The sequence below is a fragment of the Thunnus albacares genome, chromosome 19 (genome assembly GCF_914725855.1).
Source record: "Thunnus albacares chromosome 19, fThuAlb1.1, whole genome shotgun sequence".
Lineage (NCBI taxonomy): Eukaryota > Metazoa > Chordata > Actinopteri > Scombriformes > Scombridae > Thunnus > Thunnus albacares.
This window is the reverse complement of record NC_058124.1, coordinates 3,868,374-3,976,859: the sequence shown is the minus strand read 5'-3', so window position 1 is coordinate 3,976,859 and position 108,486 is coordinate 3,868,374. Positions and strand designations below refer to the sequence as shown.

Here is a 108,486-nt window from a genome sequence, read left to right as displayed (position 1 = left end):
AGCAGCAGAAAATCAATAATATGCTTGTGTCTTCACTTCTTCTAATTTGGTAACACAGTTCAAGTTATTCCACAAGTGGGCTGGTATATGATTTTTTCTCAAAGAAGCAGATGTGTGACTACGTTTTAACAGCTGGCCTAGTGACCTTCTTGGATATGATGGCCAGTACATGATTGGAGTGTGGTGTACCACAGCAGTTTCATTTTGGCTAAGAGTGATGTAGACTGCCCCATCCAAGCCAATTCTTACTTCCATGTGGACGAATGGCCTCCAGTTGTTATTGTGTGTTATTTCTGCTTCTATAAACTGTGATAAAAAAAACCTTCCATATATCTAAATTGAGCCATTTAAAGTCTTTTGTAACCTGAGATGAACAAGTACCCTGAAGAGTTTAGGTTGGCTAAATCACTATCAACTCATAAGGGATTTTTTGTAGTAGTGGAAGTAGCATGGTAACAGCAGCAATACAGCAGCAGCAGTAGTAGTACTGCTATTAACAGCAGTGGTAGTAACTATGATGTAAGCAGTTAGCAGCAACAGTTCTAGAAGTAGCATAGTAGCGGGAGCGATAACAGTATTAGCATCAATAGCATCACTGTAGCTACAACTACATCGAGGTAGTTGTAGCTATAGTGGTAGTAGTGGTAGTGTTAGCAGCAGGAGAGGTAGTATTAGTAGCAGTCATAGCAACAGCAGCAGAAGTGATAGAAGTAGTAGCAGTATTAGTGGCAGCTGTAGTAGCAGCAGTGGTAAAGAAAGTAGTAGCAGCCTACTAGCAGTATTAGTGTTAGCAGTAGCAGTAGAGGTAGCTGTGGCAACAGCAATAGTAGCATCAGTTGTTATAGCAGCAGTGGCAGAAATAGCAACAACGCTAGCAGTAGCAGTTATAGCAGAAGTAGTATCAGCGGTCAGTTTTGGGTTGCATTTTGCCGGAAAAAATGGGATTTGGCGGGTGGACAGAATTTGGGCTGGTTTTCCATGAGTTGGGCGGGTTTTTAATTATATTACACATTAAAATATATCACAAAATATATATTCAGAAAAATGTATTCCTTTGTTATGTAGAGAGAGCATTTTCCCAAGTGACACTGTTCAAAGATGATACGAGAAATGAATGAATGTGTGCATAGGTCTAATATGGAATGGATGGACGTCTGCCACGTTCCACCCTCCCTGACAGCAGTTGGGGAGCTTTGACTCTTCCATGTATTAGCAAGTTCATCTGGTGAATGCACACACTTCAAGTGTTGCCAATTCACTTGGCCTAAGTGACTGCGCAAAGTTCTACACTGAGTTAGAAGTTGGAATGATCGTGAATGTATTTTCATTCTGAGAGAAAAGTTGCACGCATTATCATTATTTATCTGACTCTTTGGTATTATGTGTTTCTCTCTCTCTTGAGTGTGTGTGTGTGGAGGGTACACTTCAATTTGGCATACTGTCAAGGCTTGTGTTGCAGTTTACCAAATTAGGTAAAACCTATTATTATGGTAGCTATTTGAGCTGTCCCTTTATTATTTCTTTATTTTTATGGCAGGGGGTAGAAATGGGTATATAGTTTTATTGTTGTATTGTAGGATGTATTCTGTTGCCTCGTATTTGCATTCTAGTGCACTTGTTAACACTTACATTTTTAATTTTTAAATTAATTATTATGCATTATTGAAGTATTGTAGTGAGCCACAATACTGTCACTATTGTTTATTAATTTTCATTGTTTATCATCTATAATATTTGCATGTTTTTTTTTAAAATCAATTTGGGGGGATTTTGAGTACTTATTGGGCTGGGAAACATCAAACTAATCTGGCAATACTGGCAGCAGTACATCAGTAGTAGAAGGAGTAGTACTGGCAACAGTATTAGGAGAGGCAATGATAAATGGTAGCATTGTAAATATTGATAGGAGTGGTTATATTAGTTGCAGTACCTGCTGTGGTGGTAGCAGTAGCAGTAGCAGTAGCAACACTACAGTATTAGCAGCAGCTGCAGCTTGTAGTAGTAGTATTAGCAGTTGCAGTATTAGCAGGAGCATTAATATTAACAGTGTTATCAGAAGTCATTCAGCACATTTCAAGTTGCTCTCCCTGCAGTAAGGCCTCCTAGCTGCCTGGTCAGACTGTTTTTCAGGGAGTAACAGCCCTGTGGTCACGTGGCTGGTTGGTCAGGGAGGTCAGGGTGGTGGGGGGCAGGGAAGGGAAGCAGAGGGGAAAATCACATGTTCCCAGGAATGTTAGGCTCTGTTGTGGGTGAGCAGTGGGAAGCTCATGGCCATCAGCATGAAAACAGTGGAGGAGCTCAGTTAATCTCAAGATGAGTACAACAGGCTGTATTCAGAGCTGGTTTCCAGCTGAGAAGATAAGCAGTTACAAATGAATTGTTTTAAACCTAAAAATGTCAATAAAATGGTTCATTAGTAGTTTTTATATTGCTATTCAGACAAATTTGACTCACATGCAGAAGTGAGGTGCTGCAGTGTGAAATAGATTGAATATGGGTTGCTATCCATTTGGATTTTTTAAAGATAAAAACCAACACCAACATTTTTTAACCAAAATTTCTGAATCAATTCCTTATACCTAAATGACAAAATAGGTTCTATTTGTATGTAGTCACAACGACAACCTTACTATTTCCTGCTTTCACTAATGTAAACCTGGAAAACTCACATGCTGGAAAGCGTGTTATGTTACTATGACAACTCACAATGTGGACTGTCAAGTCACAATCTTAGCTGAAGCATAAATGCATATTGAACACAGTTTTTATTGAAGTGATTATGATGTTTACTGCTTATTTCCTCCTTTTTTATTAAAACCATTTGATTTTGATTTAAAGCACCAGTGTGTAGGATTTAGTGGTATTTAGCAGTGAGGTTGCAGATTGCAACAAACTGAATACCCCTCCCCCTCCCCTTCCAAGTGTGTAGGAGAACCCATGGTGGCCATGAAACTCGTGAAAAACACGAAAGGCCGTCTCTAGAACCAGTGTTTGGTTTGTCTGTTCTGGGCTACTGTAGAAACATGGCGGTGCAACATGGTGGGCTCCATGGAAAAGGACCCGCTCCCTATGTAGATATAAAGGCTCATTCTAAGGTAACAAAAACAAAAAAATTCTTATTTTCAGGTGATTAAAGCCCCCCAGGGTGCTTTATGAACACATTACATCAGAGTTCAGAAAAAACAGCTTAACACATTGAATTTTTTTAACAATAGTAATATATCAAATGACAGTGTGTAATGTCAGAGGCATTGCTAATAGTGATGAACCTCCAGAGAATTATCAGTGACTCTGCAGCTCCCCTCAGCTTTACAGAGCTTTATAGCGAGTTTTGGCTCATTGTTTCACTTTTTGGCTCATAGTTGTTTTTGACTGCAGCAGGCAGCTTTCAGTTTTCAGAGAAAAAGCTAAAAAGACACTGTACACTACCTGCTGATTAAATCAATTGAAGCATGTGTGTGTGTGTGGCGATGTGGCTCTTTAAGCAGTATGCGATTATTTTTTGGCTCCTAGAGCGCCACCTGCAGTAGCAATAAAATGGATCAGAGAATGAAGGAGACCAGCTCACACCTTAGGGAGCAGCTCTCCAGTGCTGGATGCATCCTTCAGGATGTATCTTCTGCTGGTCCCACTCTCTCCTTGCTCCTAACCATCAAACCAGTTTGCAGGAAGGTGCAGGTGCTGAATACTGCGCAAGTGTTGGAGCAACATATTAATAATTTCTCAGCTTTTTTCTATTAAAAAGCAATGCAGTTTTTGATCTTGCTACCCCACTACAGAGTGGATACATTTGTTTTCTACTGAAATTGTTACATAATTTAAAATCTGACTATGCTACCCGACTACTATTAGGAAATGTAGTTAAAAGAGTACTCCTCTATTTAGCATCGCACTGCTGTAACACTGTTGGAGTTACAATGGACAGTTTTTTAAAAAAATGAATGAAAATTGATGCAGCAGAATCAGAAATACTGTCTTTTTTATTCCAAACATTCTTGTTCCTGGTCAAAACCTGGTGCCTGCAACTCTACACAAGTCATTTGACTGTACAGATTCAGCCATATAGCCTGGAGCCACTGGCCTCAAGCAGGTGACATCACTTGAGGCATTTTATCAGACAACTTGTTTACTTATGCAGAGCTACATGTAAACAGACTTTTATGTTAAATCAGTGGAGTTCCTCTTTAAACTAGTAGCTTTCTATATGTAGCATCTTTACTGTCCAACAAGCAGAGTTTCTCAATCTTGGGGTTAGGACCCCATATGGAGTGCCTTGATCAGCAGATGGGCAGATTTCTAAAATATTATGTTTTTACAGTCTTAGGATAATGAATTAGAAACATGATTATTTTCGAATATTCCACCTGAATAATAATAAACCTTTATTTTCAAAAGTCTGGAGTATGGTTCAGTGGGAATATTTGGAAATACTTGCACATTTCTAATGCAATATAATGACAACTTAACGTCAAGATCTTGACCATGAGAATTGTGTGATCTAAATGACTATGCCGCAGACCAGAATACGTTAAGAGTGGATACAAAAACAAACAAACTTCATGACGACTTCAGCGTGTTCATTAAAGGTGATCTCATACGCTGCAGTTTGCCTGTAGAGCTGCAGCTCACAGAGAGGGGGAAGCAGGCCTCTGTGATCTCCATAAAGAAGTGGTCTGCTGTTGCCTCTGGCTTATTGAATTCCCTCTAGTCACCACAGGAAGAAAATCCTAATTGACAATTTCACACCGGCTCCTTCCCTCCCCAGTTATTCATTTCCTATCATTAGTTCATGATGGGTCTTAACTGTATTCCATCTCTTTATTAAAATTACTTACACATTTCCTCCTCTTCCCCTTACCACCAGTGCCCCGCTTACCACTGCGCTTGGAGTGCCCTTGCAAGGCTAGTCTTTGAGGAGTGCACTGAATTGGTTGTATAATTGTCTGTTACATAACTGAGTGAATTAAGCAGGAGATATGTTTAAAATGAGGGCATGGATTGGTGGCAGTGAAGAATACTGTGTTCTAGCTTTTTGCCTTGCAGAGTAAAAGGGGGAGGAGAATTTTTCTCCATGTATGTGTGTGTGTGTGTGTGTTTGTGTGTGACAATAGCAGTGAGGGATGGAAAGGGAAAGACAGAAACAGATAAAGCTGGTGTGCAGCAGAGGGATAGATGCGTAGGCATGGTGTAACAGCATGAGTCATCACAACTTAGCTGATGGACGTGTGGCTTGAATCCAAAGAGGCCGTCCTCCTGGGAAACCTACTGTATATCTGGAATTATTCCTGTTAAAGCATTTAAAGTAAAGAACTGCTTTACTTTGTTTACATCTTTGGTGTTAAGGCTCATTGCTGTTGTGTTTTTACACCGTATTGCCCAGAGATCAGCTGTCAATCAATGTGTGAACAGTACTGTCCAGTCTTTTCCTGGAATTTTCTGTTATTGACGTTTGACTGAAATGACTGCTTTCATCTATTAGCCATGCTAACTATTTATTCCAAACAAACTAGAAATGTAAAATTCATAACTTAATGTACGCCAGAGGAGTTTTCTAGAAAAGACCAACCATATACAGAGTATTTAGAGGAATAGTTTGACATCTTTAAGAACATGCTTATTTACTTTCACGCTGGGTTACATACCAATACCAGTACATCCATACCTCTCTCATGTCTGCACAGTAAATATAAAGCTACCTCCAGCAGCCAGTTAGCTTAGCTTAGCACAAAGACTGGAAGCAGGGGGCAACAGCTACTTGCTTGTTGGTTCTGACCAAAGGTAATAAAATGAGCTTAGGATCACCTCTAAAGCTCAACATGTTATATCTTGTTTTTTTTCAATCTGTACAAAAACCGTAGTAAAATGACAAGCTGTGGTTTTACAGGAGTCATGAAAGGCTAGCTCACTGTTTCCAGTCTTTGGGCTATAATGTAACGAGCTGCTAGTGGTAGCTTCATCTTATAAACATTAGAGTGACATCAGTCTTCTCATTTAACTCTCAGCAAGAAAACAAGAGTTACTAATGAGCATATATATTGAACTATTGCTTTACGAGACATTTCACTTATTTTCAATGCAACTTCATTTAACTTTTACTTCAAGGTTGTTAATGACACTTTTTTCGACTGTGTCATACAGTCCTTAAAAAGAGCCATTTGTCTTGGAATTATGGAATAGGTTTATGATTCACTTTTTACTCTTAACGTGTCTCTGCATTTTTACAATCTTTGAATTTTGCCAGCACCTTTGTTCCCTTCTTCTTTTAGAACCTGTCACTGAGGTTAATGTAGCACTTACAACTTATGAAAAGTTAACTTGGTGCCTTTGATTTATTCAGTGGACAGAGTGTGTGTGGGCACTAAACAGGTGATGAAGGCAAGCTTCTCACTGCATTAAAAGGGTACCTACATGCACTTGCACCACAGAAAATTCAAGCAGTACTTACAACTGACTGAAATATTGTATAACATATACAGATAACAATTGTTGTCTGGTCATATTTGCAAAAATATGACATATGTATTGTAAAATATCAGTGATGGCAGAAACAAAAAAAACGGATGCTATACCTAGTAGGCAATATACCAAAACAGAGCTATAAGGAGAGTGGATATTGGACTTAAATCTGTCAGGCAGCCAAAATCATGACTCCAAACTCTGTGTTTGCTGGATGAATAAAAAGGTGATTGTTTGCTAACGCGTTCACCATAACAATAAGGTAGCAACACGCAATATTTGGTAAAGCATTAGCCAATGCTGCTTGAAATGTATCTCAGTTGCATAACATTGAAAAGCAGCAACTAAGCCGTTAACAATTTCTGTTTTGAATGTAGAAAAGTCCCTTTCCAACAAAAAACTGTCAAGGAAACTGACAAGTTCAAGTATTATAAGGATTTAGGAGCTAAATTGTTTCTTTGACACAAAGCGCTAATTGCCACTTTTGTACTTCTCAGCTCAGCTGGTTGCTTACTTTCAATAATGGTATTGGTTTAACAATGCTTTAAAGCACTATGACAAAGGTAACAAAAGGTTTCTCTAGAGACAAGAAGATAAAGTTCCTAAATTCTCAAGAACATTTTAACATTAAAGTTCACCCCCTGTAAAGAAGGGCTAACACCGCTTGAATTGGTCTATAATCAAAACAATTACAAACAAGATATAGTGAAGAGAATCAAACACTGGGGTAGGTAGCCTTTAAATCAACGTTGTCTTTTGGTCCTAATGTATCTGAGTCTTGACTTCTTTTGTTCTGGTCATCTAAAACAGCAGGAAATTAACCACTGACTCATTTCAATCATTGCTACCAATGGTGTATACTCTACTTCAGTATGATTGTCTCCTTTGTTGACTACAAAGGAAATTAAATGCCACATTGTAAAACTGTTTAATATCAACACAACTAAACCAGTCAACTATTAAATTGAAAATGTTGAGATCACTCAAACAAAGTAAGTGACTCAAAAGAATTGAGATTCTAGCAAAATATAATACAAACAAATATATTTAGTCATTATTCATTTACGTCAGGGAATTCTCAGCACGTTTTTGTGTATTCCCTGTCTCTGTTTTCCTCATATTCCTAATTATAGCCTATTATTATGAAGACTCTAAGTTCTATGAAAGATAGATAGTATATAGCAACACAACAAGCTTTGTCCACAAAATCCTTCTTGAAATGCATTTTTATGCACACTTTGTCTCCACTTATTCCTCTGACCATCTGTCTACACACCGGTGTGTAGAGGGTCCACACATCTATCCACAGCATTTCACACAGTGTCCTCTGTTTGCTCCTTGAGCACTTGGGTGCTTGGAACTGTGTGTTTTGCTAACGCCTGAGAGTACTGCTGCTGGTTTTGTAATTGCATTGATAAGAACAAACTGCAAATGTGATTGCCAAATTTCCAAGAGCAGATTTTCCATATTTAGAATAATGAACAGAATGCTCTGTTTTTGTTTATTCTGAATTTGAAAATTTACAGTAATTTTTAACCATTAAGGACCATGATCACCATCTGCCTTCTGTAATGCACATAGCAGCTTTATTTATTTAATGTTGATTTGTATAGAGACAAGTATATAGTAGATATTTGTATCTACATTTTTCAGCAGCAAAATGATTTGTATTTGTACTCGAATAAAAGTCGAAAGAGGCTTAAAAATCCTGTTTTTGTTTTTATTACGCTTTTAATTTTAGAAAATTTAAGTGTTACAATAAGTGTTCATGAATAAACTACCTTATGAAGGAGGTCCCCATACAGAGTCTCAAACTGGAGTCTCCCAGATCATAGATGACTGCGCTGACAACTGAGCTAAAACTTTACTCATCGCCTCAGACCTCTACCTATTTATACACCCATAACACTGACAGACATTTTTTTTCTTCCTGAAAAAAAATCATTTAAAATGTTGCCAGTCATGATTTATTTTGAGTTCTATGGGTAAAGAGTTCCACATGTTGATCTCCCAAACAGAAAAAGCCATCTGTCCAAGTGAGGATTTACAAGGCCACCTTACAATTCCCAGTGGACGCATCTCATGTTTCTAAGCCAGCAGCCCTGAGAGGTACCACCAGGTCACTGAGCACTTTAGGAGCCTATTTAGGCATTTTTAGATGAGTTTAAGGTTAGCAAATTTAATGAAATGATCAAAACTTAACATATTTAATTTCTTAGGAACATGGCAGTGATGTGATCTTATTGGTTTCCCATCCAGAATTTAATTGCTTGATTATAAATCATCAACACAGACTTGATTGTTGTAGATGCTGCTTCTGACCAAGAAGTAACACAATAACTTAAATGTGAAAATTTCATGGAGTGCATAAAAATATCTGCAGCATGATATGGTAAACAGTCTCCAATGAGTCTAAATGTGTGTAAGTTTGCTTTTGCAACCTTGCTCATCATTTTAACCTGCTTCTCAAATTTTAGGTGGGAATCTGACATCAGGCTGAGATTTTTTACTCCTGAAATGTGTTCAATACATTATACATTAATCTTTAGTATTAACTCATGAACTGCTGATGAGGACTGAGCCCTGGAAAAAAAGCAAACTGCCACAGTTTTCTTATTGTTGAGTGTGAGACATGAGTTTTCAAACCATGCTGCAATGCACTGTAAATGCTGTGATAACTGGGAATAACTGAGATCGACAAAACACTTTTATTACATAGATATATGACTTTATCGTCTGCTTACATCTGGAAACCTGCTCAAAGTCATGGTTCTAGTAAGTAATTTATTTATAGACTGAAGAGAAGTGGGTCAAGGATAGAACCATGTGGGATCCCTGTTTTACTCTTTAAAAATGATGATCTCTCATTATTAATAATGACACACTTCACAGTTAGAAAGGTAGGATTTGACCCATTGTAGAGTTTTATCAGCAAAATTAAATTTGGAAAGTTTATAAATGAGGCTATCATGGTTCAATGTGTCAAATGCCTTTTTAAGATCCAGAAAAATTGCCCCAATCACTTCACCTTCATCAAATGAGAATTTAAGCTGCTCTATAAAAAAGCAATTAGCAGTCTCTGTGGAATAATTAGGACGGAAGCCAAACTGTAATGGATGGAGATAATTGTTTGATTCCAGGTGCTCCATTAACTGATGTGCTACAATTTTTTTTCCAAAACCTTTGGAAACACAGGTAGGATACTAATTGACCTATAGCTACAAGCCTGATCAACTGCTTCTGATTTAAAAATTGGTAGCACTCTTGCTTGCTTCCATCCACTGGGGAAACTCCCACTGGTAATGGAGAGGCTGGTGATATGAGAGAGAGATACTACCAAATTATTTCTGTGTTGTCTTAAAAATGCAGCATATAGGTGAAAAGGATCTTTTGAGTGACTAATGGCAAGTTTATCAATTACTGCAAGGACTTCTGCCTGATTTGTTTGTTGTAGTGTAAACATAGGAAAGCATTCACTTTTAGAACTAGGTATATCAACATTTAGAATTTTAAAATTATTGGCAAATTCTTCAACAGAAGAAACAAAATAACTGTTGAATTCATGAGTAATTTGTTTTTTGTCAGAGACCAACTGATTCCCAATTTTAAGTTCACATATTGCTGTAGGTGCACCATATGGCTTTATTATATGCTATTTATTTGTTTCCACATGACAGAACAATTTCCTCTTGCTTCTGTGATTACTGAGATATAATATTCAGCTTCTGCATTTCTCAATTCTTTACAAACATGATTTCTCAGATGTTTATACAATTCCATATCAGTGTTAGAGTGGCTTCTTACTGCAGTTTGAAGTGCCAGATGGCTTTGTTTCATAAGTTTTCAAATTGACTCATTTACCCATGTGTGGGGTTTTTTCCTATTTGAGTTCTTATGCTTTTTTAGAAAACTTGCCAACAATCCCTTCAACCAGATTCATTAATTCATCAGAACAAATGTGTGTATCATCCTTATCCAGAACTTTGTTCCAGTGCATTTTATTTAATTCACTCTCCAGAATTGGCACACCATATTTTAGGATAGTCAGTGTGATACGATAAGATTTGGAATTGCTATAAATTGGTAGCCGCTTTTTTGTCAACTTCCTAGCTGTTAAGACCATAATGTGATCAGACAAGGCAGCCACAAGGTTGTATGACTTAGGTTAATTATCCGTTCTTCCATGTTAAAAAAAATTAAATCAATTTGTGACCTTGTAGATTTTGTAATTCGGGTATCACCTTCTTTTTGACTACAGTCAAACCTGTCATTACCATTTTGAGCTTTTTTCCTCTTGCTTTTACCCAACCAATTAATTTTAAATTCACCAAAAAGTAATACTTCTGATTCATGGGAAATTGCTTTAAGTCATTTCTTCATAGAATACACTGTCACACGCAGGAGGGTTGTACAAAACCATGATCCTAAAGTGTGTTTGTGGAGATTAACAGACATCCTAAAGCATTTATATCAAGGGATGTCAATTACACTTACTTTGAATCCTACAATGAAGCTAGGATTCACTGACGCACAAAAAGTGCAGACTGGATTCTATTAGCAGTGTTTTAATTTCATCATGTTTAAAGAATAGGCTACGAACATTGAGGTGACCACAAAATATGCCTTTAGGTTTAGCATCGCTGTCTCATATAACTTTTGCATGATTTACAGTCGGAAGAATTGTATGGGACCTTGAATTGAGTAGACCAAAGTTAGTCTCACCAGCACAGCCCCCACCATGCGCATCAGCACCGTTTGCAGGAGCAGGTTTCAGTCAGTAAGTTTCTGATCACTCTGTGTTTATATACCACTGCATGACCATCAGTTAAAAATAGAATATTTAAAAGCTTGGTTTGAACAGGTGATCTAAGCTCAGTAGGGTCGAGCTGCAGGTATGTTGCAGGAATGCTTTGTCATGTGCGTGTGGTGGTGGAGATAGCATGAAGAATGCTTGCAGCTAGGGCTCGGGTGCCCTGGGGACTGGGGTGAATGCCATCTCTGTTAAAAAATGACGCACGCTCCCAGAAAAGAATAAAATGATCAGTTAAAACCAAGTAGTGTGTGGAGCATTTTGACTGTAGCTATGTGTGGAGACTGAGCAGCCTGCAAAAATGCCCTACACCTCGATGGAGAGACGGAATCAGAGCAGAGATAAAAATGTTTTTGTGCAGTCCCTGCGCTTTAGTACTTCGGACTGTTGATTGGAGGTATTGGTGCCAATGTGGTTAATAATATTTCTGTCATGAGGATGTTTACTTAGAAGAGATGGGATCTGTTGAACCAAGTCCAAAACCTTGACACTGGGGAAGAAATACACTGCGGCTGTTTTTGTAGCTGAAATTCTATTTTTTTCTTAAACAACCAAAGGCGATGTTGGTGCACAAGAAACCTCTAAAGAGCATCTAACCACATAGATATAACACAGTAAACATGAAAAGAAGCTGCATCACAACACTGGACGTTTCCCTTTCCCCTCTCACATCTCTCCCCCTCACTAATGAGCCCATTAGCAATTACACATTCAAACAGGCTTCTATGGCAACACAGCATGAGTACACCATTTGGGGTGGAAAAATTTACACAGCATCCGCTGTGTGTATGCTGTTTTTGTACTTGTTTTCAAAAAATAATCTTTTGATATTGAATATTAAAACAGAAATATGTTACAGTTTTGCCATTTGAGATGTCAAATCTAAACTAATGAAATTAATCTTGTATATGTACAGAATACTGAATCATTGGTATTTACAATATTAATTAAAATAGCAGAGAAGATATTCATTAAGTGTGCAAGTTATTCCTGCTCTGGCGTTTTTGACCATTACCAATGAGGTCAAGGTGCGTTACCAGCAGCCTCTGCACTGGAGTAGGGCAGACTCTTATTTGCACGTAGTCCAGGAAAACCAAGACAGGTTGTAATCAGATTTATGATCTGTTAGTGAAATTGTCTGTGAAATTGTCTGACACTTGAAATGACAAGTGTATATGGAGCCAAAAGGGTTCAGAATGCCTTCAAAGAACCAGTTTGTATTAAGTGTCACTTGAGCAGTAGCAAGTAGCCAAAAACCCTCCTGCAGTCACAGGGATAGGCGAGACAGGATGAATGGTACGAAAGGGGAAACTGGTGCATCCTTTCGTATAGACACTCCTCAAAGGCATTCATGATGTTGCACTGGGTTGCGCACACAAAAAGTGACAAAAGTAGTTGGGTGAGGAGTGAAATAAGAGAGCTTGAGTGAAGTTCAAACCCTGCTGACTTTTACATGCTGCATGTGTGAATTTTGGACCATTGGTTTCAGAAATGTTGAAAAATTGTCAGATGCAGTCCAACCCATTGTTCCTTGTCATTCCGTTTTTGATTTTTACCAACTCTCCAGGCACAGCTGAGGACTGGAGAGTGTCCAGTTTGGTGACCTCAGGATTGCATCTCTGCTTTATGCTGATGATGTAGTTCTCCTTGCTTCTTCAGTCTGTGACCTCCAATTTGACTGACAAAGTCTGATTCTTCCAGAAAATTATGGATTTGCCCCACCAGGTAAGGAGGGTGAGTTGAGTGAGGTGAGCTCACCCAAGTTGAGGATAAGATGGAGCGTGAGAACGATAGGCAGATTGGTGCAGTGGTGACAGTAATGTGGAGGTTGTACTGAGCTGTTGCGGTGAAAAGGGAGCTAAGCATGAAGAAAAAGCCCTTGATTTAATGGTCAATTTATATTTCAATCATCATCTATGATCATAGAATGAGATTGTGGATACAAGCAAATGAAATGTATTTCCTTCACAGGTTGTCTTGGCTCACCTTAGGGGCAGAGTGAGGAACTTGGAAATCTGGAAGGTGCTTGGCTAAGCAGTGCTCCTTCACTGGACTGGGAATGCCTAGGGAACTGTCAGGAGGAGCTGTAGGAAGTATCCTGGAAAATGTATCTGTGGGCTACTTTCCTTAGCTGATAGACCCTGACATACGTAAGCAGCAGAAAATGTACGAATGGATGAACAGAAATGTACATTGTGTTGAATTTCCCATGTGGCCCATACTATTACAAGTTATTCCACTCTCCTCTTAATGGTTTTTACCCAGCCTTTATTTGTTTGTGTTGGCTTTTAGTTGGCCATTATACATTATGTACTGAGAATACCACCGGGATTACTTGTGCATTGTTGATTAATGCACATCAGAAGACAGTGGGAGATCATATTGGGATAGATTTGATTAAAATCTAACCTGTGTATATCTGAGATAAAACTCATGGCAAGTGTTTTGTTGTTACTAATACTGTATGTAACACCGGACACAGTGCAATACAAATATTTATTTCTATGAAAATGTCCAAAATTATTACTGTAGCGTCCCACTGAGGAGCATCTTGCATTTGATTGTTTTTTTGCCAAAAAAATGAGTCATGCAGCACATTAAAATAGCATGTGTCAGGAGTCATAAAATGATGTGAGTTAGTTGTAATTTACTGATGTGGGAGTTGTCAGGGGAGAGTTGGGCTGTTTCATCCTGATCCTACACTGATTGCAACGCCATAAGGGAAAATCAGTAAGTGGCTCTCCACAGCCTAATCAGGACCAAGCATGGGTTTTCGTACAACTCGGCTCAGTAGAGAGGTGCAGCCTAATGAATAAAGGAATTGTTTCAGCCCATTGAAATCTGTTGATTGCGCCAAAAACACCTCACAGCACAATTGAGTCTTGTGTGCTTATGTTTTGTGACTCTGACATATCACCAGATGTATGAGTACGCTGTTGACTCATCTGTGCTACTTCTGGCTGCTTCTGGCTGCTTGGTTGGGGAAATAATGGAGATGATGATGCTGTTGCTGAGAGTTGTGGTGAATGAGCTCAGGGGCCTAGGCAGTGACCTCAATGGACCATATTCACATGGTGGCCATTTTCCTCTGATGTCACACTCAGGGTGGGAAGCTGTCAAGTAAAGCCGGTGCGAGAATGGTGAGATGGTTGCTTGAACTTCATTTTCTTTAATGGAAAATTTAACTGATAAGCGTTACACAGACCCACAGTTATAGTTTTACTTTTTATTGGGACCATAGTTGTAGTTTTCTCAGGCTGTTTAGCAGCTCCTCTGTCCAGACTGCTGCTAGTGCAACACCACTGACACAGTGTTAGCTTAGCCTGTTAGCACTTGCTACTGGCAATGTTACTGAGGAAAATACATTATACATAATAATACATACATAATACATGAAACAGATCAAACAAATCTCTACAAAGCTGTGTGAAAGTTAACCAGGGATCATTTCTAAGAAATGGAACAAATCCAGCTACATCAGATGCATCATCACAGACAGGCTGGAAATAGAACTGCTAATGTTAGCTTACCTGATTCAACCCCATTGTCCAGTAGTTTATGTAGTTGTGTGTAGATTGTGAAGGGTTGTTATCTCCTCAGAATCCCAGCATTGAAAATTGTCAGCAATGTGTCCTAAAAGGGCTATGCTGCTACCTCAATGAAAAGCCTGACACAGTCATGAAGGAGTACTTGGTAAGTTGCATCATAGAGTGTGAACCATAGCCTAACCAAACATTTTTGATGAGAATCATGACAACATAGATATTACGGGTGTAGTGGTACACAAAATTCACTGTTTGGTATGTACCTCAGTTTTGGGGTCATGGTGCGGTACAATTGCGGTACAGCAGGGAAAAAAAGAAAGGTAGAAAATAACATTTTGGTCTTTTTTTTTTTTTTTTTTAAAAAAAAGCAAATATCCAATGATGGCTCATTGGCCAAAACTATTTCTGAAACAGTGTAGTTGTGCTGCAGTGAAAAAGGAAAACAAGCTTTATGTTTCTTGCAGGGAGTCAGGACACGTGCTGACAGCTATTTATGATGATTTATGGTCTAACTGTATATAAAGTAGTTGAAACTAGCTCCACTGCCAGCAGCTACAACAGTAACATGGTGCTTACACACTGATGCCTCAGTATTAATAATCTAATGATGTCATATATAATAATATATATTTATGGAAAAATTTAAAGCCATGTTAAAAGTCCATGTAACTGAGAATTGCAACTGCCTTATTCGAGCTGGATTGGATGGTCACTTCCTTGTGTGTTTGCTGTATGTATTCCCTATCTGTTGTGTTTTATTTCTACTTAAAAAGGTAACTGGCGTGCTGTCTTGGTCAGGTCTCCCACAGAAAAGTACGACTGCATGTACCGAACCGTAATGGTTCGGGACGAATACATGTACAGTTACACCCTTAATAGATATGTACTGAACAGGACATTTTACAATGTGAAAATTAACTTGTGTTCTCTAGACAATCTATGTAATGGTATCACTTTTTCTAAATTAGCTGAAACATCATTGTGTAGCTTCTGTGCTCACACTTGCAAGGAGGTGTGCTCTACTTCACGATAAGTCCTGAATAACTGTAGGTGTGCTGAAATGTCAGCTTGTGAAATTAAGTCTGTGCTGCAAAACTGTCAAAGTGCTCCTGCCTGCTTGCAAATTTGTATTTTTGTTTGCTGCGTACAGCTCAAACATGTCTTTAGAATTTCTGCACTCCTATTTCTTACTGGTATGTCAGCTTGGCACTTTTTAAGGCAAGGTCGAGTAATACCTGTTATTACTTGTGACCATTGTATTTGAGGGTTGTGGCTCAGTTGATTTGGCCACTGCTTGACAATGCAAGTCAAAATCTTCCATGTTCTAGACAGAGATAAAACAATAAGTTTATTCATTGGATTAGTTGATCGACCAAAGCAATTGGCAACTATTTTGATAATACTGTTTATAAGCAAATAAGCCAAACATTACTTGTTTACAGATTTTCAAACATGAACATTTGCTTCTTTTCTGTTTTTATAATCAGATCATAATCAATTTATAATAAATTCAACATCTTAAGGTTTTCGACTGTTGTCTCCAAATATTGTTTTGTCCAAACGTCTCAGTGAGCTTTGGGAATTTCTTATGATCCTGGTGCAAGAGGAGAAATGGAGGAAATGGTCTAGGGAATCTATGTAATTTGACATGATGGAGCAGAGCCAACAGATCCCCTGACTATGTTGGCGTCATAATACAGAAGGTGGAGAAGGTGAACGATCTTAGAGATGTGGCAAATGGGTATGCAGTCCAGCTTGGCCTGATGTACAGCCTAAACTTGAGTTACCCCAAGGATCTGACATACACATTTGAATTTCTTGTTGATGGAGTTGGATGGCAACAGGCTTTCCACAAAGGTGCAGGTCCTCAAAAACAGACTACATGAATAATCTCACTTGCAATCGATGAGACTTGGGTTAGGTTCAGTGAACCGTTGTTAACTGAATATCTTTAGACTCAGATTCATTGGACCAAAAAAGCAATTTCAACAGTTGTGACATTTGTTTCCAGTTTCTCAGTTTTGAGCATTTGATGATGTTAAGTTACAACAAACTGAATATCTTCGGATTATGGACTGCTTTCTAGACAAAAGAAGATGTCTTAAGACAGAATATTGATGGATTTTTATGATATTTGTCATCCCTCAACAAACACATCCAAATATTTGCTGATTGTGATTTGTTAGCGCTTGTTGCTGCCTGGTCTCATATCACTGCAAACAGAGCATTTTGGCCTGCTGTCTTGACAAAAAAGATATCAGAAGACAGAATAGTGTTTCTCATTCGTTAGCATTTGCTGATATTTCTGTTATGTGACTGCAAACTGAGCATTTTTACATTTTGGACAGCTGGCTAAACAAAAGGTCTCTAAACACAGAATATCGATTTGTTTTTAAAGGATTGTTGTCATCCATCAACCAAAAGTGCAAAACATTTGCTGTAATTTGTTCCTTATTGCAGTTGCCTGTTTTCATATCACTGTAAACTCAGTGCATGTGCATTTTGGACTGCTGGCTCGGCAGAAAAAAGAACTCTCTAGTTTTTCAGTTATGAACACTGGCTGATGTTTGAATGCACAAAAATGGCTATTTGATCAAATTGGGCTCTAGTAATTCTTGACTTCAGGTAATGCACTAGAGTATTTAAAAGGGCAATTATTTGTTTTTATTTATTATATTGTATATATTGTATATTGTTTTTATTATGTATTTATTATTATATATTATTTATGTATTTCTTTGTATATTTTTATTTATTTTAAATATTAAGTGACATTAATGCCATTAGTGCCAAATGGTACAAAATGGTAAATCTTTCTGCATTTGCTTCCTTGGTTTCATAATGTATTATGGCAAATATATTGATGTCATTTTTTTGAAGCATATTTCTCAACCTTTTCTGACCTGACACTGTTAAATAAAGTCAGGTGAGGTAAAATTACTTAAGTTATATTTATTTCACTCACACACTTTGATGCCATTTAGACACCATTTAGTATTCAGTTATGTTTGATACAATCAACAAAATCCTACATTAATACAACTAAGCTGTGTTAGGTAAATTTAACATAATTGTGTTTAGTAAATCGAATGTAACTGTTTAGTAAATCAAACCTAAATGTCTTAAGTAAATTCAACATGAGTGTGTTAGGTTAATTCCACGTAATTGAATGATGTAGCACTTAATCAATACTGTTTGGTGAGTATTTAGTAATGATCAATTCTCTATTTCTTTCCTCATTTATTCAACTTAGTTATGTGGCACCAGTTGACATAACTAAATTAAGTAAATGTAACATTTCATTTCTTAGAGTGCAGGGGGCATGCAGTGTCCCTGTGGCTTAAGGGTTAAGACACCAACCATGAACCCCAAGGTCTCTGGTTTGAGTCTCACTGTGGACCATTATTGCATGTCATTCCCCCTCTCTGCCCCATAATTTTTTGTCATCTCTTTACTGTCATTTTTAATGAAGGCATAAAAATGCCCGAAAATAATGATAACAAATGATAAATAATGAAAAAAGTGGGCAGGATATAACAACCAATTGGTGGAAGGATGATCCACAGGCCACACTGTCAACAATTTTTATAGGGACCATATATTTCTTCTGTAGAAAGTAGTTATAGCAAAAACTGGTCACAATGAGGTCTGTGGGTTAATCCAGACCAACAGGGAATCTGTTTCTGTAAAGAGATATTGCTGTTTTTAGTGTAAATTTCAGTTCCTTGACCACTACAAACAAAATTCCATTCACCTTAATTATACTGTGGTGGAAGTGAAGTTTCAGAGACAGATATCTCAAAACCTGGGTAAATAAAATCAAAACTGTGCACATGCCTAGATACTACTAGAGGTAAGGGAGAAAACATATTGTTGTTTTTTGTTTTGTTTGGTTTTTGGTAATTTGTATGAACCAGTTCAATAAGTAACCGGAACCCTGTTCATACCAGAAAATGGCAAAGTGAAATTCAACCACGTCTTTACAAAATATATATTGCCAGAGGTTTGGTGACATAGTGACTGGCAGTTGACAAACTACTATAGCTTGCAAGCTATATGCTAGCTACCCCATCCTGGAACATGCTAGCACTAGCCAGTCATAAGTAGCTCCTTTTCAAGCTTGCTTTCTTGTCAGTTAGCAAGCTAGCAAGCTTTATTGCTACTATTTGTACTCATAACGGTCTGCAAACAATGCCTCCTTTGTAGAGATGTTTATACACTGGGAGAGGAGCGTTATATAAAGTGGATGGTGCAAAACAGCTAAGAAGCTATGAGCCCCCACTGTTTTGAACTCTCCAGTTCTCCATTTTTTTAAATGTCAGCGCAGTCAAGATGGTTTGCTGTTGGTCAACAGTGCAAATTTGGGTGTCAAAATTCAGTTGTTGAACTCATATTTGTGCAGATTTAGCTCATTCCCATGAACCACTCCAATAATCGCAGTGATTCCATTGAAATTAACTGATTTTAACAGATTGCTACTGGTTTTTATTTCAGTTTGACTGAATAATTTCAGTTTAATATTTTACATAATCCAACCTTGATTTATGTGAGCCCCCTTTGAATATAACCTTATGGAGACAAAGACAAATTGAGCCTTCTTAAAATGTTATTTATATAGGCTAGTTATTTAATCATTGGTAACACTTTCCAATAAGGTACACACAATTTTGAGTAGTTACCAGGGAACAAATGAGGAACAAATGAGGAACTAACTGCTAGTAAACCATTAGTTACTTATTCGTTCAGAGATTACAAGATAATAAAATGAAAAAGCCTTGTCAGCAAATGCAACATCATGAGAGCATCAAGGAAAATCCCAATCAGCTTCAAGACATTTAGTTTTGTTTCAAAAAAATCTGATTCAATTAAAATAAACTGGAAAACAGCATTGTGTTATTGTGTTGTACCCTTGTATTGTTATTGTTTCCATGAAGATTACAGAGGCAGTGCAAACCATGTGGTATCATCTCATACAGCAGAAGACAAGCTACAGTGTTTATTTAGTCTCATAAATGTTGCATGCACAGAGCTGTGAAATGAGCACACAGAACAGTAACTGTGCACACAGAGCTCTGAGCAGAAAGATATCAGCATTTCTGTTTTACATGTGAAAATAGAGTCCAGTGAACAAAGGGCTGTAACATTCCTGAGCAAGGTCTCCTCTCGTTTTCAAGCAGTTAATTTTTGAGACTTTGAGAGTCCTTCCTCCACTGACTGATCACAATTAGCATCCTTCCTTTTTGCCAGAAATTAAGAAAATGTTACTTGTACCAATTTTCAAAGAACCCTGAGGAGGTTCTGACCACTAGTACTAAGCTAGGCCTGTGCAACAAATTGCCTTATAAAAAAAAATAAAAATATTTACCTCAAAGACTGATGATGGGGCAAGAACATGATATCTTTCAGTTTTGTGCAGTTCTACATATTGACAATTGTGGCAGTAATGCACTGAAAAACATAGCAAAATAAGCCCATAAATGAGAAGAAGAATAACACAAGACAATGTAAATAATTCAGGTCTCAAAATGTGTAGATAAAAGCTTTGCAATAAATAGATAGAGAAATACATTTGATGTTTATATGGCCATAAAGTTACCCCATGGAGTTTTAAAACGCACTACATGTATGAAGCTCAAAGTGCGCGGCTCTGGCTGTCGCTATCTTGGCAGTGCCTGATTCCGTCTAACTCCCAGCTAATCCAAATGGGCAAAGAGGTGGAGTTGAGGCGGGCCGAATGAAGCCTGGTTGCTGAAACAAGCCACCTAGTGGCTAGCGACCTGTCACTCAAAGCAGCCACGTCCTTCATTATGCAACTTTACAGCTTAATAAAATCTAAATGGCAGAATTACAAAAAATTCAACCACTGCACAGGTGTCATGAAAGGGAAAATTAGCAATAGAGACCAAAAACATTTTTTGTATCAGGCTGTAAACATGTTCATTTCTGCTGTAAAGTTGGGCATTTTAACATGGGGGTCTATGGGGATTGACTCACTTTTGGAGCCAGGCTCAAGTGGCCATTCGAGGAACTGCAGTTTTTGGCACTTCTGCATTGGCTTGATTTTTCAGCCCCGGAGGTTACCGCTTGGTGGCACAGAGCTAAGATTCATTATGATACGCCCACTTTTTTCAAATCAAATCCCTCCCAACATTATGCCCTGTCTGTCCTGTTTCACTTGGAAATACATCACGATCACGGAAGTTAGATATTCTCGAAATGCCTTTTCATCTGGACTTCAAGGAGAAGCACATAGTGTATTTTGGTGAGAATCAAACTTTTTATTAATTTTTTTTTTACAATTAAAATTGCAATCTATCTTAGCAGCTAAATCCAATACAAGGACAAGGAGTGTCAGAACCAGCTCCTAAAATTATGGATTTTATAACTTTTTTGCAGATGAATGAGGTTTTGTCCCATCTCTGAACTTCCAACATCCCATGAATATCTTTAAATGAGACCTGCAATGTTTCATACAGTCCCTAGATGAGCAGGTACGCCAGTAGTCTTATAGCCTACCAAAGATTAGTCGCCTTGGTGGCTGACTATATACTCACCAAGCTAGCTATCATTTAGCATATGCTTTAGATAACACTGTATATACACATATCCGATTATACAATGCAGAAGAGAAAAAAGAAACAAATGAAAAACATCTACTGAAGGATTTGAACAAGCCCTATCACCAGACAGAAAGCTGATATTTGGATGATTCTGTAAAGCGCATCAATGACAGTGGCTACAGTTATATGTTTATCTTTAAAAATAATTTTCTACTATATGAAGGCATGGTAATTACAATGCTAAACGTTAGGCAAAGATTGTGGTGAAGTCTTGAAAAGCAAACCTTAACTGATGGTCTGTAAGGGGATGCAAATGTTGGATGTGATCCATCATCCTCTACACCCTTACTATCTGCCTTGTCACATGAAGGACATACTCTTTCTTGCATTGACAGTAAATGTTGGTGTTGGATGTAAATCGCTGCAGAATCTTCCAATATGAAGGTAATTCCTAGGAATACAGGGCTGTTTGAAAATCAGAAAAGCCTTCTTATCACGATACCTGGCCTCTGATTGCCCAGTGGGGATAAATGAGAGGCCTGCCAGGGGAAATCATTGGAGTCTTTCCTTATTCCTCCCTAGAACTGGATACTTACTTCTATCTGAGATAGTCACCAAGCTTGGTAACACAAATGCCTAGCGTGGTAAGCTTCTGGATGGGGAACTAATTTGACTCATCAGATCACTGACATTTCTTGGCTGGATTCTTACTGCGCTTGTGTGGCAAATCACAGTCATATGTAGTTTGAGGCCACAGTGACAGAGTGTCAGTGCGAGTAACATTCTGTTTGTTACACTGGTTGTACGTCCTACCAATAGATGTAAAAGTAACTGACATCTAGTTCTGATAAAATTATTTTTAAAGACATATGTCCTTGATAATCACTAAGCTAAATGATTAAATGGACAATTAGATCCCAACTAAACTGCAGTTTAAAATGATTGCAAGACACCTAGATGCTCAGTAACAAGCTCAGCAATAGCATAAAATCAGTTGTGAAATATTATTGTCATATGTGGGAAAATGTGAGAAAGCTGGCTCTGGTTGTACAATATCTGTATTTTTAATTACAAGACAATATTAATCTGCTGTATTGGCAGACGAATAAATCAGTTGAACCCGTCTATGTTCTGAGTCCATCTTGTTTGTGTTCCAAGACAGTGACAAGTTGTTTTTTTCCCAACATGACCCTGGAGAACAAAATGTACTAACAAGAAACACACATTCGGATAAGGCTTTGGGTCTGTGTGTAAAAACACTCATTACCACAGTCTATTACTCCTTCAGCTCCAAAACAAATTCTTGTAAATCTTGTGTCATCAAAACAGTGAAATGGAAAACAAGTACACAGCAGGCACTCAGCAAACCAGAGACACACTCACATGGCCCTGCCGGAGGAAAGCGTCATCTTTTAGCTTCTTAAAATATTGCACTTCTCTTTAATTAAAGAGCAATTTATTCTTGCTTTACTTCTTTTGTCTTTTTTTATTTTTACCTAAAACCAATTTTATTTTAAATCATTTTTAGTCTGTTCATGCTGTTGTTGTTGTTCTAAATTCCTGCTGTAGAGTGTTTAGTGTTAAAGCTGTATTAACTGATGGTTTCGGCACCTTGGGGGCTGCAGAACAAGCTGTACTGCTATGGTGAACATGTTAGAGAAACAGTATATATTAGGAGTCATGTTTAAGTCCAATATTATTCCTCATTTTAGTTCAGTTTGGTCTCCACCAACTCCTGAGACAAATCAGCTGCTAAATGCTCCGCTATATTCACCAGCTGGTTATTTACTTTGTCTGCCTGCCATTTGTTGCTGGCACATAGTGTTTTGTGGCTGAAAAATAATAAGGATGAGTGCAGAGTTTGTGACCAGAAAACTAAAACAATGAGTTAAAAGAGGCTAAAAGCTTCGTAGGGGTTAAGAGATTAATTAGTGCAGCTTTACATATTTATAAAGCTCTACTTTGCTAGATAGTTATTTATAATAACTGGCAATTTTCTCAATGTGAATGCCATTAATTTTGCAGGTCGGTAGTCATAAAAAGTATTGAGCAATTTTAAATTTTGACATAATGTTGGCGCTAAATAATATGTCAGGGGATCGCATAGTTACAATTCATCCTGAGGTGGTGCCAGAGGTAAAGTCAGGGGATCACCAAAGTCATCAGTTTACATTGTCTAGGAACCATGAATGTCTGTACAAAATTTCATGACAAACCATTTGCGTGTTGTGATATTTCATCGGATAAGTGAAAACTTTGACCTGCTGGTGGTGCGAGATGAAAAGTCAGGGGATCACCAAAGTCAGTAGGGTTCATCCTCTTGGGACAATGAATGTATGTACAAAATTTAATGACAATCCATCCAGTAGATGTGGAGATATATCTGTCTGGACCAAAGTGGTTGACCGACCAACAAACGTGGCTGAAAATTCAACAGCAACTTGGTTTTTCCAAAAACAATGTTACTGAGGATAATCCACAGACCTAATTATGAATGGTTTTCACTGGAACTACTTTCTACTGAAGAAATATTTATGAAAAGTAACCAGAAACCAGACATTGTGGAAACAGAAATTGCTGTTGATTTTTTTTACATGGACATTTTCAATCCTGTAAACACCACAAATTAAATTCCATTCACCTTCAGTGTGTCACTGTAAGATGGAGGCAGATATCTCAGAAGTCTACCATGAGAATTGAGTGACAAAATACATGTACTTTTTATAATTTGGGTGAACCGAGCCTTTAACCCATTTAGAAAGCCTACAGTTTAATTTAGGCTATGTCTAATCGGGGTAATAAAGGGAGACAGCCAAGCTACATTGATCTTAAGACCTACAGCCACCTCATCATTTCACGGCAGTAAAACTGTATGGAAATGCTGTCACACACAATTACGCATTTCAAAATCTATGTACATCTGACTCAGTGGCCTTTTAAGTTTACACTCACGTTACCCATACTGTTTTCTGGCGTGCCCTTGCTTGATTTCCACAAGAAATTAAGCAAAATTGCAGCAATCTACGTCAATATGTGATTGAGAGCTTGTTTGATAGGGATTCAGTTTCAGTCTTTTTTCCTATTATTTTCAATGGACCCCTGAATTACATAAAAATGTAACACTTCCACCTAATATCTCAAAACAATATTATGACAGTAAAGAGTTTTAAAAAAACAATATAGCAATACATAAATGTTCTGTAATGATAGGTAGTAGAAAAGTCATTTGGCTTATGTGGCTACAGCTGCAGCATTGATTATACACCTCTTATCTTCACAAAACTGAACATACATTTTCTGGTTGCACACTAACAGCAGCGTTTGAAGTCAATGTTTGTGATGTTCATGCCCAGAGTAAAATATGTGTGACCAAATACGTGATACATCTGCAGCCTAATTAGACAACCACCACAGCAAAGCATACTATAGCTAGTCATCATGCACAGTAATTCTCTTGGTTACCTTGATTAAATCATGTGCAACCAACACCTCCTGCAAAATAACCACACAAACCTCTGATAATCACACAATTTCTTTTATTGTGCTCACTTTAATACTCATTGAGTAATTATGGTGACTGTGTAGATCAAAGTATTGTAGGATAAAACTGCATATAAATACTACATCACTGTTAACTGCCATAATCTAAAACGATCCTGCTCTTTTCTTCCCTCTCCAGCCCTTTCCTCTCTCCCTCTGTCTCCATTTGTGTCAGTGATCAGACATAATTGCTTTAGATCCACAGTAAGTCGATGGCTTGAATCTGCTGTGCAGGGAGCAGTCAGATTGTTGGAATGCTGACCGACAGTAAGTTGTGATTAGGTCCACAGCACTGCTGTGTAGTCGTGCAGTGAATATATAACACACATATACACACAGTTGACTACATACAGTATCTTCCCACCCCTCGACAAATTGCATGTTTCACAGTCCACGGACGTTGCAACCTAGTGTTTTACTCCACTTTGTTTCCTTTAGTGTGTGGTGTTTGTAGTCATAATCTGGATCAGGGGCAGAGCAGAGCCAGACGTTGTAAACATTCGGGGCTTAACCCGAACCTATTTCTTACCCATTTATGGCAGCTATGTGCACTATTTTTTAAGCCATTTGAGATAATGGATTGCCTAAAAATCTGTACATCATTTGGGAAAAACATGATAGTTGCCCAGAAAAAAACATTCTCCAACTATCTTCATCATCCTGAAACCATAACGCTTACTATTTTTAAGTTACATTACATAGGTAGGATAGGAATTTGGGGTAAACAGCATTACTGATCTTGAAACCTATTTTTGTTATACTGTGCTAGAGTAGAGTTCACAGAATTAATGTTTAGCTGACAAATCTGCTACATTTGAATCCATCCCATAATAATCTGGGCTGCTCTAATTGCAAATCAAGGATACCCAACAGTGCCAAGTTAATGTGGTCTTCATTACTCTGACTTGAATATTAGGCCAACAGAAGAACATTCACTCAAATTATATTAGATTTCTTTAGGGAATAGCATAGTAAGATAAACAACATTGACATATATTATTATTCTTAACTTCTCTCACTCTCAGTTCACTCATTCATCCCTGGAAACATCCTCCACTGAAAGAAGAAAATATAAAACAAAAAAAGTAGAAGGTAGGAGATTTCTCATCATAAACTTAAGATGCTAAAAAGATTATGCATATCTTATTCTCGTACATCTGCTCCTGGCACCTCTGCCCTCATTTACTCCTCTGTTCTTCCCTCCTTTCTTCTCAACACATTTTCATCTCTTGTCCCTCTTCCTCTTCACCTGCTTTCTCCACAAGTTTCCGCATCTCATTTCCTATTCTCTCCTTTATTCTTTTCCCCACTTTCTCTTTCACTCCTCCCTTTCTTCTCTCTTCTTCACTCCTCAAATCCAGACTTCCACTTCTGTCCTCTTCTCACCAATTCTCCACTCTCCTCCTGGCTCCTCATTGCACATTTTTCTCCTCTCTCCTTCTCTTAACTTCTGATTTTCACTTATTTCTCACTCCCCTCATCATCTCTCTCATCTCTTGTCCTGTTTCCTCTCCTGCTCCGAAAGGTTTTCTCCTGTCTTTTCCTCTTTGCTCTCACCCTCATTTTGCCTCCTGGCTCGTTTTTACACTTTTCTCCTTTATTTGTCTCTCTGTCATGTATGTCCTCCTCCCTCCTTCCTTTATGTTCTTCGCTTTCCCTTTCATTCCTTTCTTCTCTGCATCCTTCCATCATTGGAAAATGACAAACTCTGAATTTCACAAATAACTGTAAAAGCTATGAGACATACAGAAATACTGTATATCAAACCACTCAAGTAACCAGCATATTAAGCATCTTCATTCTGTCCACTCCTTTCCTGCCCTGTGCTTCCCTGACATTATTGTTCATGTTATTCCTCATGGAAAATTTTGTAATGTCCATAGCCCATAAGCTAGTTAGCTTGTACCTGAGGATTGTACTTGATTGGAGAATAGGATGGGGTAAGCTTCCCTGAAATTATCGCTCATGTTATTTGTGTGAGGCGGGCTTCTGTACCCTTAACCTGTACTGCTTGTTGATGGTTTGGGACACTCACAGTTTATTTCTCACTACCTGTAAGAACTTGTGTTGCATAGTCCAAGAGTACATGTAGTGGTGAACTGAAATTTGGAATTGCCATGTGTATCAGATTAGTTATCTAACATGAGGTGAGACATGCAGTGAAAAAGTTTATAGTTTTAAAATAAAATGATAAACGCCACATACAAATTCGTAAAAGTCATTTTACTGGTTTACAATAAGTTGCATTATTTCTTCATAATTTAACTGTTCTGTAAAAGACATTGTAATTATATGTTTTCTAAACCCTGCTGCATGTGCATCCTTGATTTTTTGTAAAGAGTAAATCTGTTTATATATTAACCACACACCAGCAACCAGTCACAGGTGAGCAGTGCAGCAGCTGGCGGTGGATATATATTACAGTAAGCAGAGTATATCATGAATAAAAGCAGGAACAAGCTTGCAAGAACAAAATGCAGAAACAAATCAGCATTGTGGCTCACAGTGTCATCAAGCAATTGTAACTTGCCAACACCCCATCTCAGAAGAAATTGCATGTGTTTTTTTCTGTTGACATGCATATATTTACCCTTCAAATGAGTGTGAAATATCTGCCTTAAGACACTGACCATCCTGGTCACACTGTAATTTTCACTTGACAACAAGAATATTTGTGTATGCAAGTGCTCGTCTCACTGTCTTTCTCACTCATCACACCCCCACATACAATGAAATCCAAAAAACACACAGGTTTACATTCAGGAGCTTGGAAAAGAGAGGAGAAATAATCCCGGGTCCCCATGGGAGCAGATGTCACCGGCACAAACAAGCGACAGATTGCCTCAGCCCACGGCCAGGCTGAAGGTGCTCTGCGGAGCGGAGGGAGGTCATTACTGCTGGCCCTTCTGCACAGGAGGAAACATAGAGGGGGGAGTGAACAGGCTGCAGGGCTCAGCACAGCACTCACACGCTCTCATCTGCTGGCCTTTTTCCTCTGCTAAAATGAAGCAGGTCACATTTGAACTGAAACCACTTACTGAGTTTTTTTTGTAACCTGCAGCAGATCAACTGTGTGCCATTTAGTTGCTGAGGCATGAAATAACATGGACAGAGAACTTGGGGAGACTTTGCAAATTGGAGAAAAGATGACTAGCTTGACCCGCCCAGTAAATGCCTCAGAAAGTTCTTGAACAGAGACTGAATCAGCTCATGCAGATCTTGTACAGGTCCACAGTGCATAGACCCAGTTGATATAAGTTTATAATAGGGTTGTGAAGTAGGAGTAGCAGGTGGTTCAAAGTGTATGTCTCAAAGCAGAAACATGGGATTATTTTACAATACTATAGGTTTATGTTGTGGCCAGGTTTAATTATTTTGACTTTGTCTCTGAGAAATCATGTTTTTCCATCACTTTGGTGTTAAAGAATGGCTCTAAGTACTACAGTACCCATAAGCCTTAGCATATGTTGCTATGGTGAAGAAGTCAATGAGAGGCACATTACAGCTGAGGACTGTAGCTGCTTATTAATCTAATATAGACCCTAAGTCTGAAAGTGATCAGGTTTAAACTGATAAATGTACAGTTTTATCAGATTTCTACAAAGTGTGATTTTTAGCTTCAGCTTGCCATTAAATGCACTTTGGGAGTTGTATTCTCTGTACTGTTGATGTTCTATTAAAGATCAGATGAATATCTCAAGTTCACTGGTAGACTCGGGTGGGTCCCCCAAGAAAATAAAATGCAGCCAAAGTGCCCTCTAAGTTGCCCCCACAGTATGAAAAAATGCCCTCTAAGTTCCCCCTACAGTATGGTGAAGTGCCCTCTAAGGTGCCTCCACAGTATGATGAAGTACCTCTAAGATCCACAAAGTATGATGAAGTGCCCTCTAAGGTGCCCCCATAGTATGATGAAGTGCCCCCACAATATGATAAAATGTGATAGTACCCCCAAAAGCAAGAAAACATGATGTGCCCTTTAAATGAAGAGGATGTAATGCAGTGCCCTATGAGTTACTGTTGTAATGGGGTGAGCTGGAGGTTCTGTCTGGGTGCCCTTCTAGTGGACAAAAAAATGGAAAAAGTGCAATTTAGGGTTCCCCTAAGTCTAACATACTGAAGTGTAGAATTGGGTGTCCTTTCAATCAAAAAAAGTGCCCTATAGGGTGTTCTGTAGGGGAGAAGTACATGGTAAAGTGCCCTTCCTTTGAAGAACACAAAATATTTTGCCCTTTAAGATGCCCTTACAATGGAGTAAATTGCCCATTAGGGTAAAAATTCATGTATGCTTTACATAGGCTGACCATAAGGAAAATGAAGCATCCTTAAAAACCTTTTGTAGCTGGCAGTAATCCATTCAGTTGATTTTGGTACAGTACTACTCACTAGTTTGCTCAGTCACGCCCCCCTTCGATTGTCTGGGTCAGCGCAGTCTAAACTGTAACCTTGATAATACTACAATTGTGACATAGGTGACATAGCAAGGCCTTTTTGCAATTGAAACAAGTGTATGGATTAAAATTAGTTAATTAATTTATAAAGGGTACATTACCAATGTATGTCGACTTTTCTAGAATGGTTTTATATGTAGAGCTGTCCAAAGCTCTATAGCATACTAAACAATATGCTAGATTGATAGTAGCTAGCTAGCTAGATATGTATTTAACCATCTCTACACTAAATATTTGGTACAAACTGGGGATTAACCATGTGATGTAGTAAAATCTTTAAGTAAATCATTAGAGTATCTTCAAAATTTGTTTACAACCCTTTAGCTTGGATTACTGTGCACTTGTAGAGAGGGAGATTGGCATTGGGTTAACCTATGATTACAGAATGCCAAGATATAGAAAATTGAAGACAATATAAAGGGATCTGCATTGCCAGTGACAACTGCATCTGTTGAGTGATCATTCTCCAAATTGAGGCTAATGAAGACCCAGCTTAGAAAGAGAGGTTGAGAAGGAAGGCTCTCAGATCTTATACTGTTGTCCATTGAGAGGGACATCCGAACTGACCACAACGAGGTCATTAACATTTACAAACTCATGGCCAAAGAATTCTCCTTTTATTTCACCAATCATGCTTCTTGCTTCTCTGACAAGACCAGTTTCATAGTTCCATGTTTTTACCACAGATGTGTTTGTGAAATAAACGTTTAAAACATTACCCATTCCCTGTATTTTAATACAGATGTTTGCAAAATAAATGTTTAAAAAGGAAATCCCTTTTAATACAGAGGTGTTGTTTTCTTTATTTTCTGAATCACCCTATAAAATGTTAATTTTAATTGAGGATGCAGCCTTTTTACCAAACTCATTGAATGTATCAGGTGCCCTTTATACTTTTTAGCCCCTGCCCCTCAGACAGTACGCCACTGCTCAAGTTACTAACATTTTTTTCAGAGCTCTCAACTGCATCTTATGGTCTTCATCAATAAATGAAACTTCAAGTTCAATAAGGAGGATATTTTCTGTCACATTCTGCCTTTATTCCTCAGTGGTTGAATTTCTGTATAGTAGAAGGAGCAATTCTGGCGCTTCTGGTTCTGGAAGTAAAAGTGTCATTCATTTTTCCCATAGACAATGTTACGTGACTCACAGTTTGAGCACCTCTATGGCTTGGATTGACACGAAACTTTCACAGTTAAATAATTAGCACAAAAGATTAATGATTTCTCAGAAACAAGGCTGAGGTCATTAAAACTGATAGCCATAACATACACCCATATGATCATTATATCATCTGAGAGAGAGTCCTGTGTCTCTATGTTAAGTAACAGTAAGGATATTGTCTAAAGAAAATTTTGAAATAGTGATACAGCATAGGGAAATTGAATTGAATATACTCCAACTGCCAGGTACCTATAGGTTGTCTATAGGTATACAGAAAATGATTTATCTTCAAAGCCTGGAGGCCTAAAATAACTTCTGCTTCCCTACTCTTTAATCAATAGCCAATCAGCTGCCATAATGTCTTGGTAATAGCGCACATAACTTTAAATGTCATACCAAACATAGTAATAAAATAATTACTCTGATTATACAGTGATGAGGTTTATTATCCAAAAAAAAAAAAAAAAGGCTACGCCATCTCAGATATAAAAATGAACTCAGAAATACAGTTCCCTGCTGTTTGATGCCATCTGAATGGATTTGCATATGAGAAAAGAATCATGACATTTGTGTTAAAAACTGCAGGTGTTAACACTGAATCAAAGATTTGGTACTGCAAAGCAGACTCAGAAGACAGAACAGCTGTGATAATAAAAACCGTCTAAAACTAGATCAAAAGGCAGATTTACAAGAAAACAGGCAGAAAGGAAACAAATCCAGAGGGCTAAAGCAGGCAGGCAGAATAGAACAAAGGATGGAACATTAAGCCAACAACATAAAGGACAATCTAAGTGACTAATAACTGCCATTTTTCCTCAGTATACTGCAGCTGGCTGCAAAAGAACAGCAGCTTGATGGACAGATGACTTGGTCAGGTGATACTAAGGCGTCACACTCAAGAGACAGCTAATTGACAGGTGCGGAATGGCAGATCTGGAACGACAAGGGAAATAGTGTGTACAATGCAAAGATTAATCTAATAAAAAAGGCAGAAGAGGCAAGAGAGGAGGATGGAGCACCTTCACAGAGCATACCTGCATACCCATAAGAATATTAGCTGAAGCAACAGAACATAAGACCATGTTTTCTATTTTAAAATGCTCCCCTTGCTCATTGTGGTGCTGAACTTTCACTAGTTTAGACCAAATTTATTTTAGGTCTGGGCTGGGAGAATTCTAGCCTTCACTCTTGAAGTAAACAAGCTAGCACTGTGACTAAGCTAACAGTGGAAAATTGTTCTGTCAGGGCAGAAAAACAACCTAGAGGTCCATGAGGGTTTAAGTGAGAATCCTTTTAAAACCTATTTTGGGTAGCAATATCCCGGACAGCTACTTGCATATAATTTCCTTTTGGCACTTTCACTGCTGAGACTGGCTGTAGCCCAATGACAACCATTGACAGCAGGACAAGGTCTACTGCCGATAAATCTTCTCAACACTATACATTATGGAATGAGTCTAAGAATATGAAAAACTGGCCTACAATCAATGCAAGTGAAGTAATATTGAAGAATACGGAAACAGTTTTCCGTCTCCACTAGGAGAACTGCCTCAGCTAAAGTTCACTTTGGGTGAGATACAGGGTGCATGACAACAAACAACTGGTTTGTGATCTGATTGTAGATTGTAGTAGATGTATAGTTACCTTGCCTCTTCGTTAACATATAAGGGAACACATCAGCCTGCCAGACAACTTTTAGTTCTTATGTTGTTTTATCTTTGAAGCATAAAACATGTATCTCAATTATAACAGTGCTATGTGGAATACTGTTAACATCAATCAGTCATCCTTAGTGTAAATTTGAGTCTAGCAACAAAAACAACCAACACCGAGAAGGTGAGCCTTTATTATTTAACCACACTAGTCTTGAACTGAGAATGTCATACAGATTTGGGTCTGATTGCAGAGGTCAAGGTACAGTACTTGCATTCATGTTTGGTGTCAGAAAAAATTATAAATACAAGTTGCTCTGTGGCTGTGTGTGCGTTCCGCATTAATGGTGTCAAGCAAGTGTTGATTGTTGAGTGTAGAAGTCCATTGCTTTCATAAGCTAACAAGCAATACAAAATATAATGAGAAGATCAAGGGAATCTGATAGCTTCTTGATTAGCTGGCAAGTTGTTCCAGAAGTATATCCTTTTGCAGTTAGCTGCAATAGCTAACATAAGGAGCTCATTTCTGTATTTATTTTCCATTGGATTCAGGTACAAGTGTTTCAAAAAAATTATGGAAAGCTTAAATTTATTTTGAAAGCTTTATGGAGGTGCTGCTTTCCCAGATTTATGTTCTTTTGCTGAGGTTGCATTTCCCAAATTCCTACATTGGAGGTGAGTGCACAGTTAACATGACCCTTAGTCAGAATGGCCATAATTATGAGAATAAGATGCAGATAAAAATATTGCAGAATTTCCTTTTAGGTGATATTGGGACAGTCAACTGAAATTTTCCATGAGCTAATGAAGCAAAATTTCTAAATTTCTCTAACAGAAATTAAGCAACATCTGGATTTGAATGTCAATTGTGCAGTGGTGTGTGTCTAGATGGGTAAACTTGTTAGGATCAATGGAAAGATAAAGTTTTGTATCATCGGCATAAGAGTGAAACCTGATACTGTGTCTATGGATGGCATATGCTAGGAGGAACATGTAAAAACGATTATGGGCCAAGGATAGAGCCCTGAGGCACTCCACACTTGATTACCTATATTCCTCATTTGACTGAGCTCCCCCAGTAGCAATAGCAACAACACTGAAAATCTGACAGTGGAAATATGAATGAGAGGCCAAAAGGCTGATGAAAAGGTAGATGGAGAAATCAATTCTGACACATTTATCACCCACAGTCTAAAAACAACTGTGGCACCCACAGTTTTATGGCAAATGTGGTCTTGAATTTCAGAAACACCTTTCATCCCTGATGTTTTATCCTTTTATGCTAATCATACTAAAATACCACAATTAATGTTACAGCTTGTGTACACAAGAGACATTATATTTGGGTGGTATCAAGGTATTACAGTACACCAGGGTATTTAGAAGTCCCCAAGGTATGATTTTCAATACTGTCAAAAATACAGATGCCACTCTTTCTGTTAAACTGATAGAGATGCTGTATTGAGGTGATGTATTATAGTGCACAGCACACGCCACCAGAGGTCGATCTCTACTGGTGGAACAGGAAGCTGAGCTGAGAAAGATGGCAACTGCAAGTGGTGTGGAATCATGAAAATATAACTTTATCTTGAGATGACTTCTTCCAACAACAAAAGTAGTTTATTAGCCACATGATTTTATTCAACTGCCAGTCTGCTACTATCACCCACACAACATCTCCGTTCAGCCTACTCATGTGTCGGTATCCACTGCGGCAAGTGTCATTGGGTCTTCCAGCAAGAATCTATGGACGAGGGGCATTTATTTCCTATCTATTCATTATTCTATGGGCCATAACTATTTAAACCCAGCAAGACTTATCTTATTAAGTAAATTGCATATTAGATATAAAGCAAAGCATTGTAGGCTAGACAATGTCATACATGCTATAATGACTTGTATCACCTAGTATCACCAGCAGCTCAGCTTTTCCGTTTTTTTTTTATTTTTTATTTTTTTAACACAAATACCCCGGTGAAATATAAGGAAGGTATGAAGTTATGAAAAAATAGATACCGCCCAAGCCTATTTCCGACAATCTTCAGTTGCCTTCTATTCGTCTGACAAAAAATGATTGACTTCTATTTGAATCAATACCTATTTTAATCAATCTACCGTGCAACGGATCACACTTCACTAGTGCTATACACGTACCCACGCCAAAAGTGTATTCTTGCATATTTTCTTCAAGTTAATGATGGTGATTGTGTATTGGTTTGTGTTGATTGTGAGCGCTGCCTAAAGTGCAGGTGACGTACACTTAATACTGTGCATGAACTGATCCTGTGTAGTTGTAGGTGCTGTGATGCTAACATGCTGCTTTCCCAGCCTGTGTAGACATTGTGCTATACCGATAGATTCATGTTTAAAAATGTGACTTGTAACACCTTTAACGACTGAGAAAACAGATAATAAGCAGTAATACCCTTTCCCTCTCTGTTAAACAAACTCACAAAGGCACGTACACACACACAAGCACACACACTAAGGACAGTGAGTACAGTAGCCCCAGGCCCAGATGGTGCTCCTTCTCCACCAATGACGATGTTACATAAGTGGATTGAGCCCAGGAGCAAAGGCCTGCATGCCTGCTTTACTGAGCCACAGTGGTGTATGGGATGCTTTCTGTGGAAAAAGGAAAAAATAGAGAGAAGGAGGGGGAGAACGTATCTGGTGCTTGAGCCTGGAGAGACAGACGCATACAGCTTTAAATAGCTCTAATCCCACCCCCATCCTTGCACATGCATTCGGCCACTTTCTTGCCACTGGGTCTCTGACAGAGCACGGGAGGTATCAGGCATCTGCAGCCCTTCTCCGCTCAGCTCTAGAGGGTGTGTGGGTGGGGAGCTGTGTGTATATAGATGTATGTCTTGTCTACAGACGTGCACATCTGTGTGTGCGTGTGTGCCGCACAAGTACTCGGCGGGTAGAAGGTGTAAGTGTGATGTGAATGTTGAGGCGATCTGAGTGGAGAGGTTGGGATTTAAAAGTGAAGGACAAATCACAAGGTTTGGTCAGAACAAGGACATGTTAATGACCTTGGGCTACGATAAATCCCTGAAATAAAGCAATTCAGGCACAGATTGTGTCCCTGGTTTTTTACAAATGCTGTTTATGCAAAATCCCCATTCCTAGATAAAAAGACAAGGTTACTTGAGAGTCGTCTCCTGCTTGCATGCAAGTGACCTAATGCATATCCTAGTCTCGTGCTGCACACTAACATTCCCCACACCACCTACATCATCACTGACATGTGGCCCGTGGTTAAATGCCATACAAATCAGCATTTGCTCATCCAGTACCCCGTTTCCCTGGCTGCCTTCACCTGTCCATCACAACAACACCACCTCTGTTCTTTTTCTCCTCCCTCCATTTCTTCTTCTTTCATTCATTGCCTCCCTCAGAGGCAGCCATCTCCTCCTCTCATTGTCCCACTGTCTTTTGTTGCCCTCCTCAACAAAAGAGAACACTTCAGGCTGTGCTGTGTGTGTGTGCTTGCGTATGACAATGATGCTTCATTTCCTCCAGACTGGCTGCTTGGGTATAATAGCTGGTGTGTTACTGTGTGTGTGTGTGTGTATGCAGAGTTAGCGCACTACCTCTTTAAGTCAGGAGTGTGACAGCTTGCAGCTACGCTCGATCCTTGCCCCCTGCCATTACTGCAACACACTGCTGTTTGCTGCCACACACATACACTTTGCGAGCATTATCTTGTGCACAATGACGCATTGTGGCACACAGAACATGTTTTTTTGTTATCATTGCTGCCAAAATAATGAATATTCAGGGGCTTGAGTTGCAATTTGTGATCAATGACTTTTTTAAATTTCTCAATGTGTTGTGGTAATTGCATAACTGGGCAAAAAAAATGATATAGTTGTGTAAAGATATTACAGATAGATTAAATAAACTGATTATAAATTAATTTAGAATATAAATTATCTTCAGAAAGTTTTGGCAAAGCTGGAATTCAGCAAAGGCTTAATAAAATAAACTTGTAGTTTTGTGTGACAAAACAATCCCAATTCAGGATCCAGTCAGTTGCTTTATCTGTATCTCTCAAGCGTATCAAAGTTACAGGTCAGAGTCAGAATGTCCCAGTCATACTTTTATGCACATCATGTCAATATTTTAAGCCTATTTCCTTAATCGTTTGCATCTAGATCCCCAGTACTTAGCGCTAGTAGTTTAGGAACAAGAGTAAGAGGCTACAACCACCCTAGCGGCCATGTGTAACTGTACTTAGTCATAGCAGTGCTTTGAGCTAAACGCTAACATCAGCATACTGATACAATGACAATGCTAACATGCTGATGTTTAACAGGTACAATGTTTACAATGTTCACCATCTTAGTTAAGAGTGTTAGCATGCTAAGATTTGCTAACTAGCAATAAACACAAGCTGAGGCTGATGACTATACCTCCAAGGTGCTTGACTTTGTTCCTCATTCCTCTGTCTCCTATTTCCAGTCTCGAATCAGTCAAAGTCATCTTCAGCAATTTATTGAATCCTATCCAATATTTACATATAGTTTATTAGAAATATTTGTACAATACAACAGCCCTGCAAGAATGCACTCTTTGCTTATAATGACTTTCAGTTTGTGTTGACACTGTCAGCAAGGTGTTTAATCACTAACCACAGGTTAGTGATTTATATGGTGCGACTGCTGGGTTTTCATTTTACTTTGTAATAGCTGTCATGAAGCCCCATTAAGAAATCAATAACATATTTTTACTGCTGTACATTAATTTAAAGTGAATATATCAGTGATGTTTGGCAGGACTGAATGGTTTCTCCCACTGGCTCATATGCTGCAAGAAAATGCCACAATAAAGAGTTATATGATACCTATAAATTATAGCATTTGTCACGACTGTCATTCATCTCCCTCGCTCACCCCGACTGAGTCAACACTCACTGACACATATTTCTACCTACTAATTTGCAGTGTGTTTGCCATTGAGAGACACCCTGAGATGTTCTGGGCTCACAATCACACGCATTCAACCATTTCTTGCATTATCTGCAGTAAATTGCAATTACAGGTGTTCAGTTCATGAATGAATCCTCAATTCTGAGTGAACTGAATCATCACTGACATAACTGGATCAGTTGCTTTTTACTTCACTTGTGACTGAAAGCCTGTCAGCTCAGCCATGGAATACTGTACATAGAGTGTATTACTTCATGGTTAAAAGCTTATTGAAAGTCAACGAAAGGTATTGAAACACAATGATGTGATAACGCTGTTGGAGATAGCTGTTTGTTATTAAGTGGTCAGCTTATACAAAGCATGTTTTTACTGAATGGAACAAAACAGTTTGAATCAGTAAACATGTCTTTTGCATGTCTATGTAGTCTAAATGCAATAAATCAAATGGATGGGGATAATGGCATACACTTTTGTACAGTCTGTCCTTGAAGACATTCATGGTGTTGCACTTGGTAGCACACATAAATCAAAGGAAGCAGGCCTAGTTGTGTAAAGAAGGCCCACTTTCACATCTTATCAACTGCTGCGCAAAGTGGGTGTGCTTGTTGGTTTCGGAAAAAAGAGTTGTAATTCCTACCTCTAGTTGTAATCTTGTTTTCATTTAAATTAAATGATTTAGAGTTAATTCTTGGCCTTGGAAATGTTGTTGTTGCTTTTGTTGAAAGCTCCATAAAAAGCCAAATCCAAAAATGAACTCTGAATCAGTTTAGTCATTATAAGTACGACTCAGCCCACTCCAGAAAAAGATAATAACTAGATCTTGAATTGATTTTTCCTTTTTTGGTCAACCCTCTTTGTTGTCTGCACAGTCTATTGTATGATTGTAACATTAATTATTTTGGAGCAGGGGTTGGCAATTAGGTTCAACCATGGGCCAGATTTTTTTCAGCAATGCTCAAGAGGGGCAAACTTGGTTTTACAAGCACAGTGAAGATGTAGGCCTGTTGTTGTTTGTATGTTTAATATGTTGTGTTTGACTATCATCTTAATTCAGTCAAGATTGGAATAACAATTTTATAAAACAGTTTGTTCACTGTTTAATTTACTCTTGCCATGGTTTATTCGACTCACCAGGCGTCTTCTAGGCGACCATCAAAGCCAAGCAAGCCAGCTGCTGTTGATAAAATGTGCAATGTCTTTCTCAAAATCAAACAAAAGGAAAGTGGATAGTGAAAACAGGAGTTTTAAAGATAAATGGACAGAGAAGTATGCATTTGTCTAACCTTCATTTTCCAACGCCATGCTGGTGTGCCTTCTTTGTAATGAAACAGTTTGGAGCAAGGCTTGGCGATTTCAACATTGCTTTCCCACCTGACACAGAGACCTGAAGAACAAAAAATGAGTCTTGTCAGCCAACTACTCTCATAGTAGTTGAGTTTTTGTCCAAAGTGTAACTCAACTGACAAGAGCTACCATGGCATTTCTCAAAGCTGCTTGGGTGCTAACATGCTAACAACATGCCTTTCACAGATGCCGAGGTGCTAAAGGATTGCATGGTTAGTATGTTGGAAGAACTAGTTACTGATAAGTCCATGGATGGCGTGATTGCTGTGATCAAACAGGCCCCCCAGTCTGTAAGGTCAGTGCAATGCTGTGTAATGCATCTGCGCTGGCAGATGATGTGCATAATGTGATTATTGAGGAGCAAGGTCAAGCACAGTTCTTTTCCTTGGCTATTGATGAAAGTACTGATAAGACTGATGTCGCTCCACTGTGTATTTTTGTTAATTGTTTTGATGGAAAAGAGATCAAAAAAGAGCTGCTTGCATTGATCCCTCTTGAGGGGTCTACCAGAGGTGACATTATGTTCTCAAAGCTGGAGGAATTGTTCACTCTGCATGGACTATCTAACTATCATTGGAAAAGTCAACTCTCTCATAACTGATGGGGCTCCAGCCATGGTGAGAAGACATCGGGGAGTGATCAGCAACTTGAAAGGAAATTTCCCCTCACATCAACGGATTGCACTGTCATCCATCAGAGTGTGCTTTGTCCATAACTTCTTTTAGTTCAGCAGGTAATTTTGTACAAAGTCATGCATGTGATAAACTTGTCAGAGAAACATCAAGCACACCGTCTTTTCCAACAGCTTGTGAATGAATCAGAGGATGCAGTGCACAACGATCTCCTTCTGTATAATGATGTGAGATGGTTAGGTAAGAGAGATGCCCTGGGGCACTTTATGGAACTGTATGACCAGGTAATATATTTCCTTCAAGAGAGCAAGTTGCCTAAAAAACTTGCTAAAAAATGGGGGACTTCATGGCCTTTCGTTTTTGGCTGATAAATTTGGTCACTTGCTCTCAAGCTGTAGCTGCAAGGGAAATCAAAAAGAAACTTGACTTGTTCCAAGCAGACATGGTATGTGGAAGGCTCCTACACTTCAATGCACTGAGAAAACAGCAAGCGGGGCAGCCAGGTCATGCTGTTGTGACTAAAGTAATGGAGACTTTCATCAAGACATTGATAGACAACTTTTCCTTGAGATTTCAACATTTCGTAGTTCCAAAGGCTGCTTTTGAGCATGATCCTCTCACAATCCAACTATGTGGACATTTCTGTCCACTGTCATGGCCATGGAAATACTACCCTCTCTGGATGCAGCGGCAATCAAGACTGAGTTGGTGGAATTTCAGTCAACAAGCCAAATCAAGCATGCCTTCAGTAGCGCAGAGTCAGTCTGTGCATTTTGGATAGCCTGTTCCCAAGAGTACAGTACAATTAACAAAACTTGTATTATGAGGTTTGCTTACGAGGTTTGGATCAACATACAACTGCAAGTCCTCTTTCTCTGCCATGAATGCAATAAAGACACATTCAAGAAACCAACTGCCACAAAAATCACTGGAGGACTGCCTGCAGCCAACATCCATAGGATTGTAACAGATGGTCGATGTCATTTTTTACACTAGTAAGTATGGCCTAACAGAGCAATTTTGCTGAGCTGCTTGGGGGAAAAAACTTTGTGCAAATTAGTGATGTGTTGTAAGAGACTGGAAGTTTAATTGATAGTTTATCCAGACACAATTAACAGTGGCCTGCTGGTTTATTTATAGTTGAAACAAAGTGTTGTTGTTGCTGCTGCCTAAAATTTTTATCAGCATGACATTTCTGTTTGACTGTCACCTATTTCTGCTCATGAGACACAGATCTGTTTTGTCTAAATAGTCAAATAAAATGATAAAATAGGCAATAAAACTGTGTTTAAATCAATGGGGTACCCTACTTGTTTTATACAAATGAAGATGATTAAATTATTCATCTGTGTCATTCATATGGTATGTTTATTAGATGTAATTTCAGCACCAGGCGCTGTCCATTAGCAGTACGTTGCCTGCAGTACGACCTTAACAGCCTGGCTCAGAACAAGGTGAACTGGCCTCGGTTTGCATGCATCTCTTCATGCAGTGGCATTGAATATTATTAGATGATAAGAGGTCATATTTATCAGGAATTATATTAGACTTGAAATAATATAGTTATCTACAACAGATATATGAAAAATCATGTTAAAGTTTTGATGCAAACTATTAAAGTAAAAACTGTAGCTTTTGTCAAGGGGGCCAAATACTTTTGTTGGAAGGCCAGATTTGGCCCACGGGCCACTATTTGCCGACAACTGTTTTAGAGCCACAGAAATCAACAACATCCTGTCTATGTTCAACAGATTCATTTCCATGATGACGGAGCAAACGCCGTCCGCTGATGAAGGACACGTGACACAGTTGAAAGTCCAGAAAAAGGAAATAAGTGGACCATGACTTGGGATTATTTTGTTAAACTATTGTTTCGATGGAGGTCAAGACTGTGCTTTAATGCTTTTAATGTCAAGTTATCTATTAATTTTCATCACACTGGACTGGCATGATGATATTATGTAAACTGGTATCTCAGAATTGATTCTGAGAGGTGGGAAGTGTTAGCTTACGCAACAAAGTCAGAAGTGGATACATAAAAAAAAAAAAAAAACATGATTCAGTTCAGCGAGATGATAAATAAAAAATATCAATGTCACAAACAGCCATACTCTCTCACCTAACTACCATAACTGATTACTGGGCTTCTCTGTTCTTGACTGCCTACCCCCCCCCCCCCTCCTCTCATCCCAATCTTCCCATCATGCTGCAGGCAACTAAACAGATCCTTTGTTTTGGATCTTAGAGATGCCATAAAAAGCAGACTGTTTGTTCCACTCTCTCCCTCTCTCTCTCTCTCTCTCTCTGTATTTCTCACATTGTGTCATCCTCCTCACCCCTCCCTTCCTCATTCCCTTGTTCTACCCAACCAGGAGATGGTTAATGATTCATGGACAGGGTGCGCACGTGCTATTGTGAGTGTAGCATTACTCTATGGACATGCAGAGAACAGGGTAACATACTGTGTGTTGTTTAGGGCTCAAACGATATGCGTCTGTTGAAGATCAAAAGTTGCCAGCATCTTATCTTTTGAATATTCAGTATTCAGTGTTTTTAATGTAATTTTCATGGAATAAAACTATTATAATCATGTTAACCTGATCAAAATGTTGCCTTAGAAATAGAAGATGACACACGTCTTGGGATCAGAACTCTGACCCGCTATAATCTGATTATGGTTGATAGTGATGTAATATACCGGTCGTGTGGTTAGTGTTTCTTGATGCAAGATGTGCTAGAGTAAGCATGACATGAGAGTTTGTCTGTGCATGTGTTGTGTGTAAATATGTGTGTGAAAGGGAGACAGACAGAGGGAAGTGTTTATTAGAGTCAAAGCAGTAATCATTAACTTAATCCCAGCCTTCGCAGTCTCGCCTTAGTTTTCCTGGGCAGCTCTTGTTTTTATTCTTATTGCTTGCAGTTATTAAAACAGAATCAGATAATTTAATCTTGCTCTTCCTCAATTGCACTATCTCCCCCTCTCACCCTCTCTTTTCACGCTCCGCCCCTCTAGCGCCTGTCCTTTTTCTAAACTTAACACTCCAGGGATGCACCTCTGCTCAGGTTACAAATCTCCTTACTAACATCCCTCCATCTAGCACCACTGCCACCACGACTACAACCATTCACTCAGTGAAAAAAAAAAAAAAAGAGAGAGACACACCAGCAGCTGCCTATTAGCCTCCTTAAAAGCACTTCTGCTCAACAGAAACCCACAAGGTGACAGTTTGTTGAAAGGAAATGCAGTCTTTCTCCATCCACTCCTTCCTTCAGCTGGGGACAGACAATGAGGGGAAGTGTTTAGACTTAGGTCCATGGCAGTGGCAGACTTCATAGCCCCTTAACAACAGTATGATGGATTTGACAGGAGGAGACACACACACAAATACAAACACACACACAGTCACTTCACTCTGCCGACTTTATCTAAAAACAGTGTAATGTAAAGCCCAAGCTTTCCAGGCTCTTGTCTGCATTAAGAAACAACAGTAAAGCCGAGAAAGGAGGTCACATCCAGCAGTTCACTTTCTCTCCTCTCAGGGAGCCGACTACCTACCACCACACACAGCAACTTCATATCCACAGGCAGCTGACATTACTCTCATTCCATGCATTTGTAAGGAGAACACTCAACAGGAAGGAAATTCAGAGAATTCACTTTCAACTTGAATGTGGTTAGAAATAGTATTCATAAGATATCAGAGGAGGAAGGCTGTAATCTTGTAGTTCAACCAACTGGCCAGTTCATGTCAGACCATCCAGAGCTGTCTTTATTACATTTAAAGGTGATATTTAAAGCTGGATATACTGTTCAGTATCATGCTCAAGTTAACTGTGATAGCATGCTACTGGCAATAGAAAAATGAAAGCGTCATGGTGAAAGTTGAGTGTTGCTTTCTGTATGTTTTTTTTGACATGTTTGTGACTGACCAGGCACAAAAGCTAAAGGAAATATGCTTATTTGCTTTCTTTCCCAGAGATACATAAGTAGATCAATACCTCTCATGTCTGTGCGCTATAGTTTTTAGTTGCACTTTATTTTACGGTACACTAATAAGATGTAACAAGCCATACTTTGTATCAAATTAGACAAAAACACAATACACCTAAATTATGCTGTAATTAGACACTGCATATAATGCTGTATTAGACCCAAAATATACTATCCTATACTACACAATTGTACGAAATTATACTTTTATACTCTATATACTAATTAGAAATCAAATACAATTCCATATCAGATCCAAAAATATGCTAAAATTAGTTGCTATTCTTCCCTTACTAACAAATTCTGCTGTAATTAGACACCACATTTAATGCCACCAACATGGGCCTATGAGAGCTTAATTAGACTACACGGGCTGTAATTAGACAAATGTAATGCCATATTATATCAGGCTCATTAGAAGAAAACTGTACCATAAACTAAAGTCAAACTACATCTGGTCGCTACTTCACACGTCCTTTGTAGCCTGGATGTTCTCCAGAGTCCCATGGAGTTTGTAGGTAGTAATACATAGTGTAATACATGCTTCCTTGACGCTCGATTCCCATACCAGTTAAGACATCAGACCATTTAAAGCCATATCACCATCTGACTCCAGTAACATTAGGCTATGAAAACTGCCAGGACATTGCATCTTTATTTCCTACTGTTAGACCCTTATTAGACTTTCTTAGATGGTAATTTGCAACACATTACTGTACCGTAAACAATAGTGAAATCACATATCTAACCCTAACCAAAAACACATGTTAAATCTGTACTGGTGTAACAACGGGTCACTGTTACTAGATCTCTAGTTAATAGTAAATAGTATTACTAGATGAACATGGTTAATTGATGCACAGATTTGCATATATTAGTATAAGGATTAATATTTCATTACAAACTCCATGGGACTCTGGAGAACATCCAGGCTATGAGGGACATGTGAAAGAAGAAAGTGAAAACTGTAAAGGCCAAATAACGCATTGTCCTCTGAGCTGTCATTGTTTTGTCTATTATAAAGGCTATACCCAGTATAATATGGCATTACATTCATCTAATTTCAGCCTGTGTTGTCTAATTAAGCTATCATAGGCCCATGTTGACAGCATTTAATGTGGTGTCTAATTACAGCATAATTTGGTAGTAAAGGTACAATAGTGTCTAATTGTAGCATATTTTGGATCTGATATTGCATTATATTTGATTTCTAATTACACTATGATCTTGTAAAATGGTTTTAGTAGTGTATTAGGATCTCCTATTTGGTTTCTAATTAGAGTATAATTTTGTATAATAAAGTCTAAGTATAGTATATTTTGGGTCTAATACAGCATTATATGCAGTTCCTAATTACAGCATAATTTAGGTGTATGATGTCTAATTAGGGTATAACTGTATTACTGTCAAATAAAGTGCATATTATTTCTAGTTTTTGTCTAATTTGATGCAAAGTATGGCTTATTACATCTAAATTGCGACCCAGTTTTTTATGATCGGTTACATGCATGGTTCAATACACTTCACACAGTCAACTTTACCAACACACTGCTGGGCACAGCAGTTCTTTTTACACACAAAAACAAATCCTTCCAGCAGACTGACACAACAACTCATGTGTCGATCAGAGCACACTGAGATAAAAACACTAACAACAGGCAACACATGATGCATCTTTTCATGGCAGTCTTTAAAGTAGTATATCACTTTGGGATCTTTTCATTACAAAATACAGTTTGATTTGTACCTCTCTAGAACATACCACAGTGTATTCTACTGGAACAAGTCAGAGAAGCAGCCGGAAAGGTTTCAATGGGCTTTATTTTTGACAGTTTTTCTTGTTTTTCGGTAGTGGTGTTGTGGAATATAGATATATTTCAATGTGGTTATGATTTAGCAAACTGCTGTCTATATGACAGCACATGACATAGTTTTTGAACATAAACTCAGTTTTGAAGTGAGGATGTAAACATGTGAAATGTGCTGCAGATCCACAGAGTTTTGTTGGTTGTTTGTGTTTGAATGAGAAAAATATTCAGGAAATTTAAAGGTTGTAGCCCAAAACACATTTCCTTTGGGACATTAAAGTTTATCTCATCTCACTGAATACTTTTTTGTGTGTAAAACCAATGCAAATGTGATACAGTTTTGTCCATAATTGTTGCTGTTGTGTTGACTTTGTGAAGATACATACTCAGTATTGAACCATGCATGTAACCTATCATAAAAAACTGCAAGGAGGGAGCTAGAGCCATAAACACTGGAAGCAGAGGGAAATAGTTAGGCTGGCTCTTGTCAGTGTTAAAAAATATGCAACTAACACTTCTAAAGCTCACTGATTAACACACTGTATCTCACTAACTCATTGTATCACAAACAAACATGTACAAATTACAATCAGTTGTTGCAGGCTAGCTGTTTCCCCAGCTTCCAATCTTTATGCTAAGCTAGGCTAATCACCTCCTGGCTAGATCTTTACTTAACACACAGACATAAGAGTGGTATTGATCTTCTAAACTGATGCTCAGAATAAAAAGAGTGAATGAACATATTTCCCAACATGTTTAACTATAACCCAACAACTCCCTTCGTTTGTAGCATGGAAATATTACATTTATAGTGAAAAGATACACAGATAGTCCAGATGGTGTGGAGCATGACACAGGAGATGAAAATACTGGTAAACCCATCTGTAAGGCTGAATGACTATGGTTAAAATGATTATCAATTCATCACAATTGCATTTCTCAATCTTGAAAATACATTCATCAAAATTATCTGTCCATATCTTTGGTAATTACGTATGTGTTTTGTATTACAACATTTTAAAGCTGCACTAATTAACTTTTATGTGAAGAATTGTTTTAGCTTAGCAGGGCTTTTGGCTGTTTCCAGCAGCAGCAGACAGTACGTTAGTGACTAACTGGTGGGCATAGTGGAGAATTTAGCAGCTAAAGAGTCAGATATTTTTCTCATGATTTGGTGGAGACCAAAACAGAGCTAAAAGGAGAGGGAATATTGGATTTATATTTATCTGGTTGCCAACTGAATGCTAATGTTCCTCTGTTTAACATGCCAGTCAAATAAATTTCACAAGGCCACAAATTGTCATGAAACTGTGAACATTTCACACTCAGGTTTATTGTATAAAAAATAAACCTTGTTTTAAATACACAAATTATTGTGAAGTAAAAAGTAATTATTAACAACTTCAATTCATTATTAATTCTAGTACCGCCGAAAACATGAAGCCAGAATTAAAAGGATTTATGCTTGCATGGAAAACAGTTACATTACAATTGTGGTGTGAAAATGCTCAACCTGATAGACTGTTTGTATTGACCAACTGTTTAAATGCAATTAGGAACTGGATGACAAATCATTTCCTGCAGTTAAATGCAGATAAAACTGAAGTCTTGATTATTGCTTCTGATAACCTTCCCTCAGTGATTAGGCAAAACCTTGGTGCTTTATCCTTGTCTTCTCAGTCTAGTCTACATAATCTTGTTTTGATTTTTGACCAATCCATGAGTTTTGATGCTTATATTAGCACACTGACTTGATCATGTTTCTTTCACCTAAGAAACATGGCCAAACTCAGGTCTGTTTTGTCAGGAGCTGATATGTAGATGCTATTATATGCTTTTACCACTTCACATTTGGTCTACTGTAATTCTCTTTTTACGTGCCTTAATAAATTTTCCTTGGAACACTTATAAACCATACAAAATGCTGCTGTTAGGATCTTAATATGATCCAAGGTGGTCAACATTACAACTATTTTAACCTCTGCATTGGTTTCCTGTTAATTTTAGAATTCATTTTAAAATCTTGGTGCTCATTTATAGAGGCCTACACCATGAACCAAGCTCTTAGGTCCTCTAACCAGGATCTTCTAATTGTCCCTCAGATACATTTTAAGACTTGGGGAGATTGTACATTCCAGTTGGCAGCAGCTACGCTTTGCAAGTCTTCCTAAAAGTCTGAGGTCTCTGGACTCTATGGACTCTTTTAAAAAGCAGTTAAAAACCCATCTGTTCAGACAGGCATTTAGGTACCATGTGGTATTTTATGTTTTAACGTTTGTTTTTCCAGTGTGTTTTATTTATTGGTTATCTTATTTGTCTACTGTATTTATTGTTTCTTTTGTGTGCCTGTGAAGTACTTTGTGACTGGTGTCTGTGAAAGGTATTATATAAATAATCTTTACCTACTTACTGTAGGCACGGCTGGGAAGCACAGACCACTTACTCATAATGTTTTAAAACTATTACCTGTGACTGACTTTACAGTTAACATACAGAATCAATAAAGAGCATATGAATACAGACCATCATCATTTTATCCTCTTGTTTCATGATTACTTATGTCACTTTATAAGGAGTTCAGCTTCTGTTTTAATAGCTTTCAGTTCTAAATGTATTTTGCCATAGAATGTTTTTAATTAGTCTATCTGAACAGCTGAAGCATGGTCATACTACTGTACTACACTACCCAAAATGCAAGTGTTTTTTTATGCTTTCCTAAGTGGTATCAACACCAGAGCGGTTAAATTAAGTGCAACAAGTTAAATTATACTTCACTAAACTTAAAGGGACTGGAATCGGGTGTTTTGGTTTTTTTTAAATGCACCCTTTGACTTTTGTTCTAGAGGCCAGGTTTGTTCATTAATGGGCAGTGCAAGCAATCAAAGTGAAGAGAAGACAAATTAAAGGCAATTCTGGTATGAAGGATTTTAAAAAAAAATGAATGTCTGGTTGAACTTTACTTGATGTTTGCTCTACTTCATAGTCTGCACTACAACACTAAAACTACTAAACACATTTTGGAACCACTTGAGCCAGGGTGTGGCAAGTACTGTACCATCCCAGAGTGCCGTGTAACACAGATGTTTTCTCATGGTAATTTGAGACTTTCCCAAGAGCTGCTCCCTGCATGCATGTCTTGTCTCATAAAATGTGTGGTATGATTTAGCTATGCATGTTAAGAATTAATGTGTCATTGTGCATGAATTACTGCTGTTAATTGGTCATATGATGCAAAGGGTTGCTTGAAATATAGAATATAACAGAGAGAGCTGTAGACTTGAGTGAGACTTCAGTGGAAAATGAGGATTTGAGAGCTAACTTGGATGTGTGTTAGACTTTCCTGTCGATCTGACCTGAAAGCAGCAGACAGGTTTTGTTGCATTGTGTAACTGCTAGGACTTTGACTCAGTGTGACTGAATTAAGAAAATCATTGAACAGAAGGAGGAGCTTAATGTTATTTTTCTCTTCATCATGTTTTGAGGAATGTTGCGTCAGTGCTTTCCTCACTGCAGCATGACCCACTGCAGCACATGTTTATGTGCTACTACCAGCTTTTAGTTACTGATGATTCATTTTTTTATTGTTGCTAAACAGTGATGAAATTATTTTGTATACTGTACCAACAGTTAGGAGAAACAGTGTGTTACTCATGGCCCAGTGATAAGTCTGTAAGACCATATCATAGACCAGACTGAGCTAGTTTAGCCATCTGACACAGTTAGTGCATTTAATTATCATATCCCTGCAGACCTTGCACCTACAGTCCACAACACTATGCTACTAACCAACCAATTTTTTTTAATTTTATTATGAATAAAAACATTCATGTTTCAGGCTATGAGCAAGTTATTCAGTAAAATCTCAATTTTTGTAACAAGACCAGAGACCTAACTGATCTGTCTTAAAGCACTTCTGATATGAATTTAGTCTTGCCCTGAAAAAATTTGAAAGATCTCTGGAGACCACAGATACAGTATAAACTACCCTGCTATAAAACACTTCTGATCTGGCTGTGTTTCACTAGCAACCATCATATTTGGTTGCCTGAAAGTTGCCCTTACTTTGAAAATAGTTCCCAGGGTGGCCTAGTAAAAACAAGACTAATGTCACTTTCAAACACACTTTCAGACCAACATTGGACCCATCCATGAGACAGTTGTCATCTTACTTATTACTGACTCCAGACTCCACATTGATCAACTTGAGAATTACACTGATTTACATCAAATAGTTACAAAACAAAACAAAGCCAGAAAAAAAAGGACAAATCCAAATTTTGACTTGATGATGGCACTAGCTGAAAGGTCAGGGGATTACCAAAATTATTACATGAGTATACATGAGTGTCTGAACCAAATTTCATGGCAATGCATTCAAAAGTTGTCAAGACTTTTCCCTCAAACCACAAACTGGAACCTCATGGTAAAGCTAGATAAAAAGTCAGGAATCACCAAAGTCAGATGAATATATCCTCTGGGAACTATAAATGTACAAAATTGTGTGCCAATCCATCCAGTAGGTAATTAGATATTTCACAGCAGAAGTGAAAAATTGGACCACCAAAGTTGGTAGGCCTCATCAATCCACATGAATGTCTTGTACCAAATTTCTTGCCAATCCTCCAAATAGTTGTTCATATATTTCAGTCTGGACTGAAGTACTGCCCCTTGAGCTGTTAGCATGGCTAAAAATCAACCTTAGTAACCTATTCAGTCACTGTTACAGTTACATTCTAAGAGATTTTCTGCGTAAACCAGATGATTCTTGTCATCTCATCCTCAGTGCTTCACTTTAATAATTATTTTTCTGTTTGAAGTGGTGTTTCTACACCTGCAAGAGCATTTTTTTCCATTTTTATGAGAGGATGACTCAAAGGGAAATCAATCTTGAATTTGACTGGGAGGGTTCAATGCTTGATTAAACAGTGAGAAAAAAAAAAAAAACACACACATCTTATGAGTACTGAAACTCAATACTGAATGCAACTTCTCAACTGTAGCTCCCACTAACTTTGCTCCTTGCCTGTTGGGTTAGCGGAAAACAAGGGACTTTCTACTGTCAAATTATATCAACTGCTGTTGACTGGCAGTATCAGTGCAGGTATGGGAACACTGCATTGCACAGGTTCACTCTATAAAGCAGAACTGAGTCGAGTCTCTCGCAAGTGAAGCACATCCAGAGTTCAGAGGTTGACTGTCACTACAGACCACCTGCTGCCGCTTTGAGCTGACCTGATGTCTGCCACCAACAGATGATGAGGAAGAGGCTGCGTGGCTGGAGGGCTCTCAGACAGCAAAGAGAGAGTCCAGAAGAAAGGAGAGACTGTCTGAGACCACTGTTCTTGACAGGGCTTTCATTCAACAGCATCTGCTCTGTGTCTCTCATCTGTCTGTATCGAGCCTCAATAGCCTGATAGATTCAAGAGACACTCACAAGAAAACAAGCCTTTGCTTTATGATTTAGTCAATGAACTTGTTCAAACAGCGCCGACTCTATGTGAGTACATTCACTTTATAGAGTGAGACACTGTTACAAGATTGTGCTTTTGGAATAAATGGTGTGTCATGATGCTAGGGAGGCCGAGAGAGTAGAACAGCAGGCTTATGACCAACGAGTCATTAGTTGGGACCCCTGAATGGAGTGAAAAAGCATCTGTAAAATGGCACCTCACTTCCCAGAAGCTGTACTTTCAGTTTACAGTAAAGGCCTCAGTATGCTTCAAACAAAGTGCTTGCCACATAGTCTAACAGCATCTGAAACAATCTGACAATCACACCCACATTACACAACGATTTGCCAGTTGTGTGACAGTACGTAGGGTCTAAACTTCTCTCTCAAGCTTCTTTTATTCTTCAGCTTGGTATGTCACTTTTCATCTGTGCAACCATGTGCAACTCACCTTAAATCTTAGGTTTAAGGTGTGTACTCGCAAGCATGATTTGTGACATCACAACTAGTTTGGAGCCAGTTGTGGACTGATATTCAACCTACACAAGTATGATGTGGAAGCTTGAAGCCTTCAGTGTGCATACACTGAGAATGGACTTTACAGTGAAGTAGGAGGCATCTTGTATCCAGCAGTTCAACTTTTTAAATGAAAAATATTTGCATCTTTATAGACTCTGGATTTTTCAATAAAGGAGAAGGAATAGATGGTAACTAAACATGTCTGTGAAAAAAAACACATCAGACACAAATTATTATTCAGAGTAAAGTATTTTTATACGTCGTGTCATCATGTCTCATCATGTCTTGTCATGTCTGGAGGGGATTTTTAATGCACAGACATGAGAACTATATTGTTGTTTTTTTTTGAATAAAAAAGCAAAGAATTGTATTTCCCAAAATACTGAACTTGTTTAATGCTTTCAAAGGATTTGGCTGGTGATTTTTATATTTTTATTATTTATTGTCGGTAAATCTCATCTGCCGAGCCAAACCAACATAACAACCATGAATTGATCCTACTAACAAGTATTATGTGTGTATCCAAAGTCTGATATATTGTATTCCTCTGTGCCATAGAGCTCCGTTGTTGTCCAATGCTGTGTAATGTACATGTTCCTTTGCCCTGAAGAGTTTGGGCATGTTAGTTTGTTTAGAAACAGCCCCAAAGACTAATAACAGAGATCATGTTTTCAGTCTCAGGAGAGTAGTTCCGTGTAAGGCAGACGTCACTGCCTCAAGCTAGCAGAACAAGCTTGCGAAGCACTGTCAACTGAACTACTCTCTGGAGACTGAAAATGTGGTCGCTGTTGGAGCTGTTTCTAAACAAACCCAGTGCAAGAGTGTGGCTCATTGATGTGTTTTTGGACAACAACAGAGGTCTACGGCACAGAGGAATCAGAATTTGAATACACACACAATATTTGTAAGTAGATCAATTCATTGTTGGTTTGGCTCTACACATGAGATTTGTTGACAATAAGAAAAATATAAAATAATCACCAGACATGTGTGGAGTCATGGCACATGTCATAGCCATTTAATGTGAGAATGAACATTTCTGTTGCAGGATTTAATGCGCCACTCTGAATATTTCACAGGTTATATTGAATTTAATAGATTTTACCTGCACTCCATTTTGGTAAGTTGTACTTTTTTTACTTAGCAAACACTTGACATTAATATGAATACTGAATGATTGCTGAAAAGTTCACCTGTCCTCTGTTGGGTGTGTATCTTCATCATTCGTAATAATCAACTTTATTAACATTGACTGCCTGAAAAGGGTGTTTTACTCATATAGCATCCCTGAATCATAAAACATTGTCATTGACAGTCCTTCATCAAGGCTGGTAGTGTATACTATTTAAAAAATATATAACATAAAAACACATTCAGTCAGTATCATTAAAACATAAAAACCATTTTGATTCTTGAACCTCCTCTACTGAAATTTAATTTTTTTTGCAATATCTCTATATATTGGATTACTATGTACATACATAATCCATTGGCAGCAGCTGCTGCCCAGGCTGTGTAGTCTGCTTACCTAACAACATTTCTCTTTTCAAGAGCTATATTATTGCTGAAGCTGTTATAATCCATTGTACGCTGTCTGGGGCAATTGCTGTCTTTGCTGCCAGATGTGTCAGGTGTAATAAGGCCATGAACCTCGAGCAGGAAAAAGAATGTACTAACAAGTAGGCAAGAATCCCTGCACATTGATTATTTTCCAGCACAGACCTTTTATTGCAGGGGCAGCAGGAAACCGCTCGGCCACAGTTCCTTGAAATCAATGAGCACGAGCCTCCCCGCCCCTCTGACCACACCACAACTACCCCCTCCACTCCCTGCTCAGCCTCTACTCCCCACCTGGCAGTTACAGACCCCCATCCTTACAGTACTTTGACCCACCAACGCTTTTTATCCTCTCATCTTCAAAATGGACAGAGACAATAGCTATATCACAGTGAGAGAAAGTAAGATACAGTGAGACAGAATAATTTGCACATCAGTTGTATGAGACATATGTTGGATATGACTACATCTACATTAAGCTGGCTAAATTCTAAAACGCCATTTTCGAGCAAAAACATACATCCACAGCAGGACTTTCAGCTTGTTTCTGAAAATACCTCCATCCACGCTAAAATGACCAAAACAGGTAATTCTCCTCCTACTGGGCATGTTTGGAGGGCAGATGTGCAAGTCAGCCACAGAAAACCAGTGAAGAAGAAATGGTGTACTATTTCTGTCCACGGTGGCTTCCTGACATTTTGTTTATTGCAAGCAGATTACAGTTTCAGCAAGAAAAAGGTGGTAGATAGCTATGTTTAACTCTAAAGAAGTCATTAAGTAGACAATAAAGAGAATAACTTTGCATGAAGCCGTCCATCATTGTTGTTATTGTCGCTGTGTTTCTTCTTCCTCTTCCAATGAAATACAATGAAACGCAGCGCTACTGTCCCTGATATGACAGAGTTTCTACAAAGCTCTGTTTTCCCCATATACACTATAACACCAAGCCGGCGTTTTCAGTTTAAACACCCTCCAGAGACCGTTTCTGCAAAGCTCCGTTTTCAGGGGAGAAAAATGTTTTAGTCTGGAAAAAGGGCCAAAATGGAGAGAAAAAGATGCATCACTTCATACTGTATGACCAAGGGGAAAGGTGTTCACTAAAGGCCTAAGAAAAAATAATGAAAGAATTTTTGTACTCCTAATAAATATTTTAATTATTTTTATTCACTGAAGTAATAGTAATCATTTCTAGATCATAGTTATAAACTTGGACTAATATTTCTTAGCAAACATTGGATTAATATAACGGAATGGGAGATGGACCAATCACAATTTTGGCACACTTCGTTAAACACAATAACAAACAGACCGGATCAAGCGAAAGGTAAAGAAAAATGTTCTATTTCTCTGTATGGTACTTTCCATAATGTTAATATGAGCCTGACAGTGGCAAAAACAAGCACTATTAGTGGATGTACACTGACAGGGCACTATTGTTCTGTTGGATTACATTGCAGTCCGACGGCCGACTGCAGCGCTCTCGCTCAATACTGCACTAATTTCAAAAATTGTTGACATCTGACACAAACACATTTAACTTGTTTGTATGGCATTGCTGCTTTTACTTCTGGCAGAGAGATATTTAATTTACAATGAAATTCAAATATGTCTAAGCTCAAACAAACAAAAATATTGGATTAGTGTTGGATACATCTTTAGTTGTTCAACAGTAGCTAATGATTATTCTAGATATTTTACTTTCATTCCAGCTAAACAAATATGTGAAATAAGTCAATGTAATTTGCTTGTTTCATTTATTGTCACAAAAATAGGTAGGCCTAGTCGTTTATATGTCACACTGAAATTTAGTGATGTCGTGATAGCTAGCTTTGTGTGACTGGTTTTCCAGAATGACCTTTGTTTGTTGTGAGACCAGTCAGGGCAAAGACACCTTTAATATGCTGAACTTCCATGTGACAGGAATCTGTCTGTTATTTTTATAGCCATGTTTGATTTCTTTATTGCCACATGTGGTCCTACAAGGCCCAGGGTCCAGACCATGGTTCGCAACTGCTGTATGATATCATCCAATAGATGTTTAGATACCTTTCAACACCTCTCAGAAACTTAGCATTAAGAGAGACAAGATTTCTTCAGATATCTTCAATTAAGACATTATTTTGACAAAAACATCAAAAACATTGGAGAGAAAGAATTGAGTCTGATTGAGATACTCTTTGATGCACATATAAGTAATATTAACAGAAGACTGATTTCCAAGCTTTACAAGCAGACAGGGGTCTCTCTACAATAAATCAAGGTTGGAGAAAGAAGCTAACATAAAGCTAACAGATGATAATTGGTTAAACATATGTAGAACACAGTACCACCTCAAGCTGAGGTCTGTAGAGGGAATTCTCCTGGAGAAACACTTTAAGGTCTTTCATAACTCTGAAAATATAAAAGTTACAAAATAAACCTGAACATTGGTGAATATGTGATAGTATGTCTGCTGGTCTTTTTCATATTTCTTGGGAGTGTTCTAAAATTTCTCCTTATTGGTTAGATGTAGTAACAGAGATACAATCAATAATCGGCTCAGAGGTTGATTTTGAGTTTAGTGTTATTTACTTGGGAAACATTCCAACTGAGCTCAAAAAGCATGACAGATATTTATTACAGATACTACTAGCAGCAAGTAAAAAAGCAATAACCAGGAAATAGTTGAACAAAGAGTCACCAACAATCCCCGAATGGATAAAAATAGTTGAGGATATTTATGTTATGAAACAACTGACAGATATTTATTACAGATACTACTAGCAGCAAGTAAAAAAGCAATAACCAGGAAATAGCTGAACAAAGAGTCACCAACAATCCCCGAATGGATAAAAATAGCTGAGGAAATTTATGTTATGAAACAACTGACTTTTTCTCTGTGAAGAGAAAGTTGAAATCTAAATAAGTCAGTTTCCACTGCTGAACATTTGACTGTTTGTTAAATTCAGACAGTCTGCCTTCCAGTCTGTTCTCTTCTGTGCTGTCAGTTACACACACACACACACACACACACACTCACACCTCCAAAAAAGTGAGAAAACTGTGTCTTTTATCACCAAGCAGTAACCTCCGGGGCTGGAAAATGAAGCCAATGCATCAGTGCCAAAAACTGCAGTTCCTCTAATGGCCACTTGAGGCTGGCTCCAAAAGTGAGGCAATCCCCATAGACCCCCATGTTAAAATGCCCAAATTTACAACAGAAATTAACATGTTTAGAGCCTGGTACAAAAAACGGTTTTGGTCTCTATAGCTAATTTCCCCTTTCATGACAACTGTATGGGGGGGTGAATTTTTTTTTTTATAATTCACCCATTTAAATGTTATTAAGCTGTAAAGTCATGCATAATTAAGGACGTGGCTGCTTTGAGTGACAGGTCACCAGCAGCTGGGTGGCTTGTTTCAGCAACCAGGCTTCATTCAGCCTGCCTCAGCTTCATCTCTTTGCCCATTTGGATTAGCTGGGAGTTAGGTGGAATCAGGCACTGCCAAGATGGCGACGGCCAGAGCCGCCCACTTTGAGCTTCAAAACCGCTCTTCAGAAACCAATGTGTGACGTCATGGTGGCCACGTTCATGTTTTTTACAGTCTAAGTTTATCACTTATACATTCAAAATCAGTAAGCCATACTCCCAAAATAAGGTCGGGCGTAGGGGAGAAATCTGGTTACCGATACTGATCTGCTGCATATATGTGGATTTACAGTAACCATGTTACTACAGTGCATGTTAATATGTTCTTCAAGTACTCGTGTAACCTGGTTTGTCTGAGTCACCTGGTTACTTAAAGATCCTCTCCAGGCATATAATTTGTGTCTAACATGGTTTTTCCACAAAATAAGTATACTTACGTTAAAATCCTTAAAATGACATTATTCCCTTTCCCTTAATAAAAATTCACATATTAATATTTTAATATACTTAATTTCAGACGTTTAACTGCTGGACACGAGATGTCTCTACTTCACTGTAGAGTCCATTTTCAGTGTATGTGCACTGGAGGCTTCAAGTTTCCACATCACACTTGTGTAAGTTGAATATTGTACCAGGATCGGCTTCCAAACTCGGTGTGATGTCACAAATCATGCTTGTAAGCCCACCCCTAAAAATATGATTTTCCATGAGAACACAGAAACTTCCCACTTTCAGCAGATGAATGTGAAAACAGCCTTCTAGTGTCAAACTCTGCACATACATCATCCTGTACAATGAATCTCAAACATCCAACTGAAGGAACAGGAAGAAAAACACATTTGAGTGGAGGTTTAAGTGCATGTAAACAGACTGAATGTATCTTAATGATTTTGGTGATTTCCACACACACATTCATGCACCCCACAGGATGAATTTTAGCAACTTTGGTCATGAAATATCATCTACTGCCATTGTCAGGTCAAAATTCCAACTTTCCAATACTTTTGTTTACAACCAAATACCTGTGAAGGGAGTAGCAGGAGATGGACCCAAATGCAGGAAGCAGTAGCCAATATGAACTGAAGAATGTCTCTTTTTAATAAAGATTCAGGTGTGAAGGCATAACAAAACAAAACAGAACAGAACTAGGCAGAGCAGAAAAGAATAAACAGGGGAGACTGAAACTGAACTGAAACACAGGACTGAGATACTAACTAAAACTAACGAGGAGATGAGGTGCAGGTGGGGAGATGGGTGGAGAAACTCAAGTGAGAGGAATGATGAGATGAAACAGGAGAACGGGAAAGAAGCTGATAGGCTGGGGAAAACACTGTGAAAAGGGCAGGGCTAACAAGACTGATGCAGGGCAGGTGTAGAGGGAAAGTGTGGAGGGAAAGGCAGAACAGACACAGGAAGAGAAATCCAGAGCAGCAGAAAACCAAGAAACACAATCCTAATAATTAATCAACATATATAAACCTGTCCAAGAATATACATGAATGTAACCTACATACACAGGTACACTATAACCTGCAAACTCTCCTATTTACAACTTAATGATGATGCATTTCAAGCATGGCACGCAGAGGCTGTAAATACAAATTACTCAAATCTACAGAAACAAATGTTAAACTCCCAGTCATATTTCACCACTAGTGTGAAAGCAAAATTCAATGTCCTGTACAAGGGCATTCTCCCACTCAGTCCAGTATAACAAACAGGGAAAAAGTCTGAGGGTATTTGGTGGACTGGAGTACAATGGCAACTAAGGAATAGAGAGCCAGACATATAATGATATTCTCATCAGCCACAGCAGTACTTAAATGCTAATTAGCAAATGTCAGCATGGTAACCTTGCTAAACCAAGATAGTGAACATGGTAAACATTGCCCCCTAAACATCAGCATGTTAACATTGTCATTGTGAGCGCGCTACCATGCTGACGTTAGCATTTAGTTCAAAGCACAATTGTGCTTATGTACAGCCTCAAAGAGTTGCTGGCATGGCTATAGACTCTGTCATCTCTGTCAATTTTTCACTGGAGAAGAATCACTATGGATCTATAACCATGCAAAATGAGGACAACATATATAGCCTCCCAATCAGAAACAGCACTGAAATATATTGAACATACATAAATTTAACCACCACTCTTGGCAGAGAGTGTAGGACATCCAGTAAGGTGTACTGCATTTCCCAAGAGCTCTTTGTTTAAGTGTGCAGGGATATTCACAACCTTGGTTCTTTCATAATGAATAGCACAACAACCTCCACCTTTACTATTCTCCCCACCATCCCTCAGTGTCTCATTTTGTCCTCTATCCCCCCATCTCTCCCCCTATTTCTCCCCCTTCTTCCATCCCAGGCTATATTTTGACGTGTGACCATGGGGAAGGTGACCACACTCAAGGACTACACGTGGGAGGGTTGTTCACATCAGCAAATGTGAAAAAAACAGAAGTTCTTACATAAATTTAGACAGAGTTCAGACCACACATAGTTGGACACAAGTTTGCAATAAACGTTGATCCTCTTGAAATAAAAATGAAGAGTATCAAGTTTATGTTGAGGTCAGACTTCAAAGTGGAAGAAGTGCAGTGCATGCTTTTATGAGCAGGAAGAACATTTTTTATGGTTAACTTTCACTGTGATGGATTCAGATCATGGCTGCCCTTTTAAATCAGATCAGAGTGGGGCCTGAAAAATTGCAAGATACAGTGAGTGAGTCCAGACGTCGTCTGTCTTGCTCTGTCTCGACTGCGCTTTTTTTGTGTTTTGTTTACCTCCCTTCGTACCCTTCTTATGGTCATAAAACACTTTTGAAGATCAGGAGCCAGTTCTCTTACCATTTTGTGAACTCTGGGACCAATCTGACATGACCAGTGGAGATCCTCTGGAGTGCCTGCTGGCAAAAGGGGAACAACATCAGGAAGAAGAGAACGCCCAAAAAACACAGAGGGAAACAAGTTGGGGTCTGAAACAGACTGAGGAGCAAGGCAAACTGTCCACCCTTGCCCAGTATCTTGCTTGCAAACCTCCAGTCACTGGAGAACTAACTGGACGATATCAGAGCAAGGATAACATTACAGTGAGACATCAGGGACTGTAACATCCTTTGTTTCATCAAAACATGGCTTTGCAGCTATTGTCCGCACAGATAGAATGGTGGAGTCCAGCAAGTCCAAAGGTGGAAGAGTCTGCTTCATGACAACCAACAAGTGGTGAGATCTAAGGAAAATTACTGTTCTCTCCCTGTCCTTCCATCCTCACCTGGAGCATCTGACCATCATGTGGCGTCCCTTCTACCAGCCCCGTGAGTTCACATCTGTAATCATCACAGCAGTCTATATCCCTCCGCAAGCCAGCACAGACATTGCCATATCCAAGCTGCGGGAGGTAATCAACAGACAACAACACCACTGCTAGAAGCAGTTCAAGAAGAGCTACAAAGCCGTCTCACTGCCGGTGTTCTGCAAATCAGACCATGCCGCTATTTTCCTCCTACCAAAATATAAACAAAGAATCGATCACTGGACTGACTCAGAAATGTTCCGCTTGACCTTGGATGATGTCAGCAAGTTTACAGAAGTAGCATTGAGCTACACCAGTCCACCAGTACACCAGAAACCATGGGTCGACAGAGCTGTACGATCGGCTTTAACTTAAAGCACCACTGCTTACAATGCAGGGTCGATTTTGGGGAACTATGTGAGAATGCTGTTCATTCACTACAGCTCAGCATTCAACACCATAGTCCCCCTCACCCTGGCCATGAAGATAAGGACCCTAGGACTGAACATCACATCACACCTCATCAGTAACCAGGCTCAGGTGGTTCGGGTGGGTCGACTGATTTCTGGTCCACTAAGCCTCAGCACAGGTGCTTCCAGAGGCTGCATCTTGAGCCCCCTGCTGTATAACATCTATACCCATGACTGCAGCATCCTGACAGGCAGCATCACTGTCTGGTATGGGAACATGACTGCGGCACCCTGCAGAGAGTGGTATACGTTCAGCTGAATGCACCACCAGAGCACCTCTTCCCACCCTTCCCCCCCTACACCAGGAGGGTGAGGATGAGAGCCCAAAATATCATAAGACACACTTCACACCCCAACAATGGACTGTTTAGACCGCTGAGGTCAGGCAGACGCCTCTGCAGTCACATGGCCAAAACCGAAAGACTGAAGAGGAGTTTCTATCCTCAGGCCATCTGGATCAACACACACACTTCACTTTAACATAAATTTCCACACACAGATGGACACTCTTGCAATACTGCGCACACTCTTTGTTACTGCCACTATCACTTGCACACCAGGTCACTTTAACTGTAAATACTGGTTGATTCTGGAAACTGGTAAGATTTGTATGTGTATATAGTTTTACCTAATTTGAAGCTTAGTAAATAGTGTCATCTTGCACTAGTATTTTTTATTTTACCATATACTATTTATCTTATTTTATCTATTTACTTATTCTATTGTTGATCCTTTGGACATTCTTGCACAGTAACTGAGCATCCCCTTCATTTCACTGCATGTTTTACTTTGTATATCTGTGCATGTGACAAATAAAGCTCCTTGAATCCTTGAATCCTTCATCACTTTGACCTCCAACCCAACAGTATTGACCGGTAAGAGTGCGCAGAGAGAAATAGGATGAAGCAGAGATAGAGAAAGGAAGAGAACATGGACTGAAAGCCAATGAGCTCCATGGTATGCCAGCCTGAGATCTTCTTATTGAATTTGATGTCAAGTCCTTTAAGAGTAGAGATCCTGTAAGACAAACAGAGGATTAGATTAGAAACATGGCCCCAAGTCATATGTCTGTCTTACTGCTCTCCCTCCCCTCTCTACCCGTTTTCCCTTTCTCCTGATTTCCTGTCATTTTAAAAAATTTTTATCCATGAATGTATGTGTGTGCCAAATGGAGCCTGGTTCACGTATCCAGAGGCTATAAAGAAGAAGGAAATAGTTGGTGCAACAAAACAATGAGCCTGGCTACATGCTTCCATATGGCTGCCTGGGGAGCCTGAAATTGACAAGGCAGACAAATGGGAAGAGAAATGAAGGGAAAAATCAAAGGGAGATAGGAGCAGTCATATCTGTCCCCATCATGTTTGTGGAGCCAGAACAAAGTCCCCAAAGGATGTTTAGTGGCTGGTGGCCAGAGACAGTGGTTGATGCTAAAGCTAGTTATGGATTGGTTTGACATTTGTCATTGTTTTCAATGGAGGAATAATGACAAAATCCACTAATTCTGGCATAAAGTCATGCCTGCAGAAGCAACATAATGACTAAAATAATAATTCTCTGATTTTTTTACCATTTCCCTATACCATAATGTCAAAGCAGATGATGTAGACATTGGATCCAATAGTTATGTTTCCATGAAAATATTCTACATTTTAAGCAAATTTCTGAAAATTTGACAAAATGATTCAGTGCATGATTCCAACTACATTTATACTTAAGAGGATGTGATGTAACAAGATTACATATTAAACCAATCACCAATAAGTCAAGTGCAATACACACCAGATGTATCATATTGTAGCACAGTGATTCCCAACCAGGAGTGCTAGTATCAACTGATTTGATTACATAGGAAATTACGATTTTACTAAAAAAAATATATACACATACTGAGTCAGCTATTACAGTTGAACACCACGTAAGAGTGGATGAAAACTTGCACACGTGAGCAGAAGTGTAAACAGTTATCTAAATGGTCAAAATAGTTAGCTAAAAGTAATGGATAAACAGTTGAAAGTACAGAAAGTACAAGCACAAAGTACAAGGGGGCCCTCACAGTTATAGTAATTAGTAATGGATAAATGGTTGAAACGTCCAACTTCTGCCACTTAAAGTGGTAGGAAATAAATGTAAATTTAACCAAACCATGCCATGCGTGAGGAAGTAGTCAAAATACAGTAGCAAGGATATACTGATCTGGGGGAGGAGGGGGTGATGTGATAAAGCTGCCACTTTTCTGGAAGAACATGTCAATGCTGGGAAGTAAAGGAGTCAGTATACTTCAACTGAAGTGCTTTTTGACTGTGACCAGGGTGTGTACTTGTCTCTTAAGCTCTCTTTCCTCTTTCATCTCACAACTACCTCTGTCACTTTGTTGCATGTATAACCAAGTGAAACACCTTGAGTGCCTTTGAGGAGAGACTGTCCAGATGTGTGCACTGTTATCTCCATAGAGGTGCAAAGTCAGAGGAGCTATTTTGGGAACCCTGGTACCAGAGGGTAAATATCCCATATATTTTGTCCATAGACAATCGACAGTTGGAGCACTTCTATTGCTTAGATTGGCACGAAACTCTCCAAGTTAAGTCATCAGTATAAAAGATGAACAATTGTGTTAGAAAATATCAGGTTCCATGCTACATGTGTGGCTAGTGGTGGGTGGAATCTAAGGATTACAATTTTGAGAAAACTGAAAACACAATCTCCATTTTAAATCAATTCACTTATAAATTGTGGTTAATTTTGGATGATCTCAACAATGTGGTGTGTTTTGTTCTCAGCTGCAACAACTAAGCATTCTGAATTCACTTCTGATCTAATTCGCACTTCTGACTGGCTTCTTCTCCATAGCAACAGCAGCCTTGTCTCGTGGGTATTGTAGTATTTTGAGCTGTCCACCATGCCAAAGTCACGTACAAAACATGATTGCTCAGAAACAAATTTCAAATAATTAAAACTGTTGTTCATAACTTAAACCTACGGGATTTTTACATTATTCAAGAGAGTCTGTATAGTGACTGTATTCTCACATAGTACTGTGGTTTTGCATTCACACCACAAACAAATCCACCAAAGTGCGCATGGAAGTGGGTTGAGACTGTTCTTCTCAGGCAGTCTTGGTCTGGTTCTTTACAGACAGACAGACAGACAGCATTTGTGTTTTTTTAATTAATATATTTGCCTCTTCTGCAAATTCATTCCTGTGGTGTTTTAACAGCTGTGGTGAGAATGATTATGACGTGGAACATGAGCGCTGTCTGGACTTGAACGGCCAACACTGTGGTCACTTACATCCCTGAAACCCCACCTTACTTATTCTTTATTCAATGGGATTTCTGATGGAGTGGAGGCATCCAACATTATAAATATATCAGCTATCACTGCCAATAAAAATTTTGGCTTTGGGATCTGCATTGATGGGGGGCAACTTTTTTTTTGCCTGCACACAAAAAAACTAGCCAAACTGTATCATCTTTGCGCCAACTGGTTTCAACTGAAACAAAAGTTGCCATATCCTAGTTTTCTTGGCAATTCTGTACATTTCAGCTAAAACCCTCTGTTATGAAAAATGAATAGTAAAACTGATTAGATATGTAAACTTGAGGACCACATGAAAAACTTTCTACATAACTTTTTAGGAGGCCCTCTCTCAGCTTGTGGCCCTAGTTAGTCCACCTATTCTCCTGACTGCGACGAACTACTATCTTCACAAATGTTTAATATCTATACTCCTTGTCTCCCTTTCCAGTGAAATAAAGCGGCAAGAGCATTTTTCTTCTACCCACCATCCACTCTGGAAGCAGTGAGGACAAACTAGCAAACTAATGCACATTTACATTCTCTGCTCAGCCTTCTTATTATTCACACTGTGAATCACAATAAATAATAGAGAAAGACTGAGGAAATCTGACATTTTGACCTGAATTCAGATATTATTAATTCAGATATTAAAATAAGCCTGCCTAAATTGTACACCCATGTTAATCAAAATAATTATTGCTTTCTGGTTGACTGACATCCTGCATGGTTTATCAAAGCTATGGGTTCAATATTCTCATGTTATTCTCATGCTCCTTGACTATCCTGCATCTGTTAGTGAGCATTCACTGCTCTCTGTTAGCACCAACACAGAGACAGTATCCAGACAGATTGATTGTGTGCACACCAAATATTCAAGTGTTGAGTTTTCAGTGACTATTATGTGCAGTTAAGTGATGTTTGGAAGGTTGGTTGTTGACTCAGTTCTGATGCTGCTATTCAGATCTAACAAAGACTGTTTAGTTGACTCTGATATACCTTACAATCTGATATAAAGTAGTTTTTTTTACATAGTATTTTGTATATATTCATATGTGTAGAGTTAAATTAATGCTAAAAAATTTGCTGCAATGGCAGTCCTGAGCTATGTACAACATATACCGGTACATTATTTAACTGAATTAATTAAATTTAGGAACAAAAACACCTCTTTTCATGTTAAGCAATAACCAGGCATCCCACTAAGAAACACTGCATGGTGCCATAATATTCCAGAGCAGATTAGTGCGTTATCCCCCTTGTCCTTGTACCTGGGGGTTAAATTGGGATGTGTTACATGTGGGGGGTGGGAGGACTTCGAAATTTAAAGAAAATAAATTTATGCAACATATACACATTATCTAACTTAAGTGAAACTAGGGGTATAAAAAAGCTTAATAAACTAAAATTAAATGAAGCCTTGTCCCAAAGACAAAGACTGCAAGATAATTCCTTTTCGTTAATTAATGTTATGGCTAGTAAATGGTCAAACTAGCCTGTATTACCTAGCAATGGTGTAATTTGAGTCGCTCTGATATTCTGCTCAAACCACAATGGTCCTGACAATGCTGAGAGATTTCAATACGTGCTAGCTTGCTTGATAGTTTAACTTGAACTAGAGCTTGTCAGCTAGCTTGATGTAACAGCTACCAAAGATCGGAAGCAACCTGCTGCAAACTTAGTTATAATATAATTTTGTAAAATCTAAACATTGTTTAACAGAATATCAGAGCAATTTGCATTCTGTTGTTAAACCTATCAGTTTCTGATCTATTTTTCTTCCTACATTGCCATCCACTAGCTTTTAAGGAAACCCATTGACAGAAAAAAGGGAAACCCAGTGAAGGTTCTGGAATTCGCAAGTTCTTACATCACCTCATTTAGGCCTATGTTCTCTACAGCTACAAAGAATACATGTATTAGTCGTTTGAATATATTATGACTGGGAAAAGTGTAAAAACATATACACTGTTGAAGTTGTGCAAAGTTAAGTGTCCCCTGATGACAGGTCTATGTGCCTGGGCTAAGCCGCAGACAGCCCCACCCCAATTTAACCCATGCTTGTACCTGAAGAGGATAGAGGAGCAACAGTCTCCAGGCAACTCAGAGGGAGGAAGGCAGTGACAGCAGCCTCCAGTCACAAGATACAGAGCTGATAAATGGCTGATCAGTCACAGAGACAGGGGCAAAGTCTCTGGGTCAACAGTGGCTGAGTGGAATGCAAAGAGCAGCCGCTCGCTCTCTTTAAACCAGATACTGACCACAATACCAATCTATTATGCAGATATGTTGGCACTACACTATACTATATTATACTATACTATACTATCCATTCTGTGCATAATATATTATAGTATGATATACAATGCATTCTATGCATAATATGTATACTATGCTAAACTATACAAACTACTGTTTTATAATATAGTGCATCATACTAGATATTACTATACGACAATACTTTCAGTATACTACACTATTGTATATCATATATACAGTTTACATAAACAATAGTATACAACATTATAGTATTCTACAGTATGTGAGGTTATTATTATACAACAGTATGCTATATTATGTTGTACTACACTATGCTATACTACAGTATGCTACTCTTTGGTATACTTCAGTATAATACATTGACATTTTATGATATATTACTACAATATAATATACTATTGTATACTACAACAAGCTACATTAAGGTATATTAAGATATAAGATAGAATGCTATACTAATACCTATTACGCTATATTATGCTACGGTATGGTATATACTACGTTATGCTACACTATGGTAATACAGCATGCTACATTACCTAAATGCTATACTACTGTGCATTATCTATATTTAACTTAAACCTGCATGAAATTAGTTTTTGGCCACTTGGGGGCAACGGAAACAAGTAGTGAACACAGCATTAACATATCATTACCATTTAAAATGACATGGCAAACTTGTTAGCTAACAGTTGCTTCTTTACACATCCAGCAACATTATCATTCATTGGGTGTCATGTTTCAGCCCATCGGGTGAATGTAAGTCCATTCATTCTCCTGTAGTTTTTATGTTTTTGGTCTACATCAACTCCTGAGGGAAATATCTGGCTCCTTAGCTGCTAAATATGTTCACCAGCTACTCTACAGCTAACTGTGTCTGTCTGCTGTTTGGTGTTGAGAAGGTAGTGGATAGTAGTTTTTTAAGAGCTGTTTCTCTAAAAACAGCTGTCTGCTGTGGTTGGAAATGAAAATTCTCTGTAGGTTCATCACTACAAGCAATGCCTCTGACATTATACACTGCAATTTGATACATTGTTATGATAAAAAATATCAATATCTGCTTTAAATCCTTTAAATCTGAGTAAACCTAACTATACTGGCCTTCACAAAAACAATGTTACACAGGACTGACTGGATATTGTGCATTCTGCACCAACACTACTCTACTACATTATATAAGACTTCAGTATAGTTTCCCTCTCCCATATTGCACTATGTTGTGATACTATACTGTATTATAGAGGAGAATTGTAGCTGTAGAATTTTAATGCACTTTATGTTAGATAACGATGTAAGTTGTTGTGACCAACATCAAATGGATGCTACTTCTCTGGCATGTTTTCATTCCTCTACCCTGTGAATATACTATACTATACATGTCATCAGTCATACAGTGAATATTTGGTTTATAAATATGACCTCTGAATGTTCCCTGAGCTTAACTTGTATTAGTCAGAACTGCTCTTATGGAAGCAAGTGGCTCTTTGGCAGGCCGTTTGAGAGCCTATTCCCCAATGCTGAGGTTCACATACATGATTTCATTTTCAATTTCTGTCAGTTCACTTCCGAATATATATTCTGAATGCAACCTGAAAAACGCACAGATACACACACACACACTTACACACACAAACAATACGAGCGGTGGCAGGGCGCCACTCAGCCTTGCATCCCGTTGTGTCACTGCACGCCTCTAAATTATTCAGTGTCACTCAAATATTGATATGGAAATCACAGCTGACTGAACTGACAGAGACCAGAGAGAAAAGCTGCAAAGATCCACTGTCCTCATTCTACCGTCCTTTTCTTCTAGCTTCTCTGCTCCACTTGACTGATACCTTTTGATGGCAGCAGCTGCTATTCCTTATTTTATGTCCATTTCAAACAGGATACTGTGAACACTAAAAATGATTGATTTCTGATTTCACAGAACAGTAAAAACATCTCATGTGATTTGAGCACTTGATTATGAAGCATGGCTCCCTGCAAGTGGCCCTAGAGTCAGCAGAGTAATATTCTGCAGCAACATGTCTCAAACTATATTGATCTGGCACTGTGTGACTCTGATTACAGAATCAGCTCTTCCTTTTCACACCTCATGACTAAATGAATACAGACACACCGCAATCATCACACGGTCAGAACCTATTCTCTCTATACACCAGCAGAATCAATACCACAATGTGTAGGATCAGCCTGTTTTACATTGCCAATAGCAACTGGAGGGGTAGGAGTGCATTCTCATTCCTTTCTGTGCACATCATGCTTGGCTGATTAGATGTACAAAGGTTAGAACCAGGGAATGGACCCTTTGTAAGAAAAAACTCACTTCCTACCGCTCTCTCAACTGTAACATAGGGTATACCCACTACTATTATCCTTTTCCCATCACAACTTTTCCAGGAACCCAGGAGCCATTTTAGGAACTCAGGAACTGCATTTCTGACTCTAGAAACGAGAGCCAGAGTAATTAAAGGCCAGGGTATGCTCAGAAGTTGGTTAGTTTGTACAATGTGTTGTCTGACCTCATCTGAAGGCAAAACAGTTTGTGTTCTGAAGGGACACATTTAAAGGTGAGATGGAAAGCCTACTGTCATGAAGAGGTGCGAGACATGATGAATCATACAAATGGGGTAATGGAGCACACCTTCCGAATCTCTTTCATCAAAGGCATTCATGGTGTTGCACTTGTTTGTCATGAAAAGTGACAGAAGTAACTGTGTGAAGAATAAAAAAAAGAGCTTGACAAAGAAGTTCAAATTCTGCTTACTTTCTCACCTCTGCACACCTGGCAAATCACCGCATGAAGCAAGCATGCTTCCTGGATTTTTGATTTCCAAAAATTACAAAAACTGTTGGACACAGACTCTGCTATCTTGATGTCTGCAAGGTGTTGGGGGAGGGGGCATGGGCGCCTGGTTATGTTTTAAAATGGGGGAGAAAACTTGGAAGGATACATTATTGATGGGAAGGCCTGGGGTTCCTCCCCCAGAAAAAAAATTGTAATTCAAAATAATTTCTTGCATTTTTACACCACCTAACCTTTTGGATTAAGTCAAGAATCAGCCACCTGTACTAGTCTAGATTAGTTAGGTTGAGGGTGCTATGAAAGAATAGTATGTATCAAGAATAGTATATAATTGGGTGGATTAGGACAGGAAATGATTATCAGAAGAATTTCATATTTGAAATTATATTTATAAAAACATTATGTAGCCTAAAATGGTAGTAGGTTGCAGAGTACTAGGCCATCTTCAAGGTCAAACAAGGACAAGCAGTTTATATAAATGAAATAGCCTTCAACACATCACAATATGATTTGAATTAAACCTGGTTAAACAATGTTAAACATGAGTGTTGCTATTCTCAATACTCACAAGGCCTCCTTCAAAGTCTAATAATTGCAACAACGTACAAACAACCAATGAGAGAGAATGGCTGCACCAGAGTTGGGCTCTTGAATACATCTCAAACTTGGACTTGAAAGTGAGACTCTAAAGAAGAGGTAACAGCATTAATCATCAAGAAAAGAAGAGGAAGTATTATCTTTGGACATATTTTGTAAATCAAAATAACTAGCTAGCTGTCAACTGCTAACTGCTACCTGCCAATGTCACTGACATTCCAAAGGAGAAACAGCACAGAGGAAGCTAACAGAAGAGTTATTTTGGGAAGACAAAGAGAAATTAAGGAATCCTTGTTGGTGGTATTCTCTCTCTCTCTCTCTCTCCATGAACTGGTGTGATGGCAGTGCGACCGATGTTTGCAGCTGCCTCTCCTAGTTCCTCTATGAGAAATACTGGCTGGGAGCTAAATCAGCTGAGTGTGCTTGGTCTGCTACACCCAGTGGACCATGGACTTGCCTGGAGCTGTGCCGGAGAGAAAACATCTAAAGCGGTGCGACAAGATGTGGAAGTGGGGCAAGTGTGGAGGAGTGCAAGCTAGGCTAACTGTTGCCTAATGTTCTCTGGACAGCAAAATGGATTATATAACTCCCCCATCAGTGCTGGTCACTTGTTGACATGCAGGAGCTATCTACATCGAACTGAGACATGTACTTTTCTCTCTGCTGCTAGCTGCTCATTCTTTCTTTTTTTTCCTCTTGGGAAATGTTTTTATCATTTTTTAAAGGGAATTTTTAGACATACAGTATATGTTTATCCTCTCTGTTGTTTGTTGCACTGCTGTGGGCTGGGAGGAACAGCATTTTGTTTTTTTTTTGTATGCAAATATACAAGAAAATGACAATAACCTACATCTTGAATCTTGAATGAAATGGCGTCACGACAAGTATCTAATTCCAATGGATGCGTGGCATGAAAGTGTCAATTGCATGAGTCTCACAATCAATGCGTGAGAGTTGGCAGCCTTGTTGATAACCACATTACACTTAAAAGAGCCGACTCTGATTCGACTCCTTCACGAACGTCCCATCTCCACAGCCCAGTCCTGTCCGTTCAGCGAGCTAATGTTAGGTGGGTGGGCTGGCAAAGTTAGCTAACATTGTTTCGCAAATCAGTTTGGCAATTCAGCAACAGTACAACCTTACTTTTAGCTAATTTAAAGTTTAGCTTGTGTTAGGGTCACTACACCTTCTTGTCCAAAATATCACTTCTCATCACTTCTGGATCCAAAAATCCAAGATGGTGAAGGTCAAAATGACAAACTTGAGGCTTCAAAACATGGGTGATGTCAGGGTGGCTACATCCAGAGTTCAACATCAACCGTGGCCCGATGGCCCGTGGCCACAAAAAGTTACTCTATGGCTACCAAATATTCCATGTAGGTGGCCCCCTGTGGCCACCAAGTTTTATCCCCATACTGCAAGCCTTCGCCAACACAATGTTACTGGGAATTCACAAAGGAAGTGAGACGTGAGTAAACGTGTTCTAACCGTTCAATCCACACTGACTCTGACCTGCGTTACACGTCTCTGTCCACAGAAGCAGCCGTCTGGCAGCAGCAGCTCCTGACCAGTGGCCAGCTAACCTGCCTTCACCAGGCTGACTGACTCTCTCTCACTGAGATTAGCAGAGATTAACTAAACCAAAATAGTTTGCATGTCGGCTCCATGGGAAGAAATCAACAGTGTTTGTATTTATTGATTCATTGACTTTATTTCCCCGCCAACTGTAGCGAGTGAAGGGACTCACTCAGAGAAACGGGTGAGCTCACAGACAGACTGGGAGCCTTGATCAATCAATATAGATACTGTTAACACGTTCAAAACACATATATGGCGGGATGTATGTGTGACTTAAACAGCTGTCTGTATAGATTACGCTTCACATTTGACAACATTCTCAACAACAGCTGACATCTTGCTTTAATACACAGGGGAGAGTGGTTGACGGGTAATGTGTGGGCAGATAAAAGTGCAGAAAAAGGTGACACCTCACTCCCCCTACTGGTGGTGCTGTGGCACTGTGAGAGATTTCATCATACAAAAACTGCAAGTCTTTAAAAATTAAAATATTATCAGCAGCAGCTCATGTGCATGTATGATCAATTATCCTTTAACATTATAACCTTAGAAAACCAATTATATACAGTGGAGTCCAAAAGCCTGAGATCACAAATCTCTAATATTTTTTATTTAAACCTGGAAATAATCAGAAAGTTTGAGGATGCAGAAACTTCAGAAACACAAGATGTTATGACATGTAAAATACAGAAGATATATTTAAGATTCAGCACTATTTCTAGGTCAGCAATCAAATTTAAGCAAATTTGTAGCATTGATCAACTTAACTCCTTTGTACGAAAGGTCAGATTTGCTTGAGTTGTATCCCTTCCACTGAAGCATTCAGATGACACTCAGGTGGATTTGATCTACTCATCAGAGGCTTGTTCAAGTAACTAACTTGTTCACCTGTTAAATATGGCTTTAAAATATAAAAATAAATAAATATATAAACAAATATGGGTTCTTCAAAACATTTTCTTTGTCAACATCTTTTATTTATAAGGCATATTCAATCATTTTCATTTATTGACTTTTCACAGTTAAGGAAGGCTGTGTTAAGTTGCATTAAATTGCCTTTTCTGTATTGTTTTTACATTAGTTTACATTTGGACCACCAAATTTAGGGACTTGTTGGCTCGTGGGGCCAGTGCTTAAAAATGTTAGCGTCTATCCCTAATGTCCATCATTTTTATATAGTCTATGGTATGTAGTCTCTTCCTCAAACCTGTCCTCTCTACACCAAAACAGTGACAGAAAGTTGAAACTGAAAACCAGTGACACTGAAAAAAGACAGACATGAAGAAAAAGCTGAAGATTGACATTGAAAAACACATCATTATGCAAAAAAACCATCAAAATAAAATAAGATAATAAGATTGTAAGATTGTAATTTTTTTTTAAATGCCTGTGTTTTATTTTTCAGTGCCAATACTTGTTTCAGTGCCAATACAACTTTTTCCAATACAAATGTTTCAATGCCAATGTTTATTTTTTCAGTTCAGGTTTTGTTTTCAATGCCAAATTTTATTTTCAGAGCCAAAATTTAACTGTCACTTTTCTGACCCCATAAACAGGAACCTTACCAGTGGCTCAGAAAGCATTTTAGGCACTTGGGAACTTTATCTGCCCAGTCAGGTCCAGTGACTAGAGATTACTAATTAGTCAAACACAAGCCAAACAGCAATGTGCAAAAGGGACCTTATAAGTTTAGTTCCTGGGGCTCTTTAATGCTGGAAAAGAGCCATATGTGTACTGTAGCCTTAAGCTCTCACCTTGTGCCTTTGCAAGCTTGGCAATAATCATGGTTCATGCCTACTTGTAAGAAGGCAGTCAACAACTCAACTGTGACAGAACGTCCTCTTGTTCCTCTAAAGGTGTACATTCTGCACTCTGAGTGGGAACCTGCCATTCGCTCTCTGCCCACTAACTGGCTTTCATCCTAGTTCGATCAGCTCTGCAAGTACAGGAAACACTTTCTCAGGCTTTCATGACAAACAGAGCGACGGGAGGTTTTCTGAATAAAGCTTGGTCAATAACACCCACATGGATCAGTTGTATACCCAAACTGTCATCTGTGATTATATTGTGAGTTGTGTCTCACCTTACAACAGTGCCACACAGGTATTGTGATGGCAAACCGTGTGGCTTTTAGTTACATAAAGCTCTTTCAAATATCTAGGTTTTTTTGTACTGCTCTCAGCTATATACTATGCAAACAAACAGGCACACAGAGGACTGTGCGATCCAGACAGACTTCGATTGGATAACAGCTTATATAATCAGGCTGCCTGGGAAGAGCACAGCAGAGGTCATAAGGCAAAGACAGCCGGTGTCATTCCAATGAGCTGGTTAGGGAACTAGTATTTCAGGAAGATTCAGCAGGCTCTCTGACTTCTGACATGGCCATGGCTCATGTTACATCTTGTGTATCACGCACTGTTTTGCAGACTATTGTCTCTCTAAGGACCTGCATTCAGCTCATTGTCAGAAATTCACAGTGATCTATCTTATCAGAGGCACTCCCCACCATGTTGATTAGATGCTGTTATGGCAGCCTGCACCGCTGTTGACAACCAAAGTAAATACATTGTCAACATGAAAGCTGCTACCTGCTTCCTTTTTTTTCCAATTCATGACTTAAATTTTGCTCCGAGGAGGGTTTCCAAAGCTGGTTTTACAGCCCCTGGATATGTAAAATGTACACATTAAGAATCTCTGCATGCAAACTTTCATTTCAGCCTGAAATTTAAACAACAATAACAAATACAACTGTTTCAAAAAATCTATTCTAGAAAGTAGCAGATTATTGTTTACAATGCAAGAGGCTGCATATAAAGCACTAAAACCAACCCTGAGCAATATTTGGCATTGTGCTTTCCATTTTACCTTTGAACTGCATTAACTGTGGATTATAATACATTAGTATCAGGGCAGAAACTGTTGACATAATCTATAGCCCCATTTGGAAGGGATTCATACTACAGTGGGAGATGTTTTTTGTAATAGACAAGGATATTCTGCAAGAAGACCATGTGACCCTTTTTACCAGGAGGCTTATTAAACTTATTTAATTTATTGTTATTAATGTAAAAAAATGTGCATTTTTACCAGTTATTTAATTATTTACACAGACTGCTGCAAACTACTTAAATGGTTCTTTCTGAGCTCCTGTGATGACATTACAGTAATAAAGGTCCAGTGTCTGCAAGGTGACAGAATTAAAGACCCTGACGACATATTTTCTCAATTAGCTTCTTACTGTGATCAGTGGGCTCCTACATGATCATACTATTTTCTGCCAAAGTTAGAAGAGTGTTTGTTTTTTCTCAAGAAAAGTTTCTGTATTTGTGTCTTTATCTGAGCTTTTCTCACTGGTTTAAAGTGGAAAAAAGGTCACATTATTTCCACACACCAATCAGAGTTTAGTAACATCTGAATCTAAACGTGATGAAAGTTGTGTGGTTGTTTGCTAATGTTGCCACATCCACAGAGTCCTGATTAAATAGATTAGCAGAGTTTTGGAGTATTCAAATATTTTTTTCCCTCAAACTCTACATCTTTTTGCTTATTTAGTCAAGAAGACTTTACTAAATTTTATACAGAAACATTTAACATTTGAAACCATTTCTAAGGCTTTAAATACATTTAACTCATTATAAAGGCAGACTAACCATGACAAAACCACATGATACTACAACAGCCCACTTGATGAGCTTGCAAGGTCTGGCTCTTTCATTGTTTCTTATTTTTTCTTTCAGTGGATGAATTGACTGAGTGTTGGCGTTAACAAGTTAGCATCAATCAGCTAAGCAAAATTCAGGAAGCCAAGCTCTAAAACCCGGAGATACACTTTTAAAATGCAAAGGTCTCTTTGGGTGAAAAATCACAGATACAGGATTACTGACCAGTGTATGTTATATTAAAATCACTCAACCTCCTCTTGAGAAATAAATCCTGTCCCAATGGATTTTATGTCCGCTACACTGTTGGCTTATAGACAATCAACTTTTGCTGTACTGCACAATGTGTTATGTAATAAAATACAATGCTGTCAGACTGACTGCTGGCACAGCAATGTGGTAAAAGATGACAGAGTGACAATAGAGTCACAAGCTTTATTAAATTCATCCTCACTCCAGAAAAGTCTTTGTGTCTGAAACTGACAACAACACTCAATAATCACAGACACATTGTTTGCATGTTTGTGGTTGATTCCTTTTTTGTGAATATGTCATGCATGTGAAGGTTATTATTGTACTAGTTGAGCCTTTCTCTCTGCATATGACAATTCACACTGAGGTGGTCCTGAATTGTTTTGTGGGGGCGATGTGAGGGTTTAATCTACATGGATATTTGTGCCAGATGTGAAAAGGCTTTTAGCATCTTCAGTTGGTTGGTCTGTCCAGCAGTCCACCACTCTGGTTCGAAAAAAGGCTAACGAAGAAACAATCTAAGTAACAAATAAATAATCTATGGTGGCCTTCCAGCAGCTGATCATTTTATTGTCTGAACACAAGCAGATGCATGACAAGTAGGACAGGAGTTAAAAGAACAGGACTTAAAACATATGGCAGAAAACTGCTTACAGCTGACAGCCTGAGGAATATGAATGGTGACTGAGTACATTATTGATCTCTGCTGATACACATGCGGCTGTCTTCAGTTATGACTTTAGTCTAATGCTGATAGATCTGACTGACATCAAGGAGCCCAATCAGAACATTGAATCCACCCCCATCAGTGTCCCTATCAGTAACTCTATTGAACTCAGTGCCCTCTCAGTCTCGATCTTAACAACTGGAGAAGAGAAAGGACTGATTCACCTGATTGTATCTATAACTCCATGTCCGGGCAAAACCAACCAAATAGTACAAAAAGTATCCCAAAGTATCACAAGCCACCTGAATTAGTTTTTACCTGTCCAATCAAATTAAAAGAAGCCCAACTGGGGCCCAATCTAGCAACACTGCTGTAGTCTAAAAGTATGTCTTGATTTTTATTTTACTTCTTTTTGTTTTTTAATCAGTTGGGGAGGTTACAAAATCTCAAACTCTGTGATATATATTTTTATTCTAAAGAATGCAGAAATGCAACAAGAAAAGGAGTAGATAAATAAGACAGCAGTGAAGGTTTCTGTGCCCAGTCACTGAGCACAGGAAGGAATTTTAGGTATCATATGATAGGTAATGCTAGATAAGGTCAGGCTGCTTATCAGTGGCTGGAGATTTCTTTTTTTGTCTGCTGGGAATTCTTTCTGTTATTGCGCCACTTTACTGCTGTCAAACTGGAGGTCTAGTCTGTACGGTCTTTCAGTAGCATGATATATTTTGTGACAATTTGTTTTAAAAACTTAAGAAATATAAGGTCTTCACAGGAAGATGGAGAAGTGGGAGTAGTCATATTAGCTCCACTTCAACATCATCATTTGCTCAATAAAAGCTTTGCCTGTCATTAGAGAAAAGCCCTGCTGAGATTTCTGTGAAGGCCCAAACCCATGCTAATGACTGAAACAATCATCTGCAGTCAGATGCTGTTGTCTTTGTCCTCTCTCTGACACTTATCCCTCTGTCCTCTTCCACTCAGCCCCACCCATCATCTCAATCCCTCTTTGTGTTCCTTAACCACTCGGAGTTTGTACTGTGTGTGTTGAAGAGACCTTCTGTCTGTTGGATAAAAGAGGGGGCAAACAGAGAAACAGTGATACAGTGTGACAAATCACAAGAAAATGCAGAAATATGAGAAAAACTAACTGAAACCAGCTGCACTATTTTTTAGCCATGTGTAGGTGATGTAAATAAGTGATTAACAAATGGCCGTACATCTGGAAGCATCTGCAGCTGTTGAGATGCCACAACCAAAAAACTTCTGAGCATCAGCTTTGTGCATGATATGAAGTGTGTCGCCCAGTCTTTTAAGAAATATCTTTATATACCACTAATTTGATTTGCCAAACACTTTTCGATACCTTTGCTGTCTGTCATATGGAGACAATCTGGAAGGTTGGACGTACAGAGCACAGGACTTGACCAAAAGAAACACACTCTGCTTCTCACCTGTTGTTAGATTTGGCAACAAAAACACATGGTTAAGGGTAGGTAAAAAATTGGTTTTAGTTAAGTACTGACTCATGCTTCAAATTGGTATCGGCTTTTTCAATATTTAACCGAGATGACAGATCTTTCCCTAACAAGTGCTTTGAGAAGCCTAAAAATACTTTTAAGAACCTTACTGCACTCATGACAAAGGGTAAAACACATCAAATATGGAGCAAGGAAGGCCCTGCACACTTGGGTTCAGTTCAAGTATCTAATGATGACAACAAAGTTTTGGTCACTAGATCTTCATCAGGGCAAAAAGGATAGGATTCTTATAATAACTTTTATAGCAAGTACACAAGGAAAAGGCAGCTCACAATAATAGTTGCAGGTCCACACAGGAAGCTCCACAAATACAACATACTATAAAAAGTGAAGATTAATCAATACAGAAAGACACCAGAAAAACACAACATTGGAAAGTACATATCAGAGGTAATAAAAGGGAAGTTACAGAGAAGGAATATTGTAAGGGAAGTCAACATTTTGCAGTTATGTTGAGTATGATCATGTTGTGTTGGCAGTGAACAGTTTGAGAAACATTCAATATAGATGTTTCCTAACTGATAAATGCCTATTTTTTCGTGGGTATAATGTTGACTTTTTGACCATTGTAGTTCAGCAGCATGCTAACAGCATGTGCCAGCATTTTAACATTCTAACATGATGTAATTAACAGTTTAATTAACACTAATAACAAAGTTCAGCTGAAGTTGATGGGAATGCCATTTTCTCAAGTATTTGGTGATAAACCAAAGTGCTGGTAAAATTGAATTTTTAACTTGATGATGGTCCTTTTGGGAGATTACAAAAGTCATTAGGATTCATCTCTCTGGGACCTTGAATATGTGTACCAAAGTGTTCAATTGACACAACCAGCCATTGAGCTCACAAGCTAGTGTAGCTTAAACAGACTAATAGACTAATAGACTAATTAGGGTCCAAAGGTGAGATGAGCAGTATTTTCAATGAGGACATTCATATGTGGTAGATTTTTTCTATATTACATTGACATAATAACACTGATGCATTCGTTTCAAGGAATATAAGTAGCCTTTTTGGACTGGAATGTCCTATTAGCGCTATATATGTCATCGTACAGGCATTGCTTTTATGTCCAGCTGAAGGTCAAAAAGACTCTATGTTCAGCAAATGAGCCTTACTGCTTGAGCCTTTTGATTCGATCATGCTGTGAAAAGCAGAATTACATTTTCTAGTCTAAACAATGATATGCATGACGTCTAGTACTGTAGTGAAAAAAATGTGGCTGCATGTTGCCACCCAAAGCCCCAAATGAGGACATTGAAGCTTACTCTGCCCGGGGCTTACAAGACAGCAGGCAGATAATCACAGAGGTACTGTACAGAATGTCCAAAAAGGAATACACAACCACTTTCTCCCTGTTCTTATACTAGCTGTCAGGATGTTCCAGTGTTCAGGTTGCAAGGTTGATTGTGCCTCAAGAGATTCAAATAGTACTTGTGTCCAGTACTTTTGATACTTGAGACTTCCACATGAATCCACAATTTTAGGCATCTATATCCCTGTACTCTTGTCATGTACGCTTGTCTTGCTCTCAATTCCTGTTATCAAATATTCTGGGTCACTTCTGACACAAGCTGCTCACTATTTTCCACAGCAAAGTGGGAGCCAGTGGCCACTCATGTCCTTTTATCCGTGACACTGGACCGTCACACTGCCCTGACACTGCTTTAGACATGGCCGGTCCTGCTGGTCATGGGAAGACAGCTTGGCTCCTGTCTACACAACAGTGAGCTTTGTACAAAAACATGGATCAGCTATGAGGAACCTATAGCTGTGAATCGGCTCCTGTGTCCACTACATAAGGGATTGATTCAGTGTGGGTATTCTTTCAACAAAGCCTTTGACAGTGTGGAAGACCCCTGGCTGTGCTGCGGCGGCAGAACACAGCTGTACAGATTGAGAGGGGAATACCACTAGGTTTGTACAGCTCAGAGCAGCAGGTCTAAATATATCTGTTTGATTCAGGGCTACAAAGGAGAAGGACTTGTGCTTCCTCTTATTTGGATCTTTCTTGAGTGTGATAGGCTTTCTGTTTTTATCATGACTGACTACTGAATGTATTATTAGCATGATCATCCATAAAAAACAAACATGCTGATCACAACAGTGGTTTGAAAGTATAATAGAAATACCACATTAAAACAGGCTTTTACTTTGAAGTAAATAAATTTCAACTACAAAGGCACAGCTGCACAGGCCAGTCATATGAAGATGATTAACAGTATGTGTCAGCTTGAAGAGATCTGTCAGTAATTGCTTTTATATGTTCTCAAAATAATCTGCAGCGTAAGTATGGTTAAGTATGAATACAGTATGAATAGAAATTTTAAGTGTAAAGCAGATGGTCACTGAATGACCAAAACCGTCCCATAGTTCTTTGTATTCTGTTGTTCCCATAGCAACAACATATTGGATACTGCAGTGGAAAAAACAGCAGTGCAGTACATATAATGGAATAGAAATTATATTGTCTGCAAATATTTTTAATAATGTCAATATAATTCCACATTCACATGCTTGAATGCGACAACAGGAAAGATTCAGATGTTTACCACTTACCACGACAAATATTCATGTAATTGAATAACTCAATATGACACCTGCCTCAATTTAACACAGTCTTATTGTACTTGTGCCTATCACTCATCAGTAGATTTCAGGTGTATTAGAGTCTAGCTGTTATACTTTTCTGTTGTTTAATTCCAAAACAGACCCATATGGGCATTAGTAAACACTAACTAAATTAAAAAGGAAACTAAAGCATCAGTTCCAAATCTTAAAGCTGCATCATTGATGTTGTTGTCAACTTGGGGGCAGCAAACCAAGCTGAACCAACCATGGACTGTATAAAAAAATAGACGTAGCCAACGTGACATCACCCATTGGTTTGTGGACTTGCATTTTGAAGCCTCCAGTTTGGCATTTTGACTGTTGCCATCTTGGATTTTTGGAGCCAGAAGTGACCACATTTGGACAAGAGGGTGGAGCTGACCCTAACGCTAGCTGCTAGCTTGGTTAGCACAGTGCATTTATAGTCTATGGTTTATTGTGATAATGCTAATGCTAATACTAATTTTCACTATTGAAAAACGTGCTTAAAACTATTAAAACAAAATGTACTTACTGGAAAAACTGAACAGCTGACTCCTTAGAGGGTCTTTTAGTACAACCAAACACTGAACAAGATGTTTTAGGCGACCAAAATTTTACAAATGAACAGAAAACACACTTAAATAATGACCGCTAAGGCTATGCCTATACTCTGTGAATCTGGGGTTACGCCATGGTTACGTTACCTAACCAACGTTGTCGCCATGGTTGCAACTTGTCACACCCTAAAGCATACCCTGCTTTATCGTCAAATTTAAATTAAATGGGACCATAATTTACAAAATGAACATCATGCTGTATTGAAGAAGACTTGATACTGGCAATTGAGACCATAAACTCATTAGGAAATTGTTTAGTGAGGTAAAAAATCAAGTGAAAAGTAGGGCCATTTTCTCATAGACTTCCATACAAACAGACTTATTTTTAGAGTCAGTGGAGTTGCCCCCTGCTGGTCATTAGAGGCAATGCAGGTTTAAGGCACTTTTGCATTGGCTTCACTTTTCAGACCCGGAACTACCTGCTTGGAACCAACCAAGCAACCTTATAAAGTCATCATGGTGAATGTGTTGGCAAACAACTGCCTATTTCCACTTCCAATAGATAGCAACCATAGCATTTATTTATGTCTGTGCCCACCTGACAAATACAAGCCCAATATTCACTCTCCTTTTAGCTCTGTTTGAGTATCCACCAACTCCTGGCCTACAATGGGTTGATAAGAGGTTTTTTGCTGTAAAGAACAGTGAAGCTGTGCAACAATAGTAAAGTTGTAGGCCACAAAACTAAAACAATAAACTACAAAAAGCTAAAAAGCTCCATATAGTTGTGGGGAACTGCAGAGTTCAGTGCTAATTCTTTGTGGACTCATCACTACACTACACTACACTACGTTTCATGTGACACAGTCATTTAATACATTGTTAATATAAAACCTCAATTGTTTATCATAATTATACAAATACAGTATATGTAGCATTTTAACACTGATGATTTTTTAGTGTTAAAATGCTACACATACTGTAACACCTGTAATGTGGTGAGCTGAGCAGCATGAAGACTGACAACATACGCCAAACACAATCTGTACACACTCGTATCAGCACAGTTGATTAGCTTCTGGATGTTTGTACATTGCCAGATGTTTACATACTGTATATAGCTAGCTGTTTCATATTTTTGTCCACCCCCTGAACGTTCACAGTGACAGATCTGGCAGAATATGGCTCCTCTCATGCATCTGTGGTAATGAGATGAGCTGGGATTTGCTACAGTCTGTGGCTTCTGCTGCTGCCATGATCGTTTGTGTCACCAGCTAAGCCTCCCATTGATTAAGGCCGTGAACAAGCCCAGCCAAGCTGCTTCACTCGCTCTGGCTGGCGTATGTCAATCCTTGTGTGACTATGCATGAGACTGTGTATTTGTTATCGTCAGTGCTCAATATAGAGGCTTCAGTAATTTTGTCGCAGACATGAAGGAAACAGTCTAAATCAAAGCTTGCTTTTTTTAAATAGACAGAGACACTGTCAGATGAATAAATGGCTCTTTTGCCGCATTCGAGGGCTGATTGATAGAACGCAGTAATGATTCAGCCTCTTGCCAGCTCATGAAAGCTTTCATATTTGCTATTCTAAATGCTCTGCGTCATCTGGGGCTTTCAGAGAGATGCTAGGACTGATATGGCGTTACCATTCCCCCCCCATAAATTTAAACTCTGTCGCCAAAGTACATTCAAATCTATTCTGTGAATGTGTTTTTGTTGTCAGGGCACTCCTTTAAAAAGACATCTTGATTTCAGTTAAACTACCTGATTAAAGAAAGGATGAATAAAACATGAGTCACAGAAAATGAATGAGTTAAAGCGCTGTCATTCAGTGTTGTCAGTAATCCCTGTGAATCCAACTTTTTTTTGTTCTCCTGCCCTTCACGACCCACATTCCTCAGCCAGGCTCAATTTGAAACACAAAAGTCTGACCCCTCCTCCACTTAACACACACACACACACACACACACACACACACACACACACACACACACAGGCCATAGCAAGCCTACTCAAAACGCTCTTTTGGAGAGTCGTGTGAGGGTTTGAATGAATATTGATTTCTTCCTTGATGGCTCCCTCCTTCCCTTTGCAGATTTGTCCTATTTTGCCACAGAATGCATCTTGCAGAGCTGTCTCTGGTGCAGTCCAGGAGTTGACTGTGTAATGAGCTACTGTCGTAGTAGTAAATGTGGCGCTGAATACATGCAGATTGAGCTGCAAATGAAATGAAAACAACTGTATGAATTCACAAAATGTAATTTTCTTAGTAAATGTCTGGCCCTTTGTGTCTGTCAGATTATTTGTCAGGAAAATTCCTACAGAAGTAACGCTGTAGCTATGTTTGGGGATGAGTCCAGAAATATTTGTAACAAAGCCAACAATTCGACAAACACTCCCACTTCATGCAGAAATAGACTCTTTTCACAGCAGACATGTTGACATTAATACTGGCTCTGTTCCATTTAGATGTCCCAGTAAGCAAAGCCAGTGAGCCAGCCATGAAACCTTCACACGTAAATGGAATGCAGCCATGCTTCATGTTATTTATTACTCTACACCTGCGCTAGTACCGGTCTGACATGTAAAAATGTCTCCCTGAAGTGTGAAAGTGTGCAGCCTTTGAACTTCTTTCTCATGTATCTTAATTCCTCAACAATTTCCGTAATTTTTGTACAATCCAGTGGAGCAAAATGAGCCCTTTGTTCATGGTGGCGCAACAATCAGCACAAGCAGCGCTCAGACAGTTCAGTATTTTCCTGACCTTTAAATTCACTTTGTGCTCATGGTGTACAGGTGTGAGGTTCATTCAAACGAAGCAGTGCAAAGCCAGTTGTTGGTAATTTGGTCTTACACATTGTGTTGAGTATTAACATGAGATACAGTAGAAATAGTATCAGATTGATATGATCACATAGCCTTAAATGACTAAATGGTCATTGTAATGTCATTAACTGTAAAAAATGACGGTGTTGTGTGTTCACATTGCACCTTCCAGACAACAATATGATTTCCTGAGGAAGTATCTTTCAATTTGTGGAGTATGATGTTGTCATGCTTCACTGTAATTGGCTCAGCTGTTTCAGAGCTATGAGACCGGTGATGTGACTGGCTGAGAGTATATTTATTAATCATCATACTCACTGGTCTAAATTCCACTTCACCCATTCCCTTTAGTACATGAACCAAAATAACAGGTGTGCTGGGAGATGCCCACACAGTCCACACAGGACCCCATGAATGCTTTGGAAGATAGACTGCATGCACTGATATCCCCATTTGTACTATTTATACTACTACCACTACTCTATGATGGCAGGCCATCCGTAACAGATATAAATACTTTTGCTGTTCTAGTTCATTTGATGCATACTGATGTCTTGAGATTTCTGCCTGCACCGTGGTGCAATGGATGTGAATGGAATTTAATTTGTGGTGCTCACAGCATTAAAACGTGACCTTTAAAAAAGTCACAACAGCAACATGTCTTTTATCGTTGTTACTCTGTAAAAGCCCACAGTTTTTATTAGAACTACTTTCTACCAAAGGAATAATCTCCAGTTTTCATTGAAAATCATAACTAAAAAATAAAAAATAGCAAGCACTCTACCACAGTTGTGTGCCAGCTGTGTTTTATAATGCGGGTGAATACTCAGCCATTCATGCTGTAACACAGTGTATTTTAGTAGTTATCCTGTGTGCTTTCAGTATGCACTTCACAGAACTTAACTTCCTGTCTATCAAACTTGAATTTTTCATGCGACGTGTGTGTTGTGTGCAGTCACTGTGTCCTTCATAACTGCAGAACCTTATGCTACAAAGCAGGGAAATTCTACGTGTTACTCTACACATATCTTTTGGACACATAATAGAGATCAACCTTGTCCTCTTTGAATTGTATTTATAAGCGGCAATTCTGTTCTGTGCAAAACAAAGCTAGGCAGAACATTCCGTGCCAACACAGGAAGTAGTGTGACGTTCATATAGTGCAGTGAAAAGTAAGAGTGGGAAGGTTGAAGTGACCCTGATGTACAAGCTTCATTTCTGTCATACTAGACTTTTATCATTTAGCAGCATTGCTCTCTAACCTTAACCAGACTTGCTATGCATGAATATTATTGGAACAAGCACTGAAAAAGGAATAAGCTATTTAAAAAAAGTAGTCAGTGAGTGTTTTGAGGCAGCTTTTAGTTCTCCCCCTAAAATGTAATTGCTAATGCAAAGTAGTTGCATTAATTACCACGTTGGAAGGCAAAAGTGTTTATAGTTACAGCCATTCCAAACACAGTCTGCTGTCATAGAGTGGGACGAGACATAATAATAGTTCTAATATGGGGCTAACTGCATACAGTCTCTCCTGGAAGACATTCACAGTGTGAAAAAAGAGAGCAGTTCAAATTCTTCTTACTCACCTCCACACACTCGGCCAATCACTGTGAGAAGTGGGTGTGAATGTTTAAATTTATATTTGGTTTTGGAAAACTACAGAAATTGTTGGACTCCAATGTGGGAAAGGTGTGCAGGAAGGAGTTTTCATATGCTGACTTACCCTGTTTAATTAAAAGCTTGTTCATCAGTATTTTTTATTAGCCATGCTAGTGATGCTAGCTGTTGGTCTACCTTTGCACAGATATGCATGGTCCCCAGATGATGAATCCTACTGATTTCTCTCCAGTGCCACTTGACATTTGTGGTTTTGAATTGTAATAATTAGTTTTGGGATAAATAGTAATAATTTTGGTCATTTGTGTTTAGTGTAAGTTAGCAGTTAGCAAATGTTAGCATGCTAACACACAAAACAAGATGAACATTCTAAATATCAGCATGTTAGCATTGTCGTTGTGAGTAATTTCATAATGTCACAGGTTGCTCCATTGCCCCCAAGTGGCAATTTTTTTTTTGTAAGTAATGAGTATGAGAATCAGCAAATATAAAATATATATTTGCTGAAACAACATGTTATTACAAACAGAAGGAGTGGATGCTATTAAATATAACACAACTGACAGTTAATTTTCAAGACCAATGTGAAAATGCACAAATGTATAATGATTCACAAATGCATTATGGTGTTGTCCATTAAAATTTCTGTCAAACTACGACAGAAAGCTAAATTAAAATATGGACAGTATTATGAGTTTTACGGCTAACAGCTGAGGATTCCAGAATAGCATTCACATATAACAGGTTATTCTTACGGCTGCCTGAAAAAGCCAGCCTACCCATGTGTAAACTAATCATATGTGTTATCCAAACACGGTCAGTACAAGTGTGTGTTTAATGACCTAAGTGCTCACATTGCCTCCGGTGGCACATTAAGTGTATGTCATTGCAGCAGCATATTCCTGCCTCCTGTCCAATTCACTGAATTAGTTCTAATCTCTTAACCTGGTCTGTGAAATTCACAACACATCAGCGTGAGACAGATGAAAACATGTCTGTGCTAATGTTGAGCTGACTGATGTAAATTGGCTCTTACTTTTCACAGTTCTTGCACGGCTTACTGCCTCATGCGTAAGACTTTTTACACTGGAAAACATATTATCGTACACAGTGACTTACACACAAAAAGATGATGTTTATGATGATGATATCTGGTGTATACATTTGTAGAGATTTTCTGATATATATGGAAGATTTAATAACTGGGATGGTCACAAAAAATCAAAATGTTCTGTGGTTTTGCACAATGTCGGGAGGTGGAAAATACTTTAGTGGTTCCACTTTGAAGAGATCGACTCAATACAAGCGGTTAGACTTCAAGGTCAAAAGTTTCACTGGTCTAATTTTAACAAAATGTGGAGGGATTATACTTATCTGTGATTGGCCCCAGTGGTGCCTAAATAATTTATGGAGAGCTACCTGTTTGCTTGTCTGTTTTGGCACAATTTATTTTTCTTTGTCTTCTCTTAGATGCACAGTTCCCATCTTTCTCCTGTCATAACAGATGACAGCGACCGTGAAGGAAGGCTTTGAAGTATTTTACAGCATTTTGCTGTGCTTTGCTAAACCATGAAGAGCAAATTGTAAAATCTTGACTGTGTACAGCTCTTTGGTGAATTTCAACTCCGAGTGAAATCACAATTACTTTTTGCAGTCGAAAGTCAGGTTAAAGTGATTTACACATTTGTGACAAACTGTGAAAATGATTTTGAAATTCATTGAGAATATTTTAAGGGAAGAAAAGAGATCTTAAGGACATATCAGAAATACTCTTTAAAGGACAGGTTCACAATTTTTCAAGTCTGTCTGAAAACAACAGTCAGGTGTTTCTTGCTGTAATCTTTCCTCCTGTTCATACTGACCAGTAGAAGATCCCTTCATATGCACTTACAATGTAAGTGACGGGGAACAAAATCCACAGTCCTCCTTCTGCGCAAAAATGTATTTAAAAGTTTATCTGAAGCTAATATGAAAGGTAAAAAAATGTATTCACAATGTCATGATAGCTTATACATGGACATTTTCAATATTAAGAAATAAAGCAACTTGCTGGAAACTAGTAAAATTCCTGTTAGCATTAGCAATGTTAGCATGAAACTCCTGCTGTTTGACTGCTGGACAAGTTAAAGACGCACAGACACAGTCATTCCTGTTATTATATCTGTAACATAATACACAACATACAACAGAGACTCTGCATACCTTTTTTAAAAAAAAATTTTCTCTAAAAAATTATAAGCCTAAGCATAACAACATGATGCATTTTACATCCAATGCTATCAGTGTGCACAGCTGTTGATTGGCACTCATGAACGTCATCACCAAGGCTTTGGTCATAGTGCCTGTAAAATTCATTAAATAGTCATAACCACATGTAACAGTAGAAACTGTCTACCTTAAAGGATAAGGCTGCGATTTTCTATATTTTTCTTACTGTCAACAAATCTCAAGTGCAGAGCCAAACCAACAATGAATTGACCTACTTACAAGTATTGTATTCCTCTTTGCCATAGACCTCTGTTATTGTCCAAAAACTATTAAAAACATGCCAATGAGACACACCGCTGCACTGGGTGACATGTTCCTTCATCCTTGAAGATAGTGGTTACCCTGGTTTGTTTAGAAATGGCTCCAAAGAGTAAAAAAAGCGATAGGATGGTAACTTGTCACTGCGCATGTGCAGAAACGCGGTTCAGTTTACAGATCTTCATTAGCTTGTTGTGCTACATAACACGACCTCCTGACTTTGTTCTGCAGTTCTTTGAGAAATGTATGTATAATGTAGTACAAAGTTGTTGGCAATAGGAAAAATACAAAAAATTGCCAGCCAAATCCTTTAAAACAAACATTTCTTGTTCTTCTTGCAGTTTTTGTGTAAAACCCTCCATCGCCTTCATAAAATCCAGGGCTCTGACCAGATCGCTGAAGCTAATTATGCACTTGGCGCAACCAGGAGGTTTCTTTCTTGGGTTGGTGAACATTTTCCATCTATGCCTTTTGTGTTTTGTGCAATTTAAGTGACAAAAACAATTTCACATGTTGATCTTATCATAAGCTCTCAGTCATTCTGCTTTGTTTTCAATCCCCATGCGTGTCTGTGCATCTCAATATTTTCGTTGCTCGGAAACACATCTATTTACACCTCCAGCCGATATGGAGCAACATTAGCATTCATTTGGAGTCGTGTTTCTGTCCAACTGGCAAATGTAAATCCAGTATTCACTCCACTTTTTGGTCTGTTTTTGGTCCCTGAGAGTAGGAAAAAAGTGTCACACACTCTGGCTCCATATGCATTTCTCTTTAATTTAGATGGTTCTGCCCTCAGGCCTTCTTCAAGATCAACAACAATGACTGTTTTTGGTCTCTACCAACTCCTGAGGGAAATATGTGGCTCTTTAGCTGCTAACAGCATTGTTCACCAGCTCGTCGCTAACTGTGTCTGTCTGCTGTTTGGTGCTGGACAGGTAGTGTACAATGGTTTTATCAGACCTTTTTCACCACAATCAACTGTCTGTGCAGGCTGTAAAATCAAAACAATGACCTAAATTTTAAAATCCCGTAGAGCTGCTGGGTGATAATGCTCTGCAAGTCTGTCACTATGAGCAACCTCTTTCACATAGAAGTAGTAATGTGATCCGTTGTTAATAGGCCTTTATACAGTATATTGATTATAGCCACTTTAAAGAACAGGATATCATCATTTAGTATCTAAACTGAGAGCTGAAGCTGAATGAAGCTAATTAGGCAAAGATACATTGCATTCCAACTAGTTAATGCACAGACAGAAAATATAAAAAAAATATAAAATAGAAAATTCTTCCTTTTGGCTACTGATTCAATTTGTTAAAAATGTGATTTCATTTCAGTTTGACTTCAAGTATCCTGTAAATTACATGAGATTCACACATCATATTTATCTTGTGTGAGCAGGGCTTGGAAGCAGCTCTTTCTCCAAAAGTCACCATCATATTTTACTTCACACACAAGCCAGTGTACATGTATCGTACAGTGGACGAGTTTTTTTGTTGTCTTTTATCAGTCTGACTTCTGATCTTTCTCACCTTCACTCTGCCAAATGCTGTTCTGCTAACTCCACAGCAACCATTGCCTCTCTCCGAATCTCCATCTGTTTTTGTCCCTGCAGGCTTGGTACCTGCTGGAACAAATCATTCTGCTTTGATAAAATACTGCCCCACTACACAGTGTTGCTGTGTGTCATTGTTTGGCTGGCTGAGTGGTTTGGAGCTGCATAACTGCTGCCCTACATTGCCTAAGTGTTTTGAAATTGGAGGCAGAAGTGGGTCATAATGCAAACAGCGAGCAGGGACGTTGCCTGTGGATAATCAAGACAGTTCATTGCTGTGGAAAGCAATTAATCAAACTGTGTGCATCTCCTTCTTAACGATTTGCTGTTTAACCCTTGTGAAAGCTTGTTTTACCTAGTGCATGAGAAGTTTATTTTTTAAGCTATGTCTTTACTATATTCCTGGTGAGGAAAACATGTTTCTTTCTGTTATTTTGTACCATGCACACTATATGTGTGTCTGAAAACCTTGAACACTGCACAAATATCTCCCAATGCAAAGCCTGGAATGTGTAAAAACCAATTTGATGTGTCAATGTGAGTGCCGCTGCACATTCGCTCTGCCCTGCAGACACATATAGTAACTATATTTGAGAAAGGGATGTGGAAAAAGAACAAATGGTAAAAGCAGGTAAAATGCTATAAATCATATTACATTTCCCATCATGTGCAGGTGGGAAATATTGCTTCATAGTGTCTGTGTTTCTGAACATTCATCAACCAATGGATACAAAGGCAGATTTCTACTGGGTCCCTGTAGTTTTTTAAACCGAATTTGATATTGTCACATTTTTCTTTTTGCATAATTAATCAAATGTGTAATCTGATATTAATTAACAAGACTTAAGGGAGGGGGATGCTCCAAGCCGAGTAGTTCGTACCATGTGTCACCCAACTGCGTCGAAAGGTGAAAGTGTAAAAGCTGTTCTGAGCTGCCACACCCAAAGCTGTGAAAAGCTTGCCGTCATGCGGAGGGGAAAGACATGATGAATCGTACAAATGGGGATAACAGTGTACCCCTTTGGACAATCTTTCCTGGGAGGCAGGGTCAGACTGGGAACAAGATTTGGCCCTAGAAATTTTCATCTGGTCAAGCCCCATTTTTCCCCAAGATACACACTTATGAGGTGCATAAAGCAATATCAGGCTATTTATAACATATAGGCTAAGCAATGGATATCAAGATGGCACCCTAACAACAGGTGTACTTACAGGGTTTCATAAAATAATGTAATAAATAAATAAATAGCATAGGCGCACTTAGGATTTCATTGGTTTGATAATTGATATGGGCATCCGAACTCTTAGCACATTTATGCTACTGTCTGTAACATCACAAATAGAACAAATATGACAACCATATGTCGTGACAAAATGACAAAATGCAATCCAGTCATCATGAAACACAATAGCCAAAACTTAATTTTCACACTGGACAAAAGCTTTCCTATGATGATCTGGAATTGTGAGAACTATTTATAGTCAATCATCTGACATTGTGTTTGCAGCTGATCTGATGCAATTCACACATCAGGCTTAACTGCCAGGAATTCATGCAAATGACGCTATCTTAATGTTCTTTCACTGGTATTGTCAGGCTGTGACAAGCAGCAGGCCTGCACCCTATTGGCGCGGACCCAAGGTGACTAATCAGCTGACATCATTTTAAAAAACAGCATAGCACAGCGGTGAAATGAAAAGAGTAGCATGTCCTACCTTAGGCAGTGAGAAGACATCAGTGCGCTCTTCTCTGTCATCCTGATGATTATTCCATCAGTGTCCAAAGCCATAAGAAAGTCTTTTTCTGTAGACATAAGCATGGACACTTCAAGATGTAGTGTTCCATAATGTTTTCTTGATGAATTTTAAAGTTGAAAAGCTGCACTCGCATACCACTTGCGTAACGGAGAGAGAGGGTCAGGTCCGGAGTGCTGCTGTTAACATTGTCACACATGAGCTAACGTTAGCAGTATCACCTGCTGAAGGTTGTCATGCACGTTTCGCTCGTCCTCGCCAGTGGCATCCTCTTCTTGCCCCTGCTCTCCACTGGAATCAGCCTGCTCATGTGTCCACATTAAAACATTTTACATCAACAGCCACAATATTTTTTTGTTTTTCTCTGCTTTTTGCTCTTCTGCTCCATCTTTTCGCTTTTTTGGGCCTTTATCCATTTGTATAGGCTAAGGTCATTTTCGATTCAACCTCCAGTCTTTCTGTCTTGATTTGATAATTTCCCGCTTGACTTCTGATATTTCATAGATGGATGCATCCACTTGAAGGAGTGGGGGGAGGACAACGGTAGCACCCCCTGCACCCGCCTTACAGTATAGGTAGCCTATTGACAGTTGGGACCGTGTAACCCCCAATCAGATGGGCTGTTCCAACATCAAGTGGGCTGCAGCTGGCAGATTGAATTTTTTTTCCCACAATTTTTTTGCCTATATTGTTGGTGGTCTTGTGGCCAACTAGGTGGGCCAGCCCATCTGGCATTTGCCAGAATTGCCAGATTGCCAGTCCGAGCCAGCTGGAAGGCATTAGTGTTGTCCTCTTTTGTATATACAAAAAACGACAGACATACTGTAGTTGTGTAAAGAATGGCAAAGAGAGCTCAAAGGAGGAATTCAAACCCTGCTTACTGACCTTTGCACACCTGGCCAATTAGTGCGTGAAGTGCATGAATGCCAGACTGTTGATTTTGGAAAGTTGTTGGATGCAACCGCCCAATTTGGACATTGGAACGGTGTGGGGAGGCAGTTTCAGATATTGTTGGACCATCTGACAAGCACCTTGGTTACTTGGTTACTTGATACTGACACTCTGTAGTCATGCTAGTGATTCTGTGAGCCTGTACTGAGGCACAGTGAAACTTTTTGAGCTAATTGCTAATGTTAACATGCTAATCTGCTCACAATGACATTGTTAACATGCTGATGTTTGGCAGGCATGCTGTGTTTGCCATCTTAGTGTAGCGTGTTAGCATGCTTACATTTGCTAATTAGCTAATTGCTAGGGAATGTCATTAGGTAAGCACATACAGTATTTGGTCATAAACCAACGTTTTGGACAAATTGAAAATCTGACCTGATGATGACACTAGATACAAAAGGTATTACAATTCATACTGCAATCCATCCACAAATCAGTGGTGGACGGACCAACTGACATACAGCTAGCATGGCTAAAAACACTTCAATTTAACAATCATAGTTGTATCACTTCCTGAAAGTGACTGAAGTGACGTTGTAGATTAAACTATTAAAATATTGTCCAACTGAGTTATTGCAAAAGCCAATCAAAATGTTGATATCATGTCACATGACTCTCAGTTGGCTGAAGATCAGGTGAAGGCAAGACAAACTGCATGTGACATGTTTCCAAGAAGAGCACCTGACTAGTGTTATTTGGAGGAATAATAATATCCAATAATTTTTAAAAGAGCAGACTCAACCTGCTGATGAAGATTATATGATATGGTCAAAAGCTACGGAATCAGCCAGTAAGAGGACCGTGAGTTGGGATTTTTTTCTCTACTGTTTTTTCTAAGATAAAGGAAAAACTGTAAAACTCAATAAAATATTGTAGTATTCCAGGTAGTTTGAATAATTCCTGTTAATTTGGCAATAATCCTTGGCTGTACTCAGCTTAATCGTTGGCATGATGGCTGGTAAATTAGATTCTGTTTGCTAAAATAAACAGAAACCACAACTCTGGAAATACCTGTACTGTCATCTGCTATACAGCAAAAAGTACTGTTTCATGTAATTTTGATGATGTTTGAAATTTCATGGAACAGTAATAAACTTCTTCCAGTTTTCAACTCACTAACTCAACCGATTCAGACATATAGTTTTGTTGCTTGTAATGCAGAGCTTAAAAATGTTAAACATTCCAACTAATCTACCTCTCTGCAATCAATATAAAACCCCATGCACTGAACTCCCTGCTGTGATGTATGTATTTTGGTTGTGTGTGATACCTGCATCTCTAATGAGAGGTGACTGTTTTGTCTCTGTTGGATGACATCAGTGAGCAAACTGTATTTAGAAGTCAAGTTGATTTTCTCAGCTTTGATAATATGCAACCAGACCTTTATTACTGTCAGAGTCACTTCTGTGAAAAACTATTTTATGCGGTGCAGCCGTTACATATGGTATACAGTACATGGTGGTCTCTGTATATGTGTATCTTTTAAATGGACAGTATGTAATGCTATGTAAACTCGCTGTAATTGCCTTTCCCTGAATACCTGCTTAGACCAGGAAGTGGCACAACAAAATTCATTATTGCATCCTCACACAACAGGCAGTGCTGGAAGCACACTACTTTCAGAGCTAGTTGGTAAACCACTCTTGCTGGTGAGCTAGCCAGAAAGATGCTAGCCAGCCTCAATAGCCCACCAAGCCTAACTAACAGAACAAAATTGTTCTACGCAGTTTATTCAAGAAATGTTTTTGTACCATTTATAGGTTATTATTATTATATTTTGTTTAATTTTAAAATACATTTTATTGTTTTTTTATTAGTTTGATTGCATTTTCATCATTTTTATTTCTTGTGTGCATTAGTCTCAGTCATCTGTGGAGCTCTTTGAATTGAATTGAATTGAACTGAATTAAAGTGTATGAAAGGTGCTGTACAAATAAAGTTTGATTGATTGATTGATTGAAGATGGTGTCCATTCCAGTCTATTCATTCCAATTAAATTTCTTCATCGGGTGAAAACCTTTTGTAGGCTTCCTCAGGCTTAGGTTAAAGAAAGCTGCTATTAGTCAATTTGCATGTCAAAATCCACCAAAGTTAAAGTCTGCACAAAAGATCTGTGTGGATTTACCTCTGCGATCCTCTCCGCTGTCATAAATGTGGTGTGACGGGGCCCTTGGTCTGTCTGTCTCTGCCACGTTTTTGCAAACACGGAGCTTGTACACCTGTATAGTGTTGGCATCTTGCTGCATACTTTTGCATATTCATTGGGGGAAAAGGTTCTGTCACTCCTTAATGATTTAAAAAATCCAGCAGCCACATGTGCAAAATCTTGCCATGGAATTATTATTTCATTACTATTATCTTGATTTAATATTATTCTGTCTGTCTCTGGTTGATCTTATGCTACATTACACTGTTATTATTTAAATTGAATGTTTCTCTACACAACATACATGTGCTGATAGCTTTTGAAGGCCTTTTAGGTCCAAAACACATGTAGGTTAATGTGTCCCTTGCTCACTCTCCACTCTCTTCACCTGCACACTCAACTCCACCACTTCTCAACCATAATCTGTCAATTCTGCAAAGCCTTCAGATGGAAAAAAAATACAGTAGCAAGCCTGCAGGTGTCTACACTTGCAATTTAATGAAAGCAGATTTCTGTTACCAGAGATAATTAGTGTACATTTGATGGAACAAATGTAAACAAATGTGTGAAAAGCTGAAATGAAGGTTTTATAGACAAAAGTGAAATGCGCACTCTGCACAGAAATAAATGAGCAAGTGCTAAGTGGGCAGATGTGTCTTGTTAGCTAAACACTCGTAAAATGTGGGTAATGTTTTCTGTGTTTTTAAATGGACCAGGAGTGCTCTTCACTGACTGGATTGCCAAAATGAATTTGCACATGATGTGTACAAAGAGCTGTTAACTCACCTAATACAATTTTATGAGTATGTGTTTCAGTATTCATCATTTTTGACATAACAATGTCAAAATTGTGAAGTTGTCAGGTATTTGCAGCATTGTTTCAAAAATGTTAGTATCAGCCTTAAGAAACGCTTGTCAGCTGAGGCTGTACTGTGCACAGCATCAAGCAGGGAGCTGAGGAGCTTTGTGAAAATGATCCTCTGAAAGAGCAAAGTTTGAATATGAGCCAGCTGAAGGATGACCAGTGTGTGCCAGCGAGTCTCGTGTCATCAGCATCAATAGCCAATCTGCAGACCTTTAAACATCCCAGCCGGGCAGCTCATGACCTTTCCCCAGGGATCGCCATGGTGACAGTGAGCGGAAGCAGCAGAGCAGACTCCCACTGCACTGAGAATTTAAAGTTTGTGTCATTATCTACATATATTACATGTAGTGGGGGTGTTGGAGCGATAACACAAGATATAATGATAAATGATAAGTAACAACACAACTGTCTCTGTATATGGAATGTGTAAATTTCTTTGTATATGTGTTGATGTGAATATGACATATGTTTTCATGATGTCAGTTCACTTTGTCATCATAATTCAGTATTGCTCTCATTGTTATGTAAGGCACGCATACAAGTGTATTTTGTTTGTTGATGTTTCCTCTTAATTTATATTTATTACAATTTATATTTTTTCATAAATTTTTGCATATTTTCTATTTCCATGTGAATTCTTTTAATTTTCATTAATATTATTATATTGTATTATATTTACAATGTGTTTTATGTTAGAAAATTTAATTTTCAATCATTTTTAAAAAAGAACAAATAAAAATGTTTAATAACATTTTTAAGATTTCCAACCTTGATGGTCATCCAGACTGAAATATCTCAACAATTACTGAATAGATTGCCATGGACAACTGTACAGATATTCATGGCCCCCAGAGAATGGGTCATAATCACTTTGGTGATCCCTTGACTTTTCCTCTAGCGCCACCATGACATTGACATTTGTATTTTTTAGTGAAATGTCTTGACAACTGTTGCGTGGATCACCATAAAATTTGGTACAGATTCTGTGTTCATGGTGCCCAGTGGATGTGTTCTAATGATTCCCTGACTGTTCCTTTAGAGCCACCATGAGGTTGTCATTATTTTTTTATAGTATTTTGGGGGGGCATTTGTAATTTTTTTTATAGACAATAGAGAGATGACAAGAAATGAGGGAGAGAGATGTAACAAAAGAACTGACCATCAACTAGGGATTTTACAGTTTTACATAGTCAGCTTTTAAACCCTGAAGCTACAGCAGTATCCAGACATGTGGTTTTGAGCAAAATATCTCAACCACTATTGAATTTATTGCCATGAAATGTCGAATGAACATTGATGTCTTACACAGGATGAATGGACCCTTTTCACAGCAGACATTTTGACTTGTTGAAACAGGAAAAGCACAGGTGGAATTAATAACATGAATGCTGGCTGCATTCCATTTAGGTGAGCCAGTTCCAGGACCTGCTGTTGTGATTGCTCACTCACTGACATGACTTACTGGGACAATTAATGCAATCAAACCATCGTTACTGTTATTACCTACAGCTTTTCCTGCTTTGACAAGACAAAACATCTGTTGTGAACAGGGTCTATCTAGCACCATCAGGTCAAATTTGCATTTTGTCCAATACTTTACTTTACGACCAAATAGCAGCAAAATTGCTAATGACATTAGCATCAGCTTCAGCTTTAACTTGTGTTTTGTGCTAATTAACAAGTGCTATTATGCTAATAGACTTAACTAGAATGGTGGACATAGTAAACATTGCCAGCTAAACATGAGCATGTTAGTGTTGTCATTGTGAGCATGTTGCCATGCTAGCATTGACATTTTGTTCAAAGCTAAGCTACAAAGCAAAGTTAAGCTAAGTACAGTCTCATAGAGCAGCTAGCATGGCTGCAGACTCTTAGTCTTGTTAATATTTCTTACCCCACTCATGGCTTACTTCAATTATGTCATATCAATGATCAATGTCATGTTGTCTATATTTTTCATGCATACATATAGATAATATTCAGATTTCTATGTGACTATTTTACTGGATATTCTTGTCATTTCTATATTTCCATTGTAAACAGTATTGTTATATCTACATTTATACTATTTGCATTTATGTTCCCTATTTCTTTCCTGAATTTTGGTACTATTTGTTCCTAGAGCCTACAGGTTTCCTCAGACGGACCAAAAAGTTTGATATTGTTTTAAAATGTATGGATGGATGTACAGTGTTGTGTGTTGCCTGAACACACAGATGTGTTGAAAATGACATGTTTAAGTGCAGGCTGATTCACAGTGAGAGTGACTCAGCTCTGGTGCTTCAGCTGGCTTTGAGAAACACTCTACCACAGATCCCTGGTGTGGAGGCTGAACATTGGACTCCTCCTCCGCCTGGATTTGTTTATTTGCCATCCCACAATGCACTGGGAAACTGGAGACAGGAGGGGGAGGTGAGGTTGTTTAGAAGAACAACAGCAGGGATCCTTCAGCCAAATGGACATGTGTTTACTTTGGGATGTTTCCTCATCAGTCACTGTAATGAAAAGAACATCAAAAATAAAGACAGTTTTCTTCATGGGCCTCTAGTCAGCAAACAATCAAACTCTGCTGCTATAATCTAACAAATTTCCCAAACCTCTTTATGTCCTCTTACTGTCTGGGGACAAAGTGGAGCAGTGAATGTTGACTGACAAGATATTACTATTTATTAAATTATGAATTATTAGATGTAGGCCACATCTGTTAGTTGGTGTAGAGGGAACAGTGGCTCTAATGTGACTGTTACTAATAACTTCCAATTTGACTTAAACAGTTTCTGCTTGATCTTTGCTCGTTTATTATCATAAAAGCCACAAGATTCCTGTTGGGCTCATTTAGGCTTATGTATATAATACCCAGCTTACATTTGAGGCATTTTTAAAGTAATTTAGAGAGACTACCTGGGGATCCCAAACATTACAACTGTTTATCCTCAATTGTAGCTAAGCAAAACACTAAAGTTATTGTGGGCAGCTTGTGAAAACCTCTCAGAGTAGTGTCAACTTCCATTTTGACTGTGTGTGAGACTGAGCCCCCAAAGGAAATGTGTGTATTAATAACTCCTGTTCCTCATCATTATCACCCCGGTGAAAACAAGAGCAGCAACGGCATCATGAAAGTAAGCCCTTCAGGATGATTCATTCAAACACTAATTGTGGAGCAAAGCCAGCAAACAAGAAGAGCGAGGGGTATTTTCTCAGTGCTGTTGTTGTGTTTGAGGCATGGTGTGAAAATAAAAGTGTCCAGGAGGACTGAATGTAAGCAGTGTTGCACCAAAAGCCCCTTTGGTGATGGCCTTGGTTTTCCAGTTAAACACAGATACAGTATTTAAAGCTGCACTACTAAAAAATTTTATATGAACAATGGATCAAATGACTATGTTTAATATGAAAGGAGTTGCTTGTATGGGCAAACCCACAGAGAATTTCAACTCTACAGCTTGTCTCAGCTCTATGGAGCTTTTTAGCACCTTTCAGCTCATTGTTTTGGTTTAACGGTGTGCCACAGGCAGTTGCTTTACATTTGTATTCAGGAAAATCTCTTCCGCTAAACTGACTGTAAACTACTTGCCCAGTACCAAATGACAGACAGATAAAGTTAGCATCTTTTTGGTGAACATAAAAGAGCATTTAGCAGGTATAGAACCAGGTGTTTTTAAAAGGAGAGTGAATATTGGACTTACATTCATCAGGTGGCCTGAAACACCTCTCCAAATGAATACTTATGTTGCTCACTGGATGTGTAAATAATAAAACATTTTCCAGAACATTGTAAGGTGATAACAGATTTCTAAGGTGTTAACAGCTTCCTCCGCTGCCCCAAGTGGACCAAAAAAAAAAGTATTTTCATATTTTTGATCTCAGAACGTGTTGATATCACTAACAATAGGTCAGACGGGGCAAGAGTTAGAACTACAAATATAAAACCCCAGTTATATAAATCCACAGTTTCCCTTTAAGCCAAACAGCTCAACAGGAGACCAGAGGGACCAGCAGGCAGCTGACTGTGAATCCATCACTCTGGGACCAAACCACAATCAGCTCGTTCTTCGAGTTTGCAACTCATGCTGATTACTGTTACTCAGCACGCCACAGCTACAAATATCTGCCTTTTAATTTCAATGAGAGGATGTTCTTGCATGGTTGTCCCACTTCTGGCTATTTTCTGGTGCCAAACAAATCTCTGCAAATGGAGATATCACTCAATCCTCATAGAAAGGAACTATTCAGTGACTAGTTAATTCTCACCCCCTCAGAACAGGAAGTGGAAACAGACATGGTGTTGGTTTTCCAATGTATCATACCTTACTTTCAATAGCACTAAGAGTGTGCTGAGTTCCTGCAACTGTGACTGGACTTTTACTAATACATAAAGAGAGTGATTTCCAGGTCCCCTTCACTATTCAAAGCTCTGCAGGTTAAGCTGAGAACTAAAACTGCCTGTGAATGTGTTTGGACCTGTGATTGACAGATGACCTGTTTACCTCTAGTCCAAAAAATTGATAGATGAATGAGTGTTGTGGAAAAGTTAATCCGTAAAAAGGGTCAACAAGCATTTTAACAAACTGACACAAGCCATGTACACTTCAACAGGGGATCGATAGTGGATCCAAACAAACATTAATCAAGTTCAGAACTTTTGGTTTCCATTAATCAATCTACTCATACTGTCTTATTTCTTTAGGCTGTCTCTTGAAATTATGTATATTCCAGAGCTCATTATGTATCTGCTTTCTTCTGTGTTGTTACCCCCGGGGGTTGATTGCGCTCCTCGATGAATCTTTAACATGCTGCCTGTTTTGTATGGGGAGCCAGTCTAACAATTCATAAAATATGGATTTAACTCAGTTAATTATAATTCAAATCTGTGTCTGTTTTTTCTCCAGAGCTTGTAAGCATCATTGCAGTAAGTGTCTTTTACCGCTTCATATTTGCTAATGCTTGTACACTGTTAAAGAATATACCCAGTTGGAGATTGGCCAGTTAGTCAATATACTTACTGATAGGACACCACAATAATCCAAATGTTTAACTGCACCTTGTTACATAACCCCCCCATAAAACCACAAACTGTTATGAGGAATAAAGGAATGAGATATAACTTGTTTTAGTGAGCTTTAGAGGTGTTGCTAGGTGGATTTTGCTACCATTGCGAGCAGATTCCCTGTCTTTATGCTACACTAACCAGTGACTGTAGCCTTGTATTTAACAGGTAGATATGAGTGATCTTCTCATCCACCTCTTAGCAAGAACACTTATTTCCTCTTCCCAATATGTCAAACTATCCATTTACCAGAAAACTCCATTAAATGAGTTAAAAACATACAGTGCATGAAATCTAAGTCAGGAAGTTCCTGAACTCCTTTTTGGGTAGGAGGTGAAGGTGTTGTGCGGTATCAATACATGGAAGCTGAACTCTGAAATCTGCTTCAGCGATTATGATTTAACCCTTAAAACGTGATTGACATGATTTGCATAAAAAAAAAATCATACATCTTCCTCTTCTTCACAGAGTCATATCTCAGTCAAACTGAAACATCATATACACATTCCTGGAGTGTGACTTAGTCTTTCCACTCATAGCAGTATTTCCGCTGTCTATTGCTGAAAAACATCCATGACTCTACTTAGAAAACCATAGACAAAACGATGGCATGATATAATTTCCTATATTCATGGTTACAGTACAAATAGGAAGTTCTCTCAGCTAATGCAGCATGCAGAAGCTAGAAAAGCCAGAGGATCATCAAAGTTGTTACAATTCATCCTAAAGTGAACATGAATGTCGGCACCAGATTTCACGGGATTACCTTAACTGTGTTCACTGTCTCCAGGTCAAGATTATATGCTCTGTTTACATCACCCAAAGCATGATGGGAACTGTAGTCCCAAATCTCAGAGCATGTTTGTCCTGAAAAGAAATCAAAAAAGGAAAAATAGGTGTGACATAGTCTATGAAAAATTATATTTATATTCTAGAGCCAGTGTTGAGTTTGTCCATTCTAGACTACTGTGGAAAAATGGCAGCGCAACATGGCGGGCTCCATGGAAGAGGACCTGCTCCCTATGTAGATATAAAGGGCTCATTTGGAGGTAATGAAAACACAACAATTCTTATTTTCAGGTGATTATACACTAATTAAAACATACTTATGAATATTATATTCCATTTCTGCCAAGTCCGTTCCGCCAAATGCCACTAAATTCTACACACTGCACCTTTAATACCGATGGAGTCTTTGCTGGTTGCCCGGCCAACTCATGGTGATGTCAAGACTCCAGAAAGTGTGCTAAGCTAAGCTAATTGGCTGCTGGCTGTAGCTTCTTATTTACCATACAGACATGAGAGTGGTATCAATCTTCTGATCAAGTTCTCCGAAAGAAGCAAGAGATTCTAAGGGCAAAAGATGTTGTATTGCTGTACAGATTGTAAAGCCCCCTGAGGCAAATTTGTGATTTGTGATGTTGGGCTATACAAATAAAATTGACTTGACTTGACAAGATAGCGAATACACGTTATTCCCTAAAGGTGGAACCACTTTTAAAGAAAGAAGAATGTGCAATTAAATATTTATACTATTTATTTATGCTGCTTAGAGTGCTGGCTCTGGGCGGAGACGGGACTTTGTTCCCTCCTATTTCCAACTGTGCCTGTCTATTCACTTGTAAAACGAGTCTGTGTTTGGCAGAACATTTTGTTTGAGCTCAGTAGTTACTTTTGAAAAAAAAAAAAAACGGGTACATATTCTGTATAAATATATATTCTCTGAAGAGAGGAATGTTTAAGTGTACAGAGAGTTGGATGTCTCTAGCTGTACTCATAGAACCACAGTTACAATATGTAATCATGTATCGTAACATGCAGTTTAAGCTGCCACATCTTTAAGTAAGCAATTTCTAACACTTTGGATGTCAAAACCATACAGTGTGCAGTAACTCTCATACAATAAGATGTCCTCTTTTAATGCTAGTCACCTATCATCACTTAATCTTGTGTATGTGTACTCATAACAGCTGAACACGGACCATATGTTTCCATCATGGGTAAGTTGAGCAATGAGCCAGGCTTCACAGACCTGTCAGTAAGGAGATTATATAATGTGCCCACTTCTACATTTTTAATTGTGCTGTTCAGACGAGAGATCTGCAGGTGGCTTTCTGATGTAGTTTGCATGTTTTCCCTGTGTTTGTGTTGGTCTTCCCTTGTGCTCAGATTTCCTCTCACAATGCAAACAGATACTGGCCAAGTCAAATGGTGACTGTACATTTCCCACAGGTATGAGCAGACAAGGTATTTCCCTGCCTGGCACCCAATGCATGCTTGGATGGGCTTCCTGGAATCTAATCCCTGTCCATTAGTTTTAAGAGAAGTGAACCGCAGAGAATTGTTTGGGTTTTTTTCATTTATTCACATCACAATTTTGCACAAAAATGACTCTTTGTTTAACTGTTGTGTAAAAATACGTTTCTATCATACTAAATAATGGTTGTTGTACAGAAAAAGTTGAGCGCAGTGCCACCTGATCCAACAACAAGCATTTAAAAGCCTAGAAAATCCAACCAGGAAGACAGAGAATTTAAAGAATGTCAGTGTTGGCAGTTGCTGCTATAATCTTAATCAAACAGGCAGACACAAACACTACATGATCTCAAATTTGGAGGCACTTTTCATTGTTATAAATATTGATTAGTGTGTGCAACTGTATAATCAATGCTCTCAAACGTATAATTGTTAGTAGTGTTATAAACAGTAATCTGTTTTGAATCTGTGAGGATACTGAATTATTTATCTATCAAACCAAACAACCAACCACCTCATTATAGTCTGAACGCAGAAACTGCCGTACTGCGTGCTTTGGCCACAGTGTTTGTGATAAACAAGCCATGCCAGTAAAAGTCAGTGGATTGAACTGCGAGTCAGGGAGCGTCTCAGGTCGCTTGGCATGTAGCACCATGCTGAGGCGTGGATACTGTGGTGGGGGGAGGGGTGCGCTGCTCTAACTATCTTTGCTCTGCTGAAGCACTCAGCTAAAAAAAAAAAAAAAGAGGAAGCCGAGGGAACGCAAACAAAGACGCAGCCCAACGGCTCTCTCACCACATTGCCAGGAAACCGGGTTGGGTTTAGATAGGGGGGTAAGGGGGGGGGGGGGGGGGGGGTCGTGGGGGAGGGTGGGAAGTGGAGGCAAGGAGGAGGAGGAGAAAAGGGAGAAGGAGACCAAAACCCAGCAGGTGTGCTCCGGCAGCATGTAATGTGTCAGCATGGCTCAGTGCCGAACACACTGGAGCCTCTGCAGCACAGAAATATACAGTGAATCTTCAACAAGGTTACAGCGATGTTGATTTATCTTTCACCTTGCTGAGCAGGGCTGTTAATTCGCTCAACCCTAAGGTTTGGCAGAGTCTCTGCATCTAATATCGTTTGCTTCCAACATTTCTACACCCACTCATGTAAATGATCTAAATTTGTCAGTGTGAGAAATTATTAAACAGAGGTCACACAACTATCAACTTAGAGGGAATTTTTTAAACATGATTTTTCTATTTGTAACATAGGTCTCAGTCTCTGGACAAAATCTATTCTTACTGACTGTATTTCAGGTTACTTCAGGTTAACACTTGTGAAATTAGCTAGCTAATCTTGGGAACAGCTAAAGTTTTAGCAGGGAAATTATGTTCAATGTTTTTCTCCCTGCATGGCTACCTAAACCCTTAGGGATATAAAAGCCCGGGGTTAGCTAAGCCTTGTCACACTTGTATTTATATACATATGGCTGACAGTAAGCCTCATGTTCACTCATGGTCACATTTTCAGAATGCTAACAAGATGCAACATGTTGAGATTTCACCATTGTTAATGTTGAGACTTCTAATTGTAATCCTGTGTTTTTGGGTACAATCCTGAAAAGTTTAGGGTAATTCTGTCCTGGAGTGGTGCTAATTTTGCCCTGGGAAAAGTGGGACATCCCGCATTCCAGGTTGTAAGGGTCAAAAAACTATTAGCCCAGGGCTAATCTGAGACAAACCCACCCACTGGCTAACCGTTGCATGCTTCCACTGTTCCCTCTGGCCTTTTCAATACAACAAAAGACAAGAACATGCAGCTAACCTAGCTAAAAAGCTACAAGCTATGTAGTTATGTATATGTTTTGTTTTCCTTTACATATCCTTATTTATTGTTGAAAACCAATATTCAACATCCAAAAAAGCTACAAGCTAATCATGGGAAAATATAAAATTTGAATTGTGCATATGGAGCAATAGGTCCTTGTATCTTGTGTTTCTTGCCAGGTTGGATTTGGTTTTAGTGATGATGCCATGCTCCCAGATCTCAGCACTAAATACAATGTATTGTTTATTGGTTCCAGTTTAAAAGCGTCTTTGCCCAAGGCTGCACATAGTGTGAAAAATCCATTACAAATAAGTTTACTTAACCCGAATGAGATTTTCCAGATTATCTGGGAAACTGTTTGAATCCTGTTGTTCAGAACATGCACATATTGGTGCAGCACAGTAGGAAAAAGAAATAAGAGATAAACTATAGTAGCCGTTTTGGCAATAAGCCCTAACATAGTAATAAACTATTTAAGGAAATCCATTCCTCTGCTAAATTATGGAATCTGCCAAACCAAGGTAACACTCAGGCTTTTTATTATATATGACATTGCTACAACAAAGTCCATAAGGGCAAGAGACACAAGCAGTCAGATGATTAGACAGGTTGTAAACCAGCCAACAGCTTAGCCACCTTTATGCGAAGGTAAAACTGAAACTGAGAGCACCTGAAATGTTGGTAAACAGTGTGTACAACTACAGCAAGTACGGTACTTCAAAGTTAAACCAGGAGGTTGGTCTTTGAACTTTGATAAATCTACAGTGGTTAGTTTTGGTGATGGACTATCACTTTTTCAAAAAATCAAGTAAAGATTATGAGAACTAACCATAGACTGTATATAAAGGTGGAAATAGCAAGATGTGATGTCACCGATTGGTTTGCCCTGGAGCGGGTTTGAAGCGGGTTTACAGCTTCTGGTTGGTGCCATCTTTTCTGTTTGGAGCCAGGACCTTCCAGATAAGTGCAGGGTGTTGCCTTTCTCTGGAAATACGCCCCATTACCTCACACCCAAGCTAATGGTTGATTACTGGGAACACCGAGCGCTGCACACTTGGGCTATTGTTAGCTAACAGGGCAGGTCTCATAATCAAGTAACATTAAATTTAGTGAAATATTGTGACAATAGTCTGACTCAGTGCAAGTCCTGGAGGCGGGGGGATCAGCAAGTGAGCCAACTGTCAATAAATGCCAACACGACAGACATCAAAGCTATTATAAGTCTTCAAACTTATTAATGGAGCAATAACTTCCAAATGACCACCAGCACACCTATTGACGGGCCTTAATTTAGCGATTGAGACCATAATAACTTGTTGAAAAAAGTTATTGACTTAGTATTTCTAGAGTGAAACTGAGGCTTTTTGAATGGGAGTCAGTTGGAGCATCTAGCCGCCATCAGTGCTGTTGCATTTTAAGGTACTTCCACATCAGCTTCAGCCTCAAGCTACGGTAGTCGCCGCTTAAAAACTAACACGTAAATCCTTTGAATCAATATGAATGCGATGCCTAATCCTAAAATATATGGTAGAATTGATGTTGATTCCTGGTGCTTCTGCTGCCTCAGTTGACTGACAAGCTAACAATGTCAGTCAATGTTTTCTCTTTCTATAATGTCAAAAAAACACCTCCACACGTCACCTCCCAAACAATTAGTGTCAGGATCATCCGTTCAACACGGCTCACCAGTTAACTACATTTTGTGTTAACAAAGAGAACAACTGTTGCTTAGTTTCCTGAGCACAACGGGGCATTCAGTAGATCAGAGAGATTGCATTTTACAAACTAAACCATCAGAGTACAAGACACAGCCTGTTGTTAGCCTGATCATTTTTAGTATGGAAGAAAAGCTAGCTAATGTCCTAACCTGTCAAAATAAGACTCAATTTGTAGTAAAACTCAAGCTATGTTATGCTACGTCAGCTCTCCATTAATAATGATAACAATTCTGGGCTCTGCTTTTCTATCACATGACATACTGTATCTTATCATTCACCGTGAAAGTGAAGTTATTTGCAACAATAATGGAGCTGTCACATGGTGTTGTTGCCTCCTGTTGCAGAGGTGCCTGTTTTCCCCTCAGACAGCCTCCCTCCCCTCCCTCCCTCCCTGCCTCCAGCCCGTCACTCCGGTCCCTCCTCCCCCGTCCACGTGCTCTCTCGCTCATCTGGATGGGTATGAGCAGGGCTACTTCAAACACGTGCTCTATGCCACCCTGCCCCCCCCCCCTTCCCACCACCACCTCTCTCCTCTCTGTCTATCAGCCTATTTTCTTTTGTCCAGCCCATCTTGCTCTGTGCTGTGTGATTTACTCAAGACTAGGAGACATGTGATCACCCTGCTGGATACCAAGAACTCAAGCAGCCAGTGTTTTTGGTGGAGGAGGAAGAGAAGGAAGGAAAACAATCTGACACAACTGACAGACTATCAGGACATTCTGTACGACCTGAGAACATGTAGATTCTGCTTGTAGTCACTGATTACACTTAAGAGGAATGATCGTCAAATTAAGTATCTGAGTACAGTATGTGATTCCTTTGGCCTTGGAGAGTGGCCGCTGTAGATGCCGATGTTTAGCTGAAGACGCAACTCACTTTTTTCTTTTCAGTAACAGGTTTTTAAAAAAACAATTGGCATATAAAGAGTTTTTAGTTTCAGTTGAAAACTATACAATATAATGCAAATTATATTATAAACAAATGGTAAATGATTGTACATGGCTATAAGAGAGTGTAATACATACAGAGCATACATGTTGTTATTAAACCATATCTATATACAGTAGTTTGGCCCTGATTTAATGACAAAGTATGAGCCATAGCAGTGTAACTATGTGGGAGGCCATGTTAGTTGTTCAGTCCACCACTTTGGTCCAGACTTATTATAAATATCTCACTAACCATTGGATGGATTGCTATAAAATTTGGTACAGACATTCATAGTCGTCAGAGGATGAATCCTAATGACTTTGGTGATCCCCCGACTTTTACTTTACTGTCACCATGAGGTTAACAATTTTGATTTTGAGTTAAGTATCTCAACAATTGTTGAATTGGATTTCTATAACATTTGTTACATACATTCATAGTTCCCAGAAAATTAATCTTTGGATGAGTTACTTTGTTTATTCCCTGACTGTTAATCTAGCACTAGTGGCACGTCAGAGTTTTCACATATTCTGTGAAATATGGTCCCAGATTAACATTTCTAGTTCAAAGTGCCCTCAGTGCCCTAGATTGTCAACAGTATTGTAATCTCTGAAGGTGACTCATTTTGGTTGATATTTCCAGTAAAAAAAGGAAAAAACAAACAAACAAAAGGTTTCATTTTACATATTGGGCCTTCAAAGTGCTCTCTGAAACTAGGCCTGGGATGGCTTGTGTCCATGAAATGAGAAAATTAAAAATTGCCATAGAGCTAAACCAAATACATTGTTTGAAAGCTCTCAGCCTGGAAAGTAACATATGTCAGTATGAAGATTCTGTATGGCTCCTGCTTTGCTGACCTGACCTTTGAACCTTGACCTCGGTGCATGTTTGAAGGCTTATAATTCAGGAACAGAAGGAGCTTCAGACATGGGACCAACTGTTATAGAGAGCTCTTGACCTCAGCTATCATGTGAGTATAGTCAACCACGGGGATTGCTGTCTAATATGGTTAAAAGTAATATTCACCCATTTAACAATTAGACTTATATGTATATAGCAACAAATATATGTTTGATGATAACATATACATTTGTAAGTGACACTGAATGTTTCTAACCAGCTGTTTTAAATAAACTATGGACATGCAAATAAAAAAGTTTACCCATTCCTAGAATCTGAGTTGATGTGAAAAAGTTGTTTCAAGAACTTGTCAATATTGAGTAAGTTGTTTGTTGTGTAGTGTCAGCTTGTGTTTAATAGTTACATGCAGTCCAAAGATTAAAATAAAGAAATATTGTAAACAATCATGATGAAGACTTACAAATGTGAGAAACACTTGAGGTACAAATACAGATGGATGAATGTTGTTTTGATTGGTGTAAAACACTATGTCTATCTATTGCAGCATTTCAAGTATTTTTTTAACCTTTAGCTATCCAGGGAAATTGAACCTCTCTTTCAGTAAGACTCTGCTTCATTCATGCAGCTCCACACATTCACACTTGAGAGCTGCCCTGTACAACCACAGTCTTCTACTGGAGCACTGTGAGGCTAAGTGCCTCGCTAATGCCATGTCAAGAATGTTGCTCATTCTTTTTTCCTCACACACCTTCTCACAAACTGCATACCGATTTTCGCAGGAGTCTCCCTATTTTTTAACCCTTTCTCCTGCTGTGCTCCTGATTGGTGATTTATCTCGTTAATCTCCCAATTTCATAGTGATACAAATCAAATGGGTGTTTCTCAGTTTCTGTGCGTGGGATATGTATCGTGGTGCCTGGCAACCCAACTCAGACACGGAGGTGAGCATGTGTGAACGACCCTGCCTTACGTGCGTCACTCATCACTGCGCTGACTCAGGCCCTCATTCTGCTCAGTTTGTGGCTGAAAATGAAAGGAGGGGCTGGTTTATCTCAGCCAGAAGCTACGTTTACAAGAATTTCCCAAATTTTAAGATATGTGGCAAACTCATACAGACAGCTTTCCTGTTATTAGCTTAACCACGCTGTGGTTGTGGTTTTGTGGATGGGACACTGCTTTTACACATGTTTCTACATGTTTATGCTTGTTGAACAGGTGGTTAGATAAAGTACTTATTGGCTTTCTACATGCGATGGTTTTGTTGCACTTACAACTGTCGTCAACTCGAGTAAACCCACCGCCCCACCGAAAAAACCTCTCGTAGTTTGAAACCTAAATGTTGGCAGGTATGAAACTGTTTTCAAACACGTAATCACCTGCTCATGCATACAGATTCACTACTTCCTGGAAGAAATGTCTCAAGATGACACATAATCTATACCATGTATAGATCGATGGTTCAATCCAAGGGCTCCTCCAGTCAGTGCCCAAGTGCCAAGGGCAAGATACTGAACCCCAAATTGCTCCCCCATATTGGTGTGTGTGTGTGTGTGTGTGTGTGTGAGCATCAGAAACGCCTCCTGATGAGCAGGTTGGCAGCCTCTGCCATCAGTGTATGAATGTATGTTTGAATGGCTGAATGTTGGCATTTAGTGTAAAGTGCTTTGAGCGGTGGGAAGACTAGAACAGCACTATATAAAAGCAGTCCATTTACCATTTACCATTCACAATACCTAGGGATTTCTCGTAAAAGTCATCAGGCAGCTTGTTATTCACAACTCCTCTTCTCAGTAACAGTTCAAGAGCACGTCACAGGCCTCGGGGGCCAGTTGTTATCCTGGCAAAGAGCAGTCAGGCCAAACACAAGTTTCCTAACATGACCGAAGTGAGGAGTGAGCAAACAAAATAACAGGGCGGAGAAACAGCATTCCACGAGTGCTAAGAATAGCAAACTGGACCCTGTGCTCCCGGCACTAAGTTCACAACTTGTCTAAGCAACAACAAGCAAAGTGAGTGTGAGCACGTTGCCAAAACGTTGCCAAGTTGCTGCGTGTTTGCTAATCTGAGCTGAGGACTTTAAACTGTAGCTCCAGACAAGTTCATTTTAAGGTATAAATGACAATTGGTGTCCACTCTGAATGACAACTCTAATTTTCCAGCATTGCTTCCACAGTAGTGACTCAGTAATGGCTGGAAAATGACCAAGTATT

General features: G+C 38.8%; 2 long non-coding RNA genes across 4 annotated transcripts; both read right to left on the bottom strand.

Moving 5' to 3' along the window:
• Nucleotides 1-27,115: 27,115 nt before the first annotated feature.
• LOC122969849 lies at nucleotides 27,116-57,119 on the bottom strand. Its single transcript, XR_006399101.1, has 4 exons — nucleotides 56,845-57,119; nucleotides 38,396-38,496; nucleotides 38,244-38,286; nucleotides 27,116-27,817 (listed from the first exon to the last, which is right to left on the bottom strand). It is a non-coding gene; the product is annotated as an uncharacterized LOC122969849 (long non-coding RNA).
• A 2,245-nt stretch (nucleotides 57,120-59,364) lies between these two features.
• Nucleotides 59,365-92,431, bottom strand: LOC122969850. 3 transcript variants are annotated; one of them, XR_006399103.1, is made up of 4 exons: nucleotides 89,835-92,431; nucleotides 89,658-89,745; nucleotides 87,919-88,013; nucleotides 59,365-60,600 (listed from the first exon to the last, which is right to left on the bottom strand). It is a non-coding gene; the product is annotated as an uncharacterized LOC122969850 (long non-coding RNA). The 3 variants fall into 3 exon arrangements; XR_006399102.1 differs by having other exon boundaries at nucleotides 89,658-92,431; XR_006399104.1 differs by having other exon boundaries at nucleotides 87,919-88,010; nucleotides 89,658-92,431.
• Nucleotides 92,432-108,486: the final 16,055 nt, after the last annotated feature.